Raw genomic sequence first — 144179 nt, forward strand, 5'->3', positions numbered from 1 at the left:
AATCAAGCTATATAAATTTGGGCATATCCTGGATCACTCCTTTAATACTTTACCAGAGACCACTCTGGTCCTAGGGATCCATGGTAAGACGACTCCTCTGGCAACCCTTCAAAGTCCAGCCAACAACCCCAGACAACATTCCCTTCCCTCTGCTCCATATTCCATAAAACTTCTGCAGAAAACTTCTGCTTTACTAAAGGGCAGGATGGATCTAGGGACCAAAGAACCCCATTCCTTGGACTCCATATTCCAGATCACACCTCCTTCAGCTGCTTTAATAGAGGCCAGGCTGATCATAGGAACCTAAGTTAAGACACCATCCTCTGCCAGTTAAGTCTCTTTAAAGTCCATCCAAGAGCCCAAACTACAACACTTCCCCTTTTCCCCTTATTCTGTCCTGCATCTCCAACAGCTTTACCAGGGGTTAGGTCTAGGAACCAAAGTTACCTTTCTTAAAGTCATGCCAACACCCCCATACAGCACCCCCTTCCCTGGCCTCCAAATTCTTTCTAATCTTTCTGAGCACAAAATGCTTTCTGTACTCTCATATATTTTCATTGGTACAGTACAAATTATCTTATGATCACTTTACAATGAAAATCTATATACCATGTAGCATTTATAGCTTTAAGACTACTCATATTCCTTTTTTAGGAAACAATGGGGTTTGGTGCATCTAATATCTGCAGAATATTTCTCTCTCTCTCTCTCTCTCTCTATATATATATATATATATATATATATATATATATATATCTTTATCCATTTCTGATCTAGATCCAACTTGGCTATGGTGTTTAGTGATCAATTGCTTCAGGTAAGACAGCATTATCATATAACATGGACTATATGATAATTTTTCTTTTTAAATTCTAAACATATTTCAATTCTTATTGTGGCTATATTTATACTCCTATTAGCAATACATAATATTCCCTGTCCCCATATTTGTACTAGAAGTTTTTGTTTTTCGATTTGACCACACCACTTCATGCATAGGATAGTTAGGAAAAAAACATATGTGATGACGAAGGTGAAAGTCACAAATACCAGTTTGGAATTATGATTAATAAAATGGTTATTTATTTAAAAGGGAAAAAACGTACAGATCACCGTCGCAGACAATAGCCCTCTGCGCAATCAGGAAGGGAGTCTAGTCGCCAGAAGTGGAGCAGGAACTAAGAGAGAGAGAGGAGGGAAGTGGCTGCTTTTTTAAAGGGAGAGAGACCACGCACCAATGGGCTGATAGCGGCTATTGGCTGGAGGAGCGGAAGGACCTCCCGCAACACCTCCCCCTTTTGTTTAAGTAAGAGAGTTCTAAACCTACTATGAAATTATATACAAATAAGTACAAATATCATATTCTAACTAGCTTAGGTCTTGTATAATAAATAGCTTGGCCAAGTCATGAGTGGAAAGTAACTACATTTATATAGTCTTCAACCCCATCGAAGATCTGAGAAGGGAAATAATGTTACCTGAGTAATTAGGAGGTGAAATCAAACAACTTCCAAAACATGCAACAAATCACAGAGACAACTAGCTACCTGGGCAATCACCCAAGGTCACGTTTGCAGCGTTGAAGCAACCAACTTTGGCTAAGGCCTAACATAACTGATATACCATTTTCAAAGGCAAGCAACTTTTCAAAACTATCTTACCCTATCTTGGCAGGATATGACAGTCCTGTTTTTTCCATTCACAGATACTCTGTATTTCTGTCAGTGGTTGAGATATGGGCATTTCTTTGCCCAAAGGCCAGTTCAGCCAAGAAGAAAGGCTCTAGGTGGAGTGTTTTTGGTGCTCAACATTCTCTCAGCTAACCAAGTTGGAACTGTCTTGTGCAGCTGGTACCCAAAACAGGTCTTGTAGTAGTGCTATCAGTATCATGACATCATATCAACCAGGTGGAGTCGTTGTTATGGGGCCCCATCTTCTTCCTGGAAACTTTAAATGTCACTTCAGGAAAAACTCATTGTTCATTGTGGAAAACTTAAACATTAATCATATAGACATATATATATATATATATATATATTCAATGAAAGGCATGATAGATATATTTAATGAAAAGTATGATAGATATGAAGGAAAGCAAAGATGTTTTCTAAACTCATATTTCTTTCTGTCCCATATCATGGCTACATGAGACAGAAACTCCAGAAACTCTGGGTTTTTCTCTTACCAACAGGCTTAGAATTGGAGAGGGACTAAGCCAGAGTCCAACTTCAAAACTTCTCTATAAATTTAGAAATATGGTTTAATATATTTACTTACACAACCTATTCAGTTTTCTTGATAGTTCCTATTGGACAGGTATTTTCCATCTGTCAGTATCCAAACATCCAGGGTCCCTTGAATTTTTCAAAGATGAGTGTTTTCCTGTGGAGATAAGAACAGAACCCTGCCCCCATTCTATATGTTTTTCTTACCACCTGTATGAATATCATCATTGTGGATGAGTTGTCACTTCTCCTTTCCAAGAGGTTTCTCCTCTTCAAATCGAACCTTTATTAATTTTGATGGTATCCACAATTTTTCTTCTCCTGTGGAAACAAGAGCAAAACCCCTTCCCCAGCGTAGCACATCTCCTGGCTTCCATTGAGAGGTCAGCACATCTTTGAAATAAATTGGTTGATTTAGTTCAGCAGACTTTTCCATTATCCAATGACTTTCTGCTGCTGTCATTCCTTTCTCATTATCATTAAGAAAATTCAAGGTTAATAAAGATTATGTAATCTATTTCTGGGGGTATTTTTGGTCCCTTTCTGTTTGTTCAGCATGTCCTTTATAGTACGATTTGATCTTTCTTTTATTGCCTGACCTGTAGGATTATTTGGTATACCTGTAATATGTTTTATATTATAATAATAAAAAAAGCATTTCATTGTCTTAGATACATATGCTGGACCGTTATCTGTCTTTATTTGTGCAGGTATACCCTTGATGGCCATAACTTCCAATAGATGTGTGATTACTAAATCAGCCTTTTCTGAGCTCAGGGCAGTAGCCCATTGAAAACCTAAATACATGTCTATGGTGTGGTGTACATATTTTAATTTACCAAATTCCATAAAGTGGAACACATCCATCTGCCAGATTTCATTTCTTTTAATACCCTTTGGGTTATTCCCTGCAGGCAACGGTGTTTGATTATAGAAAGAACAAGTAGGACATCTCTTTATAATGTCCTTAGCTTGTTGCCATGTAATGGAAAATTCTTTCTTTAGGCCTTTACTATTGACATGATGCTTCTTATGAAATTCTGAGGCCTGCAACGTGCCTCCAATCAATAATTGATCAATCTCAGCATTGCCTTGTGCTAGAGGACCAGGCAGACTTGTATGGGGCTGGATGTGTGTTATGTACATCGGACAAAGCCTGTTCCTGATTATGTCTTGTACCTGGATAAACAATGAAGTCCACTCTGTTTCATCTGGTATAAATTCAGCAGTTTCAATATGCAAGATAAGTCTTTCTGCATATTGTGAATCTGTAACTATATTAAGAGGTTCTTTAAAATTCCTTAGCACCATAAGAATGGCATATAATTCTGCCTTCTGGACAGAATTATAAGGGCTTTGTTCCACCATACTCAATGCATCTGACTTATAACCTGCTTTCCCTGATTTATTTGCATCAGTATAGAACATACAGGCTCCAGTTATTGGAGCTCACGTACAATTCTAGGAAGAATCCAAGAAGCTCTCTTTATGAGGTTAAGTCTACCACTTTTGGGATAGTTGCTATTAATTTCTCCCAAAAAATTAGCACAAGCTCTTTGCCACAGTTCATTGCCTTCCCATAATTTTTTATTTCTTCAGTAGTAAAAGGCACGATAATTTCTGCTGGGTCTATACCTGCTAGTTGACAAAGTCTCAGCTTACCTTTTATAATTAATTCAGAGACTTTTTCCACATAAGTTTTTAATTTTTTACTTGGTTTATTAGGTATAAATATCCACTCTAAAATAATATCTTCCCTCTGCATTAGAATCCCTGTAGGAGAAATTCTGGAAGGCAATATGACTAGGGTGCAGCTAAGCTTTGGGTTCATCCTATTCACATGTGCCTCCTGTAATATTTCCTCAATCATTGTCAGTTCCTTTTCTGCTTCAGCTGTCAATTTTCTTGTACTATTCAAATCTTTATCACCATCTAAGGTTTTGTTTAAATGAACTATTAGATCAGTTGTTATCCTAACAGCTGGTCATAGACTGGAAATGTCTCCTAAAAATCTTTGGAAGTCATTAAGAGTCTTTAACCGGTCTCTCCTAATTTGTGCCTTTTGCGTTTTAATTTTCTCTAATCTTATTCTGTAACCTAGGTAATTAATAGAATTTCCTCTTTGAATCTTTTCAGGGGCAATTTGTAATCCCCACCTAGGCAAGATTTTCTTTACTTCTTCAAACATCCTTTCTAAAGTATCTTTATTTGAATCAGATAACAAGATGTCATCCATGTAATGATAAATTATGGACCTGGGGAATTGTTTATGAATTATTTCCAATGGCTTACTTACAAAATATTGGCACAATGTAGGACTATTGAGCATACCCTGTGGGAGGATAGTCCATTGATATCTTCTATTAGGCTGAGAATTATTAGAAGTAGGCACTGTGAAGGCAAATTTTTCTCTATCCTTTTCTTGTAACAGTATAGTGAAAAAACAATCTTTCAAAACAATAACTATAAGAGGCCATCCTTTTGGTAATAGAGAAGGCAAAGGAATTCCAGATTGTAGTTGGCCCATAGGCTGAATTACCTTCTTGACAGCTCTTAAATCTGTCACCATTCTCCATTTACTGGATTTCTTTTTTACAACAAACACAGGAGAATTCCAAGGGCTGGTTGATTCTTCAATATGGTGAGCATCTAGTTGCTCTTGCACCAGCTGTTCCAATGCCTGTAATTTATCTTCAGCTAGAGGCCACTGTTTGATCCATATTGGCTTCTCAGTTAGCCATTTTAAAGGTAGGGCTGTTGGTACCTCTAAATGTTTGGTATTTGCTGTATGTTCTTGTACAGCCTGAATGGCTGGTGACCTTTTTCCATAATACCTCATCATATCTTTCCCAGAATTATGAGTTCCTGGAACTACAGGAATGTTAATCTGGATATTCCATTGCTGTAGCAGATCAGGGTCCCATAAATTTATTGCAATATTGGCTATATATGGCCTTAGTCTTTCTATTTACCCTTCGGGCCCTATGCATTCAACCCATCTTGTGCTTTGTTTTACACGAGATAGAGTTCCAATTCACAGGAACTGAATATCTACCTCTTGAAGAGGCCAATTCGGATGCCAAGATTCTGGAGTAATGATACTTACATCCGCACCTGTGTCTAATAAGCCTTCAATAAAAGTGCCATTTATACAGACTCTTAGCTTTGGTCTTTGATTGTTAATAGAAGTCTGACAAAATATACGTTTACTCTGTTTACTTGTTTTTTTTTTTTTGACTCATCCTCCATGTGTAATTCATCATTTAGACCAGTATTACTTTTTACAGCAGTAACTGGAGCTTTTAATTTTCTTGGTGAGGCATGTTCTCCACTGTGACTGGGAATGACTGGGCCACTGTTGGTTTAGGGCCCGCGAGAGAGACCCCTCAAGGAGTTTCTCGATGGTATCGGGTTGCCTTGTCTGTCTGTGGTTGACCTGCATTCGTTGGACCTAGGTCGGCCTTTACAACATCTCCTACATATACCTGAAGGCTGAGGTCTCCTATTTTTGTCATTCCCAGAAGAGATATTATTCCTAGAAATTCTTTGCCTGCAATCCCTTTTCAGATGTCCTAATTTACCACAATTAAAACACCTGGCAGTTTGATGTCTCCTCATTGCTTTGGAAATCGCTTCTCCTACCCAAGATTCATCATTATAGCTAAACGTCTCAACATTCATCGTATGCTGAATCCATTCATCCATAGGTGCTGATCTAGACTTTAAAGACCCAACTATCTTTTTGCATTCTATGTTTGCATTCTCAAAAGCTAGAGATTCAAGAAGTATTCATCTAGCTTCTGGGTCTGTTACCCCTATGTACAGAGCCTTAATTAATCTTTGCAAAAAGTCAATAAAGGGTTCTCTCTGTCCCTTCCTAATTCTGGTATATGATTCAACCCTTTTTGCGGGATCTCGTAGCCTATTCCAAGCACTTAAAGCTGCTCGGATCTGTGGATCAGCATATTCTCCTGCACCAAGAATTTGATCTTGGGAAACCTCCACACCTTTTGCTCTTCCTTGCTATTTCATATGTTTGGATTCTTCTCTGAAATAAATTCCAAACATCAAGGAAGGTCCATTATCTAAAACTACAGACACTAACTGATGGAAATCATGAGGGGTAGCTCTAGCATTAGAAGCCCAAGTCCTTATCATTTCCTTTACATATGCAGAGTGCAAGGCAAAATTAACAATAACTTGCTTAATTTCTTTCAGATCATTCATTGCTATTGGCGTCCATCTAACTTCTTTGACTCCCTTTGAGCCTTTAGAAGTTGACGCTTTGTCAGAATTAAGTATAGGGTATGTCGCTAAAACCCTGGGTAAGCCAGTTCTAACAGCTGGTGGTGGCATTGTATCCTGTCCTTGTGCCTTCTTACTCTGTTCACCAGCTCCAATAATTTCTTCAATCATTTCAAGTCTTTTTATTATTGTCTCTCTTAAATCCTGAATCTCCTGACCTGCATGTGTTTCTAGGGATTTCACTGAGGTATCAATTTTTTGGTCCCCATTCTGCACCTGTGATTCCAAAGCTTTGAATCCTGAATCTCCTGACCTGCATGAGTTTCTAGTAAAGATTGTATGGTTCTTAGGAGTACCATATTCTTCCTAAATGATAGAATATGCAAAAGAATACTGAAACCTAGTAACCAGTAAATTAAGTTATCCCTATAGTCATATAAACCTTGCATGATATAACCCAATGTATTGGTAACCAAAACAGTAAAATTCGTGTTGGAAACGAAAACTGCCATATTACCTATTGTCCAGCAGGTGGCGCTGTTGCCAAGTTGCTACGAAAACGGGGTCCTGTTTCAGTGTCCACCTAGTATTTGGTAAAAACTGGCAAATGCAAGTTGCTCAACAAAGTAAATGTAATTAAATCAATTCCGTACACGGAACCATAAACCCAGAATCCAAGTGTAGAGAAGAGTAACCCGGAAGCTGTGTATTCCTCCATGTGACAGATCGCCCCGAGGGGTTGCAGCTTTCAGCAACCAGCAACCGCGTGCTCTGGTTCCTGCCACTCAAGTGCCGCACTTGCAAGGGAGATTTAAAAACGACTCAGAATAGAGCAAACCACGCGGGCAGAGACGACGTGGGCCTGTGGAGTTTAAATCCAAATGGGGATGCAAACGATAGCCTGCGTGGGGACTTGAAGTCAATCTGAGGTGTCTAAAGGTAAAATATAAAGAACTGCAGCAAGAAAAGCCACTGCGTGATGATTTATGTTAAACTGCTGGCTCCACACACAAAGCACAGGCTACAAGGCACAGGCCGCAGCCGAACTGGCGGCAGGCAGCCGAGCAGGGGAAGGAGGGGTCCTAAAACCAAACGTTGGGTGCCAGATGAAGGCGAAGGCATAAGTCACAAACACCAGTTTGGAATTATGATTAATAAAATGGTTATTTATTTAAAAGTGAAAAACTTACAGATTGCTGTCACCCTCTGTGCAATCAGGAAGGGAGTCCTGTCGCCGGAATTCGAGCAGGAAGTAAGAGAGAGCGAGGAGGGAAGTGGCTGCTTTTTTAAAGGGAGAGAGACCACGCCCCAATGGGCTGGTATCTCAGCGGCTATTGGCTGGAGGAGCAGAAGGACCTCCCGCAACACATATGGCAGTGTAATTCTTCCATCTTGTGAGTTAAGAGCATCAGACTTGATGCCAGGATTGTGATTAGCATTTTACTTTTAATCAAACATCTTGTCAGCCCACCAAAAATATTTCAAAATGATAATCTAATCACAAACATATTTTGTTTCCTTGTTTTTTATTGTAATTGCTATATTATTGATTAGTTTTTAAACATGAGCTTGCCCTGAACGTGGATTTCCTATTTCTCTTTATATTCTTTAGCATGTTATCATACAAGTGACAATCTCCTGCTTCACAAATATAAGTGCTGGTATTACAAACATGTCACACCACAAACAACTTACACAGGGATTTTAAGAAGCAAGAGCAATATTTTCTCAGATATATTACAGACTTTCTAAAAATTATGCTTATAATATATAAACATTTTTTGATGATATAGTGACATTAACTGCTATACTAAGAATATTTCAGCATTTGATAAGGAGCAGAGCATATAAAGATGTAATAATGATATTATGGAACAAATATATATATTTCAAATTTAGTAGCAGCTATAATTATATGACAACAATATAAAATGTTCTTGTCTTATATTGTAATAAAGAAGTTAAGAGAGTCTTATTTTCATTATAATATAATAATATTAAGGAGTTAGCATTTATCTACAAATTATAGATTCTGTTTCATAAATTGAAATCACAACTTTGATTGGTCATACATAACATATATGAAAGACTGAGAGATTGTTCATTCTGTTAATTGTTTCCAATATAAGCATGCAGGATCAAGTATGGATTTCACTATAAATGTTCCAGAATTTGCCAGGATTATGCGTGTTACCCACATATTAATAACACCAAAGATGTAAAAGAAACTGGTGATTGCTGGCCAGTTAGTCTAGCTGTCCTGGTGAGTTCCAGGTTCAGTGAGACAACTTGTCTCAAGGCACACGCCTTCAATCCCAGCACTCGGGAGGCAGAGGCAGGCGGATCTCTGTGAGTTCGAGACCAGCCTCGTCTACAAGAGCTAGTTCCAGGACAGGCTCCAAAGCTACAGAAAAACCCTGTCTCAAAAAGAAAAAAAAAAAAAACTTAAGATGGAGAGTATTAAGGAAGACAACTGATTAATTAGTAGAGATAGGTCAAAATAATGAATAAACAATAAATGCTTATTTAATTCTTATTTTTGATTACAAAGATAAGAAAATTGGAAAATAATATTTGTAGATTATTAGAAATTGTAAGAAATATAAATAAGAATAATTTCCTGTGATTTCTCTAGAGTTAAGTCAATATTTAAAAGTGATAATTAAGGTATATATATATATATATGTGGATTTGATTAAATTTAGCAGTAATTTGGATACATCAACAGTTGTAAATTTTGCAGTTGGCTTAAAACAGAACAATTTAAAAACTAAATGTAGCTTTTCATTACTAATCAATATTGGAATACAAATTAATAATTCATGAGTTAATCAGATGATTTATAAGTTTTGAAAACAGTTTTAAAGTATTCAAAACTGGTGATTAGAAACAAAAATTAAAAATGAAAATATACTTTCTAAAATAATGTAGAATTATAAGAAAGACAATTCTGACTCTTGTAGAATAAAAACATAAAACTATACTAATAGTGGAAATGATAGTACTTTAATGGGAAATATTTAGAGCGTGTAACAGAATATAAATTAATTTTCAATTTTATGTTAAAATTCAATGATTACTAGATACAATAAAAAATGTCAGTCATTGAATTGTATTTTGTATATATACATACATACATACACACACACACACACACACACATATATATACACACTCTGTTTATGCTGTCTTCCCACAATTTATTTATTTCTCTCCCATCTCTGCCATTCTATCTTTTCTCTGTGAGTTTACTTCCTAAACATGTCTTTTGTTTTTCTTTTGTGACCAACTCAATGTAATCACTGCCATTGGGGTTACACATTTGAGCATTGTAGGTTCACAGGTGTGTACTATATTACAGGCAATGATTTTCTGCTTCCCGAACACATCAGAAATAAATAGTTCAGGGTTGACGTTTAGACCACGCTGTGCTCTTCCTCTCTCAATGTGTGAAGACTGAGGAGACGATTCGATGGAGGTGAGTGAAGACATCTGCTGCTGTTAGGTCTGCGTTTTGTGCAGAAATTGCATTTCTCAGCTCTAATCTCATGATTTTATTTTAAGTAACTTTGAAAGCTTATTAAATTAGATCAAGGACGATGAGTAAATAATAAACTATTTGATATTTTAAGAATGATTTTGGTTCCAAAAGAGTTAACAGAAAGATCACACAAGGGTATTATAACATGCAGATTTCTGACTTAATAAATTTCTGAAATGTCATTTTCAAAACAATGTAAGAAGAGAATAGTGTGCTGACTCCACATTCATGGAAAACACGCCATGGCAAAGAGATTACAAAATGTCAGACTTTTTAAAAATAAACTAGCAGTCCACTTACAGTTGTCCAAAAACAATGGATGAAGAAGGCTGAAGCAAAGGATAAGGACAACAACAAGAATTTCATGTCTGTCAATCATACAGAGACACACGTGCTCATTAGTAGACTGAAAGAACATGTGTGAGAATATCAACAATTGTTATAGGCTTTCTATTCAGGAAAATGTCAGTTCTGAATCTCAACCAATATTTGTCTGAAACTGAGTTCTCTTTAATGATTTACTTTGAACCAAAACTTTGAAAATACAGATTGTATTCCTTTACAAAAAACTGTGTTTGTGATTGAGTATAACTGAAAATAATTTCTAAAACATCAGCCAATAGACTTCATATGCAAGCAAAATTGCCTCATGTAAACTAATATGATTATAATGTTAATAACTATCATTAGTGATTGTTTCCTCAAATGGATTTCATACATCATCTTAAATTTTGTTTTGGAATTATTCTCCCCTGTTACTGATGAAATTTGTTGAATCATATTAGAAAGGATAGCATCTGACACTGTGATCACTGTGAAAATTGTCTTACACATAAGATAATGATAAGATTTGTGCAGAGTAGAATTTTAAGAACTGTAATCACATTTTATTTTTTGTATTGCTTGACCAAAAAACAAATAATAAAACCATGTGTATAACAAGTATTCCATTTGCTATTATAAAATTACTTTTCAAACACATTCCTGGAAATTGCCAAGAAATGTTTGTAAAATTAAAATTCCACAAAAGTAAAGAAGTAAAAGCTTTTGCTCGTTTTTTAGATGGAGAGGCCAAGGCGATAATACAAATAAAGGAAAATTAAATTCTTAGCATAATTGTTATCTTAGGTGTCCAGAGTTCTCTCTCTCTTCTTTATAACTCTACTGACAGCACATTTTACCTCTTTGTTCCGAAGACTATAGATGAGTGGATTCAGCATGGGGCTTACAATGGTGTAAAACACAGAAGCCACTTGATCCTTTCCCAAGGAGGATTTATTTGACTTTAAATGAGTAAAGATAATGGTACTATAAAACATGGTGACTGCCAGGATATGAGAGGCACAAGTTGAGAAGGCTTTTTGTTTCCCTGAAGTGGAATTGATCTTCAAAATAGTAGAAAGAATGGACATGTAAGATGCAGATATTGTGATAAGGGACAAAAGTAGTGTGAAACCCGCAAAAATGAATATAATGAATTCAATATCATTTGTGTTGCTGCAAGACAGGGCTATAAGTGGGGATGCATCACAAAAGAAGTCCTGGATGACATTAGAGTTACAGAAATCCAATGTAGCCATACATAACATATTGACAGTGGCATCCAGAGCTCCAAGCACATATGACCCACCAAGAAGGGTACTGCAGAATCTGCTGGACATAACGACTGAATAGTGCAGAGGGTTACAGATAGCTACGTACCGATCATAGGCCATGGAAGACAGAAGGAAACACTCAGTCGCGGCCAAAAGGACGAAAAAGTACATTTGAGTGAAGCAGCCCACGTAGGAAATATTCTTAGTAGAAGTCAGCAGGTTCTCTAAGGTTTTAGGTGTGATGGCAGTTGAGTAACTGAGGTCAAGGAATGACAGATGGGTGAGAAAAAAATACATTGGAGTGTGAAGCTGGACATCTAGACGAATGATCAGTATCATGCCTATGTTCCCCAGCACAGTGAGCAGGTATATCAGGAGAAAAATCACAGAGATGACCAGCTGGATCTCCTTGGAATCTGTCAGCCCCATGAGGATGAAATCAGGCTTATGGGTATAATTCCAGGTATTCATTGTGAGCTATCGTAAACTGTTCAGAAATTAAAAGTGATACTTATGTTGAATGACTGTCAATAAAATATTTTATGTATGTTTTAAAATCAAAAATTGATTTATGTTGCTTCAAATATGATATAGCTTTTTATGGTGTTGCTTTTTAAAAGAAATGTCAAAAAGATAAGCATAATATTTGTTAATTATGTAATAAAGATAATGGACTTCTTTATGTTTTCAATGAAACTCATCCCATTTGCAATGAGGAACAAAGTGCAGAATATTAAATAACTACTGAGGATTTGGTTCAGAAACCTGCTGATTATCTTTATGTATTCTGACTACAGGACGTGCTTATTATTCTGCTTTGTTCTTTACACTTAGTGTTTGAAAACTAAACTCTTGACTATATAATAAACAAAGGTAGAAAACCATTTCAAGGTGTTATTTGCTCTTTATATTCTTAAAACATAAATCATCTCTCATTACTAATAAATCTTCCTATTATCCCTTTTCCAGAAGTTTTTTGACTGCAATGAGACATAGGACTATTCATGAAAAAATTATCTGCCCAAGCAGTTCAAAATCCAAAGTTCTGCTCAAAGTATAGTTTCAAAATATGATGCTTACTTTTAGAATATCATATCATTAGCTGTATATGTTTTGACAGAAATCCTGACAGTCCTTGTGAAAGTCCCAATCTTAGTGTGTTGAAACAGTGTTGCAGTAAACACCTTGTTTTATTTTAACAGTTCTAAGTTCTTATAAATGCCACAATACTTACTGTGAGTCAAGTTGTTGAGAAACAACCACAGACAGAACTTGCATTATGGTATGTCTAAAATTCTGACAACTTTCAAATTTTTTCTTGAGCTTTCCAAATATCTGAATATTCATTTTCTTTAAAGGGTAAGGGAAGTCAATCAAACTGTCTTATTCAGTCTTGTTGAACTAGAACACTCACACTATGAACAACATGAGTGCTAGAATCTCTGATGAGCCTCAGTAGAGCAGTCTGTGCCCTTTTTCTCTACCCAATAACCATACAGAAATTTATAGAAGGGTGCTGAGCATCATGTAGCCCATGGTTGTCCTCAGGGGCCAATCTAATTTTTAAGCAAGTTTAACATGCCTTTGAGAAAGAATGCTCATTGAGTAATTGAGCCAAAGTTTGCATTTTCTCTAGCAGCTCCACAGTGAATAATGCAAGCAATTCTTCCTTCTATTGATACATTTGCAATGTAGAGTGGTCATATTCATTCATTTTTTATTAATTCAGAAGAGAGAGATGTTCACAGTTATAGGAGTTTATCAGATTGATTCTATAAAAATAATTTGTGTTCATTAAAAACAATAAGCTACACAATATAATATCAGCATGCCTTACTTCTACAGCCTGCTTAATATTTATTTTCATTTCATTAAACATGACAGATGAGACACAAAAATTAAAAATTACCAACAATTAAAAAAACACACAGTGGTGAAAAACTTACTAAATTTGTATGGGATCATGTTATATACTTTCTTAAATGAGAATAAACTGATTTAAAGTGTGATTTTAATAAAGCTAAATAGATTTTATTGGGTTGTCTTTAAGAGTGTTAGCAGGCAGTGTGAAGTATGTTGCCTGTAGTCCTTAGGTCTACTCTGAACAAAGCTGCTAGGGCTGTGGGACTTGTATGGAAACCAGGGGAAGATACAGTCTGGAGTTGATGGGTGGGGCTTAAAGTGGTTTAGTATACAGTGGGTATATTCTTACCTGGGGTGCCCAGGACCAGCCTGGCCTCCCATAAGTCTGCAGGTTATGGTGCCTCGTTGGGAGCCCAGGGAAGGAAGTCGATTTATTTTATTTTATGTGTGAGTACTTACAGGAGTTTATATGTACCATGAGTTTACAGTACCCAAGAAGAATAGAAGAGGGTGTTAGATCCCTTGGAAATATAGTTATGTACAGTTGTGAGTAGACAAGTACATGCTGAGAATCAAGGCCAGGTTTGTTGCAAAACCAGCAAGTACTTTTATCTGCTGAATCATTGTTCCAAACCTTAATTTAAGCCCTTAGTCTGAGGTCACGACTATTAAGAGAAAACAAGCACTGCTGATAAGAGGAATGAAATAAGAAATGCCACTATCGGTCTTGCAAACAGGCAGATATTAGAAAATATTATACATATTTGTAATACCTTTGATATTTACATCAAGGATACATTTTTAGACATAGCACACAAGAAATACGTGATGTAAATATTCATTATCTATTTAGAGCATTAGGTATTTAATGAAAACTTCTGCAGAAAAGAGAGGCCTTTTTTAGTATAAAAATTTAGTTTTCCAACAGAGTGAAACTGACAGGATATTGGATGGACCCTCTTTGACCATGCAAATGACAACAGCTAGAGCAGCAGAACAATAGCATCAGGTGCAGCTCTTTGTGACTCACACTTAAGACAGTTCAGGAGAAATGAGGATAAACAGACCTGTGGGCTACATCCAAGGACATTTTTGACTTTTTGGAGCCAGTCTCATTCTGGGCTTCTTTGTTGTCCTCTGAATGTTATTTCCTAGTATCCATCCCATCTTTTAAATAAAGCTGTTTTAGACCTTTCCCTTTCCTTCATGAAGCTTACTTTCTGTGTGTAAGAAAGTATTGTCTATTTATATTTGACACATCTAAGATGTTACTGTGAAATTCACACTACCTCTTGCCAGCACATCGGAGAATATTTGATATTAACATAGACTTCTCAATGTGCGCTGTTTTTAATATTTATTTGCTGTTTTATTTCATGTAAACCAGAAATGAATTTGTAGACTGCCAGATGATCATATGCACAAAAGCTACATGATATAACTGTGATTAGGACCAATGTCAATATGCTAGAATTAAAATATGAGGCATTTTGTAACTGGTAGTTTAATAGTGATCATGTTACTTATTCTCTGTCTGAAGCAGACTCATCAGTATAAGAGGCCCTCCTAACACAGCTAGTGAGATGCTGCACTGAGCCTGAAGAACAATTATGGTTACTTACTTAATCACACTAAAATAAAATAAAACAGTAAACATAAAACATACAAATAATACTGATAATAACTTCTGTGAAATAGAAATGAATCACAAAAGAGGGATGTCTGCCATCAGATATCCCTTCAAATATACCAAGGAAGGAAGATTTTATTAATAAAAGAAACAATATTTTCAATTATTTCCATAAGACAATATTCAATAGAGGAATAAAAAGAAAAATATCCAATAAATATTTGGAGTAACCTTTAGAGAGAAATTACAAGACTTTCTACCTTCAAACTCACATGGCATGACACATTTAATAGATGAGTTTGGGGTGAAGACATCATGTTTTACTGATTTTCAATTATTAAAGATTGGGGAGTTACTCTACATGTAAACAGAAGATTTATATCTTTTGTTAATAAGTTATAAAGCAGAGTCCAAATTTATTCTCAGGGAAAATCAATTTAAGTTCACAGAATGGTTAAAAAATCGCCAGATATAACAAAGTTTCAATAAGCTTATCGAGACTTAGTGTGAACAACTGTATATGATTACAGAAGCCTGCAAACCCAGCATTTGGAAGATGAAGGAATAAATATCAAAATTCCAAGGTCATGTTGGCAACACAGGTGGGACCACCCTTACCTAAAGGGACTCTGTATCAAAACACAAATTAAATCTACTCTTCATCATGTGGCATGTAGTGTGTTGGATTCATTTAGTCTCATTCCACTTAAGAAAACTTGTCTTCTTTCTCTCAGTAAGTGTAATTTGTGAACAGCTTTTTGGATATTTTATTTTTATTTGTTTTGTTTTAAGAAACAAGAAGAACATCAAGTTTGGTGAGTAGGAAAAGGTCAGCTCTGGGGGGGGGAGTTTTAGAAAAATTAGAATGATAAAATATGTTATATGAAATTCTCAGAGAATAAATAACAACGAAGAAATAAAAAGACAAAGCCAAACTTATCAAGAAATAAATGACTGAGCTGACAAATAAAATTGTAATTAATTAGGACTTTTTGTTTGTTTGTTTTTTTATTTCTCAGCTGCCAAGTTCTCAGAACAAAGGTTTTTCTGCCCCAGAGTAACCCAGGGCAGGGATAAGGAACAAACGCAGGAGACAGAAGATAAGAAGGAAAGAGAAGGGGAAGGGAACAACAACAACAAAAAGGGTGCAGGAATATTTTTGTGGGAAGAGAGGCAAAATTATCAAAGAACTATCTAAGGATAGAGGAGGAGACAGACATGTCCCATGGGCAACTGGTGTATAAAGGTAAAATGTGAACTGATGTGTTGGAATGAGGGGTTTAATTGGAATTGCCAAAGGGCGCATTTTATTGCTGAATGTTAATACTTAGCTGAACCTTAGTAATGAGCTTCAAGAGAAGTAGCGAAATGATGGGTGCACGTGGATGGGTATTTGGAATGGGATGAATAAACAGAGAAGATGAGGGAGGAGGGGATGAGTGAGAGAACACAGGGAGAGATGCCTGAACTAAGAGATTTACAGAGGTATTTAGAACCCTTCTAGAGTAGAAGCTCCTTAACACATATACACACATGAATGGAATCGTCAAATAACAGACAGAAGGAAGAAATCCCAAGTTAAATATAATTCACCAACAAGTAAAACATCCAGTAACAAAAATGAACTGTGTCTAATTAAGTCTTTGACCTAAGTGGCCACATGGAAACTCCCAAATCACTCAGCTATTGCCAAGACTATTGGTTGCTCTCCACAAACTGACAGCAAGGCTCTGTTGCTGAGGAAAACACCCCCGTATCTAATCGCAACAATGGAGTCGAGCTAGTGTCTAGCTAGAGACTTCACACCTACTATCTATTGTTTATTGTACTTGAATGTACTATGCATGCTACCAGAGAAGAATGGCAAACACCACCTGAGCTGCAAACCCTTCTATCTGCAATGGTGACTCACAGTGCCATAGTAGCATCAAAGTTGCAGGAAGAACCATCCACTGTCTGATTGGATTTAAGGGCTACTCCATGAGAGGAAACCCATCCATGGCTTGGCTCCAATGGCAAAGTTCTTGACACTTAATAGGACAGGGACTTAGGAGAACACCAAATACTATTGTTCTGAGGAAGAGAGCAATAAAGGTGACTCCTAATTAATTCTCCTGTACCCAAATATTAATGTCTTACAAATTCATCAGAGAATCTTCCTCATAGAGCAAATGGGAACAAATTTAGAGACCCCAAACTGAAAAATTTACAGAGAAAAAAAATTCTTAATTCTAAATAGGATGATTCCTTCACTGAATCCTATAATTTGATTTCACCCTAAGGTGCCACAGTAGAGACAGAAGATCACCATGAAACCTTCATTTTCCAAAGGAGCAGAGAGATTTAGACTTCTTGGAAAAGATTGACACCCAACAAGATCATTTCTGTTACTTTATTAAAACATATACAAGGTTAATTTGGGTTGGGAAAAATTCCAGTTACCAAAGACATTTTGCTCTTGCTGCCTATAAGAGCAGATAGTTCACAAAACCTCATTCCCTTTTTGTTTTTTGAAAACCTCATTCCCTTTTGATTTCACCCAACTATAATCAAACATAAGAGCTCTAGGTTTGCAGGTGTGTCTTAGAACCAAGGTCAGCGCAGCTGTAAACATTAACAATACCAAGTGCATATGCTCCAGAAAGACATTTCTTCAAAGTTTAAGCATTCTGGAAACAATTTCTCAGCCTCTACTTATTAATTCAACATAGCACAGGCTTTTCTGAAATATTTCACTCAAATCAATCCCAAAGACTTAACTACAAATTACACTCAAAGTCCGACACAAACTCTTTATTTTACATATCACTACATTGTCCCTCTTTTTGTTTAAGAGATTTTTAGGGATATCATTTATGTCCAAGACTATGAAGTCATACAGTAAATATGGCCTTTTGTCTAGTTGTAGAACAGCTTCATGAAAATAAATCAATATGTATTTCAAAGCCAATAAAGCTTTCCTAACAAAGAGATTTATAAAACCCACAAGAACAAGGAACTTATCAAAAAAATTCATGGGATTAAATAAAGCTACAATATCTGCAAGGTATTCTACAACATCCATCCCTATTATATCAGGCTCTCTCAACCACTATTTTCTATCAATCTTATTTTGTTGAGTTCAAAGTTCAGGAGAAAATATATGCTACTCTTTAATAAGTTCACCAGTTTGCATTTCTTTCCGAAGAACAGCTCCAGCTGGGGTAGTAGTAGCAATTAATAAAATGATTCTCAGGACCACAGCAATTATCAATCCATTGAGTTTTTCTTAATATTCTTTCAGCAACTCCTGCACTAGCATCAAGCAGATGAGTCTTGACATGGTCATAACAACTTTATAGGTATCCAGACTGCTGGTGTTGCTCTGAGAAAATAGATTTTCAAATTTCACCTCTAAACAAACACTAGCATCAACACAAGTATGAAGTGTACAACATACACAAGTGATGCTATAATTATTAGAGTACCATTGCAAAAGTCTTTCAGTAACAAATAAGGTCATTGTATACAAGCCACAAAGGAGTAAATCGTATCTAAATTGAATGAAAAATGAGATTTGTCATAATCAAAGTTTAAATTTCTGTTCCTTGCTGTGAGTGGAAAACACTTGCCAGTTTCCACAAATTAGTCTGAATGGTTTACCAAATTGCAACACAGGGCTAGATATTCCAAGTTCATGCCACTCAAAAGTTTCTAATAAAAGGGGAGACAAATTCCGTAGTTTTATTTGAATTGGATCATTGATATAACAATACTAAGTAAGAATATAGTTCTTGTGTGGAGTCATAGGGTTTCAATCAATGAATTTTCCTTGGGATATATTAACAGGCACCTGAAGATTTTTAACTATACGTTGCTGCCTATGTATCACATTCCTTGTTAGTAGCCACAATTTACAAGATGTAAATTTATGGAAGTAATGGCATTAAGTTTTTGTTCCTCAAATCTAAATGCACTAAACATAGCAAATTTTCTATAAGAATTCTTGGTGGTCCTATCATTAATTATATATAAAATAAAATTACAGACATTATATTTAAACAATGATTTTCATTACCAATAGAAAGAGGGATTCCTTTTATTCCCACAGTATAATTTATAATTTCCCTACCCTTCTCTGCAAGTTGAGTTGGAACAAAATAGTCCTAAGGACCCTGTAGAGAAGAATATTCTTTGACCACCACAAGAATAGCAATGTCTCTCCAACTTACTCCTATATTAATTAGAGGATTAAGAATATAAGCATAATAAGTAAGATTAATCCCTGATACCTCTACAGATCCCATCATGTCAGAGTTCAGAGAATTATATGGAAATAGAAACATAAAGATTTTAAGAGCCAATGGAAATGTAAGACATCAAGAACAAAACAGACTTCCAGACTCAACAGAACTGATGTACATATGAACTCATAGAGATTGTGGCAGCAAACACATGGAATGCAAATGTCTAATTCAGGTAGGGTCCCAGATCTCAGATGATAAATGGGCACAAATTTCATTCTTAAATGAGAAGCTATCTCCAACTGGCAAAAACACTATCTTCAAAGGAAAATTAAATCTCTTTAACAGAGTTTCGATTGGCATCAAACCACACTTACAAGCCTGTCCCATGTCCACCAAAAGATGAAAAACACAAAGTAAACTCAACTATATCTTTAGGGGTATTTCGTATCACGGTGTTTAATCTGGGCATTTTTGTTTTTTACCTTACTGGTCTTTTGCTTATGTATTGTGATTTCTGATTTTCTATATGAATCAATGCATGTGTCTCAGTGTTATCTATAATGCTAAAGATACTGTTCACCAGTGTGGAAAACACAGGCACTAGAAGTTTTGTAATTATAGAAACAAAAATACATGAAAGAAAGGTAAGACCACAAGTTAAATGAATGGAAAAAAAGAAAAAGGTGATAAAACCTGAAATGTTATATGACAGACTCAGGTCAGAAATGACAAAAACCAGTAAATGCATAACCTACAAATGTTTGCAAATCACTACTTCTAATAACAAAATTAAGCTAATTGTAATGTAAAAAAAGATTCTAGAAAGCACAGATAGCAGAAGATAAATAAATCATGAACTCCTTTCATAGTATACAGTCAGTACGTGGAATAGCTTCTGAAATTAGGGGTATTGCATACATATTAGGAGATTTTACATGAAGAAATTTTTAATTCTATGTCTAGTAAAGACTACATAATTCATGAAAATAGAAATTCATTGTTAAATATATGTCTTAGTGTATCATCTTTTTTGAATGTGAAACTGGAGGATCACACAGATGGTAAATTCCTCCAACACAAGCATAAGGATGTGAGTTTAGGTCCCACAGGTGAGTACTGGCTTCAATAAATCAACCTGTCTCAAAAGCTAATGTGGAGAACAAGATAGTAGGAAACAATGTGACTCAATGCTTACCCTCATTCAACTTCTTGAATCCTTGTCTCTTCTTCACTAATCTAACAACAGCACCTTTTACTTCTTTGTTTCTGAGACTATAAGTGAGTGGGTTCAACATGGGGATCACAATGGTGTAAAACACAGAAGCTACTTGATCCTTTCCCAGGGAGTAGGACTTACTTGGTTTTAAATAAGTAAAGATCAGAGAACTGTAAAAGAGAGTGACTCCAAGGAGGTGAGAGGCACAGGTGGAGAAGGCTTTTTCCTTTCCTGAAGTGGAATTGATCTTCAAAATAGTAGAAAGAATAGACACATAGGATAGAGATATTGTGATAAGGGAACCCAGAATGGTGGAACCTGCAAAGATGAATATAATTATTTCAACTCCATTTGTGTCACTGCAGGACAGAGATAAAAGTGGAGATGTATCACAATAAAAATGATAGATGACGTTGGACTTGCAGAAATGTAGTGTAATCATGGCAAGCACACCACCAGAGGAATCCACAGTTCCAATCATGTAGGACCCAGTGAGTAAGATAAGACAGCATCGTGACGACATAATGATAGGATAATGTAAAGGTTTGCAGATAGCTATGTAGCGATCATAGGCCATTGAGCATTCAGTAGCTGCCAAGAGGATGAAAATGTATAATTGGGTGAAGCATCCTATAAAGGAAATGCTCTTGTTCAAAGTCATCAGGTTCTCTAAGGTTTTAGGTGTGATGGCAGTCGAGTAACTGAGGTCAAGGAATGACAAAGTATGAGGAAGAAATACATTGGGGTATGAAGCTGGCTATCAACACAAATAATCAACATCATGCCTGTGTTCCCTAGCACAGTGACCATGTATATCAGGAGAAACAGCACAGAGAGGACTAACTGGATCTCTTTGGAATCTGTCAGTCCCAAGAGGATGAATTTAGGTTTATTTGTGTGATTCCAAGTGTTCATAGTGAATATCCCTAAATGATAAAAAATCAAAGATAATGTATTGGTTTTAGGATGGCATAGAGATTCTTGTGCATTTCGCTATTGTAGTTTTTATACCTATAGCATATAACAGCAAATAATTCAATTACCAATTATAAGTACAAGGTGGCATTTGATAATGTTATCATCTGTAATAAAATGTGCTATAATTAAAAAAACTTGATACTAGTTTAAATAATATCTTTTAATGAATTTAATACACAGGAAATGTTATCATGTATGTGATAATAATTATCCCCTTATTTTATAGACATATAAGAGGCAAAAAATTCAGTTAATTTATGTGAACAGAGTAAGAATTCATTTAGAGTTTTGGATCATTGTAAAAATGTAAGATATCAAAGATGTTAGTCATAATCTTTTTCCAGTTAAGTCTAAATGAAATGTCACACATTTAGTGAACAAAGATAGAAATCAACTTTGATACAACATTTCCTGCTTTTTCTAATATCATTTATGTCTAATTGATTTTTACAGAATTTTAATAGCCTGCATTTATAAAAATAATTATCAAAAATGGAGTAAGTTTTGAATATTCAAAACAGTTTTAAAATAAAATTATTTATGAAGTATGAATCATATCTGGGGTCTCTCCTTCCACTTATTCTGTTTGACACATCCTGATGTTACCTTTGAAAGCACAAAATGGCATGTATACATATATTTTTAGTATAATCTTTATTTTAATTACTTTAAGTTTTTACAGTTTTAAAAATACTTACTCTGAGTACCAACCTTGATAGAAAAAAATGGAGTCAAAATACTTCCAATAGCATTTGACTGGAAATATTCAATTCCCAAATTTTCTCAAAAATGAAAGAGAAAATTTATTTAAGGATTCAAATATATTAGTCTTAGAGCTTTTGTTTTCCCTTTGACTATTTTTTCCATTTTTTTGTAAACTAATTTTTAGAACATCAGAAGTAAATTAGGTTATTCTTGATATTTTCCTCAGGTCTTTGCCCAAATCAAGCTTTATTGGAAGTTATGGCCCAAATTTATTTCATGAAGAATTATGAATCTGAGCAGCAGAGTATATGCCTTTTGTCTCTAATTCTTAAGTCCAGGCCAACTCATATAGTGTTATGAGCATCATATAATGTGGTCATTCTCAGGAGGAAATTTCTAAGACAGATTTCTTGGCAAAGATTCAAGGACTGAGGTCAAGGACTAATTTAGAAAAGTTTTTCTTTTTCCCTGAGAGCCCACAAAGAAGAACATAAAGCCATGTTATTTTTCTGATATACTACATTTATTTATATATCTATAAATACAATAAAAATTAAAAAATGTTCTTCAACTGGCAGTGGATAATAAAAGTGTGATACATATTCACAATGGGCTACAATTCATCTATAAGAAAATGAAGTCATAAACTTTGCAGGTAAATGTCAGGAACTAGAAAAGATCATGTTGAGAAAGGCAACAGAGACCCTCAAAGACCAATCCTTCATTTTCTTTCTCATCTGAGTCTACTAACTCCAAAACTTTAGATAATAATACATATCTTTGACTAAATGAAAAAAATGTTAAGGCTCCTCAACTGTGCAATTATTTTATTGTAGTTTTTGCTATGGTATTTTTTTTCTACTACAAAGGGAAGTTCCTTGATAAGAAGAGAGAACCACATTTATCAGTGAATATATGGAGACATATTCTATTGTTTTTACCTAACATTTTTATGTCCAGCAGAATCACTTCTTCAATTTAAAATTCTATAATCACAGTCTTATTGTCAAAGTAAGCATTTTCAAATTAAAAATAATCTCCTCTAGCCACAGTTTTTAAAAATGCCCTGATGTGAATAGAGTGTTGTCTAAATGTATTTTATTTATGGGTATATAAAGAAAAAATCAACAATTCAGAGTAAGGAACTATAGAGAGGGAAATAGCAGGGAAAAGTGATCTATTGGGGGAAACAGGCTCTAACCGGGCAAGTGTAAAAGGTAAATACTGAAGAAGAATAGGGAGGTAAAATAACAGATGGGTAATAAATGTCATAAGAAATCATACTTCTAAATATTTACCTAAAATTATGTATACGATATATAAACCTCTATAAATAAACATATATATTTAAAATTATTTTTTTTTCATTTTGGTAAAAATGCTCCTTCCAATCGACAAAGGTCATCTAGCAAAAATTACAATATCAAGCACAAGAAGTCACTTGACTTATGGATCAGAGTTTCCAGGTGACAATCATATATTAACATCTATTACTATCGTCATTAGTTTCCACTAGTAGGGAAAGTCTCTATTGTCAAAGAAACCATGCATTTCAGAAACAGGACCCAGAGGTCAAGAACTAAAACTGACCAGAATGGCTTCTCACTGCATAGTAGGTTTTATGGTCCCATAAGGTTCATGCAAGTTTCCAGTAAAAAGGAAACTACCAAAACTCTTATATACATATGATATCTATGAACCACACCAAGTAACAGAATGGCAAAAACAAAACAAGCAAACATATAAACTGAAAAAAAAAAGGAAACCATAAAACCAAGAGTACATTATTGGCAAATGTATCTTGACAGTAACAGAAACCTCTTACATTGGATTTAAAATTGACTCAACCATAGTGAACTTATGCTTGGTACTGAACACCTAGACATCTATTAAGGTTTAATGAAGTTATGGATTTTCGAGAAGCCTCTACAGCTGAAACTTTAATAAATCAGGATAATTCTTAACTACATCCTAACTGTTTTTCTTATACCATCAGATAAGTATAGAACTCAACCATGATCATGAAGACTTCTCTTTCAATAAGCCAAAACAAAATTTAAAAAAAGCACAAAATGCAATATCAAATTAAATATATGTGAAGCATATCCCGAATCACCCTTCTGGATGCTTTACCAGGGACCAGGCTAGTTCTAGGATTGCAACATAAGACATCTCCTACCATGACTAGCTCCATATTTAGGCAAACAACTCCTGCTCTACTGGAAACCAGGCTGGGTCTCGGTACTAAAAAATCCCACCCCCTGGACTCCGTATCCCAGAACACACCTCCAGGACCTACTTTAACACAGACGAGACTGATCCTTGAGACCCAAGTTAAGACACCATCCAATGTCAGCTAAAATGCCTTAAAGACCAAGCAATAGCCTCAAAATGCAACCACTCCACTGTGCCCATTATTTCAACCAGAAACTCCAACAGGTTTAGTAGACGGAAGATCTAGAAACCCAAGGTGATCGTTCTTAAAGCACTCCCACCATCCTCAAACTGCACCATATTCTGTCCCACGGTGTCAGCTGAAAACTTTTGCTTTTCTTACCAGGTCGATTTTAAGGACCCAAGGTAGACCAATAACCCAAACAGCTAACATTTCCTAGAGCTGACATGACAGTTACCAAGAGCAACTCCTCCACTGAGTTCCTTTCACATCCCACAACTTGGCAGAAAACTTATGCTGTGCTGGAAGCCATGCCATACTAGGAATCCGAGAGACAAAATAGTTATCCAGGACCCAAAGGTCACATTGTTAATTGGAACTGTATAAGCAATATTGATAACCAAATCCAGAAAGGTATTGCAGGTTGCAAAAGTACCACTAAGACAGCCTACTGAAGACTGGACACAACGCTATGAACAGAGGGAAAGCAGAAACCAAGGGGGAAAAAAGTCATCAAACAAAGACAAATTCAGGAACCAACACGTAGAACTATAATCATCCCAAATCCAGATGCTTAAAGGCCAATGTATAAACCAAAGAACAGAAAAGCAATGACGGCACCAACAGATCCCAGTTATCCTATGACAACAAGATCTGAACAATACAACAAAGCTAAAGATTATGAAGAGAATGTAAAAACCAACTTTATAAAGATGATAGAGGTCCTTAAAGGGAAAATACCTTAAAGAAATTGAGGAAAAGACAAACACAACAGTGGAACAAATCAGTAAATCCCTAAAGAATACAAAGAAAAAACAAAGAAACTGGTAAAGAAAATTTTTTGAGACCAGAAAATGAAAATAGAAACAATAAATAAAACACAAAAGGAATATCTGGGTAAGCAAATAGGAACTACAGATGCAAGTATCAACAGCAGAATACAGAAGATGGAAAAGAGAATCACAAGCACTGAAAATACAATAAAGGAAATAAATTAATCTGTCGAAAAAAAACATTAAAGCTAAAATTTTCCTGACACAAAACATGCAGAAATCTGTGACACCATGAAAAGCAAAACCTGAGAATACTGGAGTGGAAGGAATCACAGATCAAAGTCCCAGAAAATATAATCCACAAAATCATAGAATAAAAACTTCTTACCTAACGGACATTCTAATAAAGGTACAAAAAGCTTATAGAATGCATAATATATTGGGTGAGAAATATGTATCCATGTCAAATAATAATCAAAACACTAAACATAAAGCTCAAAGAAACACTATTAAAAATTGCAAAGGAAAAAGGCCAAGTAGCATGTAAATGTAGACCCATTAGAATACCTGTCTTTTCAATGGAGACTCTAAATGACAGAAGGGCATGGACAGATGTCTCACCGACTTTAAGAGACCATGAGTTTCAGCCCATACTATACCCAGGAAAACTTTCAGTCGCCATAAATGGAAAAAACTAGGTATTTCTTGACAAAGTCAAATTGGCATATCCACTGACAAATCCAGCCACATAGAAGGTATTAGAAGGAAAACTCCCACCCACACAAGTTCATTAACCCATGAAGACACAGACAATAAATTACCTCACATTAACAAAATCCATAGAAAGTAAACACAAACATATATACACACACCCTAACAACCACAACACAACATCAAAATAACAGGAATTAATAATAATTGGTCATTAATATCTTTCAGTATCAGTGTACTCAATTCCTCACTAAAATGACACAGGCTAACAGAATGGATCCAAGACATGATCTACCTTCCGTTGTATGTAAGAAACATACTTCACAAAGCCAGTACATGCAGTAGGATCAAAACCCAGTGCCATTGTCCTTGGCTTCTCAATCAGCACTCATTGTCCATCATGTTCAGAGAGTCTGGTTTCATCACATGCTCCATCAGTCCCAGTTCAGCTGGCCTTGGTGAGCTCCCATTAGATCAGCCCCAATGTATTCTGTTTGGATGCTCACCTTCCTAGACCTGGAAGGAGGGAGGAGGACCTTGGCCTTCACACAGGACAGGGAACCCTGACTGCTCTTTGGACTGGAGAAGCAGGGGGAGGGGAAGTGGGAGGATGGGGGAGGGAAAATGGGGAATGAGGGAGGGAAATGGGAGGAGGGGAGGAGGTGGAAATTTTTAATAATAATAATAAAAAAAGAAATATATTTCAGCACCAAAATAGACACTACCTCAGGCTAAATGTTTGGAAAAAGATTTTCCAAGCAAATTGGACATAAGAAACATACTGGTGTAGTCATTCTAATATGTTACAAAATAGACTTCCAACAAAAATTAATCAAAAGAAACAGAGAAGGACATTTCCTACCTATCAAGGAAAAGTACATTAAAGGTCTTTGCAATTCTTATCTTAGTATCTACACCCCAACAGAAGGTTGCTCACATTTGTAAAAAAAAAAAAAAAAAAAAAAAAAAAAAAATTATAAAGCTCTTAAGTCACATATTGAACTTCACACATTAGTTGTAGGAGACATCCATATCCCAAATCACCAATGGACACATCATCCATACAGAAACTAAACAAAAAAAAATGATGGAGTTAACAAATACTATGAGGCAAATAGAACTAATAGATATCTAAAAAAACATTTCATGCAAACAAAAAAGAATATACCTTATCAGCACCTCACAGAATATTCTCCAAAACTTAACTCCTATTTGTTCAGGAAAAAAAAAAAAAAACTGAAGTAAACCCAACCAGAATGGATTAAAGCTCGATTTTAATAAAAATCAAAACAAAAGAGAACCTACAAACTCATGAAAATTGAACAACTCACTACTGATCAACACTGGGACAAGGAATAAAGAAAGAAATTAAAAACATTAAAAACTTCTTACAGTTCAATGAAAATGAATGTACAACATACCCAAACTTATGGGCTATGTCCCAGAGGGTAGACAGTCCAGAGACATAAGATACAAGCAATCATGACTGAAAATAAGAAAAAAGTCAAAAAAATGATTCTTAATGATATTCATCTGTGTGCATAGGTCATTGCCTAGCCCCATTGCCACCAGAGGCTTCAACCAGCAACGAATTGAAATGATTAACTCCTGGAAACATTTTAATTTCTAAAATTGAATCTTGCTGTATACAAAACTCTTTTTGTAGTTTAGTATCTTTTCACTGGTCTAGTCCAAATTATCTTATGATCACAATGAAAATCTATATACCATGTAATATTTATATCTTTAAGACTATTTATAATCCTTTGTAGAAAACAATTGGATTGGTCCATCTAATATCCACATATTTCTCTGTATGTGTATACCAGATTTTTTTTATCCATTTCTAGTCTGGTTCCATTAATTGACTATGGTGTTTGATGACCAATTGCTTCAGGTAATACCCCACTATCATATAACAGGACTATATGATAACTTTAATTTTTAAACTTATATTCCAATTCTAATTATGGCTATATTTATACTCTCATTAACAATGCATAATAATCCCTATCCCCATATCTATACTAGAAGTTTTTGTTTCTTTATTTGAGTGTTCGGTAGGACATGTGCAGGACCACATCACTTCATGCATAGGATAGTTATGTGAAAACATATGGCAGTGTAATTTCTCCATCTGTGAGCTAAGGGCATCAGATTTGATGCCAGGTTTGTGATTAGCATTTTACTGGTGATCATATATCTTTTCATCCCAGCAAATATTTTTCAAAATGATGACCTAATCACAAAGATATTTTTGTTTTCTTGTTTTGTATTGGTTTATCTATTAGTATTAATTTTTAAAATGTGCTTGCCCTGAACAGAGATTCCTATTTCTCTTTATATTTTTTAACATGTTATCATATGAATGACAATTCTCCTTCCTCAAAAATATAAGTACTGGTAATACAAACATGTCACATCACAAACAACTTACACAAGGATTTTAAGAAGCAAGAACAATATTTTCTCAGATATATTACAGTATTTCTAAAAATTATATTTATAAAATATAAACATTTTATGACATAGTGACATGAACTGTTATATTGAGAATATGTTAGCATTTCATAAGGACCAGAGCAAGTGAAGATGTAATATTGAAATTATGGGACAAATACAAATATTTCTAATTTAGCAGCAACAATATTAATTTTTTTTTTTGTATTCTCAATTTTATGACAACAATATAAAAAGTTCTTTTCTAATATTCTAATAATGAAGTTAAGAGAATCTTATTTCTGTTAGACTATAATAACATAATAATTATCTACATATTACAGATTCTGTTTCCTAAATTGAAATCAAAGAGATAAGTTTTATTGCTTATATGTAATATTTATGAATGCATGTGAGATTGCTCAGTCTGTGAATTGTTTCCCATATAAGCATGCAGGATCAAATATGGATCACATTACCCATGTTAAAAAAAATTCCAGACATATGCATGTTACCCACATATTAATGACACCAAAGATGTGAAGTATATGGGTAAAGGCTGGCCAGTTAGTCTAGCCGTCCTGATGAGTTCTAGGTTCAGTGAGACACCTTGTCTCAAAATTTCAGATGGAGAGTATAAAGGAAGACAACACATTAGTTATTATAGATAAGCCAAAATAATGAGTTAGTAATAGTGCTTATTTAATTCTTATTTTTAATGCAAACAAGAACAAATTGGAAAACAATATTTGTAGATCCTAGGATTCTAAAATAAAACTAAGAATAATTGCGCATGTAATTTCTTTAGAGTAAAGGCAATATTTAAAAGTGATAACTAAGGTATAGAAATATATAGATATTTAGTTTTGATTAGATTCGACGATAACTTGAATACATTAACAATTGTAAAGTTATCTATTTTAGAGTATTTGCACTTGACTTAAAACACTTAGAACAATTTAAGAATAACTAAATGTAGCTTTACATTAGTAGTCCATATTGACATATAAACTAATAATTTATGAGTTAATCAGATGATTTATAAGTTTTGAAGTATTCAAAACTAGCGAATAGAAACAAAAATAAAAAACTTTAAAAACAAAATATATCTTCTAAAATAATGTTTAGTTAGAAGCAAGACAATTCTGACAATTGTTGTAGAATATAACATTATAACTATAATAATATCAGATATGATAGTACTTTAATGGAAAATACTAATAGTGCAACAAGTATAAATTTATGGTCAATTTTATGTTAAAAATTAATTATTTCTAGATGCAATAAATATATCAATCATTGAATGGCATTTTTTCTTTCAATTTCAGATTTTTTAAAATAAAAATGTTTTTGGCATATATATGTATAGACTCTTATTATGCTGTCTCCCCACAATTCATTTCTCTCCCATCTCCATCATTCTGTCTCCTTTCTGTCGGTTTCTTTCCTAAAGCCTATTTTTTGTTTTTCTTTTGTGATCAATTTAATGTAATCATTGCCATTGGGGTTATACATTTGAGCTTTTTAGGTTCACAAGTTTGTAGTAAATTTCAGGCAATGATTTTCTGTTTCCTGAATACATCAGAAGCAAATAGTTCAGGGTGGAAGTTTAGACAACGCTGAGCTCTTCCTCTCTCAATGTGTGAAGACTGAGGAGACCATTCGATGACAGGCCAGCGAAGACATCCACTGCTGTTATTATATTGTGGTCTCAAGAGCTGAATTTTGTCCAGAAATTGCATTTCTCAGCTCTACTCTCAAAAGTTTATTTTTAAATAACTTTGAAAATTATATAAATTAGATCAAGGATGATGGGTAAATAAGAAACTATTTGACAATTTGAGAATGATTTTGTTTCCAAAAGAAGTAACAGAAAACATTCCCAAGGGTATTATAACATGCATATTTCTGACCTGATAAATTTTTGATATGTAATATTCAAAATAATTTAAGAAGAGAATAGTGTGCTGACTCCACATTCATGGAAAACAAGTGGTAGCAAATGGATTACAAAATATGAGATGTTTTAAAAATAAACTAGCAGTCTAGTTACAGTTGTCCATAAACAATGGATGAAGAAGGCTGAGGCAAAGGATGGGGGCAACAACAAGAATTTTGTGTCTGTCCATCATACAGAGACACACGTGCTCATTAGTAGACTGAGAAGAACATGTGCCAGAATATCAACAATTGTTACAGGATTTCTATTCAGGAAAATGTCAGTTCTGAATTGCAACCAATATTTGTCTTTAACTTAGATGTATTCATTAATTAACTTTGAACTCAAACTTTAAAATAAGATTGTATTCCTTTTCAGATAATTCTTTGTGATTAAGCATAACCAGAAATAATTTCTAAAACATAAGTCAAAAGACTGTATATACAAGCAAAATTGCTTCATGTAAACCAATATGCTTATAATGTTAAAGCTGCCATTAGTGATTGTTTCCTCAAATGGATTTCATACATCATCATAAAACATTGTTTTGGAATTATTCTCCTCTGTTGCTGATGAAATTGAGAATTAAATGATCTATGAAATTTACTGAATCATATTAGAAAGGATGCCACCTGACACTGTGGTCACTGAATGTTGTCTTACTCATTATGTAATAATAAGATTTGTACAGGGTAAAATTTTAAGAACTGTAATCAAATTTTATTTTTTATATTGGTTGACAAAAAATCAGATAATTAAACCATGAATAGCAAGTATTTCATTTGCCACTATAAAATGTACTTTTCGAAACACATATCTAGAAATTGCCAAGAAATGTCTGTATAACTAAAACTCCACAAAAATAATGAAGTTAAACTTTTTTTAATTTTTAGATGGAGAGACCAGGGCGATAATTCAAATAAAGGAAAATTATATTCTTAGTGCAATTGTTTTCTTACGTGCCCAGAGTTCTCTCTCTCTTCTTTATAACTCTACTGACAGCACATTTTACTTCTTTGTTCCGAAGACTATAGATGAGTGGATTCAGCATGGGTATTACAATGGTGTAAAACACAGAAGCCACTTGATCCTTTCCCAAGGAGAAAGACTGATTTGACTTTAAATGCGTGAAGATCATGGTTCCATAAAATACGGTGACTGCCAAGATATGAGAAGTACAAGTTGAGAAGGCTTTTTGTTTCCCTGAAGTGGAATTGATCTTCAAAATAGTAGAAAGAATGGACATGTAAGATGCAGATATTGTGATAAGGGACATCAATAGAGTAGAACCAGCAAAAATAAATATAATGAATTCAATATCATGTGTGTTACTGCAAGACAAGGCTATAAGTGGGGATGTGTCACAAAAAAAGTCCTGAATGATATTAGAGTTGCAGAAATTCAATGTAGCCATACATAACATATTGACAGTGGCATCCAGAGTTCCAAGCACATATGACCCACCAAGAAGGGTACTGCAGAATCTGCTGGACATAACGACTGAATAGTGCAGAGGGTTACAGATAGCTACGTACCGATCATAGGCCATGGAAGACAGAAGGAAACACTCAGTAGCAGCCAAAAGGACGAAAAAGTACATTTGAGTGAAGCAGCCCACGTAGGAAATATTCTTAGTAGAAGTCAGCAGGTTCTCTAAGGTTTTAGGTGTGATGGCAGTTGAGTAACTGAGGTCAAGGAATGACAGGTGGGTGAGAAAAAAATACATCGGAGTGTGTAGCTGGACATCTAGACGAATGATCAGTATCATGCCTATGTTCCCCAGCACAGTGAGCAGGTATATCAGGAGAAAAGTCACAGAGATGACCAGCTGGATCTCCTTGGAATCTGTCAGCCCCATGAGGATGAAATCAGGCTTAAGCGTGTAATTCCAAGTATTCATTGTGAGCTATCGTAAACTGTTCAGGAATTAAAAGTGATATTTACGTTGAATGACTGTCAATAAAATATTTTATGTATGTTTTAAAATCAATAACTGATTTATGTTGCTTCAAATATGATATAGCTTTTTATGGTGTTGCTTTTTAAAAGAAATGTCAAAAAGATAAGCATAATATTTATTAATTATGTAATAAAGATAATGGACTTCTTTATGTTTTCAACAAAACTCATCCCATTTGCAACGAGGAACAAAGTGCAGAATATTAAATAACTACTGAGTATTTGGTTCAAATGCCTGTTGATTATCTGTATATATTCTGACTATATGACATGCTTGTCATTCTGTTCTGTTCTTTACACTTAGTGATTGAAATCTAGACAAGACTCTTGACTATTCAATAAATAAAGGTAGAAAAACATTTCAAAGTGCTATTTGCTCTTCATTTTCTTAAAATATGAATCATCTCTCTTTACTAATAAATCTCTATTTTATCCCTTTTCCAGAAGTCTTTTGACAGCAATAAGACTTGTGACTATCCATGAAAAGATTATCTGCCCAAGAAATTCAAAATCAAAGTTACAGGGAAAATAGAGTTTCAAAATATTATGTTTAGAATATCATGTCATTAGTTATTTTGTCAGAAATCCTGACAGTCCTTGTGAAAGTTCTAATCTCAGGGTGTGCAAACAGTTATACAATAAGCACCTTGATTTTTTTTTAACAGTTCTAAGTTCTTATAAATATCAGAGTACTTACTGTGAGTCAAGTTGTTGAGAAACAACTACAGACAGAGATTTCAATATCATATGCATAAAATTTTGACAACTTTCAAAATTTTCCTTGATATTTCCAGATATCCATATATCCATTTTCTTTAAAGGGTAAGGAAAGTCTGTCAAACAGTCTTATTCTGTCTTGTTGAACTAGAAAACTCACAGTGACTATGAACAAAATGAGTGCTAGAATCTCTGATGAGCCCCAGTAGAGCAGTCTATGCCCTTCCTTTCTACCCAATAATCATACAGAAATTTATAGAAGGGTGCCGAGCATCATGTAGCCCATGGTCGTCCTCGGGGGCCAGTCCAATTTTTAAGCAAGTTTGGCAGGCCTTCAAGAAAGAAAGCTCATCGAGTAATTGAGCCAAAGTTTCCATTTTTTAGAAACCCCGCAGTGAATAAAATGAGCAATTCTTCTCTTCTAATGATATATATGCAATGTTTAGTGTTTGTATGCAGTCATCTTTTATTAATTCAGAAGAAAAAAGAATTTTACTGTTATAAGTATTTATTGGAATGATTCTATAAAAATAAACTGTATTCATTAAAACCTATAAGCTACAATACTATTTCAGCATGCCTCATTTCTACAGCCTGCTTATGATATATTTTCATTTCATTAATATAACAGATGAGACACAAAATTAAAAATTACTAACCATTAAAAAAACACATACTTAATTTGTACGGGATCAGGTTATATCATGCCTTAAATCAGAATAAACTGATATAAACTATAATTTAAATAAAGCTAAATAGTTTTTGAAGAATATTTTCCAAGAGTGAAGAATAAAAATGAAAATAAGGCATTTTTCTCAGAGATAACTGGGGTAAAAGACACCTGCTAATCTGGCATCAAGTGTTGGTGAAATAAAATTCTTTATATGTATCATTGAGTCCTTTAGAAGGCGGTACACATATACACATACCCCAGAGTCAGGCAATGTTTTAATATTATGGATAGAGACATTTTTTGCATGTATTATATTTTGAATGAACTTTGTATGACCAATGCTATTTGTTAAATGGATCTTATCTTTACTGACTAAACAATGTAGTTTGTAGAAACCAGCATTTAACTGTTGGGCAAACAGGTCAACTTGATGATTTCAAGTAACTGAGAAGCTAAGGTTGACTTTCCACATGAATCTTAGTATACATTCTAAATGCCAGATAACTTCAAAATGTTCTACTTGGATATGTTCATTGATATTTTTTTGTCAGTGTTGATTGCATGAAGTCCACATCATGATAGCAAAGTCAATATTTTAACAACATGTAGTCACTGTAGAACACAACATGTCAAACTACACAATAATGCCATTTTCAAAGCTCCATACCTAAAATTTCCTTCTTTCTTGAATTATTATTACTACTAAATTATATTTATTTTATATCTCAATCATCGAGGATAACCTTATTTTTCAAATTTTACCTTTTAATTGTATTAGTATACATTATATCAACAGCAGTTTGCACTATGAAATTTCACACATGTATATAATGTGATCATCTTAACTTTCTCTTCCTCCATTCCTTGTGTCCATCCCCACTATTCTTGCCAGTGGTTACCATCATCTGCCCCAAGAGTGTCCTTTTAATTTCATGTTTGTTTCTCTCTTAATTCCACATACGAGAAATACAATACTTGGCTTTCTCTCACTTATTTCACTTGACATGATACCTCTTTTAATGTGCATTTTATGTCATCAGTAAGCAAGAGTTCTGGGTCCTTCTAACGTCTGTAGAATACTGAACTGTACATAGGTGACAGACTTTATCTTCCATTCATCTGTGATTTGACACCAGTTTGTTGCATGGTTCACTATCCTGAAGGTGTTGTAGAATAAGTATGTAGCTCTTTCTGACAGAGAGTGCCTGTGGTTCTGCCAGCGTATATTTAGGATGGTATTTCTGAATATTAGGGTAATTTTCTTTTGCTATTGTTTCTATGATCATACACATTTTAACTTTCTTTATCAATTATTTTACCATTTTATTGCACACACATAATGTACTTTGATTATATTATCCTCTATTATAGTCTTTCTTCTCATTCTCAGAGCATTTGTCCTGATTAGCATGTCGTCCCATTTACATGCCTTTTTTGTTGTGATACACTTAATTAGGATTTAGTTTAATTAGGATTACATTTATGAATGTCTGCAGGGCTTATTTTCTTGAGCAAAGGCAATTTACTGATGACTACTACTCTGGAATATGATTTCCTGAGAGTTACAACAAATATAAACTTTCTGTACCTCCTCATTAAGGGGTAGGGTCTTATAAGCTCTTTCCAACCTTCTCGATGAGATGATAATAGGTCCAGTAGTGTGTATACAGTCTTGGGTGCAGTGAGTTTATAAGTACAAAAGTCATATCATGTTCAGGTTTTCATCAGACACATCCTCATTCCCTGGCTCTTATATTCTATACCTTCTTCCTAAAAAACCTTGAACCTTAAAGGAGATAACATAGAAATATCATTTAGGTGTCAGGACTTAAAACTCACATATTCTAAGTATTTTATGTGCTATGAGTTGCTGGTTTAATAATGTTCCACTTTCAACACAAAGTTTTTTCAGGAAGCTGAAGGTAGGACTGATCTATTTGTATAAACATAAACACTCACATCTATAACGTTTGTTCTTAGAGCTGTATTGACTATATCCCCAAAGATCTGGAAAATCACACTGATTTATTTCATGGTTCATTCATAGTGTGAAAGTGTTTTATTAAATTATCATATCTTTATATTCTTCCTTTGGTGTATTTTGTTGTTGGCTTATGATTTTATCTAGTTTGGTATGTTTAAAAAAATTGTTATTTTCTGTCATCTGTCTTTTAAGAATGGCTTCATATCATATCATATGATAAAATTTGGAGAAAGTTTCATTAAATGCTTAGAAAAAACATTTTTATTAACTGTTAGATGAAATGAATATACTACGGACAGTCAATTTTTTTGTTTTGTAGCTTAATTTTACTCTTTTGTTTATATTTTGTCACTGTTCATTGGAAAACATGGAAAGAACACTTCATTTATTATGTTGATGAGAAAAATTAAATATTATTAAGGTTTTAGAAAGAATATATAAGGAGATGTGTAAGTGTCTATATAAAATGTAAAACATTATTTATATGTCTTGTTTAGAATAAACAAAAGTTTGATAATTAACTATATACATTTTATTATCTGAGTGTTTAGTTGCTAGGCAGAAATCTATGTCAAATGCTGTTTTGAACTTCAAATAACAGGCCAATATTTGAAAGTATTCTAAGTTCAATGCATGGGATAAAATATGAAAGTCTTTCTCCACAAAGGATGAAGTACTGATATTCTCAGTCTTATGAATTTCTTAAGCAGCTAGCCAGAGCTGCTGTGAGTCCATAATTACAAATTTTTTTATATTCAGAGAAAGGCAGTTCTTATCAATTCTCTATTCTCTGTCTCTTTTTATTCAACCTTTGGTAGGGTATTTCTTCAGCCTTGAAATAGGAAATACAGATGTCTCATTTAGGACTAAAGAATTATAGACTTTTATTCTGAATACTTTTGTCATTTATGAATATCGGTATTAACCTATGGTCACTGAAATAGCAAATTTTTCTGAGTATAGATGGCAGAAGAACTAATATATGTTTATAGCATAAATATTTAAAAGACAGAGAAATGTACATTTTATGAAACAAAAGCAATAGATCGCTACAAGGTCAGTTCATTTTAGAGCCTAAAGCTATTAATAGGAGTGGTCATTATTTTTTCCAAATGGACTATGTCTTAAATACAATTAGAATATGATTATTCCAGTTTTTTAACTTAATTCTTTTTAACAACTTACTCTATATTTGTGCTGTATATTCCAGAAAATACATAACAAACCACCTATTTTCAATTATTTGCTTTTATTTGTGTCTTTTGTAAATGTAAAAATAAAAAGCATATCTATATTTTAATTAAGATATTAATTTTCAATGAAGAGTCCTAACGTAACAATATAAAAGACAGTGAAATAGTATGCCAGAGGTATTTGATATGTCTCAGAATTACATGGTTTCCAAATATATGTTATATTCTTATATAAGGGATAAATTTGCAATGTATCAATGTCAAAATATTACAAAATTAGAGACCTGATTTTTTTTCCTCACACATCTAGAATCTGTTCATCCCAAAAAGGGCAATGGCAAGATAGTTCTGTTATGTGAATGCAGAATGTATTGACAGAATATAAAGAAAACGACATGATTTTTTCCTGTGTGTCATATGCAGATATGTGTTTACCATTATTGATTTAAATGAGCTTACACTTGGCTGTCTGCAATTGTTACAGTGTTTCTATTCCTTAAAAACATTATTTTCCAAATTCTCACAGAAACTAGAGTTTTGTTAACTTAATTTCCTTTAATAGCTTACCCTAAATTTGTGCTCTACATTTCAGAGAATTCACTTTGATAGACAAGTTTTGTTTGGAATAAGTGAATTTATTTAGTATATAGAAAGACTCAGTAAACCAACAAATAGAAGATAGGTAGCCAGATCAATGATAGATGAAAATGTTACACAGATTGTAGGTAGGTAGACAGATGCTAGAAAAGTAGTAGGTAGATAGATGATAGATATCTTTTCCATGGTATAAATAAAATTTAGTACATTGAGTTTATGTTAAAGAATTACATATTTATTCCATTAATTTCTACCCTACATGCATTCAAAAACACATACTTATTTTAACCATGACTAATGTGTTTTCTGACTCCCAAGTACGATAAAATTTGGAAATCACACTCCTGTGAATGGCCAATACAGTGCTTGTGTAAAGAAAGCTAAATATACACACCAATGTCAAGTGTGCTTAGAGGGACGAAGCAAGGGAGATCTTAATATTAAAGAGAAAAAAATAGTTTAATCACTTATCTGCCTTGAGTTCTCCCTCTTCTTGATAACTCTAACGACAGCATTTTTCACTTCTTTGTTTCTGAGACTATAAATGAGTGGGTTCAGCATAGGGATCACAATTGTATAGAAAACAGAAGCCACTTGGTCCTTTCCCAAGGAGTAGGACTTACTTGGTTTCATATAAGTAAAGATTAATGTCCCATAAAAGATAGTGACTCCCAGGAGATGAGAGGCACAGGTGGAGAAGGCTTTATGCTTTCCTGAAGTGGAATTGATCTTCAAAATAGTACAGAGAACGGACACATAAGATGCAGATATTGTAATAAGAGACACCATTAAGGTGAAGCCAGAGAAGATGACTATGATAATTTGTATGTTATGTGTGTCATTGCAAGACAGTGCTAAAATTGGAGATGTGTCACAAAAAAAGTGACGAATTTCTTTGGAACTGCAGAAGTGTATGGTGTTCATACAAAGCATATTAACAGTGGAGTCCATAGTTCCAATCATATAGGAGCCAGTGAGAAGGGCACTGCAGACTCTTGCGGACATGATAATTGGGTAGTGTAGAGGGTTGCAGATAGCTACATACCTATCATAGGCCATTGAAGCAAGAAGGAAACACTCAGCAGCAGCTAAGAGGACAAAAACATACATCTGAGTAAGGCAGCCAGCAAAGGAAATAATCTTGGTAGAAGTCAGCAGGTTCTCTAAGGTTTTAGGTGTGATGGCAGTTGAATAACTGAGGTCAAGGAATGACAGGTGACTTAGGAAGAAATACATTGGGGTGTGAAGCTGGGCATCGAGGCGAATGATCAGCATCATGCCTATGTTCCCCAGCACAGTGACCAGGTATATCAGGAGAAACAGCACAGCAAGGGGTAGCTCCATCTCCTTGGAATCCGACAGTCCCATGAGGATGAAGTCAGTCTCGTTTGGGTAATTCCAAGCATACATACTGAACGATCCTAAAACAGATAATAAATAAAAGGTGGTCTCAGCTTGTACAACTTTAAAAAGAGTTTTGTTTAAATGTACACGATGCTATTGTTATAACTTCAGTTGGCTTAATGTTGATATTTCTTTTACAGCATAAGGATAAAGTAAAATTGACAGATAGACATAGGTAACAACTCATATTTGGCTAGAATATGATAAAAGGCATACTGTTTTGTTCAAATATCATGGTAGTATTTCATTTAATAGTACCTTGGTTATTTTAGAATATTATAAATGTTGTATTGGTATGCATTCATTTTAAATGAGGAATCTAGCAAAAATCAAGTTACTTGTCAGAACTCAAATTATTGATGTTGACTGTTTTGTTTTCTGTAAAGTTTTGCTCAGAGGAGCATGAATATTGATAGTGTGTCTGGTACAAGGCTAGTCATTAAACTCTGATTACTTACTTACTAGATATAATGAAAGGAGAAAACAATTTATATATTATCTTTTGTTTATTTTTTAGATTTTACTCTTTATAGATGTATATAGGACACTTGAAAATGTTTAAACATGAATGGAGATGGCATGCTTTCTCTTCCTGTCAATGCATCAGCAAGTATCTTCTAAAATTGCATTCATCATTCAGAGACTTCTATCAACTCTGTTGTTCTGCACATAACTTGATATTTACTTGGATAAGGCATAAATGCTAGGAGCTTACTTGGTTCTTTCGTAGATCCCTTATTTCATCCTAACATATCTAAACTTTGCCAATTTTAAGAATACTTACTGTGAGCCGAAGTTTGTGAATGGAAAATAACACCAACCAAAGTAAATGAATAAACCTATTAATATCATGCATGTAAAATGATGCTAATTGTCAATATTTCTCACGAAGAATATATGAAATCCAGTTAACGACATGAACATTTCTGTACTGTAGAATTTATTTAGCATGTGATAAATGCTTTCATCTATTTCCCCAAACATTCTTATAGAGTTAAGTCACCCTGGAAATTATTCTTGGGTCTCTACAAAACAGAAATTTTCTCAGGCAGATTTGATTTAAGAGCATTGCAGGGAACGACTGTGAACGAGAGCAGAGTAGTACAGGACTTTTCTCTGTGCCAGCATCAGGGCCCTGAGCGTCATCCACCACCTGGTCTTCCTCAGGGATCAATTTTCTAGCAAGATTACCTGCCCTGCTTTCAAAGACCAAAGTTCAATGTTTTGTTTTCTCCCAAGGAGATTGAAGAAAAAATAAATCTTAAATAAAATATTTAGCTATTTTAAAATTATGCATACATCAATTCATTTTGATTAAAGAGCCCGTTTGACTTGATTATGAATATATGAAATGAGTTTCATTTCTCTCAATTCATTGTAGAATTTTATTAGCTTCAGAACAGAAGTGTGTCTGGTTTTATTTTTTATGAACTAAATTTAGAACACACATTTGAAATTAATAGTTAATAATTACAAGAATGTATAGATTTTTGAAATATATTAAGTATCAGATAATTTCTCACTACTATGGAACAACGTATTATTCATATGCACTTTCTAAATGACTGTATTAGTGACAATATCAAGGATGAAGTGGTGAATTTTTACATGAAAGAAAATTTACATTTAAAAGTGTGATCCTTTCCTGAATAAACTGTTTTCAGTAAAAGCAATAGATTATGACAAATTTGATATGAGTCAATTCAGACAATCCCTGCTTCTTGTTAACATACAACATTGATTTATATATATATACATAGTATAGTTTTATAAATTTTTTGTGTTTATGAAAATTCACCGAGATATAATGACCAGTTTTACAATCTTTTATTGTTTTACAATCGTTTTCTCTTCTGTACAGTTTTTGTCTCAATTGCATATTTTCATAATTATTGTATATTCACTTTTTGCTATTTTACCATTAGAGATTCATGCACCATGGCCTGTCTCGTGCTTATATTTTACAAAACCCTTAATTTCATTAGTTTTATATTGGATGGGCATCAGTCTTCGCTAAGTGACCTGAACATCCTCAAGTTGATTTGGGGATTTGACCTGCTTTAGCAGCATACTATACTTGAACAATTTTCTCAGTGAATTTTGATGTTAGATTTATTTTATAACACCATACTATGGAAATATATAGACACAGTTTGTTCTGTAGCTAATAAAATTCTACAAAGAATTGAGAGAAATGAAACTCATTTCATATATTCCTAATCAATTCAAACGGGCTCTTTAATAAAAATGAAATGATGTATGCATGATTTTAAAATAGCTAAATATTTTATTATTTAAGATTTTTTTGCTGGTAAAGGAAGTATTAAAGTGAGAATCAAAGTGAAAGATTCTTATGAGTTCTGTCTTAATTCATAACGAAATCATTATTCCTGAGTAATTAAAAATGACTCCTTTGGTTGGATCACAAGGGTGCTGGCATATATAGTAACACTTTAGAGTGTGAGATGTTGAAATGAAATAGAACTTAATCTTGGGTGGTAACTGAGATTCGTACTTTGGATACGCTCATAAAAATGGAAGAAGCCTTAGCCTAAGAAGGACTGTAACTTAAAGCCAGCTGTATCTTACTTTTAGAATGGTACTCTATGGATTTGTGTGTGTGTGTCATTTAAATAAACATTTGTAATTACCACTACTTTGTGCAGAAATTCAAGCATTTCTTACTGTCATTACAAGATCTTACCATGGAGAACACACTGTTCTCAGACTAAACATTTTCTTGCATCAGCCTCAGAGGTGAAGAGAACACAGGCATAAACCTCTGCCTGGCTCAGCAATGTATATATTGTCAGTGCAATGGACGATTAACAAGTCAGGAAGACATACATCTTCCCAAATTAGCACAGTGATAATAAAATTCAGGGAAGTGAGCATTTAATATGAGGTGTCAAGATCTCTATTTATGCTTAAACTGCTGCAAATTCATAGATAAAATGAAACAGGAAATAGTTTTCAGCTGAACACCATTGAGTAAATAAAAATATAAACTACTCTCGTAGCTTATATATTTTACCATTAGTTTGATAAGATGTTATTTTATAAGTCTGGTAAGATATAAATATGGTACTATAAACATATAACTATGTGCTTCATAAAATTTGGTTTTATGGTTATATAGGGTTATTAAAGTATCAATGGGATAAAATGAGTATATCTATAGAAGTCTTTATTTAATTGTTTAGTATCTGCACAAGGTAGATTAATATGTAGGCATTTATAGAGAGAAGACTATATGGAGACAGTGGAAATTGTCTGGTATTGTAAATGACAGAGAACAGCCTCAGAAGAAATCAGCTTACAAACCACAGTTTGGCATGTCTATCATTTGGAAGTGTGGTAAGATTATTTCTATTGTTTAAGTAGTTTGTTAGATGTCATTCGCTTACTTCAAACACAGCAAATGAATAACATTAATATCAATATGTGCATATATATATATATATATATATATGTATGGATGTAGATGAGCGCATGAACTAAATAAGATAAAAATAGGGAAAGCTTTTGGCCATTTGTAAAATGAAACAAGTTCAGTGATATCTGTGATCTTCATTTTTTTCTTTATTTTATTCTTTTTTAATTAAAATTTCCACCTCCTCCCCGTTTCCCATTTCCCCCTCCTCCCACACATCGCCCCCTCCCCCCACTCCCCTTCCCCCATCCCCACTCCTCTCCCCCTCCCCCCACTCCATTCCCCCTCCCTCTAGGTACTGAAGAGCAGTCCAAATTCCCTGCCCTGTGGGAAGTCCAAGGTCCTCCCACTTCTATCTAGGTCCAGGAAGGTGAGCATCCAAACAGGCTAGGCTCCCACAAAGCCAGCTCATGTATTAGGATCGAAACCTAGTGCCATTGTCCTTGGCTTCTCATCAGCCTTCATTGTCTGCCATGTTCAGAGAGTCCGGTTTCATCCCATGCTTATTCAGTCCCAGACCAGCTGGCCTGGGTGGGCTCCCAATAGATCAGTTCCACTGTCACAGTGGGTGGGTGCACCCCTTGTGGTCCTGACTTCCTTGCTCATGTTCTCCCTCCTTCTGCTCCTCATTTGGACCTTAAGAGCTCAGACAGTTGCTCCAAATTGGGTCTCTGTCTCTATCTCGATCCCTCGCCAGATGAAGGTTCTAAGGTGATATGTAAGATATTCATCAGTATGGCTATAGGATAGGGTCATTTCAGGTTCCCTTTCCTCAGCTGCCCAAGGTACTAGCTGGAGATATTTCCCTGGACACCTGCGTGCCCCTCTAGAGTCAAGTCTCTTGCCAACCCTAAGATGGCTCCCTTAATTAGGATATATATTTCTCTGCTCCCGTATCCACCCTTCCTATATCCCAACCATCCTATTTCCCCAAGTTCCCCCCATCCTCTGGAAACAACCTAGATGCCCTTCAATGGAAGAATGGATGAAAAAAGTGTGGAACATATACATATTAGAGTACTACTCAGCAGTATAAAACAATGACATTGTGAATTTTGCATGCAAATGGATGAAATAGAAAACACTATCCTGAGTGGGGTATCCCAGACCCAAAAAGATAAACATGGTATGTGATCAGTCATAATTGGTTTCTAGCCATAAATAAAGGACATTGACCATATAATTTGTGATCCTAGAGAAGCTAATTAAGAAGGTGAACCCAAAGAAAAGCATATAGTCATCCGCCTGGATAGGGGAAGTAGACAAGATTGCTGGGCAAAAGCTGGGAACTTGCGGGTGAGGTGGCATGGGGCTAAGGGGAAATGTGATGTGATCTTCATTTTTGTATTTTAAATAAATTCTTTTCTTGTGGAACACATATCAAGCACAGCTTTCCCTTCCTCAATACCTCCCAGTTCTCCACACCACCCCTCTCCCCCAGATCCACTTTCCCTCCATTTTCTATTAGGAAAGAGAACAGGCTTCCAAGGTACAACAAAATGTGGTAAAAACAAGATACTACAAGGCAAGACAAAGACCCTTCTCTAGAGACTGGAACCCGATAAGAAGAAAAGTGGCAAAAAGAGATGGATGAGTTCCCACTGTTAAGTGTCCCTCAAAACCACCAACTCACAGCCATAACATACACAGAAGACCTGGTACAGATCCGTACAAGCCCTGTGCTTGCTTCGCAAGTCTCTACGAGCACATGTGAACCCTGCTTAGTTGATTCAATGAGCCATGTTCCTGTAATTTCTTCCATTGCCTCTGACTCCTACAGTCTTTCATTTACTTCTTCTGCCAGATTCTCCAATCTCTAATGCGGAATGATGAAGACTTTCAGTTCAGATTCTCTTCACATGTCTGTCTGTGAATCTCTGCACACACATCCATCTGATGCCTTGATTATTGACAACGACCTATAAGTAAAGTAAAATATCATTAGGAATCAGTGTTCTCCTTCTTTTGTTTGGTTGTTTCTTTTTGTTTTGTTTTGTTTTTGTTTTTTCTTTTTTTTTTTTGCTTTGTTATTTGTACAGTCATATTTAGTTTCACCCTAAGACCCTAGGTCTCTGGGCTATCTAGTCCCCATTTTATGGCTCTCCAGGCAAGGTAGGTCATGATCACCCACCATTGTGGTGGGCCTCAGGTTAAATCACACATTGGATGACCACTCCCACAAAGTTCTGTGCCAACATTGTCCCAGGCAGAAATATTTGTTGCTTGAGGATTTTGTAGCTAGGCTTGAGTCCATTTTCTTTTTACATATCCTGCAAACTGTATTCCCCATGAAAGAGACAAGAAGCTAGGAGTAAAAGCTCTCTGCAGGCACCAGCTCAACCTCTCAACATTCAATAAGCTGTGTGCATTTTATCCTTGCAAATGGGCTCTGATTATTCATTTTTGGAGAGCAATCCTCTGTTCTGGTATCAACCTAGGTTCCTTTGGCATCTCCATGGAACCCTGTTTGACAACAACTCACCTGAAAGCAACCCATTCTGGCTATTGGAAACTATTTTTACGGGCAACAGAAGATGTCTGTTTCAAACTGCTTATCCTCTTTTACTAGTAACACTCATAGATTCCAGGAAATTTCCATTGGACTCGACTTCCACACCACCCTTCAAATACTCCTCAGTTCCAGGTGTCTCTCCCTATACTCTTTCTTCACATCAACCTGAGCCCTCTTGCTCCTTTCCCCACAAGCCTCCAGTTGACCTGTAAAATCTTTTCTCTTTCCTATTCCTAGAGAGATTCATGCATCCTCCTTAGAGCTATAATTTCTCTGGGTCAGTGGATTATAACAAAATAATAATTTATTTAACAATTATTAATATCCACTCATAAGTGAATACATGCAATATTTGTCTTTGGGGGTTTTGGTTACCTCACCAATAAGAGAAATCACTTGTATTATTGATTTTCATAATTTTGAAAGGTGTAAATGGATTATCAAAGTAGATTTGATTGGCATTTTCCTGATAACCAAGGATGCTGAATGTTTAGTGTTTCTCAGCCATTTGAGTTTCTTCTAATGTTTATCTGTTTATATCTGTACCCTATTTTCAATTGGGCTATTTGATTTTTGATACCTAATTTCTAGAGTTCTCTATATATTTTGGACCTTAGTCCTCTCTCAGGTGTCAAGTTGGTAGAAATCCTTCCACATTTTGTAGGCTATTGCTTTGTTCAATTCACAGCGTTTTTGCCTTTCTGAAATCTTTCAGTTTCGTGATGTCCCAATTATTAATTTTTGATCTTAGTTTCTGTTCTATTGGTGTTCTGTTTGGAAAGTTGTCTCCTGTGCCAATGTGTTCATGGCTGCTGTCTCCTTTCTCCTCTGTCAGGTTCATTGTGTTTGGTTTTATTAGGGCTTTGATCCACTTGGACTTGAATGTTCATCTTTACCTTAAAATGTTAACTGAGGATAGAAAAGCTCAATTAAAATTAAATAATAAATTACTAATAGAAATTGAAGAAGGCACTGGAAATTAATCTGTGTTTTATTGGGGGTTTAAAGTGAAAAATTCATTATGTAGACATAAATTTTTTCCCTAAATGTCTTCTCACTGCTTCTTTTACATCTTTGTTCCTGAGACTGTAGATGATGGAATTCAGCATGGGAATCACAATGGCATAAAACGTGGACACTATCATGTCATGTTCCAAGGCATAATTGGAACTTGGCCGCATATACATGAAGAAAATTGTTCCATAATAGATGGACACTCCAGTGAGGTGAGAGCCACACGTAGAGAATACTTTTTGCCTTCCTTCAGCAGAATGCATCTTCAGAATGGCAGAAAGGATGAAACTATAGGAGATTATAATAATTAAGATAGTGAATACCTCAATGGAGCTCACAAAGATGAAGAGTAGAAGCTCATTCACCTTTGTGTCAGAGCAAGAAATAACCAGTAAAGGAGGGATATCACAGAAAAAATGCTTAATTTCATTGGATCCACAAAAAGATAGGCTAGAAGTGGCTCCTGTGTGGATAGAAGCATGCAGAATTCCACCAATGTAGGAGGCAATGATCAGGGACATGTAGACTCTAGGTGACATGCTCACTGCATAAAGAAGTGGGTTATAGATAGCTACATAGCGGTCATAAGCCATCGCAGCCAAGAGAAAGCATTCTGTGGTTCCACAACTGACAGCAAGAAACATCTGGGTTGTACATCCAAGGAAAGATATGACCTTCTTCTCTGACATAAAATCTATTAACATTTTAGGGGTGATAATGGTAGAAAAGGAGGCATCTACGAATGATAAAACACTCAGAAAATAGTACATTGGGACATGCAGCTGGGAGTCCCCAATGACTATTGTAATCAGTCCCAAGTTTCCCATTAGTGTGAAAAGGTAAATAACTAGAAACAGGAAGAACAGGATAATCTGCAGTTCAGCATTGTCCGTTAGACCCCTCAGGATGAACAGAGTCACTTCAGTGACATTCTCCATTTTGAAATCAACGACAGCCATCCTAAATTCACTCAGAAAATAAGCATTCATAGTACTAAGAAAATAATAGACTTATCGAGTCAAGAATAAGACATGCTGATGGTGTAAAATGCCCAAGCACGCATAAATAATACAGTGGATGGAACATGTTCATGACCTTATGTTGCATATAAAACCACCAGCTTTGCTAGCCAATTTATCCCTGCATTCAATCACTTATTTTCATTTTAAATTGTCTTAAATTTCACATTGAGAATCAAGAGTGGTAGTTTTGGCTTGGGAATTGAAGGTAGGATTGTCAAAAGCTGGAAATCATACTCACAAGAGTGAAGCTAGCTTGAAGCACATGAGACTGTTAAAAGAAACAAGCAAAAAAATGAAGAGGTAAAATTTTCTCTGGTACTTCAGACAAACAAACTTTCTATTAGTGGCAACAAACAGGATACAAATACAGATATTTAGGTCTTTCAGCAAATGGGCAACATCATTTATTATAACCTTTCACTTGTAGAATTGAACTTGATTTCACAGCAAAAGTATATTTTGAGGAAAAACATGGTAAGAGTATTGTTCTACAAAGATATTTTGGTTATACAACATGCTGAAGTAAGTTAATGGTACAGAATAAAACCTTCATGTGTTATAATATTACATGACCTTTTAAGCAATTCTAACTCTCTTAGATCTTATTAAATGTTGTAATAAAATTGTGACTGGTGAGGTGGCTCATGAAGTAAAGTTGTTGCAGCCAAGCTGACAACTTGAGTTTAATCACTGGAAACTCACATTCAGGAAGGAGATAAACAAACGCTTCAAGCTGTCTTCTGGTCTCCACATGGATGCCTTGCCACATGTGTGATGTATTTCCCTAAATAAACAAAATATGCATGTATTTTATATGAATGAATTGATTAATAAAACTAAAAAATGATTGAAAGTGAAGATTAAGCATAATGATCATGATCACATAACAATATGACAGAGCTCTCAAATTTTTGGTGCATTATCTTTTACTAGTGATAATCAGTAAATTAGTTAGATTTATGAATGGCATATTTCCAAATATTGGTGTCATCCATTCTAGAAGAGGCTTTGGACTTGAACTAGTGAGAAATGGAGAGTGGAGCCACGTATCAGCAATCTCTGGGACAAAATTCAAGGTTGTATAAACTATCAGTATCATAAAAAATATTGTGGTAGCATTTTTAGAAATAATATAATCAAATTAATTATAAAATACTATTCACCTCTTTCCCTCATTTCCATTGCCCACCTCTCTTTTTTCTCTCCTTTATTCCCTCTCTTAATTCTTTTCTTCCCCTTCCCACCCAGTTCTCTTTTTATTACTCATTCCTTTCATCCTTTATTGTATCATTTCTTAACACAACATATCCCACCCTCAGAATTTTGATGTGGATGTTTATTTGGTAATGCATGTTGCTTTTCAGTTTGGTATTTGTACAGTTGCTTTCTTCAAGTGACAAAACTATCATGAGAACATATATTTTCAATTTTTGAAATTCTTTCATTCGAATGAAAATGTGGGGATTGTTTCTCATAGAAAAGTTCATTGAATTAAAGCCAAAATCATTGAAGAGATGAGAGGATGACCAAGAGACTGAGGATTAGATACATAAATAAGTTGAGAAAATAATATACTAAAACTGCGCAAAAAACAGTATATTTAAGTACAGAAAACTGGCAATAAAAGAAGCCTTATTTTCAGTTCATATACATTACCTATAACTTTAGTAGTGATCTGAAATTTGTAAATTAAAAATGATATAAAATTATCACAAATGTTCAAAAAGTAACAGAATCTTAAAATAAGCAATTCAAAAATTATGAATGGGTGAAGCCAAAATTCCTATCCTGGTGCTTAGTTGTATTAATTTACAGACCCTGAAAAATAATGTGTTAGTACTTAAAAACCTGTAGATTCATGCGACAAACTATCACCCAATGAATTACCATGAATGAGTCCAAAATAAGCTAAGTGAAAAGTGCAGCATATATGGTAGTAATCCACTTAAAACATTTGAATAATTATGATGGAAAAGTTTAATGGCTACATACATATGTAATTAAATGACACATTGTATGTGAGTAGTGACTTGGACACAGGATTACTTCTTTTTAAAACTAGAAATTGATAGGTTCAGGTCCATTTTCAACAAGAAGAACAAGAATTATTCTAGTTTCAATTCCATAAAATATAAATTTGTGTGGCAAACATTGATTAAATGTAAAATAATGGAAACAAGGAAACATTTCTGTGTAATATTCTTTGTGAAAACAGAATAAAAAGAAGCAATCAGTGTTGAGTAAAATGTAATAAATCTACCTTTTGATTATGATTTCCATGTAGAGAATTATATTATTTCTAAAAATACTACTACAAAAAAACGAAAAAAGAGTAAACATTTTAAATAGACATAAATTCCTATATAACCATAATTTCAATGGAGACATGTTTCCAAGTATTTTCTTTTTTATGATTTTAGTTTCTGTTGTCACAGTCCAAGCAGGTCCCTCCAGAATGAGCATGAATCCACCTGTTAGGCAGTCTTTGATGCTGATTCACTGAGCTGGCGAAGGAGAGGTGACATAACTGTGATCTTTAAGCACTGTGGACAGGATGATCTCTGGAGTAACACTGCTCTATAGAGATTCTGAAAGCTAAGGGTCAGAGGCTAGGCTTAATCTCATTGATCAACCTACCAGAGCACTCCATGGGACTGATCTTGGCCCTCTGCACATGCTATATTTCTTCAGTTTGTTCTTCTTGTGGAAGTCCTAACAGAGGAAGAAGAGACTGTCTCTGACTCTTTTATCTGCTTTTAGAATCCTTTCCTCCTAGTGTGTTGTTTCCTCCACCTCTGATATTTATGTGTGCAGTTGTGGGGGGCACACCTGCTGAGGCCTGGTGTGCCACGACCGGGTATTGTACAAGAAAGAACTTCACTGGGAAGAGGAAAGAGGAAGTGATGGATCTGGGGGATATTGGGGGAAGGAACCGCAAGAAGGGGAAGAGAGAGGGGGCTTAAAATAATGTCCTCCAAAGCCGGTATAAGACAAAATAGTACAAAAACACCATTGAATTTGTAATGTGTTGGCTATCTAATGCTGGACATATGGCCTGAACTTGGTGTAGTTTATACATACACACGTACATAACACACACACACACACACACACATACACACATATATATATACACATATACATCCATTGAGACTGTGAGATTGGAGAAAACTAATATTGTCTTTGCAAGTGTTTGTTAACTGGAGATAGCTTCTTGGTTAAGGATGCAAGACTGTCCCTCTAAGTGTTGAAAACACATCTAGTTTGAACCTGTTCAAGTCCAGTGAATGCTTTCACAGACTCTATGAGATCATATGGACCCCAGTTCTATTGTGTCTGTAAGACACTGTTTCTGTTTGTCCCCCAGTGATCTCTCTCTTAAAATATTTCTGTGTCCTCTTCTGCATGGTTCCCTGAGCCCTAAGGTAAGGGGATTGACGAAAAGGTCCCATTTATGACTGAAATTCTTCCAATACCATCCACCACAGTGAAAGGAAACAAAGCATAAAATAAGCATTATATGAACAACTTCAAAATTATGTGTCTGTCTGGAAAAACATTACGTTCTTCTCATTATATCCAAATACAGTTTCCTATAACCTTTTAAGCTAAATGTGTTATCTCTACTCTTGATAAATTCCTCATCCCTTATACTTCAAAGTGGCCTTCCCTCTTCATTGTGAAAATGAGGCACACATCCTGTTTATTACTACAAGAATAAATTACAGATTTAAGATATTTTCTTTGTTGTGTCCCACATGTGGTTACACTGACTTAGGCAGAGTTCTGTATAAACAAGATTTCAGTAAATATATTTTAGTCACCTTTTTAATAGGCAGTACTTAATAATTGTCCTCCATGTTTAACAATGAAGCTGTCTAGTGCAAAACAGCATATTTTATATTTAGGTTTCTTAAAATGTTTTATGCCTAAGCCTAAAAATCAACCTTACCTGTGGAAGATCAAATACAGGTTTAATTGCATGACACAAATGGTTCACTGAAATTATATATATATATGCTGACTTTGCTGTGAAGCCCACAGGAAATTCTCCTGGGTGGAATGGTTCTAATTATCTTCTGCTTCAGAAAGCAAAGTGATAACTTGTCAATAGAACCTACGTGGCTGGAAAACAATGAACCACATGCTGATAGGTATATATGCCATGAGGAGAAAACATTTTTGATCAAAAATGATGAACTAGAAAAACAAGTATTTTAATATGAGATAAGAGATCTTAAAATACCAGGCTAAAATCTTACAGCACATCTTTGATATGGAGTTATACTAGAAGCTTTATGGTGCGAGGGCAAGGCTGTTTATATTGTGATAAGTCAATGCTTATGATACACTACAGTAATATATAATCACAAAATATCTTCCAAAGGACAGAAGAGATGCCCGAAATCATTCTGGCCCTTTACACACTATTCTTGTCCGTTTAAGCTCTTATTTTGAAATGAACAAAAAACAAAATTTGAGAGTATCAGGGGATTATTATTTACAAATAAGATACAAATAAATTCTAGTTGCAAGGTAGTGGTGGTGCAAACCTTTAATCCCAGCACTTGGGAGGCAGAGTCAGACAGATTTCGTATGAGTTAGAAGTCACCTTGGTCTATAGAATGAGTATCCAAACATCTAGGGCTACACAGAGTGTCCCTATCTAAAAAACAAAGAGCAAACCCAGAGAAATGCTAGCAATATTGAGGAGAAAAAAATCAATCTAACACTCCTTAAGATTTTGTAAAGCTTGGTATGTTATGGATCATCACTATAACTTATAGAGTACTCATTTGAAATATGCTTGCAGAATTCCTCATACACATATATACGTATATGCTCCCATGAACAAATACCATCTGTAATTGACACACTAGCACATGGATGTAGAAAGAGAACACCATGCTCTTAGAGCTGTAATAGAAGAATTTGACATTTATAAATTAGGAAAATATAATATTTTTTTCCAAAGTGAGGCATGGAAGTAAACATCTAGAATCTTCGTGTTTGGGAAGTAGACATAGGTAGTACACATCTACATGTGTTTCATGGGGCTGTATAAGTGAGAAGACAGACTCAGCTGTCCTCTTGCTTTTAAGAGTCACGGTCTCTCAGTGGCTTAGGACTCACTCAACTGCCCAACAAGCCTCAAGATCTGACAGAATCCGCTTCCCAGTGCTGGGTTTACAAGCACATGTCACAATCCTGGTAACATGTGTGCTGTAGTCATCTGAGAAGATGAAACTTCAAATGAGGATTTGCCTCCAGAAGCTTGGGTTCTAAGAAGGCAAGCCTGCAAGGACTTTTCTTAATTCGTCATTGATGATGGAGATCTCAGCACATTGTACATGGTGCCACATTTGTGCTCTGGGTTCTGGAAGAAAGAAGCTGAATAAGGGATGATGAGCAAATAAGTAATAATACTTCTCCTAGGCTTCTGCAGCAGCACCTCCTACCATCTTCCTGCCTAGTTTCAGGATACATAAGCTAAATAAACCTTTTCCTCTGCAAGTTGCTTTTGGTTGTGGTGTTCTACTATAGCAATAGAAACAACTGGTACAAGAAATTCACAGTCCTTTATGTAAAGTACTGTTATTACTGGACCACAAGTAAAACTGGTCAACTTGGTCAGAAACTCATCTTTTTCAAATCCTTTCACAATTTTGCATTCTCACAAGCTATACATGAAAGTCCATACTTTTTTACAATGTCAGCATCGGCACATTACAGGTAGCATGGACTTGTTAGTTCTGATTATTATGCAGTGATATTTCTGCTATTTTAATTAGTATTTTATTACCCTCTGATATCTGAAACATATTTGTATGCACTTCTGTATGTTTATGTCTTGTGTTTTTTGTGGCATGGTCTATCCGTGAAGCCTATTATAATCCTGAACTGTGTGTTTTCTTCTCTTAATTGCTCAAATGTTGTAGTTATAGGTTAGGGTTTTATGTTTGATTTCATGTGCCTTCGACTCTTCTGTACATCTTTTCTCTTAAGGTCTTCCAGGTTATAAGTTTCCATAAGTTTGTATTTTACTTATGAAGTTTATTTGCTCTTGTTAAGTTTTAAATGTTATGTTCTATGTTTTGGAATTCAGTCCCTTAACTACTATGCATTTTGCTAATAGTTATTTTCTGCTGTTTGAGTCTTGTTTTTTAGTTGGTAAATTTAAAAACTATTTTGTAACACTAGTTTTAGAGGCTATTCGGAATGGATATCAGCTCTACATCGACACACTCTGAGGAAATGCTATATCCTCCTCATCAGAGAATAGAATCCATATATGATCCTATGTAGAAACTTGACAGTTTGAACTGGTTCTAAGATTAGAACAATACCTAACATTTTACCCTCTAAGAGTTAATCCAGCTTGGACCATCAATCCTCTGGCCAAGAGATACCATCAGGATGACTGGTTTCACTAAAACGGTGGTAAGGAGATAGGAAGAATGATCATCCTGTTAAAGGAGTAACATGCTTGTCTTTCCAGAAACCTTTCCTTCAGGGCAGCTGTTTATTGTGCCACCATAATTTAACTTTGCTAAGCCTGGCTACTTCCTCTCTTCATTTTCACCTACAGATGATTGCCAGAATTTGTAATTGTCTGCTGTACTGAATCTCTCTGCAGATTTAATAACTTTGTCTTGAGCCCCCTTACATGTCTGTTCCTTTGTTCTCATGACTAACCCAAAATAGGTAGCTCATATTTCTTCAGTAATATTAAAATAATATCCCTTGTATAAGTAAAATACACAGATGGAAAGATTCACATTTGTAAGCAGTTGTGTGGCGGATGGGTGAAGGGCAGATCCTGAGAAGCCAAGAGTAAGAAGAAAATGATGCCAAGTCTTAAAAAAATTCAAGATAAAAGGAAAACAAAATAAAAGCTTTCTCATATGACTTAGAGGTATATTTTTAAATTTACATGTTTAGTTAATAATCTTTATTGAAAGGTTATATATTCTCTCATAAGAACATGAGCAAGAAAGTAAGGACCGCAAGGGGGTGCGGCCACCCACAGAGTCGGTGGGGTTGATCCAATAAGAGCTCACCAAAGCAAGCTGGGACTGATGGAGCATATGATCAAACTGGACTCTCTGAGGGAAATGGGAGGGAAATGGGAGGAGGGGAGGAGGTGGAAATTTTATTTTTAAGTAAAAATAAAATAAAATAAAACTATATTTATATAAGATCTTTGTAGATGTTTACAGGATATTGAGAGATAAATATTCTTTTCCAGAAAGGAAGTTGGATTTCTGAAGTTATTGAGTCCATGCATGATGCAGAACCAGAGCTATAATTATGTTTTAAATTATTAAATTTATTTTTCTGTTCTTAGCATATGCTCTTTGTATTGAGGGTTAATTGGTATCAATGTCTAATTTGCAGTCTTAGAGGTATTTGTATCCCTCTATAATGAAATTTTATTTTTTGAATGTTATTCACTTGCTTACTGTGGGGGAAACAATGATGACACTTGGGTACTGTTCTGTCCCTAATGCCTTCAATGTGTTCTTCCTATAGAAGTCCCTGAGGACTTTGGAGGAGCTCAAAGGCCTGGTATAAGGAGGGATAATGTAATGTTTATACCTTGCCTCCCTTGACTGAGAAATTACTATCTGAAGGTAAGAAGAAAAATTCCCTATTGCATGTTAAACATTTTGAAGACATGACTCAAATAAAATTGAAGTATGTGTGCTATCTTTGAAGTATAGATAGAGGGCTACAGTAAGGAACTGTAGCCAAGCAGAAGGCATGATGTCCCATATACATTGCTAGCACAGATATAAGTTAGGGATTTCCTTTGATACACTTGAGAAAGCATTGCAGAACAAGAGAAAGATATTAAAGGATATATGCATAATTTAGAGAAACAACAAACCAATCTTTGGTTTCTAGCCAGTGAGATTTTTAATATTATTTCTATTAATTGAGGACTTAAAACAAGTTTGAAGTTTTTGTCCACTTGCAAAATAATTAAAATATGTGGAAGTTTTATTTTATGCTGTTTCTAGTGAAATAATATTCCTATGTTATGAGAGGTTTAAGTGTAGTCATAGAAAAAATGGATATGATTCCTGACTTTGCTATAAAATGTGTGGCCTTCTCAGGTTCTGTAACTAAGCCAGTCAAGCTTTTCTCAACTATTAAACCCTAATGAATCATTTCCCTAGTATGATTTTACCTAAATATATATATAAAAATGAATATTGCTCCAGGCGGTGGTGGCGCATGCCTTTAATCCCAGCACTCAGGAGACAGAGGCAGGCAGATCTCTGTGAATTCGAGGGCAGCCTGGTCTAGAAGAGCTAGTTCCGGGAAAGGAACCAAAAGCTACGGAGAAACCCTGTCTCGAAAAAAAAAAAATGAATATTGCATGTCTTTTCCTAGTGACAGTAGCTGCTGTCATGACTTACCTCACTCTTGCATAATACCATAGGAATACTGTCTTTTCTTATGCCCAGTGTTTGTGTTTTCTAATTCATCATATTTTGTAAAAAAAAATTCTCTAAAATCTTCATCATCAAACCATTTCTCAAAATGTCACACACACACACACACACTCACACGTTCTAGCTTTTTTAAATATTTGGTAGAAACTTTTGTGTTTGTGTTTGGAGTTCATTGGAGAAGTACCTGAACTCCTCAATTATTACAGTCATGACTCCCTCTGTTGCCTTACAATGGATTACATATTTGCTACAATGAGGCAGATTTCTTCAGTTACTTCTCTGAAAAATAAAATTTAAAGACGACTGATACATTAATAATTTCTCCTCTTTATATCAATCAACATGTCCGAGAGTACTTTATAGAGAGTCCCACCAATTAGTCACCTTTTAACTAAGGACACTTTAAAAAAAACACACACATAGTTTATATTTTCATGTATTTTTATTTACCTAACGCATACTGTTCTGTATTCACAAAAATATAAAATTCACATTTTTTAAACTATAGTGTTAAGAAGTATAAATTATTAAGAATAAATGCAATCTTCTTTAGAATGTTCTTTCAAAACACACACATGCATATACATACACAAATGCATGCACAAACACACACACCAATACATATATTTAATTGATATCATGTAAGTTCTTTTATTAATATAAACATTCAGGGATTGGAGAGATGTGTTCATTTTTAAGATTGCTTACTGATATTACAGAGTTCAATTCATAATCCTAACACAAGTTAACTCACAACCAGCTCCAACAGATCCAACTCTGGGACCCTGGTTGCCAGATCACATCCGCTCAAAGATGTGTGTGTGTGTGTGTGTACATGTGCATATTTATTTAAAAATTATTTATATATGACTATGTATAATGCATGAGTTGTCTTAATTTTCCATGAAATTAGAATTTTGTTTACATTTTAAAGTTAAGAGCTCTGACAATCTATGAGAAATAATTAGTGCTTTATTTCTTCATTCATAATTCTACACTTATAAATCTATTGATTACATGCATTAGAAAAGTTAGTAGAAAAATATTCTACAAAAGAAGTTCTTTTAGAAGCCAGGAATAAATTTCAATTGCTTTTTTAACTCTCTTCTTTTCCTTTTGAAGCCTCTGTGTGACAAAATACAGTATGTGTAGTATTAAATTTAATAGTATATATTTGGAATGAATAGTAGATAGTTTTTCTGGTAAATAAATGTAGGTGAGTATGTCTTGCTAAAAGAAAAATTCTGAACATTTCATCATTGTTCTTTTTGACTTTCCTTTTTCAGAATTGGTGTTACCAAATTTGGTATCACAGAATGTGGCTAAAGTAGTCAAGTTCAGCTACCCATTCTAGAGAGCCAAACTAATAACAAAAGAAAGCTGGAAAAGGAAATGCATTCATTGTGGCCACACTGGGAAGAAGAACAAAGGGATGCTGTGACCCCTCCTTCCAACCTTCCTCAGAGTCCTGCATAACTTGAACAGAGAGCCAGAAGTACAGTCATGTCTAAGTGGTCCCCATAAGCTATGGTTATATCACTGTTAGAACTGTAGGCTCATCCTACTGTGACAGGTTGTTGGCGATGTAAGAGATTGATTTCATGGTAACAGGTTCTCTCTTTAGCTGGTACATTTTCCTTTTCCAAGAACCAGTTCTTTGAAGTCTCTTGTTTTACTAGATTGATAGATTGAGAAACACAAACATCTCTTTAGAATAACTTCTTTCTACCAGGAAAATCGTACTAGGAACTGAATCTGGGCTCCTGATTGTTGGCTAAACATTCTACCACTGATCTGCATTGTCATTCTTCATTTGAAAATCTTGTTGGAAATGATGTGTGATTTAATATCTTCATTCCAACATCAGACATATTCTCTTCAGAGAAGAGTGATTAACATTTCACTAGCAACAAGTTTGTGCCATATATTTTGGTTTTCTTACCTCAAGAACAAATTACTATGTGTGAATAAATTCTCTTGGTATTTATTGAGTAAATGATTATTCATAGGGTTTCAGAAACCCATCAAAGCCATATTTTTTTTCACGATGTGGCTGTGAATTAATTTTTAACACAAGTATTTCAAGGACTTTTCACTAATAATAATTAGCATATGAACCAATAAATCTGACATTAGTATTAATTTGAAAGCCAGGATAAATTGTGATAACAACAACAACAACAATTTAAAGCAAGGAACTTTCAAAGAACATTCATTCTCTGTCTGTCACTGAGCCTCCTGTGCTAACGGGGAGGAATAAGTGTAAGAAAACAAAAGTGCAGATGCTTCAGTGAGAAAAGTGGCACAAACTACAGAAATGAGAATACATACTACTTCACTTCTAGTTAACTGAGAATAGTTACTAAATGATTCTCATTTTATTTTGTAAGTTAATCTCAACTCATTTTTATGATATAAAGGTGATTACCTTTCAAAAATGAGAATATTATGAAAATTCCCTCTATCGATCATATATGGTTATACCGAGGCTCTCTGAATTTTAATAAAATACAATGCTGAAGGTGTTTGTATGCTGGAGGCAATTGGAATTCACAAAATTGCACTGGCTATTTTTTAACCTGATAAATTTATTCAATAAGAGAAAAATCACCTTCCTTCAATTTATTTAAGCAAAGGAATGCATCTACTCAGACTCATTGTATTTAATAACTGTCTCAATTAAGACAAATGACATTTCAAAATATGACCATGAGTGCATGATTTTTTTTTCACTTAAAATTTACAGGGTGTTGTTTTTAGAATCTGCAAGTAAAACCAGAAATGACAAGGACTCCATCAGATAAGAATGCAGAAAAAATTCAGATGAACAATGTGACTGAAATTACAGTGTTTATACTCCTGGGATTCACAGATGATTTTGACATGAAAATATTCTTATTTATATTATTTCTCGCAATATACCTTGTAACTTTGATTGGGAATCTGGGATTGGTTACATTGGTCATTGAGGATTCACGGCTCCATACCCCCATGTACTATTTTCTAACTGTTTTGTCATTTTTGGACGCTTGCTTTTCTACAGTACTGACTCCCAAAATGTTGGTAAATTTTTTTTCAAAAAATAAATCCATTTCACTTGTCGGATGTGCAACGCAGATGCTTCTTTTTGTTACCTTCGGAACCACAGAATGTTTCCTTTTGGCAGCAATGGCTTATGACCGCTACTTGGCAATCTACAACCCACTTCTGTATACAGTAAGGATGTCACCCAGGGTCTATGTGCCACTCATTATTGCTTCATATGCTGATGGAATTTTACATGCTACTATACACACAGTGGCTACTTTTAGCCTTTCTTTCTGTGGATCCAATGAGATTAGGCATGTCTTCTGTGATATTCCTCCATTGCTCACAATTTCTTGTTCTGACACTCACTTAAATCAACTTCTTCTCTTCTACTGTGCAGGCTCCATTGAACTAGTCACCATCTTTATTGTCCTAGTTTCCTATGGTTTTATTCTGTTTGCCATTCTGAAGATTAATTCAGCTGAAGGGAGGAGGAAAGTTTTTTCTACATGTGGGGCTCACCTAACAGGAGTGTCCATTTTCCATGGGACAATCCTCTTTATGTATGTGAGACCAAGTTCCAATTACACCCTCGAGCATGACATGGTAGTGTCAACAATATATACCATTGTCATTCCCATGCTAAATCCTATTATCTACAGCTTGAGAAACAAAGATGTAAAAGAGGCAATGAAAAAGTTGCTCAAGAGAAATTGCTTCATGAAAAAAAATATATTTTAAAAAATGAGTTGAGCAAACCTAAAGCTCACATTGACTTATATTTACATAATATATGAATGTCCTGTGCCTTTTATACCTAATATTATCCCAAAAAAGCATTAATTAAATTTGAATATAACATATAGGAATGCTAGCATATGATTTCTATATCTAACTATGTTTAAATTGAAATGTCAATTAATTATTGATATACTTAAGATCCTACTGATAGTCTTCAAATAACTCCACCTTTGCTGTATATGTCAGAAATTATTTACATTAGGGATATTTGGTTTGCAATTTCTCATATTGATTATTGAAACACAACATTAGCTTAATTTCTTTTGCTTTTTTCTTCCTAAGAAATGTTTGCTGCACTGGCATGATATTTCCTTGTATTCCTCAAACTCACCATGTGTACATTGTATTGTGCTATTGATTTTAAATTGTAGGTTTGTTCCTATAAAGTCTTTTCCTTTAACTCTTCAATCATAGAGATAGAATAGATACTCTAAAACATAACTGATACTATTTAGGGATGTTATTGAGATTTCTCTTTATATGGTATACAAATAAAGAATAAATGAAAGTAATAACCTTAAATTGACTTCTTTTATTTTTTGGTTTTTTAAGACAGGGTTTTTTAATTGGTTTCTGTAGAACGAATTGGCATTTGTTTATCTGTACAGTTGTAGTACATTAATGAACAATATTTCCTCTTATGCTCAAAGTTCTTGCTCAGTTCCCAATTCTATCTTTTACTGTATGCATAAGAAATAATTGTGCTTTTGTTACAATTCCACAAAGCCGATTCATACTCAATAAAAAGCCCCATGATATGGAGAAAATATTCACTTAAATTCAAGAATACACCTGTCATATTTATTTTGCTTTATTTATTTTTATTCCAAATTGGTTTACATAATGAATTATTTTTTAAATTTACTTTCTTATTCATTTTACATACCAATCACCGTTTCCCCTCCTCCCTTCCTCCTGCTTCTACCATTCCTCCCCCATACCACCACCATCCACTTTTCATAAAGGTTACAGTCTCACATGGGAAGTCAAGATCTGGCATATTCAATTGAAGAAGGACCAAGCTTTACCTGCAGCATCAAGGCTGAGCAAGGCATTCCACCATATGGAATAGGTTTATAAAAAGTCTGTTCATGTACCAGATATAGATCATGGTCCCACTATAGGAGTCCCACAAACAGACTAAGCTACAAAACTGTGCCTGCCTGCAGAGGTTCTAGTTTGGTCCTATGGAGCTCCCCAGGTGTTGCCTAGATATATCCATAAGAAAGAGTAGGTTAGAATGAAGTGAGCATAGCAAAGGAAATGAAAGATTTGGGAAATGGCATGAGTTATCATTTGAAAGGACTGGATACCATTTCACTATATACCAGGAAATACTTTGATTGGTTTTCTCTTTTTCATTTCCTGCAACAAAAGTTTTAATGAGGCTGTAAAAGAAAATAAAACTTAGCATTTAATAATATCCTCCTAAGAAGTAGAAATTCGCACCTGAAATTAAGTTGTAGAAAACAAACTAGTATACGTCACCAATAATTTTCCAAAATGAAATGGTCTAATAGAGTTTCAGAACAAGTTTTAAGTAAAATCTACATTTAGTCCTCATTTCCAGCTACCCCATGCTAATGTATGGAAGTGAAACCATAAGAGTTTTAACAAATTCTAGAATAATCTTTGTTGGATCCACCGGGGTCACACAAAGATGGGGACTGACCACCAAAGTCTAATAAACCAGAAGCAAACTTTACTCTGGAAACCAGATCCCAGGAAAAAAAATTAAAAAATAAATAAAATGAAAAACCTCCGAATGGCATTTGATAACTTAAGGTACTGGTAACTCATTACTTCATTTGTTAAATTTCCTACTAAAATACAGACAGGTGTGCCTCTTTTACAGGCTTCATGGTCCAGGATTAATAGGTTTCAGATGTATCTTTAAATTCAGAGTTCTCAATTCCCTTTATTGCTGTCTAAAATGTTCCTGTTCCAGTTGTCTCACAGATACCTGCAGGTTTCTAAAACATGTTCTACTGCTTTATCAAAAAATCAGATCTGAAAAAAAAAAAAAAACTAACAGTCTCCAAAGCCTATTTTAACTCCACCCATTTTCAAGCATATTTTACAGGTCACCCCTGCTGTCTAGGCCAAGACCAACATACAAAGGGCCCTTCAGACAATGACAATAGTGTACCAGCTCCTAGGACTTCCCCATTGGTATCACCTCTCCTGGCTCAAAAGGACACCTACCAACTAAAATTTGGTTTTAAAAGGGCATACCTGTTCTTGTTCTCACTTATATACCCGAGCCTCTACTGTACAACCAGGACACTTCTCTGTCGCATTCTTTCTGGCAGTTAATGACCCTTCCCATTCATAGGGCCATTACTAACTATATATATACATTTTCCTAGCCACCTGCCTTCTTATCTCTCTCTAGGAACAGCTGCCTAAGGTCTCCAGGATGGAAGTAAACCATATGCTTCTCCAGAAACACCTCTTGCTGAGAGTGAATCCACCAAGTCCCAGATCTCTCTTCTCCCATGTTGTCCTATACCTGCAGGAAGTAGCCAGACTTGAGCCATTGTTACTTTATCCAAAAAGAGTCTGAAATGTTTGGTTGAAAGTATCACCCCAGTCTCCTGGCATCTATATATACAAAGAGTCTGGAATGCTTGTCTGGGGGTTCAAGCCCCCTCTCCTGTAGTGGCTACAGTCCAGATTCCACCTACAAGAAAGCCTGCCAAACAATGACTCTTCCCCAGGGAGGGTCAAGACCACTTCCACAGGCTATTTAAACTGTGCCCCAGAAAACAAACACGTGGTCTTCCTTTTCCCCCTCTGGTAGTCTCCCTAGTTCTCAGTCTCCCTCATCGTGTTTTCTCAGAGGGCCAGCCAGGAGTGATGGCATCCATTAAACTGGGCTTCATTTAATTTGGTTTGGTTTGGTCTGATTTGGATTATTCCAGTGGTAGAGAGGCTTACCAGGCCAAAGGAAAAAAAAAAAACTTAACAAAAGCAAGAGTCTATTTAATACAAGTTTGCAAACTCGATATCTCCGTGTGTCCTGTATTGGAATAATCGAAGAAACCTGAACTCAGTTAGAGTTGGGTTTTTATAGTAGTGAAGCTGGGGGTGAGGGATTTCTGTGGTTCAAGATCCCTGATTGGCTGACATTTGTCTAGGGCTGTCCTTGTGAATGTTTGCTGGAGGGTGATCCTATGTACAACTGTTGGAATGTTAAGCATTTCCTTTGGATGGTCTGTTCTTGGGTGATGCTCAGGTAATCTGTGATCCTTCCAAAAACCAGGTATTTTTCAGAGTAAACTACTGAAACTCAGGCCTCTCTTAAATTTATCATGGCCGAGTCCTGCACTAGCAGGTGATGATGGTTGGAAGTAAAGAACATCCTTTTGGAGGTCTGTTTCTATTCAGGTTATCATGGCTGGCTTGTACAGTCAGAAGCTGATGACTGGACATGCCTCTCAGCCAAGTGAAACCCAGATAAAACAGATATAGACAAGAGACAAACATTAAAATTTAGGAATTGAAATAAAAATTACAATGGAAACTCTCAGGGAAGGGACAAAGTCTCAAGAGAGGAAAGGGAGAGAAACATCCTTAGGAATAGGCAGGTAGGGAACTTTAGGTTGTACTTTCTGGAGTCTTTTTGATCTGTGAGAAGTGGATTTAAGTCTGAAGACTTTTTCTATGAAGTTTATATAAATTTTTTAACATTGTGAAAATATATTTTAGTCTTATTAACATCCCCCCTGTTTATAATCTGTACTGATATTTACATTGTAGAAATGGCAGTATATACTCTTGCCAGAAATGAATCTGGTTAAAAATATTAACATTTTTTTCTTTGTCCAGAAAACTGTGACAGATGTTTTCTGCACATTGAAAAGCATCTTTGAGGTCTATAGTTAGGAAACAGCCAAAGGGAATTTGAAATCTTGAGCTTGTGGCTATGATGATAGTGGTGGTACTCTGCCAGAGCTCGGTTAATAGCTTATCAGAATTCTGCCAATTAACGTTAAGACTATGAAATTTTGGTGTCTTAATTATAACAGCAGCATAATGAGAGAAATCTTAAACATGATTTTTTCTTTTAAACATCTCAAATCACTTTTTTTAAAGTCAACATTTAAGCTTTTTATCCTCAGACCTTCATAACTTGCACTTACACATCTCAAGTCACCTTCTTGTTCCTGGAAGCATTTTTATTTATGTACCTTAAGTCACTTTCTTTGTGCACTTTCTTAGACCCTCAAATTCTATTAGATCCTTGGCAGACACAGATGGATCTCTGTGAGTCCGAGTAGAGTCTGGTCTATAAGAGCTAATTCTAGGGCAGGCTCAAAACCGATAGAGAAATCCTGTTGTGAAAAACAATAAACAAACAACAAAAACAGCAAAACTAACCTACATCTTAAATTTTGAATCATAAAACATTTTTTATTTATTTTAGCAGTAAATACAGGTGGCTGACTACTGAGAACAATCACTGTCACTGTAATTTTCTTTAAAGGAGTGGTAAGATGTTATACTGAAATCTGTTTTGTGAATTTCTCCCTCTCTCTCTCTCTCTCTCTCTCTCTCTCTCTCTCTCTCTCTCTCTCTCTCTCTCTCTGAGTCTGATAACAAGCTGAACTGTGTCTAGACTTTTTATTGGCTCTAAGAGAGTGAGACCTGTGACCTAAATCTTACAGGGAGCTGAGAAGACAGCTGAAGCCTTTTTTGCTGCTTTTAAGCTGACAAAGCTATTAGTCATCTCTTAGTTCTGAGAGGAATAAATTTTATCTGAGTTATTGATTTAAAAATTGACAGAGATTTACTTGCTGGCTGCCTAGACAGCGACTCCAGGGTCCTTCATGGTCATTGACAGCAGGTGATAGGACAACTTCTGGCTTCTGGCTGGCAGAGGTCCCAGAAGATCCCATAGGCTTCTGTGGAGTAAGGACCAGTGGGAGGACAAGCCTACCATTTGCCTTGGGCAACTCAAGGCAGTCAATTTCCCAGTGTCCTGTTTTCTCCACCATCTGAAGAGAGTCTTTGCAGTAGATGGAGTGAAAGGTGGGTTTTCTCAGTGGCTAGGGATGCCACTTTTGTGCAAGTTTTGAGTAGATCTTCTTCTGTGCCCATCTGTCTTCTCTGGAGGAAACAGAGGAGCTGTCTGGAGCTGGCATACCTCTATTATAAAAGCTTTTTAGTAAAATAGAACTCAAGTCTTAAAAAAAAAGAGAATAAGGCAGTTTGCTATGACTTAGTATGTTACAGCAGAGCACATCTTTCAAATGTTTCCTATGCACACATATTAGAGTCATCTTGCAAGAAGGTTTATTTTATTTAAGTCGGTGTATGGACTGTGTTTGTATATGTGTGTATGTGTGTTTGTGTGTATGCATATAAACATATACATGGCCACATGAAGGCCTGAAGTAGACATCATGCTTATGATGCAAGGATTCCATCCCCTAACCATAAATTTGCAACAATTTAGGTCAAAGGGGTTATAAGAATCTTGATTGTTATCCGTTCACTATTACTCATAGATATGAAGTTTCAGTGACAAAATATTCTCAAATATTAAACCTTTCAATGAAGAAAGACATTCTATAACAGCCTAGAAAAAAAAGAAAGAAATTTGTAACTGTTGTATATATATAGACATATATTTGTAAGTAACAAAGTAGAACATGCACAAAATTGCTAAGAATTACAAAACCATTGTTCCTTTTTTTATTGATTTTTAATATTTTCCACATTGTTTGCAAAATTAACATAAACAATTTCTTGCAGTTTAATTATGCTTATCAATATTTTTTCAATTCAAAATGAGAACTAAAAATGTCTTTTCTTTTCATTTTGCTTATTTATGCATTTTTCTATTAAAATAATTGTAATAAATTTGGGAGACACAAGACAATATTCCTCAACAAATGCAATGAACATTGAAAATATTACATGATTGTAAGTTCTGTAATGACAATGTGATGTTTCATGATTATTATCTTAAATCTCCTAAGCCTATCACCTACTCAGATGAAATTAAAGTTATTCTTGATTTTGTACAATAAAAGAAATAGTCTCTTAAATTTTATATTTATTCTTTTTTTTGTCTTAAATATTTTTTTTTATTCTTTTTTACTTAAAATTTCCAACTGCTCCCCGTTTCCCATTTCCCTCCCCCTCCTCCCACATATTGCCCCCTCCCCCCAATCCCCTCCCCCTATCCCCACTCCACTTCTCCTCCCCCTAGTCCACTCCCCCTCCCTCTCGATACTGAAGAGCAGTCCAAATTCCCTGCTCTACATGAAGACCAAGGTCCTCCCACTTCTATCTAGGTCCAGGAAGGTGAGCATCCAAACAGGCTCCGCTCCCACAAAGCCAGTTCATGTATTAGGATCGAAACCTAGTGCCATTGTCCTTGGCTTCTCATCAGCCTTCATTGTCCGCCTTGTTCAGAGAGTCCAGTTTCAACCCATGCTTATTCAGTCCCAGTCCAGCTGGCCTTGGAGAGCTCCCAATAGATCAGTTCCACTGTCACAGTGGGTGGGTGCACCCCTCGTGGTCCTGATTTCCTTGCTCATGTTCTCCCTCCTTCTGCTCCTCATTTGGACCTTAAGAGCTCAGACGGTTGATCCAAATTGGGTCTCTGTCTCTCTCTCGATCCATCGCCAGATGAAAGTTCCTGTGCCATTCTCCTTGGCCTCTCGTCAGCTCTCATTGTCCACCACATTAAGAGAGTCCGGTTTTATCCCATGTTTTTTTCAGTAGCAGTCCAGCTGGCCTTGGTGAGCTCCAAATAGATCGGCCCCCCTGTCTCAGTGGTTGGGTGCACCCCTCATGGTCCTGACTTCCTTGTTCATGTTCTCTCTCCTTCTGCTCCTCATTATAACCTTGGGAGCTCAGTCCGGTGCTCCAGTGTGGGTCTCTGTCTCTATCTCCATCCATTGCTAGATGAAGGTTCTATGGCGATATGCAAGATATTCATCAGTATGATTATAGGATAGGTTCATTTCAGGTTCCCTATCCTCAGGTGCCCCAATGAACATATTTATTCTTAATTGTCTGTGTGTGTCTGTGCATCTGTGTGTGTGTGTGTGTGTGTATGTAGCTGAGGGCACTTGAGATCAGGAGATCATAAAAGGGCATTGGAATTATAACAGGTTGGATTGTAAGCCACCAGATGTAGATGCTTTTTATCATAGCAACACATGTTCCTAAAGACTGAGCCTCCTGTCTGAAAGGAAATAAGTCTTAAACTATTAGCACCCTAATAATCAAAACTAAAACATGCTGAATCTAGAGTGCAAAACACACAATCCTTGATCCAAAACAGGAGTACTTAGCCATTCTGTGAATTCCTTCTTGAGATTAAAAATCAAATGCTTTATTTTCATTACACAAAAGTTATAGCTTCATAATTATGTAAAAATCACAGGATATACAAAATTTCACATAAAATAATTTTTAAAAATGAAGAACATTGTTCCTAATTTTTTAATCAGTTGTCTTTAAAACACACATATTTATACCACAGATTTACCGTATATTTCACTTTACTATAATGTAGATTTCAAAAACAATTCCTTAATAACATATAGCATAAAGTTGTATTACATAAGAAAAACACCACAAAAATTTAAATAAAACATTCAATAAGTTTTCCACAAAGACCAAATAAAGATATAACAGGAAAAATAGAAAGAGAAGAGTCTAAATATAAGTATCAACTGTTATCTTATCTCCCTGGGGTCCTCCTTCTTCTTGATAACTCTACTGACAGCACTTTTCACTTCTTTGTTTCTGAGACTGTAGATGAGTGGTTTCAGCATGGGGATCACAATGGTGTAGAAAACAGAAGCCACTTGATCCTTTCCCAAGGAGTAGGACTTCTTTGGTTTTAAATAAGTAAAGATGGTGGTGCTATAAAATATGGTGACTGCCAGAAGATGAGAGGCACAAGTGGAGAAGGCTTTTCGCTTTCCTGAAGTAGAACTGATTTTCAATATGGCAGAGAGAATGGATGTATAAGACATTGATATGGTGAGAAGAGACACCATTAGAGTTGAGCTAGAGACAATGATTATTATCATTTCAATGGCATGGGTGTCATTGCAGGACAGGGCTAGTATTGCAGGTGTGTCACAGAAAAAGTGATTGATGGCATGAGAGCCACAGAAACTCAACCTGCTTAGACAGAGCATGTTGACAGATGAATCAAAAACTCCAATCATGTAGGAACAAGTAAGGAGGGCATGGCAACGTTTTTTAGACATAATAACTGGGTAGTGTAGAGGGTTGCATATAGCTATATACCGGTCATAAGCCATGGAGGAAAGAAGAAAACACTCAGCACCAGCAAACATGACGAAAAAGTACAACTGAATAAAACAACCCATAAAGGAAATGTTCTTTACGGAAGTCAGTAAGTTCTCTAATGTTTTAGGTGTGATGACAGTTGAGTAACTGAGATCAAGAAATGATAGATGGGAAAGGAAGAAATACATTGGAGTGTGAAGCTGGGCATCTAGATGAATGATACATATCATGCCTGTGTTCCCCAGGACAGTGACCAAGTATATTAGGAGAAACAGCACAAAGAGTGCCAGTTGGGTCTCCTTGGAACTCATCAATCCTGTGAGGACGAAGTCAGGTTCATCTGTGTGATTCCAGGTGTTCATGGTGAACGATCCTAAACTGATGAGAAATCAAAAGTGATGTTAGTAATAGCTGTGTTTGGATTAATATCCTCTTAATCAAGAATCTGTGCTTGAAAAGACAAAGCAGCCCAAGGCAGAAGGTCAACTTGATCTAAAACAGGTGGCCTCTGATATTTTCACCATTTGTAGGGGCCTGAAATCACAGTCTTTCAAGATTACTTAGGTTTAAATAATTCTTGCCAATAAAAATGAAGGAAAACAAGGATGGTGTGTCTACTTAAAAGTTCCGAGAATAAGCCGGGCGTTGGTGGCGCACGCCTTTACTCCCAGCACTCTGGAGGCAGAGGCAGGCGGATATCTGTGAGTTCGAGGCCAGCCTGGTCTACAAAGGGAGTTCCAGGACAGGCTCCAAAGCTACAGAGAAACCCTGTCTCGAAAAACAAAAACAAACAAACAAAAAAAAAAAGTTCCTAGAATATAACAGGACCTTTGTGTACACACAAGTTGTAAAGTGCGTGTGTTGAAGTAGGGGTAGAACATTAGCATTATACTTTACAAGGTGAAGAAGATAAAAGAAATCATTCCTTGTCACAAACACAAGTTTTTCAGTGTATGATAGAAAACACCAACATTTAATATTTATTTTGAGCTTGAAATGATAGAAGATGGCATTTCACTTCATCATCTCTGTTCTACTTCCTTTTACTTAAAATTTGAACTTAAAGTTGAAATACAATTGAAATGGTACAACATATAACTGTTCACCTAGTGAATTTATACATCTTTTCTCTTTTTTATGCTCTTTCTTTTCAGTTACCTCATAACTATGAGGGGAAACAGTTTTCACATTATAAAGTCAAAAAATATGAGGTCTTAAAAGAAAATCAATCACAAAGGATTATTTCATTCTCTAGACATTTAAGGTAGGACATATTATTTGTTTGTCAATGTGGTATATTAAAGTTTCCAATGTTACTTTATGCTTATGAGTGTTTTGCCTGAATGTAGGTTTATGCACCATGTTAGTACAGTGTGTGGGGAAGGGAGAGAAGGATGTCAGAACCTCTGGAACTGTAGTTACTGTTAGTTATGATCTGCTAGGTGGGTACTCTGAATTAAACTCAAGTTATCGAGAAGAACAACCAGTGTTCTTAACAACCGATCTATCACTTTATATCTTTAATTAAAATCTTAATAATTACTTTTATGGAGCTAAAGCTAATAGTTTGAATTAAGCATTTTGAAGTATAAATATGATATATCCCAAAATTAGAGGAAAGTTTTTGTTCACAGTGCTATCCTTGCTGATCAGTTTTAATATTCATGTGTATGTGACACCACAAATATTATAGTTACCTACATGTTTCATTTTTTAAAAATGGAGCTAGGAAAAGTTGCTTCAAGGAAGAACAATTAAAGCACTGTGATTCTTCCCAGGTTCTTAACCAAGTACTTTATATCATTTTAAAGAAATCATAATCAGGCTAATCAATAATAACTAATCAATAATAGTGGGTAACATTTATAGCATATAATTTAGCTCCCCTTTATTCACAAAACCATTGAACATATTATATATAAATTTCAATTTTCATTTACATTATTGTGGTAAATTAGAATTATAGATATTATAATACTTGATCAATCTAAACCTAATAAACTATACTTCAATACATTTATATTGAGTGCAAACCCTAACTTTGACAACACTACATTTTTATTTTGCAAATACCAACACTGTACATTATATGATCTAAATAAAATGTTCTAGAAACATCTAAACTTGAGGATACTTATTGTGAGTGAAGGATTGTCAGGATATGTCTTCCTCAACTATAGTTGAGAAATGTTTCAACATTAAAATTTTCTAGTGTATAAATTATAAAAGCTTTTAAATGCCTTGTACTTTTCCATAACATAATGTTTGTTTTTCTTGGGTTGGTTATTTTTAGATTTTTGTGCATTTATTTTTTATTAAAAATTTTCAATGAAAACAACCTACATGAAATTTTGTTTTATTCTGGGCAAATGAAATTTTTAATTAGAAACTGGTCTCCAAGATATGTCAAATACTTAAACTCACAATAGAGTAATGGATTGCCTCTCATCCTGTTGTGACAAAGCACCTCATATAACCAACACGGAGGATCATTCAACAGGAGACTGTCCTTAGGGAACAATTTCCAGGGGAATGTGCTTGGCACACTTTCCATGTCAAAAGTTCAAGGGCAAATGAGCAATGGTTTGTTCTCTCAGAATCTCTATTATGAACTTCACTCTCACTTGGTCTTCTGTCCTCATCAAAAAGTTAACTGACATAATAGAGTTTTTACATTGCATAATAATTAAATAAGGTCCTTTTTTAGGGTGAGATGAAATGTTCTAGAAATAATTATTTTAAACTTCATGTAAAAATAAATATAATTCTTTATTGTGAGGATTTAAAAGCATATTTTTTTCTCATAAGAGTAGACACATTAATCAGAAAAAACTAAAGTACAACATATTTCTCAAAAGTAAGTAATTCAAAGTCAAATTTATTCTTGATATTTTTCTAACATAATTTTAATTTGTCTCAATTATTTTCTCTTTGTGGGTACATAATACTAATGGAGCACACATTTATATATTTACTCAATTTTTTTTTGTTTTGTTTTTTGAAACAGAGTCTCTCTGTTTAACAGTCCTCCTGGCTGTCCTGGCATCTACTTTGTTGATCATGCTGGGTTAGAACTCACAAAAATCTACCAGCCTCTGTTTACCAAGTGCTGGGATTAAAGATGTATACCACCACCGCCTGGCTATTTACTTAATTTTATTATACTAGAATCAATATTATAACCTCAGTTTATATTTAAAATTACAAAAAGAAAGTTAGTAAATGTTGTAAAGAGTTTTTGAATAGTACACAGCATTTGTGTATACAAGGTATGTGATATATACATTTATTTATATAGTAGGGAGCAGTTTTACAGTATTTATAGAGTAATATTTATTTAGTAATTTATTTGTGCTTAGTAATATTTATATAACAATCAATATAGTAAGGAGGAAGCAACTCAGGTCAACTAGCATTGTCTTATACTTTCATCATTTCAATATGTCCACAAATTGCATTTAAATTTTTGCAATTTGGTAAGTTTTTTGATAGAAATGTAAAGTACAAATAATGGTGCTCTGAACATAATTGAACAAATGCTTTTGTAGTATGATTAAAAATATTTTGAATATATTCCCAAAAGTGGAATTGCTGGATCATGAGGTAGGTTGATTCCCAGTTTTCTGAGAAACCGCCACACTGATTTCCAAAGTAGTTACACAAGTTTGCATTCCTCCCAGCAATGGATGATTGTTACTCTTGCTCCACAACCTCTCCAGCATAAGCTATCATTAGTGTTATTGATTTTAGCCACTCTGACAGGTGTAAGATGGTATCTCAAAGTTGTTGTGATTTGCATTTCCCTGATAGCTTAGAAAGAAAAACATGTTCTTAAGTATTTTTTTGGCCATTTGAAATTCTTCTATTGAGAATTCTGTTTAATTCAGTAACCGGGAAACAACCTAGTTGCCCCTCAACTGAAGAATGGATAAAGAAAGTGTGGCACATCTACACATTAGAGTACTACTCAGCAGTAAAAAATAATGACATCTTGAATTTTGCATGCAAATGGACGGAATTAGAAAACATCAACCTGAGTGAGTTAACCCAGACCCACCAAAAAAACAAATATGGTATGTACTCACTTGTAATTGGATACTAGTCATAAACAAAGGGCAACGAGCCTATAGTTCACGATCCTAGAGAAACTAAGTAATAAGGTGAACCCAAAGAAAAACATATATAGACCAACATGGAAATAAGAATTAGGCAATAAAGCCGGGCAATGGTGGCGCACGCCTTTAATCCCAGCACTCGGGAGGCAGAGGCAGGCGGATCTATGTGAGTTCGAGACCAGCCTGGTCTACAGAGCTAGTTCCAGGACAGGCTCCAAAGCCACAGAGAAACCCTGTCTCGAAAAACCAAAAAAAAAAAAAAAAAAAGAATTAGGCAATAATTTGGGAGCAGGGGGACAGGGGCTAGAAGGAAGGGGAGAAGGGTGGTTGAGGAGAACTTGAGGGAGTGGGATAGTTGAGATGGAGGAAGGACAGATATGAGAGCAAGGAAAGAGATATTTTGATTGAGGGAACCATTATGGAGTTAGCAAGAAACCTGGCACTAGAAAAATGCCCAAGAACCTACAGGGATGACCCCAGCTAAGACCCTAAGCAATAGAGGAGAGGGTGTCTGAACTGACCTTAACCTGTAGTCAGACTGATGATTATCTTAAATATCACCATAGAACCTTCGTCCAACAACAGATGGGAACAGAGGCAATGACCTATATCGGAGCACTGGACTGAGCTCCCAAGATCCAACTGAAGAGTGGACGGAGTGAGATTATGAGCAAGGAATTCAAAACCATGAGGGGGTCATCCACTGAGAGAGTTTGCTTGAGCCAATGAAAGCTCACCAACTCCCAACTGGATTGGGAGTGAATGAGCATGGGAACAATCAAGCCCCTCTGAAGGGGGTTGACAGCTGGGGCAGACTGAGGGGCCACTGATAGTGACACTAGGATGTGTCTCTATTGCATGAACCGGCTTCATGGGATCCTATTTTTTGGGGTGTAAACTTTGCTCAACCTAGATGTAGTATGGAGGGCTTTGGACTTTCCACAAGGCAGGGTGCATGGCACTTTCTTAGGGTTGGAGGGTTTGGGGGGAGGGTATGTGGAGGGAAAGGGAGGGGACTGGGAGAAGGGGAGTAGTGGGAATTTGGATTGGTATTTTTTAAGTAATAATAAAAACGAAAGAAAGGAAAAAAAGAAAGGTAAAATACAGCAATGACTCTAAATATACATGATCAGAAGAATTTTACTCAATTTCTTTTCATTGACAGATTTGTTTCCTCTGTAAGGCCTGAAATATTTTCTTGAATTAAAGTAAATTAAAAGTTATTACTTTCTATATTATATATAAAAATATACTTTAAAGATGGTGAAAAATGCAAGCTTCAAGAATAGCTATGCCTAACAGCAACATCACTAAGATATTCCACATCTAACACACTGAGTGGAAAAGTAGTATTGTTTTAAAGTTTGATACAACATATTTTCAACTGAGTGTCTTTTCTCACTGTTCAACAACTAGAAAAAATATAATATCCTAGTGGTGTGGCACACAGTGTAAATATTGTAATCTTCATCATCTAGTATGGGAAAGAGTAAGAGATCTGGAGTAGTAAAGCAAAAGACGTGACTGAATAATAGAAATAGACAAACTTGTGAAAGTCAGCACTGCAGGGCATAGAAGTAAAAGAAAAATGGAATACAAATGGGTGGAAAGTGCCTAAAGTAGCTAAATATCTTAAAAGACCATATAAGGATATTTAAATATAATTTTGGCAGCTAAAACATGTTACTCTCATGAAGAGAAATAAAACAACTATGTCTTTCACTCCTGGGTACAGACAGGTGGTATAATGTCAATCACAAGAAGCAGAGTAATAGACATAAACATTTATTAATATGAATTAATATTAATATTGAAATTACTTGCATAATAATGCAATAATACACATGAATACCAACACGTATTTTTATAAGAATGAACATTAATTCTCTTTATGAGATACTTATTTGAAATATAATATTGCAATAACTACAAAAGAGATATCTATAATTTAGATCATAAGCATAGCATATAATTTTTTGGTCACACAATCCCTCATTATATTCCTTCACAAAGGAAGAACAAATTGAAGCTACAATGGCAGAAGGAATATATTTATATAGAGTTTTGCTAGATGCAGTGCATCAGTAAAGTATTTTAAGACTATCCTAGAAATGCAATTTTAACACAATTAAACAATGTTATAGAGCTCTATAATAATGCCAAATAAATATAAAAATAAATATAGGTAGAATTTTACTAAATGTACATCACTCTGCACAATAACAAATTCGAAAGGTTGCAATTCAACTGAGCATAAGTCTGTGACTGAGGCACAAGAATGTTTTACAGATAAATGAAGAAAAACTATAACTGTAATGTTCAAATGACTCAAAATTCTGTTCCTCAAGGACACAGCATCCATATGGTAGCTCACAATCATCTGTATCTCCATTGCCGGGAGATGGGATGTACTCCTCTGGCCTCCATGTGCACCAGGAACATACATGGTGGTGCACTTATACTCAAATAGGCAAAACACTCACATATAAAATAATCTATACAAAAGAAGGTTTATGCCTTAGTGTGATAGTGTGTTTACTGAAATATGTCTTTTAATCGCCTCATATATTTTTATTACATGAATAATTATGAGTTAAATGACCTTCTGATGTATTTGGTATATCCCATGAACAAATAAAATAATGACCAATATCACAAATTATAAGACTAATCCCTCAGTAAACTAATGTTATCTTTTAAAGTCACTCTACAATTTCCATTGAAGTAACTATTTCAAATGGCCCAGATCTTTTATTATTTGCAATGCGCATGTTTTGTCATAGAAAAAGTTTCCTGTGGATGACTCTCAAGAGAGCATTTTTCACATCTTTGTTCCTCAAACTGTAGATCAGTGGATTTAGCATTGGAATGACAATAGTGTAGAACACAGAAGCCACCTGTGCCTGGGTGAGTGATGATGTGTTATCAGGTTGCAAATAGGTGAAAATCAAGGAACCGTAGAAGACAGTGACTCCTGTGAGGTGGGAGGCACAGGTAGAAAAGGCCTTCCACCTGCCAGCGGCTGACTGGATCCTCAGTATGGCTAAGATGATGATGAGGTAAGTGGAAGCGATTATGAGGAGAGAACTGAGGAGTGTGAAACCAGCTAAAACAAAGATCACCATTTCTGTGCTGAAGGCATCTACACAGGACAGGGCTAAAAGAGCTGTGGTGTCACAGAAGAAATGATTGATGTAGGAATCACAGAACGGCAAACTGCTTATCACACAGATGGAGATCAGGGAATTTGTGAATCCAATCACATATGGTATCAGCCCCAGCCAGTTACACACCTTCTGGGACATGATCACAGAATATAGCAAGGGATTGCAGATTGCTACATAGCGAGCATAGGCCATGGAACCCAGAAGGAAACACTCACTGCACACCAAACCAACAAAGAAGTACATTTGAACAAAGCAGCCTACAAAGGAAATTGATTTCTGTGCGGACTGGAAATCGACTAGTGACTTTGGTGTTACCGTAGAAGAATAAAATATGTCAATGAATGCTAAATTGCTGAGGAAAAAGTACATAGGCGTGTGAAGCTGAGAGTCAATCCTTATTAACAGGATTAGCCCAATATTGCCCAAGACGGTGAAGAGATAGATGAAGAGGAAAATTAAGAACAAACTGACTTGCAATTCTGGATGATCTGAAAATCCACTGAATATGAAGAGTGTCACTTCTGTGAAATTATTCTCTGCCATTTTTGATAACTCAACTATTGATTTACCTTGAATGAACATTTAAATGAAAATTTAAAGAAACATTCAAGACAGAAGGTCCTAGAATCAGTGTTATCTTCGCCTCCAGCATTGAGATCAAAATGAATAGGTAGTAAATGTTGAAAGATGTTATGGTTTTTGTTATTTTTAATGTATTTTAATTCATTATTTGTGTGTGTATGTGCGTGTACCTAAATGCAGATATCTGTAAAGTCCAGAAGGAAATGTTGGAAATGTGTGAGTTGAAGAGCTGTCTAATATGGGTGACATTCACCAGGCTCCTCTGAAGGAACAGAAGGTGCTCTTAGCCGGGCGTGGTGGCGCACGCCTTTAATCCCAGCACTTGTGAAGCAGATGCAGGCGGATCTCTGTGAGTTTGAGACCAGCCTGGTCTACAAGAGCTAGTTCCAGGACAGGCTCCAAAGCCACAGAGAAACCCTGTCTCGAAAAACAAAAACAAAAAAAAAAAAAAAAAAGAAGGTGCTCTTACCCTCTGAGCTCCATCTCTAGCCTTTGACTTATTTTAAAGCAAACGGAAAATGTTAATGGATATCCAAATGAAGGTTTATGTAGAGGTTTGAATGTTTTAATGCCTCATACACATAATAGTTATAAAATACTCCTGCTAAATTTACTGTTTTCTATAAAACTTTATCACCGGGACAAAATTTTACCACTAGCGATTTATTTATTGGAATCAATCATTCAATAGATTTATTTATTACAGTCTTAGCCTACTTTTAAAAAGAAACTGTAATTCATGTACTTAATTATAATTTAACTTTTGGTTAATAAATTTTTAACATTTAGCTTACAACTTATGGACAAAATGAGCACACCTAATATTGTCTCAGACTCAGTACATTTCAGATAGCTTTCATTATGGAAAACTATAAACATCCAGCCCACATTTCATTTTCGTAAAAAATTTGTTCATGCTTCTGTATTTTCTGTCACTTATTTTTCCTGTTGATGATTTCAGAAGTGGCAGACTAGAATGTATAACATAGTTCCAATTCTTTCACCTGAGAATGTTGAGAGCATGACTGTATCCAGTTTACATTTACACATGACATCATGAAGTAACAAGTTCTTTGTTCGTGAGTAGTTCCCAAAACAGTGATGAAAAATCTGAAAAAAAAAATTAAACCAAAACATTGTAAGATGATCTCACGCAAACAGGAGAAGCTTCTTTTTCAATTCACTGACAAATAAATAAGTAAAAGTGAAAGTCGTTTACCCAGTTAACGCCGATTTGTTTTTATATTTAACACACCATGCCAAAGGGTCTTGATTCCTATTATGCCTACCTAATCATTTAATAATGCGCCTCCTTATCACAAGTGTTCCTATGTATTTATTTGCTTATTTAGTGTGAAGTTTTACAATGGCAGCATGTTTCTTGTCTGTCACTAAAATAACTTTCTTATACCTACTGAAACATGCAAATTTGTAAAAGGAAAAAGCAATCTAAGTGTGAAAAGAATAGGCATAATATAGCTATATCTACAGATATACTTGCCCAAGAATCTCATGGAAAGATTATGAAGCTTACATACACTTGCCCAAGAAATCTATTTCTATTTCTGCACCCGTTCATTTACTTTTAGATCCATTACTTTTACCTCTTTGGCTGTCTCCGTTCCAGGACTCATCAATGCAGTTCTTTGGATCTGTGATTACTGGTCTTCATGTGATTATTTCACGTGAAGTTATTTTCATCAATTGTGAGCCCTTACACATGCCATGATATTTATAACTGCTAGTGCCTTTGATAATATAATATTTCTAATTGTTATATTTATTTACCTTTCCCTGATGAAGTAGAAATTAAAGCTAAATTAACTGTCATTTACTTTATATGTCTTCCAGCAAATTAAAAGTTTTTAGTTTTCCTTAAACCTTTATTCATATTCAAAATGTTTTATTGGAAGCATATTTCTAAAAAAGGCTGTACAACAAAGGATGGCCTGCAGCAATCTGTGCTATGGAGACTTCTTATATATGGACCTTTTCAGATGCTTAAGCTCACATACATAATAAAGGAGCTTTCAATTTGCCACATTTGATCTCTTGAGGCTTATGTTTTAATTGTACTCTAAGGTCTGAACCTAAATTGAAGAAAATATGTTCAGTGGAGACATTATTACAACACTAGATTTTGGTGTCACTCATTTGTGGCATGTAAAAGTCAGGGCTGAGCGACACTGAAATGTCACAACTCTGCACTTTTTTTTAACAATATGTTAATTATACTCAGAAATTAACCTTTTTGTTAACTTAAGGATTTTTATATGGAAACTAGGCTGATAAAGATTATTTAATTATTTAGAAAACATGAATATAGACTTGTTTCGATAGGTATGCGTTAACTTTGGGAGTATGCCTTATCCTCTCTGATCCATGTTGTGCATGATTGTCCTATGACAACATAGACAAATACCTTGCTTTTTTATGAAAATAACACTTGATGATATATCATAGATGAAGATTTAGCACAATGTTGTTACTAACACAGATATTTAATGACTATCCACTTCAACCCTTTATCTGATTTGTTTGTGAAATATTTTACACACACACATATGTATAAATATTTATTATACAGTTTTCTCCAAGTGTGATATTTATGATCAGGAAAATCACAGTTTCCGTCAATTATAAAAGAGCAATGCAAAGATTTAATAATAATTTACTTTTAAGCTATATAACCAAGCATAGTATTCTAAGACTCGAAGTTATGACTTTCTTCTGCATATGACTATGAGTGAGTGGGGAAGATTTTGATCTTACTGGTATTGCTCCAAGTAGTTTCCTTAAAACCACAAATGTATTATCACATACAGAATGCCACATTGCACAGAGCTCAAAACTTAATTCTTAATTTTCTTACTAAACAATATATCCTCATATCTTTGCATAGTATTAATATCCCAATATTTAAAAACTGTTACAAGTATTCCTTTCATAAATGGCTACTTAAACATTTTTTTTAAAATTATTATTCTCTCCTATAATACATCCCAACCATAGTTTCTTCTTCTTCCATTCCTATAACCTATAATGTTTTGGGAACTATATATACTAATGCATTTAGGAATATATACACACATATAACAAAATTTTAAAAATTATGAATTTGAAGCAGAGCAAGGTGGAGTATAAGGGAGAGTTTTGAGGGAGGGGATGTATCAAGGTTTATTTTAGAGATAAGCCCATTAAGCCTCTTAGGATTCAGAAAGATTTACTATGCCAGGTGAAAACTGGCTGAGGAATGGGATCTGAGGGGTAGAAAGAACTGACTGATTCCAGCACATTCCTCGTAGGTGTTTCTGTATTTCTTTGGAGAAGGAGAGGAAGAAAGGAAGAAGTGAAGAAATAGGGGCTTTTCTCCACAAAACTCTCAGTTTATAAAGGCATACAGACAAGTTAGCATTTCCACAGAAGGTAACATTTTTCTCAAGAATGCATTTGCACAAAGACACAGAAAACCAGTGGATCTGACAAGGAGGCACCTTATATCCCAGAGAGGGTGTGGCTGTGAAGCTTCCCAAGGGCTGGGAGCACAGCCTTGGTATCCATGGTTACCTATGGGCTTGATGTATTAGTGTCTGGCTGGTTGAGCCAAAGGGAATCTCTTTTGGGGATTTTCCTTTTGACTCCAGCAGGGTGCCCAAGTGACAATTTTTTTTCTCTGCTGCTAGTTTTAGTGACTCAGGCTTTTTTCTTGTATAAACAGTTAATTTCCTGGGTTATGATCTTATGTTAACTGAAACCAAGATGAAGGGTAAATACAGAATATTAGTAATTTGTTAAGTTAGAACAGAAGAGCAGTAGATTACACCTTCCTGAGTTTGCTATTAGAGCAAATATACTCCCTCCTGTTTGGGGCTTCTTCCTTATCAGTGAGTACTGTCCATACTCCCTCCTGTCAATATTCCCTCCTGTTTAGGGCTTCTTCCTTATCAGTGAGTACTGTTCCTCCATGTGAAGTGTCCAAACTCCCGTGGATTAGTTCAATAGATCTGTCAATTGTTAATTTACTGCATAATACTTGTGGGCTCACCACATAAATGGAAGGGGGATAAAGTAATTATGTTATGATTTAAACAACAAAAGAAACAATTTAAAAGAAGATGAAAAGTTATTCTATATCGCCGATTTCTTCAATAAAGAAATACTAAATACCTTTTATATGATGGAGATTTTCTTATAAATACAGGGATAATAGAGTTGAACAAGATGAAGTAATTTTTATCACAATAATAAGTATCCAGAAATGAAGATAGAGGTGGAAAACCTTGCACCTCCTCTAATGTTCAAGGAACATCAGATAAAATAGAATAAAAAGACAACAAGAGTAGGAAGACAGGGAAGAGTATTACAGATTACTTTCTACTGGATATGACATAGTGCTGCAATCATGCACACAGAGAAGAAGCGTCAATCTGTGCAAAAATAGCACAAAATAGTTAGACAAGAAGAAATTTGGGAGAAGTTGAGAACAGTTGTAGGATTTTTTGCAATAGAGTTAGTAATAGTGGTAGCCAATAAGTGAAAGTAATTAGAAAATGCATAAGATTACAATGAAGTCTATGCCTACCTACATTGAACTGTTAAAGGTAAAAGGGGGGGAATCTATTGTTTACTAAATATTGAAATTTCGATTGTTCTAAATGATTGATGGCATACAAATATAAAATAAGTGCTATTTATTAATGTTAACTGGAAGAAGGCTTATTTATAAGCATAAAACACTGAGCCTCTGATTTTCATCTGTCAGACTTTGTGATGTTTGACCTGTGTTCTGTGCTCACATCCTCTGACTGGAGTTGTTTCATCTGTAAGATTCTCTAGCCATGAGGAACTCTAATAAAGAATATAAATACAGGTTACTTCTGCAATCAGTTCTTCTCAATTATGAATTTTTATATGATTTTTATTCTCCTCTTCAACTCTGTTCTTGAAGAAAAGTGACAATCCTATTTTAAAATAGCCAGTGCTGGAAAATGGAGTCCATCAATTATAGAGAATATTAGATTTTTCAGAACATCATTTGAGAATGAAATGTAGATACCAGTGACAGGAAATTACTGAAGAGAGGATTTCTGAGATCCTTCAAGGGGAAAACAACCTGTTTGACTGTTCTTGGCTGTATTAAAGGCCGAGTTTGTGAGAACAGGAATGGTGCTAATCCATTCTTTGTGGCATCTTCACTTAATGAAGGAGAGAAACTACCATGAGACCTTTCCATGTGGGGCTTTATTGTTGTTAGAGAACAAGAAAGACAAGCTCAAGTCTTGAATAAAACAAACACATTCATCCAATCGGCTTCTAGTGATGTACTAAATGTCATTTTTTTTCACATACAAATTCCCTCTTCTGTCTTCCCTTCCACCATTAAACTAGGTGTACAGATTTGTCTATAGCTGTGGACAAAGTGGATCTTTTATGTGTTTGAAATTAATGCAGAAATACATCTTCGTCTATGTCCCATCAGTAACCCTAGTGCAGTTCTTGGAGCTACTCACATATGTCTCCAAGGAACTTACAATCACCAGGGGCTGGGAAAAGCTGAGGAAGAAAGGGTTCCTGTGTTATTAGGAAAAGGCAATCTGCAATCTTGTTATATTATATACAATAGGGTAATGTATATAATAATCATACATATGACATGTGTGCCATGTACATATGTAATAAGAAAAACATGAGTAGTTAATGCTAATAAAAGCATTAAATATTAAATTATTAAATATTAAAGGACTACCATGAACGCGTATTTGGAAAAAAAAAAACTGCCTTCAAAATTACTGACTTGCCCCTACTTGAAACCCTGTGGGAACTTAACGACATCTTAGTCTATAGAATCAAGAAGTGTGTCTTAAACATCTGTCTGGAAATCCACATCACTGAGAAAACACTTTTCTTTTAATCATTCTTCTCATAGCTTCTTTGGCCTCTCTGTTTCTCATGCTATATATCAAGAGATTTAGTACTGGCAGCAAAAGTGTATAAAACATAGATATGATCTTTTCTATATCCCGTGGGAAGCTTGAGCTGGTTCCCATGTAAGTAGATATTACTGTTCCATAGAAGAGCATCACTACAGTTAGGTGGGAGGCACATGTAGATAAAGCCTTATAACTTCCCCTGGCAGAATTTATTTTCAGGACAGTAATAAGAATCCCTAGATAGGAGCTAATTACTATCAAAAATGTAATTACAGATGTAGACCCAGAAAGAACAATGAATAAAATCTCACTGTGGCGGGTATCAGAGCAGGAGAGCTGAAAGAGCAATGGAATATCACAGAAATAGTGATCAATGGCATTGGGCCCACAGAAAGTTAGCTTGAAAAGGCTCCTCAACTGGGTGAGTGAGTTGGCACAGCCTAGCAGGTAAGAGGCAGACACCAGATAGATGCAAAATGTGGGGGTCATGAGACCTCTGTAGTGAAGCGGACTGCAGATAGCAAGATACCTATCATAGGCCATTGCAGCCAGGAGGAAGCATTCTGCAGTCAGAAACAGGTTGACAAAGGAATACTGTAGGAGGCAGCCATGGTACGAAATCGTTTTTTGACCTAACAAGTAGTTTATCAGCATTTTGGGAAGAAAGACTGATGAATAGCAGAAATCCAAGAAAGCCAAATGGCTAAGGAAAAAATACTTGGGGGAATGAAGCTGGGCAGTCGCTAAAATTATTAAGATAATCCACAAGTTGCCTGCAACAGTAGTGACATAGAGTAAGAAGAACAGCACAGAGAGTACAGTATTCAGTGCAGGATCGTCCGTCAGTCCTAGGAGGATAAATTCGGTCGTCACACTCAAATTTCTGTCAGCCATTGATATGATTCTCTTATGGGAAATCTGCAAAGAACCAGAGAAAAAAATAGATGACCAGAGGGCACAGTTCATAATCATGAAATAATCCTATTGACATCTTTTAAGAATGTCAAAATATTCATCATCAGCTATAATAATCCAAATTAAATTAAAATTAGCTGAATGTGAAGCTAGCTTTTAAAAACATTAACTTGACTCTCATAAAGGAATTGAAATTAGCATTATGTTTCATATGAAGGAAGACATAGAGAAAGTGCAATACTCTTTGGAAGACACAGTCAGCATCAGGTCTTTAACTTTTTTTCCTAGTAGAGAGTTCAGTCGATGGGTTATGGGTAACAGAATATTCTAAATTTCCAGAATGAGAAAGATAAGCTTTACCTCCCAAGGGTTAATAACTACTGTGGATGAATAAAAAAGCAATCAAAAGTTTTATCAACATTAACCATGTAGGTTAGGAGATCTAAAAATTGTTCTCTATCACATAAGTTAAAAAGAAAAATAAAATATGGGTGTATTAAATATAATGTGCATACATACATATTTCATAAATATAAGTAAGCATATACAATAACATCTAATTAATATAAAGTGAATAATAGAGGAAAATGAGACTGGAGCCTTTTCATTTATTATGAAAATAGATACTATCATAATGAGATGAATTTCCTTCAATTAACTTTGTTCCATCTTATACAATAGTAGAGTTTGAGACAGTAAATAGCCCTTCTCAGACTTTTTGCAGTGTTCATTCTTCGGTGTGGATTAGCCAAAGTCAGACATTTCTCACAATGTTTTGACTATTTTCTTTTGTCTTTTAATCCCTGAAGTCTCAAGGAGACAGATCTATTTTAGAAAGAATTTATATTCCTCTTACCCGTTTGATGACCTATAGATCTCACTTTTAATTCACAAGAGTTACAAAAGTGCATTAATTTGACTTCAAAAAATAAAATCAAATAAATAATGTCATTTGTTGATTTGTAACATATTTAGTAACTGAGAAACTGATGCTTATAGGAGGGTTTTAATGTACAAGTGTTCAGAATATATAATATTCTGGGGCACAAGAGTTTTCAGTAAGAAAATTTAGAGAATATATCACATAAATATGATGGAAAATGTCATTTTAACTGAAAATTAATAAATATGATTTTTCACAATTGTTGTAACTTAATACCTGAGAGACATTTCTTATAAATTAAATGTAGGGGCTCAAATTCTCTCCAGCTATTTAAAACAAGGCAAATATTGCAAATTAGCATTGACTTTCCATGCTTCATTGATGCTCCAAATTAAATGATGGTTTGTTTTCTATTAGAGGACTCAGATTTTTGTAATGAAGTAGATCTACCTACAAACTTGTCTCAATTGGAAGTTGTTCATTTAATCTAGAAACATCTGGAATAATTGTCTCATCTAACATAAGGTGCCAAAATATTTCTTGCAGATATATGGCTAATAAACACAGAAAATAAAGACAAAGTAAGTTTTTTTCTGAGAAACTTCACAATGACATTTTGGATTAATCTATTTAAAAAATAGTTATGAGTTTAATAATAGTCCTCAGCATTTTCCCTTAATGAGTTTTACTTTAAGAAAACTGAATTTACGATATTTCCTTTGTCTTATTAAATTCGGTGATTTTCAGCTGATATTTTAATTTATCTAATTGTGATTTTTGTCTAGACTCTCTTCTCTTTTGCTTAAAATAAGTTATATTTCAGTAATTTTTTATCTGAGTCTAAAACTTTTTTCGACTAATGAAGGAAAAGTTTAGTTTATTGTTCCTTTACTCAGCGTAACAAACATTAACAGTTTATAGGAATCCTCTAGATTTTCAAAGATTTCTTCAACTACGTTTTCTTTTTAATTTGCAAAAAGTAAAGCTATACAGCATGAAACACAACTATTTGAGAAAATGTAGAACATGCCTACAGTTTGGATGGCGAGTGACACTTGACTGTTGCATTTTCTTGACTCTGTTTCCTGAATCAGAAGGACTAGAGTTGTGTGACCTTACATAATGTTATTTTCATGCGTTGGGGATATTGCTCATTTTGTAAACCTGTGTAGATACTAATAAAAGAAGCACTGTAATAAACAAGCAGGACACATACCTGGTGTGAAGAGACAGAATAGTGCTGTTTCTAAATTTCTTTACCATTGAGTTTATATTTGGCTTTTTCTCTTTGGAGGATAGAATCCCCAGAGCACTGCAAACACTGGGATTCATTAAAAAAATATTTTAGGTAGCCCTGAGGAAGTTAAGGACTTTGCTATGTTTCCAAAGAATGTAACAGTACAAAGAAAAGCAGTAAAAAATATTTTCTGTTTTGAAATTATAGTATATTCACCAATTTCATTTGTACATATTACATATATATATATATATAATGTGAAAGCACAGAAGACTTGAATATGTTTTAATTTGAAGTTTGTCTGTGTAGTTATGTTCCTCTGTCTATTTTCATATATTTAATACTGTGTGATATTGGTAATATAGCTAATTAGGACACTTAATCAACATTTTTACATTGGAATACTAATTAGCCTGTATAATTGAATAATAGAATAAAAATATTTTAAAAGCTCATTGTAGGCTCAAATAATATTGTAAATATTATTAATTTAAAATCATGTGCATAAATAAGTCACTAACATAAGTCCTTCAAAACCCAAATAAACAAATAAAGCAACTGCTTTCCAAAGTGTCAGTACTTAGAATAATATCTTCAATATTTATAATAATTTAAACATATTAATATAAGGTGAATAATATAACCAGTTTTGCTAAAATGATTATTTTTCTTTCAGGTAAGAGGTCAAAAAATATTTCTATTTACTAAATGCTTGTTATGCTCTTGGCACTCCTGATAGGGTCTTTAATCAACATAATATCATTTCATAATATTGTTTATTGATGGACTTAAATTGCAATATTTCTTCCTTCTCTTTCCTTACTTCAAAAACTTTGTATATACCCTACCCTGCACTCCTTCAAATTCATGGCCTCTTTTTCCTTAGTGGTAATTGCTTACATATGTAATTTTTTACATACATACATATTTGCAAATATAACCTGATGAGTCTATATAATCTTACCTGTATGTCTTCAAGGCTGATCATTTAGCACTGGACAACTGATTGATATGCCCCTCCCTTGGAAACAGTATGTCTTGGAAGAGAGCACATCTCCCTCTCCAAGCTTTTCTCAATGTTTGTACTTTGTTTGGATTTGAGACCTCAATGGCATTTCTACAGCCAGTATGGCATGTCCATTGTTATTATCCTTGTTCAGTTCATGTTTAAGCAGTCATGGTATGTTTTTGGAGGTCACTTTTTCGTTTCCCACTACTCAGCCCTGAAATAAGCCTTTAAGTTTTACGTAGATGTACCTAGCACACTTTGGTGCACCAATTTTTTATAAGGAGGTTGCTTACTTGTTCCTGGCTGCTCAGCTCCAAAATACCACACCAAAACTGTATTAATTAAGTCACTGCTTGGCCCATTAGCTCTGGATTCTTATTGGCTGACTCTTACGCATTAATTTAACCCATTTCTATTAAACTACGTAGGAACCTCTACCCCTCTCTTTTTCCCTATTAGATCAATTGCATCTTGACTTTCATCTTTACCCTCCTCCCATAAAAAAAATTGACTTCATATAATTTACATAACAGATAACCCCAAATTATTAGAGAGATTGTCTAAATTTTCATATAGAAAATATTAGGTATCAGATTTAACACATAAAATTTATAGGAATGAAGAGTAAGAATATATTTATACTATACTTCAAAAATTAGTGTAAGTTCTAATATAAAAATATATTATTAAATTTAAAGATGTCAATGTTTAATTCAGGCAAAGGCATATTTGTTTTGATTTGATTTTGAGAAACAATGTCTCCTGCAACCAAGATGACCTAGAATGTAGAATGCTTCTAAAGCAAACCTTAAACTTTGACACAATCTACTTTTACTTCCTCCTAATGACTTACATCCTTCATCATAAACTACTTCCTGAATGTTTGGGAGATTTTTAACTTACTCACTTGCTTTCAGAAATCCTTCAGCACAGAGGAACTTCAACACTGAGCTCTTCCTCTATGTTGGATTTCACATTTGTTAGTGGGACCCAACCCATGGATAGGAGCTACTTCTATCACTCCCACAGAGGCAAATGTGATCTGCAAACAAGTTCTTTTTCAAAACAATTCTTAATGAAATTTTCTATAAGATTCAAATATCTCCTTTCTACAATTTCTCGCAGATCTCCTCTACATACTTAAACTCATGTTCTCTCTATCAAATAATCCCCCAATCCAAAAAGTAGATACAAAATTAAAAATAAAAGAAACACGAAGACAAACAAACAAAACATTAAAAACCATTGAGACAAAAATATACCAAAACAAATGAAAATCTTATGAAATAATTATATTGTAATTCATGAAGAAGTATTCTTCTCTGGAGTGTGGCTGAGATATTTAGTAACAATTTATTGGAGAATAATTATTTTCTCTTTGCCAGCATGGATTAATTAATTACAAGTATTATCTTGAATGGCGGAGGAATATTCAAGGTACTTTAAAGATGCACATTTACTTTAAAGTACTATTATAAATTACCAAGGAAAAAATTTAAAAAATTAAAGTGCCTAAATTCTTGTAAGACAACACTTTGATTTTGGACTGTTATTTATGTTGCTCAAAAAATGAATAAGCTGAGATGTATCTTAAATTTTGCAAACTTTATTTTTTTTCTTTTACAGTATCCCTTACTGGTATCTCTGAATATCTATATTATATTATATTTTATTATATTTATCTCAGAAATAACATATTTATATGAATTTCAGTTCATATGAAGGAATAAAAATATTGTCAATTATATCATATAAATATCCTAGGTCAGAGCCTAGGGTTTATGTTAAAAAACAAAATATGACCCATACATTTACAGTATATTATTTAATGAGTTTTTAGCACTGTATAACAATGTTCAACTTAAAACAATACTATAATTCAGTTATTTTAACTTTTATTGAATTTTTATAAACACTATTACTTAAATCAATATCTTCTTTATCTTTGTCTTAAATCAACAAGAGAAAGGTTTCATCTCCATTACCCTTTTCACAGCGTCCTTCACTTCCTTGTTCCTTAAACTGTAAATCAGTGGGTTCAACATGGGAATCACCAGGGTGTAAAATACAGACACCACCTTCTCTTGTTCTAAGGAGTACTGGGAGCTTGGCTGAATATAACTGAAGCTGATGGAACCATAGAACAAAGTCACGGCCGTCAGATGGGAAGCACAGGTGGAGAAGGCTTTTCGTCTGCCTGCTGCAGAGCGGATCCTCAGGATAGCAGCAACAATGAAGATGTAGGAGATCATCACAGTCAAGAAGGTTATCATTACAATGACTCCAGAGAAGATCAAAAGCAACAATTCATTAATGGAGGTGTTGGAACAAGACAGCTTCAGCAGGGGAGGAAGGTTACAGAAGAAGTGACTGATGATATTTGGCCCACAGAAAGACAGTTTTATTAAGCCAGTTGTATGTGTAACTGAATTAATTAAACCTCCTATGCATGAGCCCCAAACCAGCCCAACGCAAACCATTTTAGTCATGGACACGGTATATAGTAATGGGTTCACAATGGCTACGTAGCGGTCATAAGCCATTGCAGCCAGCAAAAATCCCTCTGTGGTAAGCAGCGATACAAATAAAAAATGTTGCAGGATGCATGCAGAGAATGAGATGGTCTCTCTTTCAGCAAAGAAGTTCAACAGCGTTTTTGGGGCAAATACTGAAGAATACCATGCATCCACAAATGACAAACAGCTTAATACATGGGCGTGTGGAGTTTAGGCATTATGTAGATCAGAAAGAACATTCCTACATTCCCTAACAAAGAGATGGCATAGATCAACAGGAACAATATGAAGAGGAACACCTTGGGTTCATCATGATCTGTCAATCCCAAAAGGATAAATTCAGTGACAAAAGTAAAGTTGACATCACCCATGAACTTGTGTGTCTTGGTACCTGTTAATGATGGACTCAGATAAATGGACGTATAGCAGAATATCAATATCTTAGGAATTTCAAACTAGCCACGTTATCTGTAATATAGAATTCTCCCCTCTGGTACTCCTGCTTCTATAAACACAAAAGAGTTTAATAAAAAGTTCATTTTTTGCTGCTCTGTTTTGTTGATTTTTGGTACTATTGCCCATGATTAGATAAAGAAAATGCTGGATTCTTAGGCAAATATATATTAAATTGCAATTCTTACATTTCACATAAAACCAAACAGAAGTCTCGTTAACGACAGTAAAAATCTTATTTATAAAGCATAAGAACTTATGCTGGAAATATAATCTTTGTCTTCATTTTAATATTCCTCTTTTATCATTTTAATCAACATTAATAGCAGCAATGCCAAAATATATCAACACATATTCCATGTTAAAAACCTGAGATAATTTAGTCAGAATGAACCTCAGTGGTACAGCATTGCCTTCTGTGACTATGAATCCGCATATACACTAGTGTAATATTGATAACTATATTTACTTTATTCCTTCAAGTTTGGTCTTACTCTCCTAGTGTGTGTGAGTGTATGTATATGTGTGTGCACATGTTAGCAGTTGTGTATGTGTGTATGTCTGTGTGTTAGCATGTGCATTGAAAGCAAGGACTTGTGCTTGATATTTAAGTCTTCTGCACATTGTCTGTGAATGTTTGTTTTCTTTTCAGCTATGTCAATAAGCAGAGGCCAGGCACTCAACTCTTACACGTACCCTGTGACTCAGGACTCTGAGGTTTACTGGCTTCCATAGTCTATATAAAAATAGGTGCCTTAAAAATATAACAGATATTTAAAACATTAAGACAACTCTTTGTAAATTGTATTTTACTTTCTTGGTGCAACCCAATTTTTAAAGTAGGCAATGTCTGTTAGTTCAGTTGAACTCAATTTTTTCTTTACATAAATATCACAAATAAAAAAAGTGTAAAACACATACTAACTGCTTATTATGATAAATATTTTTGTTTTGTTTTACTTATGCTGTTGTGGTCCTGCTTCCTATCTGGAGAATCATGTACAATTTAGAGTTTAAATGAACATGCCTGTTTGACTTATTCTAAATCATATTTCAAACTATTGATCCCTAAGAAGAACATTGTGTAACTAACTTCTTTAAATGTCTTAAAATTCTACTCAATGCTGATTTTAACTATTATTTATTATTATTTATGCTTTATCATATTATTTTAACTTATTATTGTAATTATTTATTGTTAATTATTCTGAAGCGTTCATGGCATAAGTGCCCCTTTTAGAACACTTGATTCCAGTTATTTCAAAACAAAGTACTAGTTCAATTTATTTATATCTTCCTTTTCTTGCTTATTTTGGAAATGAAAATGTTACAAAAAAGTGAAGGATGCAAAGATATCATTATCACAGCTGGAGGCCAACCCATCTGATGTCATCAATACCTTCTGGAGCACAGGACATGTTTCATAAGTGACTCGGTAAACTTCCCTGAATCTTAGTCTTTCTGAAAACTAGACAACTGACAGCATTGTTTAAAGAGTAATATTGAATTCTGATGTCATCATGTGTTCATTTGAGATTCCTTTCACTTATACTATAATTAAAACTTAGAAAAAGAACCACAGTTTATAGTTATTAAATAATTTAACGAAGAAAATAATATCTATATTTAAGGGATAGACAAAATAATCTATTTGTACATATTTATCTATTTTAAACTATAATTCTTGTTTTATGATGTAAAGTGACCTAACACACATTTGACTTGATATATTTTTGAGCGTGTGTTTGTGTCTGTGTATAAGTACTGAAGAGTTGTAAATACTATTTGATGTTCATGTAGAAAAAGAAATGTACTCAAAACAAAAAAGTAAATAAGTAAATTACAACTAGTCGTCCCTTTGTAATTTGGCGACTCAATCAGAATAAAATCTTAACATTTTGTTTAATCATTAAGACAGTAGCTAAATTATATGATTGTTTATTTAATAATTAAATAAATGAATTTAGTTTACAAGTAAAAGAAAAAAATATTCAACATCACAGCCCCTTTAAGAACCTAGTGACCATCTTTGTACCATGTTTTCTTTAACATTCTTGCAAACAGAATTTAAAACACAATCCTAAAGGTTCTTACTTTTAAAATGATGGGCAAATTCAGCAAATGACAAAAGTTGCAGGTAGCACTGGAGAAACTGAAATCTATCCTTACATTAAGGAGACTCAAATTCACAGAAACCTTGAAAAGAGAATATGAGTGAGATTGTTAAAATCATGACGGAAGACAAGTTGAGATAAGATGGTCTGTTATATATATGCCTTGGTTCAAATAAAACCTTCCTTGGAGTCAAACTCTGAAGGCTGTAATACACATTTAACTAACAGTATCTCTGTGTTTCTCCAGGGATTTAAGAGACTCATAGGAACTTAATGGCTCCCCAAAGGCATTCCATTTCCTGAATATTTTAATGAAAAAAGTATAGTCAAAAAGTAGACCATATAATTTAGAAAAACAGAGCAACAAAAATAACACATATCTTTCCTTACTACTTTATCATGCTTTCCAGAACAAGTGACTTTGATTTAAGTCACAAACAGAAAACAAGCAAATGAAGAGAAATACCAGTGGATCCTATGTTGTGAAGAACAGAATGAGAAATAACAAAATCCATTTTTGTCTTAATGACATCGGATAACAGAAATCACATCAAGTAAAATCAATGCCACACCTTTAGTTGCTCAATGCTTTCTTCATCTATTGTATATCAGCTTGTGCAGAAATTTCCAGTCATTTACTTTACCTTAGATCATGTCTGCATGGAAATTTGTAGTAGTGTTTTAAGCTGCTCTGCTCTCTACACATATGTTTAAGTAAGAATTATTCTCAATTTTCAAAGCTACAGATAATTTCCTCTAAAGCGTATGCCTTGATTTTCTAAAATAAAAACTAGTCCTGTGAGGTTTCTCATGCCTATAATCCCAAAAACAGGCAGTAGGGATGTTGAGACAGAGAGATCCCCACTGTTCTGGAACACTTTAGGCTACTACTTAGTTTCAAGATCACCTGACCTGTAGGGTATTGACGCACACCGTGGCCTTGGTCTGAGCTCTAAGCGCTAGACCCCAGTTAGAGAACTTCGGGAAAGGAGGCTGGAGGTTGAGAACACTAACATAGAGACAGACCGACATGCAGACCTTCAATCACTGGTACCAAAAGCCCCTCTTTAATGGCACCATGGAGGCTTAAATACACTGCAGTCAATGGCCAACAGGTGAAAATCTCATCCTCTGATCCTCTAAGCTAGGCACAGCTTCTAGTAACTTCAATTAGAAGGTTCTATCAGGGTAGAACAGCTGAAAGCCCGGACTCAATTAGTTCCAACAGAGTAACATCTTGAAAATAACAAATAAAAGAAGGCAAACATCCCCATAAAACTGACAATGACTCCATAATGGCTACACCAGGTTGCACTCCCACAAACAGTATGTGACAGATTTACTTTCCCATACCCTTCCCTCCATTTGTTGCCTTTTAACATCTTACCCTTCCTAACTGGGGTAAGAGGAAGGAGGTATTTCCTAATTATTTGTCTTTATTTTCGTGTGAAGACTTTTGTTAATCCAATTGCCCATTTTTAAATTGAGTTGTTTATTTTCTTGGTGCTTATTATTTTGAGTTCTCAGTACTTTCTACATAGAACTCCTTTGTAAAATGTATAGCTGCACATGAATTTTCTGCCTCTTTAGTTGTTTGATCATGTCTCCTACTACAAAAAGCTTTTTATCCCATGCATTTTCAGTCCCAGTCCAGCAGGCCTTGCATTCTCTGAACATGGTGGACAATTGTGGTGGCGCAAATGAATGTAGACAGATTATATAGATATATACAGCTTTAATAAGGAAATAAACTTACAGGACCACAGGTTCCCGCGGTGTACCGGAAAAGCGGAGCAAAAGAAAAGGGCTGCTGGGCTCATGCCCGGCAGATTTATCTGTAAACATTAGCCCGAGGCGAACACGCCCCCAATGGGTGGGGCTATGTCCCTACATCTCCCCCTTTTGTCTAAATAAGATAGAACCAAACCAAATACAACTATATACAATAATAACAAATAATAAATATAACAAACAATATTGAGAACAAAACTTTTGCTAAACATTCTATCTCAAGGAGTCTAAATAACATAGAGAGTAACTACAATTATATAATCTTCAACTCCGTCAAAGATCTGAGAAGGGAATAAATATTACTTAACAATCGGGAGATATCCAAAAATGTGCAACAATTGACAGAGACAACTGACTACCTGGGCAATCACCCAAAGTCTCGTTTGCAATGTTGAGTCAACCAACTTTGGCTAAGGCCTAACATAACTGGCATACCATTATTAAAGGCAAGGAACTTTCTTAGGACTATCCTACCCTGTCTTGGCAAGATAAGACAATCCTGTTTCATCCACTTAGGGATATTCTGTATCTTTGTCAGAAGTTGAGGTATGGGCTTTTCTTAACCCAAAGGCCAGTTCTGCCAAGAAGACAAGCTCCCAGTGGAGTGTCTTTGGTGCTCAACGTTCTCTCGGGAGTAGAGTGGTGTTGCCAGGAGTAATTGTGTCTCTTTGGCATAGAAATTTTAGGTTAGATTAAAGGCCATTTTCTACAGCTCTTCGAAGAGGCTGAAGAGCATACTATCTATACTAAATATAATCTCTATGTAACTAAAAGACCTGATAAACTTAAAAATAAATATGACAAACATATAATTCTCAATACCTATCTAACTTTGAAGACTAAAAGAATAAACAACTGTGCAATATATGAAGACAATGATCTTCAACTGTAAACAATGTCATAGTATCAGAGGTAGAAATGTACAATGTAATATGGTAGATGTATCAATACAATATAGACAAAGTTATAAGCATACTCATACAAAAATAGAGGTAGGAACACTCACATTCAATATTCAACATATCAGTATACAAGAAACAGTACCAGCACAATTTTCTATAAACAGTAATTCACAAATACCAATCATCCCAAAAAACCAGTTACCCCCTTCTTTTCCTCTTCTTCTTCTTCTTCTTTTTTTTTTTTCAAAAAAAAATATCACCCCATCCCCTCAACCCTAAACCAACCATTAAAAGATGTCCCCAACCCTGAGGGCAAACTCTGTTGGGAGAGGGGTTGCCGTCCTCTAAGATTGCTTCTAGCTGACATGGGGGCGACGTTCTTCTTAGGGGGTCCTGTGAAAGCAAATGATGGTAAAATTTCCAAATTAACCTTTGACCTAAGAAAATTGTAACTAGTCTCAGAGCGTTTTGAGAAGGTCCGACCAGAGTGTTGTCAAAAATGTGCACCATTCGAAATTGTCTCTTGTAGTTGGTACCAAAAAACAGGTCTAATATTAGCACTTTAAAAAAAAAAAATTCATGACGTCATAAAAACCAGATGGAGTTGATGTTGTGGGGCCCCATCTTCATCCTGGAAACTTCAAAGATTACTGTAGGAAAATTTGTTGCTTGTTATGGGAAATTTAAACATTAACAACAAGGACATATACTGACATATAAAGAAAGACACAGATATGAGGAAAAGCAAAGAAAGTTTAAGACATATATATATATATATATATATATATATATATATATATATATAAATTAATACTTACAGAACAAGTCCCTCCATCAGTAATTAAATATTAGGGGTACCTTAAATTCTTTGAAGATGGGTATTTTCCTGTGGAGATAAGAAGAGAACCCTGCCCCCAACCTATTTGTATTACTTACCATCAGTATGATTGCCATCCATGTGATTGAATTGTTATTTATCTTTCCCAACTGGCTTCTCTTCATCAAAACGAACCTTTATCAATTTTGATGGAATCCACAATTTTTCCTCACCTGTGGAGACAAGAGCAAATCCCCTTCCCCAACGCAGCACATCTCCTGGCTTCCATTGTGAGGTCAGCACATCCTTGAAATAAACTGGTTGATTTAGTTCAGTAGACTTTTCCATTATCCAATGTCTTTCTGCAGCCGATGTTCCCTTCTCATTAGCGTTGAGGAAATTCAAGGTTAACAAAGCATTATGTAACCTATTTCTGGGGGTGTTTTCCACCCCTTTCTGTTTGTTCAACATATCCTTTATAGTTCGATTTGATCTTTCTATGACTGCTTGACCTGTAGGATTGTATGGTATACCTGTAACATGCTTGATATTGTAATAATCAAAAAACCGTTTCATTTTCCTAGAGACATAAGCAGGACCATTATCTGTCTTTATTTGTGTAGGTATACCCATGATAGCCATGACTTCTAATAAATGAGTGATAACTGAATCAGCTTTTTCTGAACTTAAGGCCGTTGCCCACTGAAAGCCTGAATACGTGTCAATGGTGTGATGAACATATTTTAATTTGCCAAATTCTGCAAAGTGGAACACATCCATCTGCCAGATTTCATTCCTTTGGGTGCCCTTTGGATTAGCCCCTGCAGGCAGTGGCGTTTGGTTATAGAAAGAGCAAGTAGGGCATTTCTTTACAATCTCCCTAGCTTGTTGCCATGTAATAGAAAACTCTTTCTTCAAACCTTTGCTATTAACATGATGTTTTTTATGAAATTCAGAGGCTTGTAGCACACTACCAATCAATAATTGATCAATTTCTGCATTACCTTGTGCTAGAGGACCTGGCAGACCCGTATGGGATCGGATGTGTGTTATATACATAGGGCAAAGCCTGTTCCTAATCAAATCTTGCACCTGGATAAACAAAGAGGTTAGTTCTGTATCATCAGGTATAAATTCAGCAGTTTCAATATGTAAAATAACTCTTTCTGCATATTGTGAATCAGTAACTATATTAATAGGTTCTTTAAAATCCCTTAGCACCATAAGAATGGCATATAATTCTGCCTTCTGGACAGAATCATAAGGACTTTGTTCCACCTTACCCAAGTCTTCTGATTTGTAACCTGCCTTCCCTGATTTATTGGCATCAGTATAGAACGTACGGGCTCCAGTTATTGGAGTATCACGGACGATTCGAGGAAGGATCCAAGAAGTTCTCTTTATGAAGTTAAGCCTCTTGCTTTTTGGATAGTTGTTATTAATGTCTCCCAAGAAATTAGCACAAGCTCTTTGCCATGGTTCATTATCTTCCCATAATTTCTTTAGTTCATTAGCAGTGAAAGGCACTATAATTTCTGCTGGGTCTATGCCTGCTAGTTGACGAAGTCTCAACTTGCCTTTTATAATTAACTCAGAGACTTTTTCTACATAAGTTTTCAGTTTCTTACTTGGTTTATGTGGTAAAAAGATCCATTCCAAGATAATATCATCTCTCTGCATTAAAATTCCTGTAGGGGAAATTTTTGATGGTAGTATGACGAGAATACAGTCGAGCTCTGGATTTACCCTGTCCACATGTGCCTGTTGTAATTTTTCCTCAATCATCGTCAGTTCCTTTTCTGCTTCAGCTGTTAATTCTCTGGGACTGTTTAAATCTTTGTCACCATCCAAGGTTTTGTTCAAATGAATTATTAGATCAGGTGTTATCCCAATAGCTGGCCGTAGACTGGAAATGTCCCCTAATAGTCTTTGAAAGTCATTAAGAGTCCGTAGGCGATCTCTCCGAATTTGTGCCTTTTGTGTCTTAATTTTTTGTAAACCTATTTTATAACCTAAATAATTAACAGAATCTCCCTTCTGAATCTTTTCAGGAGCAATTTGCAATCCCCATTTTGGTAAAAGTATTTTTATTTCTTCAAACAGTCTGTTCAAGGTACCCATGTTTGAATCGGATAACAAAATGTCGTCCATGTAATGATATACTATCGATTTGGGAAATTTCTTGCGTATTATTTGCAATGGTTGATTCACAAAATATTGGCACAGGGAGGGGCTATTTAACATACCCTGGGGGAGGACGGCCCAGTGGTACCTCCTCGAAGGTTGAGAATTATTATAAGTAGGCACTGTGAAGGCAAATTTTTCTCTATCTTCTTTTTGTAAAGGTATAGTGAAAAAAACAATCCTTTAAATCAATAACTATGAGAGGCCATCCTTTTGGCAATAAAGAGGGCAAAGGAATTCCAGATTGCAGAGGGCCCATAGGTTGAATAACCTTGTTGATAGCCCTGAGATCTGTCACCATTCTCCATTTACCTGATTTTTTCTTAACCACAAATACAGGAGAATTCCAAGGGCTGGTAGATTCTTCTATATGTCCAGCATCTAATTGCTCTTGTACCAACTGTTCTAAAGCCTGTAACTTTTCCTCAGCTAAAGGCCATTGCTTTGTCCATATTGGTTTCTCAGTCAACCATTTTAAAGGCAATGCTGTTGGTATCTCTGAAGGGACATCAATTGCTTGTTCTTGTACAGCCCGAATGGCCGGTTTTCTCCGTTTGTAATATCTTTTAATATTATCCCCAGAAATATAGGCTCTAGAAGTAGCAGGAATGTTAATTTGGGTATTCCATTGTTGTAATAGGTCACGACCCCATAAATTCATTGCAATATTGGCTACATATGGCCTTAATTTTCCTATTTGTCCCTCTAGTCCTATACATTCAACCCATCTCGTGCTCTGCCTTACTCGAGATAGGGTTCCAATTCCCAGGAGCTGAACATTTACGTTTTGAAGAGGCCAATATGGATGCCACGATTCTGGGGTAATGATACTTACATCCGCACCTGTGTCCAGCAGGCCAGTAATAAAAATGCCATTTACACACACTCTCAGCTTTGGTCTTTGGTCATTTATAGAAGTTTGCCAAAATACACGGAACTCATCTTTCTGATCATTATTGCTTGTAACAGTAGGCATGGGGCTTTCTAATTGTCCTGACGAGTCATGTTCTCTGTAGTAACTGGAAATGACTGAACCATGTTTGCCATGGGGGCCTGTGAGGCCCCCCCTCTCACGTTTCCCGTCTGTATCAGGTTGCCTTGTCTATCTCTTGTAGACCTGCACTCATTCGTCCAGTGTCTGCCCTTTCCACATCTTCTACATAAACCTGAAGGCTGAGTCCTCCTATTTCTGTTATTTCTAGAAGATGCATTATTATTATTTCTGAAAATCCGTTGTCTACAATTCCTTTTCATATGACCCATTTTGCCACAATTAAAACATTTGGTATTCTGATGTCTCCTTTTACCATTGGAAATTGCTTCTTCTACCCATGCTTCAGTGCCATAGTCAAATGTATCAACATCTAGTGTATGCAAGACCCATTCTTCTAATGGCGCTGATCTGAGTTTTAAAGGTCCCAAAATCCTTTTGCATTCCACATTTGCATTTTCATAAGCCAAAGTCTCGATCATTATACGTCTTGCTTCTGGGTCAGATATCCCTATTTGTACAGCTTTAGTTATTCTTTGAAAAAAGTCACTAAAGGGTTCTCTCTGACCCTGTTTAACTCTGACAAATGATTCCATCCTCTGTCCTGGGTCTTGCACCCTGTCCCAAGCCCTTAAGGCTGCTGTAGTACACACGGAGAGTATGTTTTCATCCAAATTAGCTTGTTCCTGAGGCTCAGAAAATAGCCCCTCTCCCAAAATTTGATCTATGGAAATCTCAATTCCCTTTGCTCTTTCTTGCTGTTCTAAAAGTCTAGCCTCTTGCCTGAATAAGCATTTCCATTTCAATTGCGTTCCACTCTCAAGGACAGCAGAGCTCAGTTGAAACCAGTCATTGGGCGTGACCTTATTCGTGGTAGCCCAAGATCTTAGCATCTCTTTAACAAAAGAGGCATTCATTCCAAATGTCATTACAGCCTGTTTAATTTCTTTGAGATCATTCATACGGACAGGTTCCCATGTATCTTCCTTGATGACCCTAGGGTTTCTGGAACCAACTACTTTCTCAGTTGTTACAACTGGAAAGGCAGGTAGAACTGTAGGTAGAGCTTTGTGGGAATTGTCCCGGAGGGATTTACCCACAGATTTAGTTAAAATATGCCTTTCTACCTCCTGCTCTTCTTCCTCAGAATTTAGAAATTCCTCAATCTTTTCAATTCTATTCACCATTGCCTTCTTTAATGTCTGAATCTCCTGTCCAGAATTATGTTCTAAAGCCTTCATTGAGGATTCTAAAGTATGAAGTTTGTCCATTAGAGATAACGTCTCATCTTTGGACATAAGTTTTATAGCATATACCGTGCCTTCTTGTATAGATAATCTTTCTGTCAATCTGTCATAAGCTTTAGACAAAATCCGATTGTCACATTCAGCAGTTTTGATTCTCTCAGTTAATGTTTCTGTTCCTACTGAAAGGGACTGAAGCTTACGATCCAAATCAGCTGTTCCTTCTTCCATAGTAATAAATTTCTCCTTAATATCAGCCGTTAATATTTCAGTTCCTACTGAAAGGGACTGAAGCTTACGATCCAAATCAGCTGTTTCCTCTTCCATAGTAATGAATTTCTCCTTAACATCAGCCTGTACCTCTTCTAAATTTTTTTCAGTTTGTCGAGTTGTGTTTGTTATTATTTTTTATGTGGGGGTGTTGTTCGGGAGGGGGAGACACGAGACGCGCGGCGTTGGGGAAGGAGAGACAAGACACGCGGGGTCCCACGTGGGTAAACTTTAATGGGGGAGGGTAACATACAAGGAGCGGGAGTGAAGAGACGAAAGGGAAAGAGGAGGGGAGAGCGAGAGGAGAGAAGAGAGAGAGAGAGCGGGTTGGAACGCCCATTTTTAAAGGGCTCTGGGCATTTTGGGGTTTGTAGTCCACTTGGAGACTGTATTTTTTGCACATGCGTGGCCTTGTCTCCAAAGGAACAACATTCCACCCTTTTGGTTTTATTAAAAAAAAAAATTGAGGGGGGGGTTGAGGGTCTTAACGGGTAGGGAATAGGGGCGTAGCCCGGTATCTCATAACTGCTTCCTGCTGACTTTGGGCGTCGAGGGGTCCGGGGAGCGTCCTATTGTCCTGATGATGTCATATCGATGTTTTGTCCGCTGGCATCAAGTGGCTGATTGAAGAAATCGCATCTGTCTGGAGATTGTATCTGTCTGGCTCTTGAGTAGCTGGGTCACCGTTAGGATGCTGGAAAACAAAAGTTGCATTAGTAGAAAGAAAAAAAGTTAGAGGGGAGATTTGGGGTGGAGGGGGTTGGGGTGGAGGGGGGGGCTTTTAGGAGGCTAGGGGTTAAGAATAAGAATAAAAAAGGTAAATGATACTTATTCCGTTAATTGGATGATACTTATTCCGTTTTGCTTGTGTCTGCTTTGTCCAGGTGGGTCCGGCTGGTGTCTTGGAGCTTAAAGAAAATGTCTCAAAAGAAATAGATTTTAATCATATATTCCTTAACATTTTAGGGGTCACTGCTGCAGTCAGTGACAAACCTGTTATGTCAGGAACTTGGTTAAGCATTTGCTTATCACCTGAACCTCTTGGCTCTGTGTTTGATGATGATTTCTGTAGAGACAACTGGATGGTTATTTAGGAATTTAGAAAAGGGAGGGTGTATTAGCACAGGAGGAAAAAATGAAAAATGAGACCATTGTTTTCCTTAGGCTGGAGTAGAGGGGGTTGGACCTGTTGTCCTTTGGAACTTGAGGGAACATGGTCCCGTCTGAGTTACCGTGTAAGGAGGATTGTTCTGAGCTGTAGGGATGAACGGTTTCAGATGTGACAGGTGAATCCAGTGAGGAATTCCCTCGAGCTTGGCAGCTGTGGGAGTTAGAAGAATTACCCTGAGAGGACCCTGCCATTTAGGGGAAAGGGATGAGGGACGTTGACCTGGAGGTGAGAATAAAACCTTATCTCCTATTTTAACCGGCGGTGGACATGTGTTAGCACATGGTTGAGGTAGTGAGTGATCCGTGAAGTCCCACAGCAGTGAACGTAGGTGGAAAAGGAGGGGAGTGAGCAGGTGATCAGGAAGGGGAGAGGTTCCCGATGGGAGGCCAGGGGTTAAAACTGGCCGCCCATACATGAGTTCAAAGGGTGAAATGAAAAGAGGGCCCTTTGGGAGAGCCCGAAGCCTGAGAAGGGCCAGAGGCAGAAGCCTTACCCAGTCGAGGTGAAGTTCTTGTGACATCTTAACGAGGGCATCCTTTAAAGAGCGGTTAGTCCGTTCTACCTTACCTGAAGACTGGGGGTGGTATGGTATATGAAAATTCCAGGGGATTCCAAGTGCCCTAGACAGATTCTGAGAAATCTGGGAAGTAAACTCTGGGCCGTTATCTGACTGAAGAGAAGTTGGGAGCCCGAACCGCGGAACAATTTCTCGGAGGAGGATATCAGAAACTGTCTGGGCTCTCTTGTTAGAGGTGGGGAAAGCTTCAACCCACCCAGACATTGTATCCACCAACACCAGGAGATATTTAATTTTTTTAACTGTGGGCATATGAGTAAAATCCAGCTGCCAGTCAGTTCCCGGAAGGGAGCCCCTGGCTTGGTGAGTAGGGAAAGGAAAGCTACGATATTTGGTCCTGGGATCTGACTTTTGGCAGATCTCACAGGAGGCAGTGGTAGCCTTTAGGAACCTGATGTCCTCAGGTGTTGGTTTAATATATATTTTTACAAAATTAAGTAAAGCTCTTTCATTGGGATGAAATAGCTGGTGCAGGTAGGACAGGATCTGTTGGGTGTCAGGAGGTGTCTGCGAGGCCATGGGCTGTGCTGTTAGTACTCCCTGAGGTAGCTGAGGCAGACCTGGGCTCTGGAGTGCTGCTGTCTTAGCGGCTCTGTCAGCTCGATTGTTTCCCTTGGAGACAATAGAGCTGTCAGACTGATGAGACCGGCAGTGAATAATTCCTATAGCTTTAGGGAGATGGGAAGCTTTTAGTAAGTTCATGATATACTCTGAGTTGGTAATAGAGCCTCCCTTCGTTGTGAGAAGCCCGCGCTCCTTCCAGATGGCCGCATGAGACAGCAGGATATGAAACGCATATTTAGAATCTGTGTAAACATTTAAAGATTGCCCCTCGGCCAACTGAAAGGCACGGGTGAGGGCTATCAGCTCAGCCTGCTGGTTAGTAGTATGAGCAGGGAGTGCCTTTGCCTCAACTATCTCCGTGTCTGATACTATGGCATAACCTGCTCTGCGAGTCCCATCACATAGAAAGGAGCTGCCATCCGTGTACCAGGTATGAGTAGCCTGGGACAGACTGCCCTCCTGAATATGTGAGGGGTGAGGCAGTAGGTCTTCCAGGACCTCGACGCAGGAGTGAGATGGGGAATCATTCACATTGGGTTGAGGTAGAAGATTTGAAATATTAAGGGGTGGGCAGCATTGAAATGTGAGACTGGCGTCTTCCACCAGTGCCACCTGAAGGGAAAGAACTCGAGAAGGGGGTAGGGTCTGTAGACCTTTGTAAGTTAAGAGGTTGGACAGGTTATGATGAGAGAAGACTGTAGTGGGTGCTCCGAAGGTTAGTTTTTTTGACTCACGAATAAGAAGTTCAGCGGCCGCCAAGGCACGTATGCAGGATGCCCAGCCCTGAGTGGTGAGGTCCATTTTCTTTGACAGGTAAGCTACAGGTGCGAAGGAGGGTCCCAGTTGATGACCTAGGACTCCCAGAGCGTAACCTTCCTTTTCTGCTACGTAGAGAGAAAAGGGGCGGGTTAAATCTGGAAGATGGAGTGCTGGGGCCTGGATAAGGGCCTGCTGGAGTCTCCGGAAGGGCTTGGTGATGGGGTGGAGAAGGGGCTCATGCAGAGAGCCGAGAGCTGCTTCGTATAGAGGGCGGGCAAGGAGGGAGAAGGAGGGAATCCAGGAACGCAGGAAACCAGCCACTCCTAGGAATGATAAAACCTCTTCTTTGGTGGAAGGAACTGTAAGAGATTGAATTAGTTTTTTTCTGTCCAGAGTGATGGCCTTTTGGGTTGGGGTTATGGTTAATCCCAAATACGTTACCTGAGTGGTGGACAATTGAGCCTTAGAGGGGGAAACTCTGTAGCCCTTTTTGGATAAGAAATTTAATAAGGCGGCGGTATCAGTCCTACTAGTCTCCAGAGATGGGCTACACAGCAGAATGTCATCGACATAAAGTAGCAGTTTTGATTTAAGGAGGGACAGTGAGAGCAGATCAGAGGCCAGGGCCTGGCCAAAGAGGTGTGGGCTGTCCCAGAATCCCTGAGGGAGGACGGTCCAAGTTAGTTGTGTGGAGAAATTAGTATCAGGATCTGTCCAGGTGAAGGCGAAGATGTTTTGAGATTGAGGGCTGAGAGGGATAGAGAAAAAGGCATCTTTTAGGTCTAAAACTGAGAAGTGGGAGGTTCCTGAAGGAATGTTAGACAGAAGGGTGAGGGGGTTAGGGACAACGGGGTGTAGCGGGACAACAGCAGAATTAATGAGTCGGAGGTCCTGAACCAAACGATAAGTTCCGTTAGATTTCTTAACAGCCAGTATAGGAGTATTAAAGGGAGAAGAGGTGGGGCGGAGCAGCTTTTTCCTTAGAAGGTCAGAAATTATGGGTTTTAGTCCTCTGAGGCTCTGGGAAGAGAGGGGGTATTGAGCTTGAGTAATATACTTGGTGGGATTTTTTAACTGAATAACGATGGGGGAGTGGTGTTTAGCGACGGCAGGATTCTGGGTGTCCCACACGAGGGGGTCCACCTGGGAAGCTGGAAGAGGAAAGGGCGTGTTAGTATCAGGAGATCGTGGGGCCAGGAGAAGAAGCAGCTGCGTCACCGACGAATCTGGAACAAAGCGGGTGGGGGGTGCGAAAGAAATGAAGGCCCCCAACTTGGTTAAGAGATCCCTTCCCAAGAGTGGGACCGGGCAGGTTGGTAAAACTAGGAATGAGTGGGTGAGAAAGATATTTTTAAATATACAATTGAGAGGTGGAGTCTGGTGAGGAAAATAAGGCTGTCCCCCTACCCCAACAATAGGGGAGTTTGAGGGAGAGGTTGGTCCCCAAAATTGTCTTAGAACCGAGTAGGTTGCTCCGGTGTCCAAAAGAAACGAAATGAGGCGTCCCAACACTGTGAGAAGTACCCGTGGCTCCTGGTTGCAGATGGGCGTGGCGGTCGGGTCGTTGGAGCCCGGGAACCTTCAGTCCTCCAGGGCCAGGCCCAATAGATCGACCTGAGAATCCCCTGGGCCTGTTGCCCCCGCATCATCAAATGCACGGGGACAATCTATGGACCAGTGACCCTCCCTGTGACATTTTGGGCAGGGACCCCGCGGGTTACGATGAGGGTTAGGGCAACCTTTTGCCCAGTGACCCGCCTTACCACACTTGAAGCATGGGCCCGGTGGCTCACGCACCCCGGGAGGTGGGGGGGCAGCACGAACAGGACGGGTCGAGTCTGTCACCTCTGCTGGCCGGGCAGGTGCGGTTATCACGTGGCAGTGGTTGCGAGCCTTGTCGTTCCTGGCGTGGTACACTTTGAAGGCCACCTCCAGAGCCTGTGCTTGTGGGGTTAGGGGACCCTTTTCAAAACGTCTGAGCTTGGCTTTGATATCCGGGTAGCACTGGTTAAAGAAATGGGTCATTAGAAGCTGTCTGCCCTCAGTGGATTCTGGATCCATGTTCGTAAACTGTAACATGGCTTTGGTAAGGCGGTCAAGAAATGCGGAAGGATTTTCCTTAGTGTCCTGAAAAATTTCTGCGAGTTTAGAATAGTTTACTGGTTTAAGGGCAGCCTTGCGGAGCCCTATTATGAGGCAAGTTAGGAACCGGTCTCTGGCCAGAATGCCCCCAGGGGAGTTATAATCCCAGTGGGGTTCTTGGTCTGGCACCGCCTCGGCCCCCGGAGGATGGGAGGCTAAGGTTTGGTGGACTTCATCAGCATGGAGTCTCGCTTGCTCCCAAACCCGCCTGCGCTCCTCGGGAAGCAAGTTATTAGACAGGATCATAAAAATGTCATGGTAAGTTAGGTTATAAGATTGGGTTAAATATTGAAACTCCTTTGTGAAATTGGTGGGATTAGCCGTGTATGACCCGAGTAACTTAGAAATATGTGAGAGTTCCGATAAGGCGAACGGAACGTGGACTCTCATTACACCCTCTGCCCCAGCCACCTCCCGCAAGGGCAGAACGGTGGCTGGTCTGACTTGACCAGCGTCAGACTCCGCAGCACGCGAGCGCGTGAGCGGAGGGGTGAAAGAAGGTGCAAGGCGGTGGGCGGGAGTGGAGCCGCCCAGAGGGGCTTTGGAAGATCGCGGCCGAGGGACGGGGCGGGAGGGGGATGGGGAAGAATCCGAAGACGTTTCCGACTGTCTGCATGTCCTGCGGTGGGGGCGGGTGGAAGCCTCCACCCCCCCCTGCGACCTGCGGTGGGGGTGGGGAGAATCTTCCAGCCACTCCCGTGATGGGCGGGGGCAGGTGGAAGCCTCCTCGGAGGAACTGGGAGAAATCCCTGTAGATCCAGAACGGGAGCTTGTTGGGGAACTAGACGGAGAACGGTTAGGTGACCTGGAGGAGGATTTTCTGTGCCTAAAAGAAACTTTGGAGGAAAGGGGAATGGAAGAACCATCGTTAGATCTGGCAGAACGGGAAGGAGTAGCCCCGCGAGGCCGGGGAGGTGGAGGTTCGTCCGCGGGGTCCATAGCAGGAGCAGGAGGTTCCGGGTGCGGCGGCATTGCTAAGAACATGTGAGCAGGTGAGCACTGAGAGACAGTAGAAGGATTCGTTTTTAAAGCCATGTAAAAGAATGCCATAATATACATCATTTCTTTCCATTTAGCAGAACGGTGGCAAAAGTTAGCTAGTTCCCGTAGAATATCGGGGTCAAAAGACCCGCAAGATGGCCATTTAAAGTTCCCCTGTAGGCCGTAGGAAGGCCACCTCTTAGAGCAAAGACGGATGAGCGTAGATAATTTAACAGAAGGAATTAAGGCGTGGGGCTGTAGAGCTTCCAACAGCTGTCCCAGAGGAGAGGAAGGGGGAATTGGTTTTGAAGACTTAGCGCCCATGGCTAGAACCGTGAAAATATCCGCAGAAGGCACCCGAAGATGCTCCAAACACAGTTGCTCTGGACACAGGTGTCAGAGTACCCAGGGGACCGTGCTATGGGCTAGCTGACCCAGTCCTAGTTTTCGACGGGAGACGGGGGTCTCGGCTAGGAGGGGACAGTTAAGCCCGAAGGCTGCCCGTTGCAGCCGAAACGAATACCCAGGCCCTGTGAAAAGGCGTCCAATTTCACAGGGGAGGTGGTAGGACCTTGGCTGAGTCGAATTCAGCCAAGGTCAGGCCGCACCGGCGGCGGGCCTCACCGTAGCGGCGGTCACGATGAAAAGAAGAAAGAAAAGGAATGAAACAGAGGACAGAGAACCAAAAGTATCGAACTTTTGGGCGCGGATAAAAACAGGTCTAGCCTAGGGCGGAAGGCCGGGGGAAGGGGGGGGGTTAGCAACCACACCCAGGACACGCCAGAGGAAGCCGGGAGCTCGGCCGGCCTCCTCCAGGTGAGAGGGGATGGTTAGCCAGCCCAGGTAAACTCACGAATTAGCCGCTGACGGTTGGAGAGGGAGGGCCGTGTCGAGATGGCTGGAACACGTGGAGTGGTCGCAGGTCGTCCGGTTCTGACCTTGTCCCGGGGGAGGCCCCGAGCTCCAGGAGGCGCCAAAACCCAGAGCCGAGGCCTCAGGTGAGGGCCCCGGGGCGAGAAGGTTCCCGGGTTTCGGCACCAATGTTATTATTTTTTATGCGGGGGTGTTGTTCAGGAGGGGGAGACACGAGACGCGCGGGGTTGAGGAAGGAGAGACAAGACACGCGGGGTCCCACGTGGGTAAACTTTAATGGGGGAGGGTAACATACAAGGAGCGGGAGTGAAGAGACGAAAGGGAAAGAGGAGGGGAGAGCGAGAGGAGAGAAGAGAGAGAGAGCGGGTTGGAACGCCCATTTTTAAAGGGCTCTGGGCATTTTGGGGTTTGTAGTCCACTTGGAGACTGTATTTTTTGCGCATGCGTGGCCTTGTCTCCAAAGGAACAACAGTGTTAAACAAAGATCTGTTCTCTGCCTGGAGAACTTCAAACTGATTTTTGAGAAGATTGTTGTCATTCTCAATTGTTTTTAAGCGTTCAACCTCGTCTCGTAAAGACTTTATCATATTTCTATTATCAAACCATACAGTACCAAGGAAAACTACGAATCCCAGAAAGATCCATATCTGTGGGCTGACAGACACTTCTTGTAAAATCTCCCACATGGTACAACTGAAAAGGCTGTTAAAGTCTTGAATGGTAATGTTTTCAGACATTTTTCTTATTTATAAAAGAAAATTATGTACCTGTAATGAAGTTTTCCTGCCAGTGGTGGCTAAAGAAATGCACCTGAGTCCACGTGGTCTAAGCCAGAGCCGGTCTGAAACAATTAACTCAAAACAAAAATTATTGTACTGCCTGTTAAGGGAAGGGGTTGGTGGCTTTTACTTCAAAACCGCGGGTGCTTCACTTAAATCAGGCAGTGAGGGTTTGGAAGAAGCAGGGAGCTATTAACTGTAGTGGCCTGGAGTGGGGGAAGGGAAAGCAAGCAGGGAGCGTGCTGTAAATCGCCTTCCTGAGCTCAGGCAACTAGCCGGGAAAGGTGGAGCTTGCGCCCCCCCTGTGCCGGGTCGGGGGCAAAATAGCCCGACATTGGGACGCCAAATGTGGTGGCGCAAATGAATGTAGACAGATTATATAGATATATACAGCTTTAATAAGGAAATAAACTTACAGGACCACAGGTTCCCGCGGTGTACCGGAAAAGCGGAGCAAAAGAAAAGGGCTGCTGGGCTCACGCCCGGCAGATTTATCCGTAAACATTAGCCCGAGGCGAACACGCCCCCAATGGGTGGGGCTATGTCCCTACAGACAATGAGGGCTGCTGAGAAGCCAAGGACAATGGCACTGAGTTTTGATCCTACTGCATGTACTGACTTTGTGGAAGCCTAGCTTGTTTGGGTGCTCACCTTACTAGACCTGGATGGAGGTCGGGGGGACCTTGGACTGCCCACAGGACAGGGAACCCTGACTGCTCTTTGGACTGGAGAGGAAGGGGGAGGGGAGTGGGGCGTGAGGTGTGGGGGGAGAAGTAGGGAAAAGGGAGGCGGGGAGGAGGCAGAAATTTTTATTAAAAAATAGTTTTAATAATAAAAAAAGCTTTTTAGCGTAACAAGATCCCATTTACTATTAGATATGGAGTGCTTTGTACAGACTGGCATTTTTGCTTCAGAGGAATTATGACCATTATCAAAATAAAAGAAAATCTATAGATACCCAATTCTGTCTTTTTTTTTCAAGAAATATCATTTTCTGTCTCCAATCTCAAAGAATCAATGATGTGTTTACAAGTCCTTGTGTGATGTCACTGCTTTTGTTTGTGGCAATATAAACTTGTCTCATCTCCTGAGAATTGCTTCACAGAGTTTACACGGAAAACTCAATCCTCAGAGGCTCAGATGTTATGCAAAACAGTGTACTTAACGTACATATATTCTCTCCTCTTGCCAGACATTTCTGGATTATTAAGAAAGCCTAATACATGGAAAATGTGTGACAGTACTACAGAACTGCCATGTTAAAGATGTAATAACAGAAAGTCTGGATATTTAAAAATAATTTTAATACATATTTGGTCAAACCTCTTAATATACACATCATGGCAAAAGATAGAGGACAAAGCATTATATTCCTTTATACCTGGATGCTTTCAATCCTATTCTTGTGTTTAGAGTTATCCATTGTTGACAGTTGTACAAGTCAGTAACTAATTGTTCTATTCCTACTGACAGATAATTTACTTTATGAATTTTACACACGGTGACCAATCTGAAATTTTTGCAAGAGTCAACAATTCACAGCAAAACCACCATAAGTTTTGTGATATAAGTTTTAATGCATTAAGGAACTAGTTGTTTTGAAGGAATATTTAGAAATGGAGTTTTCTAACCTACTAACATCATACACTTCTCCACTAGGAAGCAACACCAATATCATTCAGCCATAATTTATAATAGTCAGCTCTTTAAACACTTGACTACCGTTATCCTACTCATCCATAAATTCTTTTTAAATTAAAACATTTGTCTATATATATATGTATGTATATATATATTCTTAACTTCAGATTATCATAGTTTGTAATTAACATACAGAAACATGGTTGATACTTATGCATATTACTACAATAATTTATTAGAAGCATATGCAGATAGAGTGATGTTTACCATTAAACTGAGGATATAGCTAATGTTACATTTGTGTTATAGTTGCCAGGTCCTGGGTTTCATCTCCAGCATGTAAAAATAATGGTAGGAGAAAACCAGCAAGGGGAGAGACTAGGAGGATGGGGGAGGCAGAATGAAAACATGTACTTAGAGCTCTTTAAAACTCAAAACCAGAGAATTGAGAATAAGCTCCAATTTTGTTACAGAAAGGACATAGAAAAGGAACTTAAAAAATTAGAAATCAATTCCTAAAATATTTTGTGTTAATTATAAAAAATGTAATTCTGAATAATTCCTCCACAATGTTAGAATTACATTGTAAAAAAGATTTTCATTATACACTAGGTGTAATAAATAATGGTACTTAGATAAAGATACTACATTGTAAGTAATTTTCAGAAACATTTTGATATGTTTTAGGTATTATAAAGATTAAATATATAATAATATAAACATACACATGCTCACTACTGTCTAATAAATTGCTTTAAATTGGTTTATGCAAATATATAGGTATTATATAAATATTGATCTACTCTTCAGCATGAGAAGACACTTGAACAATAAGTTTTATAGAGAATAAAACATTGTTTTCTGTTAGGAAATGATACTGATATTCTAAAGTAGGAAACATTGAGATGTAAAAGAGAAATATAAGTTTACGTCAACCTTAGTACCAGCTCCTAAATAACTTCTTAGTAAGTGAGTTCCAGGAAAGCAGGTAGAGAACATACTAGAAAAATCCATGTCTTTAAATTTTAATGTTTTACTTACCTATTCTTTACTATTTTTATTGTTATTGTTATTCTTTCATATGTTACATCATGATTGCAGTTTCCTCGCCCTCCACTTCTCTCTCTCACTCATCCACCAACACATACCTCCCTTCTTCCCCAGATTAATTTTTCTTAGCTTCTCTTCAGAAAAGAGCAGGCCTCCCAGTGATATTAAGCAAGCATGGCATAATGAGTTACAGGTATACTAGGCACATATACTCATTTCAACACTGGATGAGGTAATCCAGTAGGAAGAAAGGGGTCCCACAGGAAGGTAAAGAAGTCAGAGACACTCCCACTGTCAGAAATTCCACAAGATCAACAAGCTCTAAAACCATAATGTATCTACAGAGGTCTACAAGCAGAGACCCATACAGGCTCTGTGATTGTCACTTGAGTTTATGTGATCCCCAAGAGCCATGCTTTGCTGATTCTCCTAGCTGTGCTCTCCAGATGTCCTTGACCCCTCTACCTCCTACATCCTCCCTCCCTCTCTGGACCTACCTCTTCTTGTGAAGACACTGTCAGTCATGCTTTCTGAAGAATTCTACACTATCCCAGAATATGTTCAAATTTTCTAACAATTTAAAACTAAATGTAGTCAGCCAATGGTGGTGTACACCTTTAATCCCAGCACTCAGGAGGCAGAGGCAGGTGGATCTCTGTGAGTTCGAGGCCAGCCTGGTCTATAATAACTAGTTCCTGGACAGCTCTAGAGCTGTGACACAGAGAAACTCTCCCTCCAAAACCCCTACCAAAAAGCCAGCATTCACATGATACCTTCCTGATATATCCATTATGAACCCAATATAAGTGGTGTTTATTGTCATAATGAAAAAATTTTACTATTGACTTACTCCATAGAGATTTTAGGATAAAATAATTCAGGAAAAAATAAATAGGTAAACAAATGTAATTTATGATCTCCTATTTAATTTTTGTGAATATACATATTTCTTCTAAAGTCTAATAGATAACATAGATTTATGATCCTGCCTTGGAATTCCTTTCTTCACTGCACGGATCCATTTATAAATACAAAAAAGTCAAGATCTTTGCATGAGTAAAACATAGGTATTAACTTCTCACATACATTGAAATTCATTTTTTACATGGATGATTCAAGTAATCTTCAGTTTTTTATAATTTGAGAAAAGGGATTCATTTGATTTTACACTCTGATTAACTATTTTAACTACATTAACATTTCTTGTATTCTGACATAATTGAGCTGTAAAAACTCACTATTTTCCCTTTTCAAATGTATAATTTTACAGCTAGATTTGGATGGCCTGGTCACTGTCTCCTTAGGCATCTAAACCTATATGCTAACAAGAATCTGTCCTCTTTATTGGGTGCTCACCTTCAGCAATATCATAAGATGGGGAGTGAGTCATATGAGAGAGAAAGAAAAAGGAGGGTGGGATAAGAGCCTTGTTTTAGCAAAACCTGCGTTCTGATGATATGAAATCCTGTGCACAGACATATCTCCTTCCATTTGTCCTGGTACCATAAAAGGATTGTCATCACCTTCTCATATTCTGCTGGCACACCTTCTAAGCCTCTCACTGCCTTTCATTACCATTGCATAAGCTCATGAACCATTGGGGCATAGAGCATACATTATGATGCAGCATAATAAATAGAAATGGTTGTGGCAATTTTACATCATGAAAGATTAAGTTGAGAGATAAGAACATTTATGAGTACTTACAAAATCTTCATATTACAGAATAATTAACGTTTAATTCCAAAACGTTAAGAAAAGCTATTGAATACAAGAAGAACACTTTCAGTAGTATATAGACCATACATTTGGTACTAGCTCTCCAACAAAATGACTCTATGAAATACTGTTAGAGTGGACATAAATTCTGTGAATACATATTTAGAGTACAAGTAAAGTTAACAGGTGTTTAAAGCAAAATGTCAGAGAAAACTTTTCTCAAAATTGTTGAAAAGGACAAGTTAATCAGGCTTGATTTTTATTAAAAGATTTATTTTAATTGTATAACTTTTAACTAGGTGCAATTCAGTTTTCTACAATAAATCATGGCCATATTCATTTCGAATTCCCCTTCCTAATGTCTCCCAAAAACCCCCACTTTGTATCTTCTCTTTGCAGTTTCTACTGTTGTTGTTTTAGAAGAGACTTTCTCCAAGGAGATACATCCTGAGTCTCTTAAAAACAATTCTTTATATACAAACTTAGACTTTTTAATTTTTATGAAAAACAGATATATCTCAGTATTAAAACATCCTGGAACAATTCTTATGTAATGAATTGCAGGCTTTGCCACAGATTATGGTACTCAGCAAAGATTGAATACCATCAAGTGAAGTCTATATATCTCCACTGTGGATGTGGGAATGTCAGTAAATCTTTTGCAGAAACCAGGTACAGGCCCTTGGTCTTGGTTAAAAGATAAGCTGACATTTCTCAACTTAGAGCTGTTTTGGTATAACTCAAAACATTGTTATTCAGCCATTTAGCATACTATATAAATTGTATAAAAATTGGAAGATAATTATTTCTGCTTTTAGGGAAGAGTGTAAAGACCCATATAAAAGATTCATGGACGTCTAGTCATTAGGCACATTTTAGATTTTTCTGAGGCAATATAGTAATTCACAATTGAAATCACTAAAATATTTTGGTGTAAAATTTTATGTGACTCTTATAAAAGACTAATAATTTTCCATGAAGTCAGTTTGAAGATTCACTTCAAGTTTGCAGAATCAGAGAAAAGACTGAGTGAAGAGTTGCTCCTCCCCCTACAAATGGACCTCTTGGCTGCTTTCTTCACATCCTTGTTCCTCAGACTGTAAATCAGAGGGTTCAGCATGGGAATGATCAAGGTGTAAAACACAGCAGACACTTTTTCCTGTTCCATGGAGTACTGAGAGCTTGGCTGGATATAACTAAAAGCCACAGAGCCATAAAATAATGTCACAGCTGTCAGGTGTGAGGCACAAGTAGAGAAGGCTTTGCGCCTCCCCTCTATGGAGCGAATTCTCAGAATGGCAATGAGAATGTGGCTATAGGACACAATGATAACAATAAAGGTGAAAATAGCAATCACTCCAGAGAAGATCAAAAGCAGCATCTCATTGATGTGTGCATCAGAGCAAGAAAGCTTCAGAAGAGGAGGGATATCACAGAAGAAGTGATTCACAATGTTTGGACCACAGAAGTCCAGTCTGAGCAGACCTATTGTGTGAGTCAGAGAATTAATGAGGCCACCCAAGTAACATGCCAGAACCATCTGCGTGCAGACGTGGTGGGTCATAATAACTGTATACATTAAGGGCTTGGTAATTGCCACATAGCGATCATAAGCCATCATAGACAGGAGGATGCCTTCTGTGGTTACATAAACTGCAAAAAAGAAGCTCTGCAGAACACAGGCAAAGAATGTACTAGACTTGTGTTCTGATAGGAAATTGACCAACATCTTAGGAGCAAAGATAGTAGAGTAGCAGATGTCGCAGAAAGAAAGGTTACTAAGGAAAAAGTACATCGGTGTATGAAGTTGAGCATTCAGCCAGATCAAGATAATCATACCCCAATTACCAAAAAGAATGACAAGATAAATTAGGCTGAAAATCAAAAAGAGGGGAACCTCCCAATTAGGATTTTCTGTTAAGCCGACCAGTATGAATTCCTTCACATGTGTATGATTCCAAATTGCCATTGTTCAGTAGTCTATATTTTCTTGTTACAAAATAATAATATGAGACTTAAATGAATAATAGATAAATAGTAGGATTTCCTGAGAATCTGATATCCATTATGGTTTAAGACACTGAGAGGTTACCCTGTGGTAGATGAAGCAATGAAAGAGATATCAATGGTAGTCCATATGTGTTCAATAAAGTCTATCCACGGAGACTTAAAAACTGCAACTTACATTAGGGTATTCCCTGCCATCAGGAAAGGATAAGAAATATCTCTGATGTTAAAAATCTCTCAGAAGGTAGAACTGAAATTTGAATTTAGAGAGTGGTACAAAAACTCTGGTTTCTTCTCTAATATCCATCATCTTTCTGCTCAGGGGAAATATAAGCTTGCTAAAATCTTGTGACAAGGAAAACTTCAATATTCTGTGGACAGGCATTTGAAAGTACTTTACTTCCAGTGACCCTAAAACACCTACTTCATTCAATACCATACCCTCACCCTCCTTTCTAAATACCTCTTTTCAGAAATGTTCTTACCTTTGCCTGAATCTCCGATACATGGAATCAATGCGATTTTATACAGGGAATCTGAGTAAGTGCGTAAAGATGGACAATTGTTTTCATCTGTTCTTTTTTAAGAATGATTAAGTATCATGTGTGTCATTTTACATAACAATTATTGCCTTCACATTTTTTTTTTCGAGACAGGGTTTCTCTGTAGCTTTGGTGCCCGTCCCAGAACTAGATCTTGTAGACCAGGCTGGCCTTGAACTCCCAGAGATCCACCTGCCTCTGCCTCCCGAGTGCTGGGATTAAAGGCGTGTGCCACCACCGCCCGGCTTGCCTTCACATTTTTGTTCATTTTCTTTTTGCATTCTCTTAGCATTGTTCTCATTATTAAAAATTATAAAGTAATTTACAACATTCAATGAAAACAGGAAAAAAAATTGTAAGAAACACTAAAACCTTCAATTGTCTATATATTTTCTTTACAAAAAGATGAGGTACAACTTCACACAATTTCTTTTGAAGTGATACATGTTTAATTTAATAAATAGCTAATTTAAAGATCAAAGCATTAAATTATACATATGCTTTTTTCATGGGTGTCAAATATTACTATTATTAATATTACTATCATGAGCCTGTATATTTCTATTGAAATGAAAGATTATTTAATCTACAGCCTGATGTTTTCAAGTAAATGATGTCCTGTTAGAAAAGCAAATGCATCTTGATATAAGCAGCTATAATAATTAGCATCTAAAAATTAAAGTAGGACAGATAATAGAAGGAATGATCATTATTATACTATAAATGGCATTAATTTCTTGTTTTTATTGCGATTACTACAGCAATTTACTGAAAACTTGGTGGTGTAAAATAAATAGCATTCATTCACTTACAGTTGGGAAATCAGAAGCATGACACTATTTGAATTTCTGGGTGGAATTAACACAGATGTGAGGTCACACTCTCACTAGAGGCTCTAAGAGAAGATGCAATTTGTCACCCAATGCCCCATGTTGGATCTATAAAACTTCTCTCCTTAGTACCTTACCCTTTTTTCTTAGGACAGCAATAGAGTGCTTTTGTCTTTCATCACTATGGACTTCCCCCTTTCTCTGTTGAAAGAACAAGTGAATTACATATAGTTTCAATTTTCATAATCCACGATAATATTTTTCTTTTAAGGTATTTCTCAGACTTACATTTCAACAATCTGCTTTCCCGTATGAGGTAGTATGTATGGATCCCAGAAAGTTAAGTTCAGATAACACCAAGGATTGTGATTCAGTCAGTTATATTCTATGAAAGACTCTATATAAAAAACTCTTGAGTATAAAATTATCAAGTGATTCAAAGAGATATGTGGGTATGTAAAAAAAAAAAATAAAAAAGAGTGTTCCAAGAAAAGAACGCAGCATATTCAAAACCTAACACTGATTTGTGGTTGTTAGGAGGACTTCTAAGTGTTCCCAAGTGAAAAGAAAGGCAAGAATGAATTCTGAGGGAGAAAAAATACTGTTTCTGTGGCCACTGAAATGTGCTTGAAAACTCTCAGTAAGTTGTGCAAAATATTTGTGTAAGAAATCACAGTGTGTGAGTTTCATATTTCAGTCTGCCAAAGAACCTACCTTCCTCACACTTTCATTTTAGCTTTTTATGTTTGCATTGCTTGTACAAAAGAAATTCTATAAAAAATGAATCTTGATGTTTTTTGTATCACTGCTCGAATCAGCTCCTCTATTGAACTTTATGGTAATATAAATTCCCCTGGTTTTTACAAGTCACATTTGTATCTCATTTTATAGTCTGTTTAGCATTCAAAGACCATTTGAAAGGATCAATTACTTTTAAAAATGTTTCTTTGTTTAATTTTTGATATTATAATGTAATTTGATTGTTTCCCCTTAACTTTTCTCCCTTCAAGTCCTCCTATAGCTTCATGCTTGCATTCTTTCAAATCCATGGCCTCTTTTGTCATTAGTTTTCATTATATTTACACAGGTGTAAGTATGCACAAATACATATTTTCCTAAAAGCATATATTCAATCTATATAAATGTACACTCCCTCTTTTGAAAAGCTACACATTTTCATTGAAATATTACCTTAAAATAAAGATCTAAGATATCATAGTTTTTATAATATTCCCATTTAATACCAAGGATATATATATATATTATACATTATACATATATGAAATTGGTGGCTAGTTTGATTGCCTCTGAGTTTTCAAAGTGTGCTTTAAAAAGTGATTTCACTGATCATCACATGAATGAGAAGGAAGGAGGGAGGCAAGTGTGGTAAAAGTAAGTTTCAGTAACATTAATGACTTTATCCACCAAGCACACAGGAGAAAGAGATAATGTAGAAAAGTATCACCTTCTGTCAGTATATGATTCACATCTATGATGTTAGAGTTTTAACTGGAATATAAGTCTATCTAGGGTTTAAATTTAGTTTTTTTTTTTCTGTAGTAGTTACTATTGCCCTCCAGGTGTATATAAAGAATGGAGTTACAATCCTAACTATTAGTATTCTGCCCTCAAAAACTATTCTTCCTAAAGACACCCAAATTTTATTTTGCAGCCTTCATATAATGAAGATGATGTGTCATCACACCCTGTTCAAATGAAGAATTTTTTTCCAAGTCATTTCATGATTCCAGTAAATTAAATATAATGCTTGGTTGTCAAAGAACAAGTATACAATGAGAATAGTTATAACTTTTAAATGTCTTTTTTCATTAAAGATAAAAAGATACCCAAAAAGCATATCAAATGAGCTAATGATACCAAACATTTGCTACCTTCATACACATGGAAAGAGCTGTTCAAGAAAAGAAATAGATTGCCTCAAAGATACCCATGACACAACAGAGACCCCATTCCTCACACTGTTTGAAGGGCCAGGAACCAGAGGCTGAATAGCCCACACCAGGACAAACCAACCACAACTGGGAAAAAAAAGTCAGTGAAATATTTCCTCATGATATTCTGCTGTAATTGTAAGAGGGACCTCACATGACCATCCTCCGAGAAGTAATATCCAGCAGCTGATGGAGCCAGATGTAGAGATCCACAGTCAAAGATTTGAATTATTAAGTTAAATCTAAATTGTTTTAAGGTACTGTTATTTTATTAAATTGATGGAAAATCATATGCATCATATACCAATTGCAATTCTAAAATATTTTAATTTTTAAATTTGCAATTTTCAAAATATATTTGAGGTATATATGAATAAATAAATCCTATTTCCACTTACATATGGAAGAAAAAATAATGTAATCATAAATTAAAGTTGTAAGCATTATATAAATAATATATTTGCCTATGAGATGTGGAAGATTAAAAATATACAACCCATAAATTAGAACATAATATTCTAAATTTTTGATCATTATGCCTTACTTGAAAAATGAGTATTGAGTTTTCATTAATGCTCAGGAAATAAGAGCAAATATCAAAATTTTGAAGTGAAAACAGCCCCTCCTTACAGTCAACTTATCAAAGCTTGAATGAACAACCCATCTACTGTAGAAGACCTGGCCTTCACATTTAAAGACTTATTATTTGGAACAAGGTTGCTGATGGTGTTTTCTATTCTACTGGGAACAGATTCTGTAGCTCTTTCTGTGTATGTAAGTCTCGGTTGTCCACAGTGGAGTCATTAGCATCCTTCCTTTCTCTTTAGTGTGAAACTAAACAGAGAGCTTCCAGGCCTCCTACTGTCTGTTCAACGAAGTGTTCTTCTTTCATGAATGAATATAAAAGATGAGCTCCTTCATAAATAATATTATAATATCATCTGGGGTTTGTCTCTAAATTCAAGCATCTTTCTAAAATGTTCAATAATGACAAGGAAGGCAGCACAGGTTGCAATTTTGTCATGAAATAAATCATTTTATTTTCATAAAAATCAAGAAAAGACAAGAACACAAATAGAAATTTCAATGTCTCACTGTCCTCAGGAAAAGAACATGTCCTGTTTTTTGAATATACATTTTATCTCACATAGTATGATTTAATTATAATCCCCTCCCTTTTCTCCTCACAGTTCCTCCTCTTCTCCACTCGTGTCCAGATTGACCCTGTTTCTTTCTCTCATTATAAATCATATGAGCTTCTAAGGGATCGTGATTAATATAATATAATGTAATATAATATATTGTAATAATACAATACAATTTGATAACACAAAACCTAACACATTTCAATTGAAATAAACAGAAGGAAGAGTCCAACAGAAGGCACAAGAATTAGAGACCCTATTGTTTGAAAACTCAGGACTACCATTTAAACATTAAAATTCATACCTATTTAGTGTGTGTGTGTGTGTGTGTGTGTGTGTGTGTGTGTGTTTGCGTGTGTCCCCACCGGTAAGCCCTGCAACAGAACAGTGTAGCTGTGTTCATATGATCTTTGAGCATGTTATTTTAAAAGGTACTTTTTTGTTGTTGTCCTCCATCAATTCTGACTACTGCAATCGTCTGCCTTCTCTTCCACAGGAGTCTCTGGTCCCTGAAAAGAGGGATTTGGTGAGCACATCTCATATAGGGATAAGTGTTCCAAATAGTCTCATCCTTTTCATATTTTTTTGGTCGTGGGTCTCTATATTTGTTCTCATCTCTTTCAGGAGAAAGCATTCCTGAGGATGGCTGAGCAAGACATTCATTTATGAGTATACAAGATGTCATCAAGAGTCTTTTTATTATTATTATTATTACCTTCTTTTAGTAGAACAGCAGTGTTTGGTTTTACTCTCAGCCCTTGGATTATCCAGTGGCAGGATCTTTTTCAGTTAGGCAGTGACAGCCATGGATTCCCTCTTTATTTAAAATCCCCATGTGGCAGTCAGACTGCTATATCTTGTTAAACTGAAAGAAACCCTCACTTTCTTCTTTACCTAAGAAATTTCGTTGAATATTACATTTAAATTTGTATGTTCCAGCCATTATCAAAATACAGGTAATTTTTAGAAGTTTGTTTAGTCAAAACCTGAATATATGAGCTTAAGTTTCGTGCAGATAGGTACCACACTTTAAAATTATACAGAAACTGGTTGGGAGATAATCATTTCTGATTTTATGGAGTCTGTAAACCCAAGTGAAAGGATTCATTAAAGCCATGGCATTATGGACATTTAAAGTATTCTCTGAGACAAAAAAGTATTTGATAAATAAATTTTACTAATAATATTTTCATCTATACTTCCCTCTAACTTTTATAAAAGACTCATAATTCTCCATGAAGTCAGTTTGAAGATTCGTATCAAATTTGTAGAGTCAGGGAAAGGACAGAGTCAAGAGTTGCTCCTCCCCATCCAAATGGATCTCTTTGCTGCTTCCTTCACATCCTTGTTCCTCAGACTGTAAATCAGAGGGTTTAGCATGGGAATGATCAAGGTGTAAAACACAGCAGACACTTTTTCCTGTTCCATGGAGTACTGAGAGCTTGGCTGGATATAACTGAAAGCCACAGAACCATAAAGTAATGTCACAGCTGTCAGGTGTGAGGCACAAGTAGAGAAGGCTTTGCACCTCCCCTCTATGGAGCGAATTCTCAGAATGGCAATGAGAATGTGGCTATAGGACACAATGATAACAATAAAGGTGAAAATAGCAATCACTCCAGAGAAGATCAAAAGCAGCATCTCATTGATGTGTGCATCAGAGCAAGAAAGCTTCAGAAGAGGAGGGACATCACAGAAGAAGTGATTCACAATATTTGGACCACAGAAGTCCAGTCTGAGCAGACCTATTGTGTGAATCAGAGAATTAATGATGCCACCCAAGTAGCATGCCAAAACCATCTGCGTGCAGACGCGGTGGGTCATAACTGTATACATTAAAGGATTTGTGATTGCCACATAGCAATCATAAGCCATCATAGACAGAAGGATGACCTCTGTGGTTATATAAATTGCAAAAAAGAAGCTCTGAAGTAAGCAGGCAAAGAATATACTAGTCTTGTGTTCTGCTAGGAAATTGACCAGCATCTTTGGAATATTGACAGTAGAGTAGCAGATGTCTCAAAAATAAAGGTTACTAAGGAAGAAGTACATTGGAGTGTGAAGTCTAACATTAAAACAGATCAACATAATCATCCCCCAGTTACCCACAAGAATGATGATATAAACTAGGCTGAAAAACAAGAAGAGGGAAACCTCCCAATTATGATTTTCCATGAATCCGATCAGTATGAATTCCTTTACACCTGTATGATTCCATACTGCCATGTTTTCATTATTCTACAGCTCCTTCCTAACAACATACTATTATGAGGTTTAAATGAATAATAAATAAATAAAAATATTTCTTCCAGGATCTGGTAGTCATCATGGTGAGAGACACTTGGAGCTGACCCTGTAATAGATGAAACAAAGAAAGTTCAGCAGTAGCCCACATATGTGCAAAAACTGTATCCATGGAGACTCAAATTATTGCAGCTAAAATTAGTGTATTCCCTTTTATCAATTATCATAGAATAGGAAAGGATAAGAAGACCTCTCGTATGTCACAATGTTCTCAGTTTGTATAATGGAGATTTTAATTTAGAGGTTTGTATACAACCTTTGTCTTATTCTTTAATATCCATCAGCCTTCCGTTCAGGAAGAATACAAACTTGTTCTAATCTTGTGACAAGGGAAATGTCAACATTCTTTGGATAGCCATTTGAAAATATTTCATTTTCAATTAACCTGAACACATGGGTTTCAATACATTGTCACCTCCACTTTTCCAAATACCTCACCTAAAATATTTCCTGGATCTCTGACTCATGAGATTAATGCCACCCTGAGATGGCATTAATATTGAGACCTGAGCCACGACAATATAGATCAATGTTTTCATTTTTTCTTTGTCTTTAGAATAATGAACTATCTCAAGTGTCATTATATATGACAGTTCTTTCCTTCTCGTTTTTATTCAGATTTCATTTTGCATTCTGTGAGTATTCTCTCAGTATTAAAAATAATAAAGCAATCCAGAACACACTTTGTAAAAAGGAATGGCTTTTATGTAACACCAAAATTTGCAATTATCTATATGTTTTCTTTTTAGAAATATAAGGTACAACTTCACATAATTTATTTTGCCTATTTTTGCATTGTATTGTGCCATATTTAGTTACTCTCATTCAGAAGGCCTGCTCTTTTATGAATGGAATTGGAGGAGCAGTGAATCTGTGGAAGAGGGGAAGTGGGAATGGGAACTAATTCATTTTCAGTCCTTTAATTCTTAAGGTAAGCATCAGAAAAATAAATCCACCATATACTTTCTCACATCGCTGATAAATATGCTTTATTTACTAATATGAACCATATGCTTTTTCTGTCTTTTTTAACTCTTTTGTTTCTTAATGATATTATTATTGATTTTTCTTTATTCTTCTTCCTTAAAATGCACCCAAACTTCAGCATCCCCTCCCTCTTACCCTTCTACCAGTACCCTACCCCTCTTATCTGTTTCCCCAGATCCACTGTTCCTCCATTACACTTCATAAAAGAGCAGGCCCTCTGAATGATACCAGCTGAACATGGCACAATACAATGCATTAGGCATAGGCATACATCCTAATATCAAGTCTGTTAAGGCAACCCAGTAGGATGAAATGTGTCGCTTGAGCTGGTAAAAGAAAAAGACATCCCCATCCCCATACTAGATAACCAACCACAGCATGTTGATGTGGGATTTCCCTCTGTATGCTGTGATTACCATGAACGAATAAAGAAAACTGGCTTGGCCTGTTGATAGGGCAGAATTTAGGTATGCAGGAAAAACTAAACTGAGAAATGGGAGAAAGAAGTGTGGAGTCAGAGAGACGTGCTGAAATTTTGCTGGTAGGCCACGACCTCATGGTAATATACAGATTAATAAAAATGGGTTAAATTAATTAAAAGTTAGCCAATAATAAGGTAGAGATAATGGGCCAAGCAATGATTTAATTAAGATAGACTCTGTGTGGTTATTTTGGTTGTGGGCAGCTGGGATGAACAAGCGGGCTTCCTGTAACAGCGTGTAAGCAGAGGGACCAGTACAGACCAACACAGGCTCCTTCATTGCTGATTCATTCTCCCTGAACCCTGTTGAGCCCTGTTTATTTGATTCTGTAAGTAAGAATACTGGCCAGACCTGTGGCCTCTCATCAAGTAACGAGTCTCCACAGAGCTTGGGGCTGGTCATCTCACAGGCATGACTGCCTGCCTGTGGACCTTCCACACTCTCTGGGTTCCCTCAGGCAAATAATAAATAGTCCCTTTCCCAAAAGCTCAACCATAGGCCATGCTTGTCAGTACACCAGACACCCACTTCCAAGTCATAGGTCATGACTGCCAAAAGTTCAGGTAGAACACCTACCCATGGACCTCCCCCACTATCCTGGTTTCCCACCGAAACCTGACAGAAGATCAGCCTATCCCTAGCCTCTTTCCCCTTCTAATCACCACATTCCAGCATTCAACACAGGTGAAACTTCTCTGCCGGATCATAGTCCACAATGTCCACCAAATCCCTTCCCCCAACCGAGGAGAGACCTCATGATCAACCAAGGGCCATAGAGGTCAGAAGACCAAACAGGAATAAAAAAAAGTATGAATAAAGCATCCATCTAACAAAGACAAACCCAGGAACCGGCACTGAGACCTGTAATCAATGCAAACTCAGATGCCAAAATGTCAGCATAAGAACACAGTCAACAACAGCAAGAATGATAGAACACAACCTATGTTTCTTTTGAAAAGATGGAGTACAGAAATCAGCAACTTCATATCTTCAAGCAGATGATGCCCTGATAGAGAATAAATATGTCTTGATATAAGCAACTACAAGGACTTGCATATAAAAATTAAACTAAGACAAAATAGAAAGAAATTGTAAGTGCTATATTATAAAAACACATTAATTTCCAACAGTATGGAAATCAGAAGCATGGCACATCTGATTTTCTGTTAGAATCTGCATAGCTATGAAGCCAGACTCCTGTTGGAAGCCCTAAGAAAGAACACACTTTGTTGCCCTGTGTCCCCTTTTGAGCCTATAATGCTTCTGTCATTAGCACCTGACCCTTTCTTCTAAGACAGCAGTAAAATGTTTTTGTCTTCACTGTGCTTTTTTTCTTTACCAGTTTGAAAAAAGATATATATATATATATATACCCTTCTCTCATAACCCAATATATTGTCTCTCATGGTCTTTCTCTGACTTACACGTCAACAATCTCTTTTTCCATATGAGGTAGTATGTATGAATTCTAGACATGAAGATTTAAACAGCACTAGGAACTCTCAATGAAGGACTTTATATAAGGTCCACAGGTCCACTATGAGTATAAATAATCAAGTTATTTAATGAGATATATAGGCATTTAAAGAGTGTCCCAAGAAGAGAACATAGCATGTGCAAAACCTAAAGTAGAATTGTGCATGGTAGGGTTTCTAAATGTTCCTTAATGAAAATAAAGAAAGGATGAATGCTGGAATAATAGATATTGTTTGTGTGGCCACTGAAACGTTGATAAAAAACTCTCAGTGAGGTGGGGAAACATTTGCACAACACATCATAGTATTTAAATTCTGTGTTTCAGTCTTGCAAAAATATTTTCCTATTTTCATCATTTTTATTTTAAGAATTTACATTTGTAATGCTTGTTCAAAAGCAATTTTTCATAAAAATTAATCTTGTTCTTTTTTATATTGTCACTCTATTCAACTGCTGTATTGAATTTCATGACAATATAAATTCATTTGGTTTTCAAGGGACATGTGTGTATTTCATTAACTGCAGTATTTACAATCTATTTAGCATAAAAGGATTTTTTTTGTCTCTTTACAAGACCCTGCGAGACACTTGAAACTTCTAAAAAATTATTTGGTACCTCAAATTTACCAGATAGAACACAGGTAAGTCTGGCACACTGTCGCATATTGGTGGATATTGCTGTATCAATTTGAAATGACCACATACAGGAACACCCACTTAAACCAGAAAATATATCTTAGTTCTGTCTATGTACAAGTTCACTAGTCTTTGGAAGAAAAGTCAGTTTGATTTCACTCTATCATAAGTAACAGGAAATAGGCATTTGAAAGCATCAATTATTTTTTAAAAATTTCTTTAATTTTGATATTATAATGTAATTCAGTTATATCCCCCTCCCTTTTCTCCCTCTGGACAATTCCATATCCTCATGCTTGTTCTCTTTCAATTTCATCCCCTCTCTTTTCATTGATTGTCATTACACACAGACACACACACACACACACACATGTACAAATACATATATTCTTAAATACAAAATTACAGTCTTTTCAATCTATATAAAATATATTTCCTCTTTTGAGAAACTATACATTTTACTGGAAATAATACCTCCAAAAAAGGAGTCAACTCATTAAAGTTTGCATAAGATTCCCAATTAATACCGAGGATATATATTCAAAAGTGCTGACCAGTTTGATTGTCTTTGAGTTTTCAATTTGTGCTTAAAAAGAGGATTTCATTTGTATTCACATGGATGAGGAGAGGAAAGCAATGTGATGGAAATATATTTCAATTACATTTGTGGCATTATCTACCCAGAACAAAGGAGAAAGGGGGAAATACAGAAATGCATCATCTTCTGTTATCATATAATTCACATCTGTGATATTAGAGTTGTAGGAAGAATATGAATCCATCTAAAAATTAAATTGAGGGCTTTTCTGCACTTAATGTTGTCTTTTTGATGGAGATAAAAGAAAGATTTATAAAACTAATTGCTGTATTCTACCCTCAAAATTTTTCCTCTTAAAGACATATTTTAATTTTATTTTGCATTCTCAAATTAATGAGGCTGATGTATAGTCACAAATTAACCTGTTCAAATTAGTAGGGGATTTTTTTCCCTGTCATTTTATAATTATAGGACAAAAATCAGAATGGGTGGTCACCAATAAACAATAATACAGTGAGAATAGTTATAAGTTTTAAACATTTTTTTCCTCCAGAGTTAAAAATGAAACCCAGCAAAAGCATATCAAATGTGCTAATGATTATTAATTTTTTCTATCTTTATGAATAGGGAAAGAGTTATTCACACAAATAGACACATCACCTCAAAATAGACCCATGCCACAAAGGGGAACCTACCCCTGACACTCTCTGGAGGACCAGGAACCAGAATCTAGATAACTCAGCAACTTAGGATAGAACCAAAGACAACTGTTAAAAAAAAAAAAATTCAGTGTAAAGATTTCTAATGAAATTCAGCTGTACTTGTAGGCAAGAGCCAAACTTAATTATCATCAGAAAGGTTTCATCTAGCAACTGATGGAAATCGATGCTAAAATTCACAGTCAAGATTGGTGTAGCATGGAAAATCCTACAAAAGAGGAAGAGGAAATATTATAGGAGCCAGAGGGGTCAAGAACACAACAAGAAAACCCATAGAATCAACTAATCTTGGTGCACAGGGGCTCACAGAGAATGGACCACTAATCAGAGACCCTGCATGGGTCTGAGTTAGGCCCACTCCACATGTTATTGTTGTGTAGCTTAGTCTCCTTGTGGGACTTCTAAGAGTCGCAATGGGGACTGTCTCTGACTCTTCTTCTTGCTTTTGGGTCCCTTTTCCTTCTACTGCATTGCATCTTCTAATCTTAATACTTGGTATGTGATGTTTGGTTGATATCCCTGGGAGGTCTTCACTTTTCTGAATGGAAACGAAGATTATGGATATTGAGTGGAAAGGGAGGTGTGAGAAAAAGGACTGTACGGCCACAGAGGGTGGTTAACAGTGGTTGGAATGTTATATAGAGAGAAGAATAAAAATATTTTAGAAGATATTGAATTTAAATGTATACATATTTGTATTATTAATGTATCATTCATGCTTTAGATATGAATGAAAAAGAATTTTATTATACATGAAATATTGTTTTTATACATTCAAATTGTTGGAATTTATCCTTATAAATATACTTATATTTTTAAACAATGCACATTTAGCTTATGGCCAAAACTTTAAAGATAAATTAAGTAAAACTATCACACATTTATGGAATTATAAAATTTGACATTGAGAATAAATCTACATTTAACCCTACAAGCAACATTAGTATCACAAAGTAAATGAGACAGAGCTACAAATTCTATCTCCTACCTTAAAATAAATGTGCCATGGAGGAGATTTGAGCTACTGTAGCAAAGAGTCTGAACTCTCTTATAATCTATACTTACAATAAAACCTTATATCAGGATGAAAAACAAATAGAAGAAAAATAGAAAAATTTCTTAAAATATTTTATTGAAATGTTTAAAGAAATATAGTCTAAATTGATCAAAAGTATATTATTTTATTAAATAGGAAATCATATGTATTATATACTAATTACAATTATTAGTCTATTTCTTAAATTTCCATAAGGGTGCACATACTTATAAGATACTATATAAGATGGTATTAAGTTTCTATTAAGCAATAGAAACTTACTTGTCCTTAACATATGTAAGAAAGTTTAGTATAATTATAGTGTATATTTGTAACCATTATACCACTAATGTTCTAAATAATTCTTTTGTCTATGAAATATGGTGAATTAAGGATTCATAATCTTCAAATTATGACATAATATTCTAAATTGTTGACCATAATGTTACATTTGGATAACTGACAATGAGCTTCCTTTAGTGTTCAATCTAAGCAGAAACAGCCCTTCATTACTTACAATTTGTCAAAGTTAGAATGAACCACACGTCTTCTGTAGAAAACCTGGCTTTCACAAGTCTTTAAGGACTTATTATATGGAACAAGGTGGTTAACGGTAGTTTCTTCTCTACTGGGGAAATAATCTGTAGCTCCTTCAGTGTATGTAAGTCTCAGTTGTCCACAGTTGAGTCATTAGCATCCTTCTTGTCTCTTGAGTGTGAAAGTAATCAGAGAGCTGCCAAGCCTTCTGAATTCTGTACAATGGATACAACTTTCATGAACGAAGCAGAGAAATAATATCGTTCTTAAATAAAATTTTAAAATCATCTGGGATTTTCTCTAAATTCAAGCATCTTACTAAAATGTTCATTAAAGATAAGAAATGCAGTAGCAGGAATTGAGAAAAGGGATATTGTAGTCATATGTGAAAAACTTGAAACCTAATTTCATTATTGTTCCTACAAAATTGCTCTAGCTATCCAGGTTTTTCCTCCCTAATTTTCATTCTTATTTTGACATTTAATGAAGTATTTTATCAACATACTCTAAAATCTTTAATTGAAGCTTTAAGATGATGCTTTTGAGAAATATTGTACTATATAAAATAAGAGTTACAGAAGTTTGAAAATGCATTGTAACTTATTATCATAAGCTAGTATTGTGGATTATCAAAGTCATACTTCAGATTTTACCTCCCTCATTAGCAAACCACTTATAATTTTCCACTGTGTTTTATGTCTACATATATAAATAATAAATGATACTTTAAAGCAGAATAATGGTTTAAATTGCAAGGAGAATTCAAAGCATCTCATAAATTACAACATACTAAAACCAGAATCACACATATGGAAAAGTTGCAGCAAAATGAAAAATAATTATTACATACTCAACAACAAATTTCAGTCTTAACCTGTTTGAAAAATGGGGCCTTAAAATACTAAGATATTTGCTTTTAAAATGTCTAAAGTGTTTAGTGATTGGAACAGTTGGAAAAATATTTGCTATGCAAGTTTGAGAAATTAAGTTTAATATCTAGAACCTATGGTTAAAAAATAGCCAGGCAAGGTGGTACACATTTAAATTGTAGCACTTTGAAGGCAGAGACTAGTGGTTTAGGTAGGTCACGCATCATTATGTGTATAATATTCTCTAAGTTCCATGCCACTGTCTCAAAGAAATAGGGGAAGCTTGTGCTTAAAAAAAGTATATGTGATTTTCATCTGTTGTCTACATTCATGTACATACATGTGAACAAGGCATCAACACAACCACTCTTATGCCTAGTGAAATATCAAGAACTCAAAAATATCAGATACTCATATGGGAAATTTTCCTGATTTGTCCAAATCTGCCTGGACTCTGTTAAATCTCAGTTTACTGTACTTGTCTAGAATGCTTGTCTTTTATATAATCACATTGGTGACTAGACAGTATGCCCATTTAAGGATATGATCATTTAACATGTTTCTGTAAAAAGCTTGACTAGTAAATAGAATCATAAATAATTCAGTTTCTCAATGTTATGAAGAAGTTAAACACTACTGTCAAATATTAAATATCAGTATTTTGCAGGGGCTCCTGAAATGGACATTTTGAAAACACAGAACATTAATGTCATGCTTCTTCATGAGTCCAGAGAGATTTGGAATAATTCCATTGAAGAAGAAATCTTAACACCCCATAGCATAGACTTTGTTGTGTGGCTTTGAGTGGTAAATCTAATGGAGATTTATAATAAAAAGGAAATAACAGAGAAGAATAAATTGCAAGCTATAAATTTTGAGGAGAAAAAAGCACCAGAAAGTGGATTAGAGATAAATTCCATATTCAAGGTTATAAACATAGTAATAAAGGAAAAAATAAAGTGGTGACCTTGGGGCAAGATCCCACTTAAATTTCCACCACTTCAAAGGAACTAAAGAACAACTTAGAGCCAGGTGTATTGGTGCACAACCTTTAACCACAAGACTCAGAAGGTATAGGTTGGTAGAGCTCTTATTTGAGTCCAGCCTGGTTTACAGAGCAAGGTCAAAGTCGGCCAAGCTTAGGCAGTGAGGAAAACTATCGAAAACAGAAAGTTGGTGAAGATATAAATGTAAATTTAAGTCTAGCCTGGTCTACAGAGCAAGTTTCAGGGCAACCAAGCTTAGACCATGAAAGACAGATAGCTAATAAAGATTTAACCGAGTTGGGGGGGGGGGCATGTTCCAGCTCCAGCAAGCAGCAGACTCAGCAGCTTCTGCCATTTGGTGTTTCTGGATTTAGAGTTAAGAATAGAAGAATGATGCTATTGGAATAAAGCCACGGAGGCCAGGCATGTATCAGGGGGTCAGTGATGAAGCTGTGAAGTTAAAGCCTGAATTGCCTTGGAGAACCCAAGATATTAGATATGCCAAAGTCATGAGATACCTACCAAAGATATCTGATAACAGGGAGTGAAATCACCTCAAGAGAAAGAACAAAACTGAATGGTATAGAGACATAGGACATCAGACATCAAGATACAGAGTATGGAATTTTCCCAGCTGTTTTTCGGTCTTGCTTTGCTACAGTATTTCCTCACTATGCTCTTTCCATATATTTTAGAACAGTAAAGCATAACCTGTGTCATTATATGTTGGGAGTATGTGAGCTGCTTTCTGATTTTGATTTTTATAAGGGAGTTACAATTAGGAGCTCCCCATGCATCTCAGAAGAACCTTTGCAGCAAGTTTGGCAGTATTATAGACTATGGAACTTATTAAAATGTATTGAATGAATTTGGGTATAGGCCCTGAGGACCAGGGAGTAGAATGTGGTGGTTTGAAATTAAATGACCCACAAAGGGAGTGGCACTATTAGGAGGTATGGCTTTCCTGGAGGAAGTATGTAACTTTGTGGGCAGACTTTGCTCTTTTGTTCAAGCTTCCCTAAGTATGACGTTCAGTCTACTTCTTGTTTCCTGCAAGATGTCACATTTTCAACTCTTACTCAAGCATCACCTCAGCCTGCATGCCAACATATTCTTCTCCACAATGATAATGGACTGAACCTCTGAAAATGCAACTGGGCCACCAAAATTAAATGTTTCTGCATAAGAATTACTGTAGTCATGGTGTCTCATCACAGCATTAAAAACTCTAAAACACATAGTCATACTTTTTTTGTAATGAGAAATAGCCATATGTGTGATTATTCATTGATTTGTGGTCTATAACTAGATGGTCAGGGACTTAAACAGAACATGTTTGGAAAATTAGTGAGAAAGATATCTTGGGAAGAAATATGTGGATCTATGTCAACAAATAAGCTATGGATATAAAAATACTTGTGTCCCATGTTAATTTTCATCAAAAGGTAAATAAATGGAGAAGTATCACTTTAAATGAAGAATAAATATTTTTCAACGTCTGTGTACCTGAAGTCACATAGAGTAGTAAATTTATAATACTGTAAAAGTAAAGTATTCACTGAAAATTTTTAAAAAGGACAAGCTATACCATTATAATCAATCAAGAATGAATATTTCTAAGTAACTTGATTTCTCATTCATTCAATGATCCCATTTCTTTCAAATAATTTTTTGATTGAATTTTTTACATCCTTGTTTCTAAAGCTGTAGATAATTGGATTCAACATAGGAAAGACAACAGTGTAAAACAGAGCAACGAGCTTATCAGTGTCTGGGGAATAGCTGGTGGTGGGACGCAGGTACGTAAAGAGGAGGGTTCCGTAGAACAAGGTGACAGCCATGAGATGGGAAGCACAGGTGGAGAAAGTTTTGCCCCTGCCTCCTGAGGACTTGATGCTCAAAACCGTGATCAGAATGCAGAAGTAAGAGATAACGATGACCGTGAAAGTACTCATCTGGATTGTGCCACATAAGGCGAAGAGCAGAAGCTCGTTAATGTGAGTGTCTGCACATGACAAAGCAAGCAGTGGTGGGATGTCACAGAAAAAGTGGTTGACAATGTTGGAGCTACAGTAGGGAAGCATAAATGTGAGGGATACATGCACCAATGAGGTCATACTTCCACTAAAATATGCCATCATTACGAGGCTGAAACAGACCCGTCGGGACACCAGCGTAGAATAAAGCAGCGGCTTACAAATGGCTGCATAGCGGTCATATGCCATTGCGGCCAGGATAAGACACTCTGCATCTGCAAAGCATGCGAAGAAAAACATCTGCACAGCACATCCATAGAAAGAGATGCTCTTCCTGGAAGCTAAGAAATTTACCAGCATTTTAGGAGTAATGGCTGTAGAATAGCTGATATCTAAGAAAGACAAGTTGCTAAGAAAGTGATACATGGGAGTTTGAAGTCTTAAGTCAATTTTAACTAGAATTATTAGGCCCACATTGCCAATGACAGTCAATGTATACACTATGAAAAACATCAAGAACAGCGTGAACCTGAGTGGAAGATAATCTGTGAATCCGATAAATATGAACTCTGTTGGCGGGGTATAGTTTGTGTGCTGCATTTCCGTGGGCTTCTTGCTTTTCTTATCGGCAGTCAATGATATCCAGCAATGTGAAGTTAGCTGGGTGATGAATGAACCAAGGTCCTTGTTTTCTCTTCTAAGGAAGCAAGGAGAATTAAAAAGACAAAACTAAAAACGAACATGTCTTTACACTCTCGTGCCTTCTCATTACCACTTGTCACTTACTTATGCATTTTGGGACTAATGAGAAGAGAATTAAATATATGTTGTTTGAAAGCAAAGGGAAGACTACATAAGCAGAAGAAAGAGATCAATGGAGGAGAATGATGGATAAGAGCAATGCAGTGATATTATCTGTCATAATCAGACCAATGAGATTGCCTGTTAACTTAAAATTAGTTAAATTAAATCATCTTTGATGTCATTACATTATTTTTTATCATTACTTGCTTTAAATTGGAACTGAGAAGTTATTTTTGATTCCTGAAAGGTATTAGAAGATGGTGTTTCTTGAGGCAATAACCCTGCTATAGGTTTGCATTTTCTTCATTTTTTTCTGTCAATTTTATGGTTTATTGGATAATAGTCAGATAGAGTACAAGAGGTTATTTCAATTTTCTTCATTTGTTGAGATTTTCTTTGTGTTCTAGCATGTGGTTTATTTTGGAGAATTTTTCATGTGCTGATGAATAATGTACATGCTCAGATATTTAAGGTTTACCTACAGAATATTTTATCTAAATACCTAAGCATTTTCTTCATTTTAATGTGAGAATATTTGGGGTCATTTTTGAGATTGAGAAAATATTGAATGTTGTAAAATTTTTAGAATCGACCAAAATTATGGGGGTCAAAAATCTATATTTTGGTATATAGTCGAGTGAAGAAAATTATGGGGATGATATTGGTATGTAATAATTTAAATTTTCATAATCATAGAAAATCTATTATCAAGAAGTAGACAACTTAATACAAAATATAGAATAAAAACAGTATGATGCACAAGCTGCAAGATTTGAATCTTTGTTACCTAATGTTTGTGTGGCATAAGTAGCATCACTTAATCACCTGGTACTAGAGGAAAATATAATTTGTTGGCCATGAAAAACATAATATTAACATATTACAAATAATATCTATCAGAATTTAAGAATAAAATAACATGTTTTATTTAAATCTTACTTGTCTCAATATCTTGAAAAATGAAAAACAATTTTTAACTTATTTTTGGTCTGGTTTTATGGACTTCTTTTTCTTACTGATGATTTATCACTAGGGATTAGATGATAGAAAGATGGATGTATACAACAGCAGTATCCAACAGCACACAAAATATCTACATAGAATATTTTTTTTAGAAAAATAAATATAGCACACTGGAAGAACACATTTGCCTTTCCTTGGATATAAAAGTCACAAATATTCTTTCACAGATTCTTTCTTGAGACACACAAGTTTACAACAGAGAAATATCTAAATAAAAATTCTTAGGTTTACCAATAGTTTAATTGAAGGTAAAAGCAGACTACATAAAAAAAAAAGCTCCATGAAAAGCAACTAAGAGGATTCTCTGTCATTGTTAGAATACCATAGATTATATCTATGAGTATAAATCATATATTATGCCATCAGAGAAATCAGCAGCTGTACCAATATTTGACTTGAATCCTTGTCTATTGGTGGAGTTCTGTAAACCCAGATACTGGAGATGTTGAGTCAAGAAGAGAAAGTTATACAGAATTTGGTATTGTGAAAACAGGCTCATCATATGTATCTGCCTATTTGGCCTGTAGTTGGTACAGCTCTTATAAAATTGATGATCATTTGGCAGAATAATAAAATAAATAAGAGTCTAGATATAATGGGTTTTCTCCAGATAGGCTAGCATACATTATTTCTTTATTTCCTCATTAATGACAATGATACTTATTCTAGTTCTTGGAGCTACAATTTGAGGCTAATAAGATAAAGTATATTTTAGAATTTTAAAATTTTTAGAAACTTTTATGTTTGTCTAGAGTGTGCTATTGGAATTTTATAAAATAAGCCACATTTGTCAGAAAATATTTATTTATTTTTGTTAGAAACAGCAGAACAACTTAACATACAATGAAAAGTGAATAATTGAATGAAATGTCACTGAATCAAAAAAATATAACCATTATAACATCAGCACACAATAAAGTAGCACTTTACCAAAAAAGCAATACTGCAGAGTAACTTTCCAGTCTATCAGTTATGAATATTTCTAATTATAGGAACTATAATTGAGTAAAATTTCATATAACTCTTGTTTATATGAATGTTAGTAGATTGTGATGATGCTGATGATGGTCCTGATGGAAGCAATAAATAACTAATAAAAATTATTAGCTATGGAGAGTATCATATATGATTATATGTCTCATATTATTTAGATTCCTCAATTGTCCTGAGACATGCTATTAAAGAATTCTTTTTAGAATTGAACTTGAAATAAAAGAAAGAAGTAATTTATCCATGTTCATATATTGAATGTTCACTTGTCTATTTACTAATACTCAATGTTTCTGATCACAAATTGTTTGACACAGCCATGGAATTTTTAGGGTAGGTTATAAAATTAAAGAATATTATCTACAATCAGAGAAATTTAGGAATAATCTAATAATTATTTTAAAATTACCATATAGAGTGTTTGGTTTCTTTGAAAACAATCCCCAGTAAGGAACATATTCACTAATGATTTTTTTTATTGATTTTATTGCATTATACATTTTTCTCTGAACCTCTTCTTTCCCCCCTCTCCCCAACCATTACTACTGTATCCCTTTTTCAAAAACATATTATGAAAGAAAATGTTAATTTATTCCTCATTATATGATTATTATTGCTCCCAGTTCCATCATGACCACTATATCAGAAAATACCTCATAGTGAAATCCCAAACCCTCCTACCTGATATTGATAACAGATACAAAATAATTGATCACACAAGAATGGGACATAGCAGAAGGGTCAAAGAGAAAAGACTCAATAAAAGCTTCTTGTAATGTCAATAATTTAATAAAAGTTTCAATAAATATTAAAGTATTAAGAAATTCTGTTTCATGGTAATTAATTATGAAGATTCTCTGCCATTGTTTCACAAGGTTCTAGAATGTGGAAAGTCAGCTCACTTCTGTCAGTAAAGTAAATAACAAATGGAGCAGTGTGTGTGTGTTATTGTCATAGGTGATGCTATCTTAGGTGTATCACACAGTCTGCCGCCACCTGTTTTCCTAACCACCATGCAACCTGACTCGCATGTGGAATCAACAAAGATGCATAATATCTAAAGCCCAAGTATTAGCTCTGTAACATATTTTGCTGCTATCTCAGAGATTAAAATACTTACCTCACCACCATTTAAGACTTTTAACAGTGACCTACTTTGATTTAGAGACGATATTTATCTCCAGGTTTTGAACATAAGTATTGTAAGAGATCACTATTTATCCTGCAGTCCATGACAAGTGGGACCTTATCCCAGGGTAATTGCCAGCCCCTGTGGACAACTGTGTAGGCAATTACTTTTTGCAGAGATGTGGCTTAACTGACTTGTAGGAGTGACAACATGATTGACTGTTGGGTAAGAAATAATGTCACATTTGATTACAAATCCCAAACAGCAACAAGAAAACATTACTTTTTTTGTATGGCTCTGCTACCCCATGGCAGTCTTTTATACTTTCTCTGAGTATTCACTGTGAATTCATCTACTGCAAGAACCTTTGATGTATGCAGTGATATGAGGAAAATACAAGGAACAGATTCAGTAATATTTGAAAAGTTGCTATTTAGGAGGCTGGATTGTTTTATCTGCTAGCTAAAAAGCTAAATATAAAAAGTCTTGATTATAGCCGGTAGCCGCAAAGAAAAATCTTGAACACAATAGACAGAGTCAATAGTTTAAAATTAGTTTTAGATCAGTTACATTTCTGGAGTCATTGGGCTCCAAATTTTCTATGCAAGGTGTTTTCATATACGGTAACTTCCTTTCCACCTCAGAGGGTAAACAAGGGCAAAAGCCAGAGGTTGTATGTTCTGGGAGTCTCTTTGATAGCTCTGTCTATCAATTCAATAGAGATTATCTTATGTCTGTCTTTGGGACTTTGATTTGGTACCTTTGGTTCTTGGAAGGAACACTGACAGGACAAATTAAAATCTTCATCTGGATGGCCTCTTTCAAAGAAGATGCTATAAATTTTCCAAATGAATGAGACAACCAACGGTTCTACCCATCTGTGACACCTAAAAACCACATCAATTACCAGCATGGCAGGAGAACCTTAAGAGTACAGTAATGACATGCGCACCTTGGTAGTAACCAGCACCTCTCTATTTGGATTTAAAAGTGCTCATCCAGGGGATACAATTCCTTGTATTAACTATATAGTGCTAGTGAAGTAATGGCTGTCGGAGGAGAATCTACAATCTCAAATTTACTAAATCAGCATAATACCTAATGACATTTTATAAGCATTTGTCCGTATACCACAGGCAAGCATAATGTTCCTTCATCATAAAAAAAAAAAACCTCTTTCTGAAACACATGCAGACAACTACAGAAAACCACAACTAATAAAAATGCATATTTGTGTGATCCAGTCCTAGAAGACATACACAAAACACTCTCCCACTGATGGCTCTGGAATACCTAGAGGAGATGACAGAAATATGAGGGCAGAAGTTTGGAGGTTTGCTTTGAGATGTGAGATATTAGGAGCTACACACATAAGGTTTTACTAACGTTACCTCTCAAACCTGAACTGAACAAGGATGACCCATCAAACATCCCAATCTGTTGAGGGAAGGGTGGCTTGTTTGTCCCTACTGCCCAGAACTGAAAGATTCACACAGAAACTGTATTAATTAAAACACTGCTTTACCCATTAGCTCTAGCATTTTATTGGCTAACTCTTAGAACTCAATTTAAGCCATTTCTATTCATCTGTATAGTGCCACGTGACAGTGGCTTATTGGCTAAAGTTCCCAGCATCTTTCTCCTAGGGTTCCGTTGCTTCTATCTGACTCCACTCTTCTTCCTCCCACCATACAGCCTTCCTTTCCCCACATAGTTCTGTTCTTCCCTGCCATAGTCTCAAAGCCATTCTTTATTCATTAATCAATAAAAGCAACATATAGATGGAAGGACCTCCCACACCACAAACTGGTCAGGTAAAGCTTCAAGAGGACACAAGATACTATGTAAAAACCCTTGAGTAGAAAGCTAGGAGCAGAAAAGGAATATGGGAAGGTTGTTGGAAGAAAAAGAAATGGGGGAAGATGTAATTATAATTTCAAAAACTGAAATAAAGTTTTGGTGAGCTGGAGTATGTATCTCCCTTCTTTTCAATGGTCAGTTTAGAAAAAGAAAAGAAGAAAAGAACTCAAAGGCCTACAACTGGGGACAAGCATGTAGCAGTCTGTCTTGCAGTTTTCCTCACCATGCTTGACTGGTCAGCCAGCAGGTAAACCTTACTAGAGATAAAATCCTTACTAAGAGAAAAAGATTGTCCAACCTATCTCTCAGGACAGGAGTGGTGTAGGAGGTCCTTCTGTCAATGAGTTCCTTTTATTGGTTGATGAATAAAGAAATTGTCTTAGAATAGTTGATAGGGCAGAACTTAAGTAGGCAGGGAAGACAAAACTGAATGCTGGGAGAAAGAAAGGCAGAGTAGGAGATAGATGCCATGGAGCAGCCAGAAATGCTGGGAATTTTATCTGGAAAGGCACTGTCACATGGCCATACACAGATTACTAGAAATGGCTTAAATTAAGGCAAAAGAATTAGCCAATAAGAAACTAGAACTAATGGGAAAAGCAGTGATTTAATTAATACAGTTTCTGTGGTTATTTTGGGGCTAAGCTAGCCAGGTGGCCAGGATGAACAAGCAGCCCCTCCCTGCAACACAGGAGGTTGGGTAGGAAGCTGAGGTAGATAAATTTGTTATCTATCTGCACCTTTTTCCTCATCTGTATCCCTGTCAGGTATCTGTCTAACTCCTAGGCTTTCTGGACCATTTCCTGGAATTTTACATTAGATTTGTCCGTGAAGCCCCCAACAGACCTGTGCTATTGAATAACTGGCCTGCAGATATTTGAGAAGCGTAGAAGCATTAGTGGATGGGGCTGAGCTTGAGCCATTCCCAAAAGACCTGATTTTACTGCTTATATATCGTCTAGAGAATCTTCATTTATTTTTTTCTTGTCTTTCAGGAGGTATACTTCCTGTAATTCCTCTACTACTATGTTGTTCTACCTCCCTATGGAAACAGAAATACAGAGAAAAAGTCTGTCATATTTACCCTTATAAATCATTGGCCTTAAAAAGTAACCCATGTCTTTAACTGATTTCTATGAGGTATTTAGTCAAAGCAATTATAAAAATAATTACTGCAAATATTTTTGAACCGTTTTAAACTACAACTTAAAAGAAAAAAAACATTCAATATATGCTTTCAGTTCTTGACATTAAATTCATTTTGTATACAACTTAAGACATTTTTGACATCAGTAACTCCTCTTTTTTGTTTGGTTTTGTATTTTCAAGACAGAGCTTCCTTGTGTAATTTTGGTGCATGTCCTAGAACTAGCTATTGTAGACCAGGCTGGCAATGAACTCAAAAAAAATAAAATAAAATAAAATAAATCCTCCTGCCTCTGTCTCCCAAGAGCTGGCATTAATGGTGTGTGCCACCACTGCCCGGCAGTAAATCCTCTTTTACATTAACAAATTTTTGTTCCTTCAAGGAAGAATGGACCCTCAAAGTTACACAGCAAAATATCTTATACCTCAGACATTTTTAAAAATGGGATGATAAATATTAATACACAAGTTCTCTCTCTCTCTCTCTCTCTCTAATTGGAGCATTATGGAAGATTAGAAGTTGAAGGTCATCCTCAAGCTACATAGTGAGTTCAATACCAGCTGGCTCAAAAAATATTAAAATACAGTAAATTCATTTTAATTTTTCATTGTAATTGCACATAAAATTCTGAATTTAATTTTTCTAGCTTTCTCTGAACTACAATTCACATAATGTATGACCTAACTACTAAATCAAATTCCTTTATCATTATAAATATTTAAGGAAGAAGCAATGAATGAAAGCAACTGAATGATGGCCTCTGGGCATTCAGACAAACAAGCCACAGTAAATTTGACTCTCCTCTATTTGTGAAAGCATTGTCATTTCAGTTTTTCTGCCTCCAAGCTTTTGATGTTAACACAATACTCTGATTATTTAAATAGTTAACTTAATAAATGCCCAAAGTTTCTCATCAATGGAAATATTCTGGTACAGTTTTTAAATTGAATTCAAAACTTATAGAAGCAATCATTACATGGAAGGTAAATATTACAAATGATGAGTGTCCTGGGGGAATAGCGAACATAGAGTGAAGCTATTTGGATGATTCAGAAACTTTTTAGTGTAAGTTAATGAAGTCTACTGACAATTGTATAATTATTTACTGTGCAGGGAAGGCAGGCAGCATTAGAATGTGTCTTAACAGTGTTATTTTCTACTGAATCTCAAGAGAATGCATAAGCCTTTATAGATATGTAATGAATCTGTGTGTTTTCATTCTTTTTCAGCTAAAAATTTTAAATAGATGTTTTAGCCACAGAAATGACTGCAAAGAGTACATGTTTTCCTTACATTATTAATCCCATGGATTTGCTTTATTGACACAAAGGAGCTTACTAGAGGGAAATATAAGTCAAATCTGCTTATTCATTTTGAAATTGTGAATATTTGTTCAATACTTACTATTCAAATAAATCATGCAATTAACTTGGTCAACAATCAAAAAAGTATGTGAACAGAAATACTTTATAGAAAATGAAAATTAATAGAAGACTAACTAGAAAACATTACATTGCTATGTACTATAACTATAATTAAGTATTCTAAGTAAGCACCTAAAATATGCTAAGGATTATGTACAGTCTTTTAAAAATTAACCATAAAGAATGGGGTAATTACATGCAGTAAAATCAAGGTCTTTGAAAATCTATGTCAAGAAAACTGTTCATGTCATCTTTATATGTAATTCAATCAGTAATAAATATACTGAAATTATTACATAGTGCTCCAAGTCATCTTCTTAAACATTCTTTTAACATATTTATTGTTTTTATTTCTCTTTCTTTCTCATTCTTTCCTTTCTATAATTGTTGAAATGCAGTCTTTCTCTTTCTTTCCTTCCTTTCTTTTTTCCTCCCTGACTCTCTCCCTCCCTCGCTCGCCCCTCTCTCTTCTTTTTGAAGTGGAGAACAAACATGGTGGTTTATATAAAAGCTTTATGAATTTGTATTCATAACATCAGTGTCTCAGAGTTCCTGCTTTTTCACTCATTCTCTTATTTTACATTTTATAACATTTGAAGTCCTTTGATATTAGTACATGAGAGATTGTGTCTCACTGAACTTTGATTTTCATTTGTTTATTATCAGTAATGGTGAGCCTTTTATATAATTACAACATATTTATCATGTCTGTCTTAATCAGATTAATGCCTACTCAAAGTTTTTAATCTTTTTAATGAGCATCATTATTTTGAATCTTGTTGCTAAACAGTTGTGTGGATTCTCTAAATATATTGGTTATGTTTTGTGTTCAGTTGACACAATCTAGAGCACCTTGGGAAAAAGAAGACACGGTTGAGAAAAAAAAGTCCACCATATTAGTTTGGCAAATTTGTTCATTACTTACATTAGTAAATTATGGGGGAGCGCCAAGCTTACTGTGGGTGGTGCTACTTGTGGGAACGCTTTTCTAGGGTGTGTAAAAATGCAAGGTGAGTATGAGGACTGAGCCCAAAGGCAGTATGCTTTCATAGCTTTTGATTCAATTCTTGCTTCAATATTCCTACCCTGATGCCCTTAAATTATGGAGTGTGATGCGGTGCTATCAGCTGAAATAAACCCTCTTTTTCATAGTTGGTTTCTGAGAATAGCCTTTATCACAGCAAAAGAAGCTCTTAAGACAGTTGTGATTTCGTCTCATATTTAAAGTTTGGAATTGTTTTCTTCTGACATTTTCTTTGGTTGATGCTTAAATTATTGGTCAGGGGCTATTGAATTTGAGATTCATACCAATTCATTTCTGCTTGTATTAACAAATTTTTGATATTGTATCTACATAGTAACCTCCATGATTATTACTCCATATCTATTTTTAATGATTTCACGTCTTAAATGTATTCTTAAAAAATAAAAGATTTTTCTGGGCAGTGGTTGTGCACACCTTTAATCCCAGCATTCAGGAGGTAAAGGCAGGTGGATCTCTGAGTTTGAGGCCAGCCTGGTCTACAACAGCTAGTTCAGGACATGCTCCAAAGCTATAGAGAAACCTTCTCTCAAAAAAGAAGAAAAAAAAAAAAAAGAGCCGGGCGATGGTGGCGCACGCCTTTAATCCCAGCACTTGCGAGGCAGAGGCAGGCGGATCTCTGTGAGTTCGGGACCATCCTGGTCTACAGAGCTAGTTCCAGGACAGGCTCCAAAGCCACAAAGAAACCCTGTCTCGAAAAACCAAAAAAAAAAAAAAAAAAAAAAAAAAAAAGAAAAAAGAAAAAAAGAAAAGATCTTTATTTGAATTATATATTATATATTATACCCACATACCCACAGCCACACATATACGATGTTAAAGATTTATTGAAGAAAAACAGACTTTTGAAACTGGGTCTCATTATATAGCTCTGACTGTTCTGGAATGCTCTGTGTACACAAGACTGGAATTGAACTCACAGAGATGCCCCAGCTTCTGCCATTATAGTACTGATTGCCATCAAAATTGGCATTAGGTAGTATTTCAAAGTAGTTTCAATGATATTCAAGTGTTGCTCATTTGTTGGTAGTCATATTTCCTTGTTGTTATTTATTTTCCCCTTTTACTAAACGTAAAATATTTTCTCACATAATATAATTTGAAGACAAGTTTTCCTCTGTCTTTTCTTCCCAGTTTCTTCACACCTCCTTTTCCATCAAGATCTTGGACAAGCCAAGGCAACAGTAAAGTAAAAGGGCCTGAAGAGAAGGCAGTAGATCAGAGAACCACGGGTTTACATATTCAGGAGTCCCATAAAAGTACTAACCTCAAAGTTATCGTGTTTATCCATAGGATCTGATGCAGACCTGGATAGGACCTGTGCATGCTGCTGTTTATTCTGTGTGAGTTCATGTGCACTTCGCTCAGTTGTTTTAGAGGATTGTGTTCTACTGGTCTTCTGCCTCCATTATGTCTTCCCCACCCCCTCTTCCTTGCCTTCTTTGAGATTCGTTTATCTCTTAGGAGAGGTATTTGATGGTGACATCTGTGTTATCCAAGGTCTCTCTTTTTTTGCATAAAGACTTACTGTGGGATATCTGTATTTTATATGCCTCTACTGTAGGAGAAAATCTCTCTGATGGTGGCTAAATAAGGCAATGATACGAGTATAGCCATTTTATAATCCTCTCTAGTTCTGGGATTAAGGACATACATCACTACCACCTGGTTTCTATGGAAACCTAGTGTGACTCCTGAAATTAAAGGTGCCTGTTACTGCTGCCTGGTCTTTAAGGCAGGCTAGTATGACTGTTTTACTTTTCTGATCTTCAAGCAAGCTTTATTTATTAAAATAAAAATGAAATATCTGCAGTATTAAATTATTTCAGGCACTGGAAGCTTAGTTTGATGACAATTGATCACCAATAATAGCTCATTCTTGGCCACAAAAGGACAACTTTTGTGTATTTGTATGTATATAACATTCTAACAAACAAATACAGGTGTTATCAGATGTTATTATTCTTATACAATGTAATTTTTAAATTCCTGACTTTCTAGCCTTTTCAAGTGTTAGGACTAAGTGTAGAGACTCTCAGTGTATGCATGCATGTATGTATGTATGTATGTGTCTGTCTATCTATCTATCTATCTATCTATCATCTATCTATCTATCATCTATCTATCTATCTATCATCTATCATCTGTCTCATCTATCTATGTATCTATCTGTCATCTATCTCATCTATCTATCTATCTATCTATCATCTATCTATCTATCTATCTATCTATCTATCTATATCTATCTATCTATCTATCTATCATCTAATCATCTATCTATCAACCTATCATCTATCTATCTCATCAATCTATCATCTATCTATCTATCATCCATCTATCTTCTATCTATCTATCTATATCTATCTATCTATCTATCTATCTATCTATCTATCTATCTATCTATCTATCTATCTATCTATCTATCTTTCCTCAATCTCCCTGTATATCATCTGCCCATTTTTCTGTTTTTTTTTCCTCAATCATCTATACTCTCAGATTTCTATAATTAACCTTACCATCATTTAACTATTTACAATTTTTCTATCATTCCATCTTTTATCATCATCTATCAAATATCAATGAATTTATCTTTTTGTCTTTCAAATATTTATATATTATTCATCATTCTCTTTCACTGAAAAACACCTACCATCATCAATCATTTGTCTAGACATGATCCCTCTAAATATTTATCACATATCTTTCCGTCAAACATCCATCATCATCTATTTATCTATATATTTATCTGTTATCTACACATATCTGTTAACTATCCAATTAATTATTAGTCTTTTATCATATATTTATCTTATATCTATTGATCTCTATGATACCTATACATATATCTACTGATCTATCATTTACTTCCTATGTATGTATTTACCCATCTATCACCTATTTATATAACATCTACCTATCTGTCAATCTATCATCTCTATCCATCCATCTATCCATCCATCCATCTATCTATCTATCTATCTATCTATCTATCTATCTATCTATCCATCTATCCATCTATCTATCTTTCTATCTATTTACCTATCTATCTGTCATCTATCTATCATCTGTCATCTATCACATTTCTTTTTTTATTTTATTTTTTATTAATTAATTAATTTATCTAATTATTAAAGATTTCTGCCTCTTCCCCGCCACCACCTCCCATTCCCCCCCTCCCCCAATTAAGTCTTCCTCCCTCCTCAGCCCAAAGAGCAAGCAGGTTTCCCTGCCCTGTAGGAGGTCCAAGGACCACCCACCTCCATCCAGGTCTATTAAGGTGAGCATCCAAACTACCTGGGCTCCCACAAAGCCATTACGTGCAATAGGATCAAGAACCCATTGCCATTGTTCTTCAGTTCTCAGTAGTCCTCATTGTCCGTTATGTTCCATCTATCACATTTCAATAATATGTTTACTTATCTATGTACTTGTTTGTTGTGTATCTGTAGTATTCTTCTTTTGTCTTTTGGGGAATTATAACTAATATTGAAGAAAAGAATATGATATAATTATACAGAAATATTGTTTAGCAGTGAGTTACTTTCATGTTTTCATATTCAGGAATTGATATGTTATTGAAAAGATGTAAAATTAGGAATAACTTACAGAATATACTGACAGGACATGATGTGAACTTCTTAAAGGTATAAAATATTTTTGATATGGATTTTAAAACAAGCACTTTTAAGAGGTAGATGTTTGAAGACTCTTCAAATAGCATCTTTGTTCTTGGTAAACTAAGAGGGATGATGGCATTGGATCATTCATTCTTACATCATTATATGAAGTAGTAAAAGAAGAGGATAAACAAAATCTTCTCTAAGGAGTTACAAGTCTTCTCTAATATTTCCTGGCATAAAACGTTCAAATTTATTATTTTTTATTAGCTAATATACAGTATTGTTGAACTCTCAATTTAGCAAGATAAATACTGTTAATAATAAGTGATTGATGGCACAAAACATTTACATGCTAAAGAATCATTGAGATACACCTAGAGAACAGTTCAACATCCTTAGCAAAATGCAGATCAAAATTACTTTGAGATACTACTATACACTTATTAGAATGGCTAAGATTAAAAACACATATGACAGCCTAAGTTGGAGAGGGTGTGAGATAAAGGGAAGACTCTTTCAGTGATGGTAGGAATGCAAGCTTTTACAGAAAGACAATTTGAATGTTGGTACAGAGTTTACTCAGAAAAGTGGATATCAATCTACCTTAAATCTGAGCTATACCAATTTTTGGTATTTACACAAAAGATGCTTTATGATATGCTCAACTATGTCCTTAATAGCATTATTCATAATTGCCAGAACCTGGAAACAACATAAATGCCGCTCAGCCAAAGAATAGACAAAGTACTTGTAGTTTATTTACATAATGGAGTATCATTCAGTGTTAAAAAGAAACAACATCATGACGTGATGAAATTTTCAGGCAAATGAATGAATGTAGAAAAAAATCATCCTGAGTGAGGTAACCCAGTCTGAGAAAGAAAAATCTTTGGATACTCCTTGATACCTAGCTTCTCTGGGGCTATAGATTGTAGCCTTGTTATCCTTTATATTATAGCTAATATACACTGATGAGTGTGGGTGCATACATGTCTTTCTGAGCCTGGGTAACCTCACTTATGATGATTTTTTTCTAGTTCTATTCATTTGCCTGCAAATTTCATAATGTCTACAGCCAAACACTGGACTAAGCTCTGGAAGTCTAAAGAGAACAAGGAGTGACTGTAGTAGCCATAGGGGTCAAGGTCATGACAGGGGAACCCAGAGAGACAGATGA

At 35.8% G+C, this 144179-nt stretch overlaps 11 protein-coding genes and 2 pseudogenes across 11 annotated transcripts; 1 reads left to right on the top strand and 12 right to left on the bottom strand.

Annotated features, from left to right (window-relative positions):
- Positions 1-11135: 11135 nt before the first annotated feature.
- LOC130863061 (olfactory receptor 8H1-like) lies at positions 11136-12077 on the bottom strand. The gene has a single exon (XM_057752974.1). It carries the CDS (start codon positions 12075-12077, stop codon positions 11136-11138), a length of 942 nt encoding a protein of 313 aa, XP_057608957.1.
- Positions 12078-20509: 8432 nt separating this feature from the next.
- Positions 20510-21456, bottom strand: LOC130863072 (olfactory receptor 8H1-like; annotated as a pseudogene).
- A 9980-nt stretch (positions 21457-31436) lies between these two features.
- Positions 31437-32381, bottom strand: LOC130863077 (olfactory receptor 8H1-like). Its single transcript, XM_057752996.1, has one exon. The coding sequence runs from the start codon at positions 32379-32381 to the stop codon at positions 31437-31439; it is 945 nt and encodes a 314-aa protein (XP_057608979.1).
- A 5682-nt stretch (positions 32382-38063) lies between these two features.
- LOC130863084 (olfactory receptor 8H1-like) lies at positions 38064-39014 on the bottom strand. The gene has a single exon (XM_057753008.1). The coding sequence runs from the start codon at positions 39012-39014 to the stop codon at positions 38064-38066; it is 951 nt and encodes a 316-aa protein (XP_057608991.1).
- A 6958-nt stretch (positions 39015-45972) lies between these two features.
- LOC130863090 (olfactory receptor 141-like) lies at positions 45973-46905 on the bottom strand. The gene has a single exon (XM_057753018.1). It carries the CDS (start codon positions 46903-46905, stop codon positions 45973-45975), a length of 933 nt encoding a protein of 310 aa, XP_057609001.1.
- An 11327-nt stretch (positions 46906-58232) lies between these two features.
- Positions 58233-59219, top strand: LOC130863100 (olfactory receptor 1102). Its single transcript, XM_057753023.1, has one exon. It carries the CDS (start codon positions 58233-58235, stop codon positions 59217-59219), a length of 987 nt encoding a protein of 328 aa, XP_057609006.1.
- A 7760-nt stretch (positions 59220-66979) lies between these two features.
- On the bottom strand, positions 66980-67927 carry LOC130870153 (olfactory receptor 8H1-like). Its single transcript, XM_057762745.1, has one exon. The coding sequence runs from the start codon at positions 67925-67927 to the stop codon at positions 66980-66982; it is 948 nt and encodes a 315-aa protein (XP_057618728.1).
- Positions 67928-74457: 6530 nt separating this feature from the next.
- LOC130870484 (olfactory receptor 8I2-like) lies at positions 74458-75390 on the bottom strand. The gene has a single exon (XM_057763247.1). The coding sequence runs from the start codon at positions 75388-75390 to the stop codon at positions 74458-74460; it is 933 nt and encodes a 310-aa protein (XP_057619230.1).
- Positions 75391-81314: 5924 nt separating this feature from the next.
- LOC130862488 (olfactory receptor 1052-like) lies at positions 81315-82253 on the bottom strand. Its single transcript, XM_057752090.1, has one exon. It carries the CDS (start codon positions 82251-82253, stop codon positions 81315-81317), a length of 939 nt encoding a protein of 312 aa, XP_057608073.1.
- A 5105-nt stretch (positions 82254-87358) lies between these two features.
- On the bottom strand, positions 87359-88314 carry LOC130870123 (olfactory receptor 1052-like). Its single transcript, XM_057762709.1, is given in 2 exon segments — positions 87359-88110; positions 88113-88314. Coding segments are annotated over 2 exon segments (930 nt in total). The 5' UTR covers positions 88291-88314.
- Positions 88315-111935: 23621 nt separating this feature from the next.
- On the bottom strand, positions 111936-112910 carry LOC130863108 (olfactory receptor 1052-like). Its single transcript, XM_057753032.1, has one exon. It carries the CDS (start codon positions 112908-112910, stop codon positions 111936-111938), a length of 975 nt encoding a protein of 324 aa, XP_057609015.1.
- Positions 112911-118707: 5797 nt separating this feature from the next.
- Positions 118708-119643, bottom strand: LOC130870294 (olfactory receptor 1052-like; annotated as a pseudogene).
- Positions 119644-129624: 9981 nt separating this feature from the next.
- On the bottom strand, positions 129625-130563 carry LOC130863120 (olfactory receptor 5AS1-like). The gene has a single exon (XM_057753041.1). It carries the CDS (start codon positions 130561-130563, stop codon positions 129625-129627), a length of 939 nt encoding a protein of 312 aa, XP_057609024.1.
- Between the last annotated feature and the right edge of the window lie 13616 nt (positions 130564-144179).

This window comes from Chionomys nivalis, chromosome 2, assembly GCF_950005125.1.
Source record: "Chionomys nivalis chromosome 2, mChiNiv1.1, whole genome shotgun sequence".
In the NCBI taxonomy this organism is placed as follows: Eukaryota; Metazoa; Chordata; class Mammalia; order Rodentia; family Cricetidae; genus Chionomys; species Chionomys nivalis.

Coding starts and splice junctions, on each gene's coding strand:
- LOC130863061 (XM_057752974.1), bottom strand. CDS start 12,077: ATGAATACCTGGAATTATACCCATAAGCCTGATTTCATCCTCATGGGG.
- LOC130863077 (XM_057752996.1), bottom strand. CDS start 32,381: ATGAATACTTGGAATTACACGCTTAAGCCTGATTTCATCCTCATGGGG.
- LOC130863084 (XM_057753008.1), bottom strand. CDS start 39,014: ATGTATGCTTGGAATTACCCAAACGAGACTGACTTCATCCTCATGGGA.
- LOC130863090 (XM_057753018.1), bottom strand. CDS start 46,905: ATGGAGAATGTCACTGAAGTGACTCTGTTCATCCTGAGGGGTCTAACG.
- LOC130863100 (XM_057753023.1), top strand. CDS start 58,233: ATGACAAGGACTCCATCAGATAAGAATGCAGAAAAAATTCAGATGAAC.
- LOC130870153 (XM_057762745.1), bottom strand. CDS start 67,927: ATGAACACCTGGAATCACACAGATGAACCTGACTTCGTCCTCACAGGA.
- LOC130870484 (XM_057763247.1), bottom strand. CDS start 75,390: ATGGCAGAGAATAATTTCACAGAAGTGACACTCTTCATATTCAGTGGA.
- LOC130862488 (XM_057752090.1), bottom strand. CDS start 82,253: ATGGCTGACAGAAATTTGAGTGTGACGACCGAATTTATCCTCCTAGGA.
- LOC130863108 (XM_057753032.1), bottom strand. CDS start 112,910: ATGGCAATTTGGAATCATACACATGTGAAGGAATTCATACTGGTCGGC.
- LOC130863120 (XM_057753041.1), bottom strand. CDS start 130,563: ATGCAGCACACAAACTATACCCCGCCAACAGAGTTCATATTTATCGGA.